At 42.0% G+C, this 144,179-nt stretch overlaps 2 protein-coding genes across 2 annotated transcripts; one reads left to right on the top strand and one right to left on the bottom strand.

Moving 5' to 3' along the window:
• Window positions 1-55,057: 55,057 nt before the first annotated feature.
• LOC147880826 (phosphatidylinositol/phosphatidylcholine transfer protein SFH3-like) lies at window positions 55,058-137,254 on the bottom strand. Its single transcript, XM_087370488.1, has 14 exons — window positions 136,889-137,254; window positions 136,111-136,523; window positions 135,812-135,911; window positions 118,762-119,028; window positions 103,251-103,328; window positions 102,990-103,091; window positions 102,598-102,647; window positions 102,368-102,467; window positions 102,117-102,212; window positions 97,439-97,540; window positions 97,128-97,338; window positions 96,268-96,644; window positions 55,747-55,821; window positions 55,058-55,557 (listed from the first exon to the last, which is right to left on the bottom strand). Exons 2-14 carry the CDS (start codon window positions 136,494-136,496, stop codon window positions 55,537-55,539), a joined length of 1,965 nt encoding a protein of 654 aa, XP_087226614.1. The 5' UTR covers window positions 136,497-136,523; window positions 136,889-137,254; the 3' UTR covers window positions 55,058-55,536.
• LOC147880827 (uncharacterized) lies at window positions 120,697-129,243 on the top strand. Its single transcript, XM_087370358.1, has 2 exons — window positions 120,697-120,775; window positions 128,741-129,243. The coding sequence occupies exons 1-2, from the start codon at window positions 120,697-120,699 to the stop codon at window positions 129,241-129,243; spliced, it is 582 nt and encodes a 193-aa protein (XP_087226484.1).
• Window positions 137,255-144,179: the final 6,925 nt, after the last annotated feature.

Here is a 144,179-nt window from a genome sequence, read left to right as displayed (position 1 = left end):
CAATATAGAATGGAGTGGCATAGAGTGGAATCTCTAACTGTAACAAGCCACATGTGCACATGAGATACTTACAAAGAGATGGGTACTTGAAGGTGGGCAGCTCTCTTGTTGCAATTTTTGTTGAGATCCTGATTAACATCATGCTAGCCTCCATCAACTATAAACTATGCAACACTTGGATGGTTCCCTACAAGCAAGACTCAAAGCAATTTTTGCATGATCATTAAAAAGACAACCCAGAGAATGGTATGAAGATGTGTTAATAGTTGTAGATGACCAAAGGGATTCAAGTAATGTGGTTAAGAAAAGTACAACATTTGTGATAGAATATGTCTATAGAGTTAGATTCTTTCTGGTTGTCTAGGTTACTGAAGAGCTGATGCTAATTATGGAAAATTTGACATGAAAATAATAATATTGAGCTAGATGCTAATTGTGGAATTCTTGACACTAACAATATTAATGTTGAGGAGTTTGGATGCTAATTGTGGAATTCTTAATACGGGAAATTTTGCATTTGTCAGATTGGCTCAATAATTATGACTCATATTGGAATAAAAAGACAAAGTATAATGCATTCATGAAGATGATTCATTGAATGCTATTGTCAGTGCAACACAAATTAAGAATGCAATTTGTTGTGGCCCAATTATGACCATAAATCTGTACTTGAATTTCCTCCAGAGTCATCAAATTCTTAGGTAGATTGCACCCCCTGGGAAAATATTCTCAGCCATCATCAAATGTTAGATATGCTACTCATAATCCATCAAGTTATGCTCTTGATAAACCATCATGTTTGTCCTTTAGTTCTTTCCTCCAGTTTCGAACCATTCGTTCTGTCCTTTAGGCCTTTCCTTTGGTTTGGAATTTTCTCCTCTCATTACACAAAAGCTAACATTTACACCTATAGAAACGTGCATTGAAGTCTAAGACTTGCATGATTGGTTATACATATGCATAGGGAACACAGAATGTGTGTTAGTGGAACATGTGTTATGGTAGAGGATTCTCACAAAGACTCTCCTCTTTTCCATTAGGACACACTTCCTTATGTGGCATTTTTGCATGTCAAGAGACAAGCAAATGGGCCAAATACGTAAAGATTGGTCACTCTCAGCTTTGGTTTTAGGGCAGTTTGTTTGAGTGAGATTTGGTGGGGTACTATTTGCAACAATATTCGAAGGAGATGCCTTCATGTATACGAGAACAAGTATTTGGCTTGGCTAGTTAAGATAAAGTAGTAAGCCTAGACTGGTTGAGGAGACCATGAATACAATAAGGATAGATTTACGATTGTAGACCATTGAGAGATTATGAATATATCTGTGACATAACATAGCATGCTAAAATTTGTGGTCTCAAACTTTGGGACCTTAAAAGAAGACATTGATGTTCAGGGAGTTTTTGAGCTTTAAAATCATCAATTTAAGGGCATAAATAAAGTTATCACCTGCTATTTGAAGTGCTTGGGTTAGATCGTGATTACATAACCACTTCAACTATACTGCTTTCTGATTTATATTTCAAATGCAATATCCATATAGTAATCCTTGGCTTTGGAACTGTTTGAGGATGCAAGAAGGCAATAGAGCCTTTAGACCGATTGTTGAAATCCAAAGTCTAAGAGGAAAATCGGTAGAAAAATGTTGAAGCAAAGTCCTCGATTATGGATGATCTACAAGTTTGAAACCTTTAGTTGAGCACATAAAGAGTTGCCAGGTGCGATCTTGCTAGATTTTTTTGACTTCTTTGTATATCAAACCAAATTTCACAATATATATAAGTTGTTATATATAGAAGGAAAACAAGATATTGGACAAAATACATAGGCAATCGATAGAGAGATTGAGAAATTAAGCACTTGGAGGAGGAAGCTCTCTCTCTCTCTCTCTCCACACACATACACCCCCCCCCCTCAACTTTAAAGTTCCTTACGAAGCATTCAAAAATATTATTTGTTGGACAAACCCGTTCTCAGGAGTCAGGGTACAGGTGGACCTTGGAGAGCAAGAAAAATATCGACCTGCGAACCGCTGGCGGTAGCGGCGTGTGAGCATGTGCAGGTCAGTTCAAACTCTGATGACTGATCGCTTCAAGCTTTGGCTCGGAAGTGCGGACGTTCCGACTCTTCCGCAGCTTTTACTATACCGTAGCGAGTTGAGGAAACCATCATGAGCAACCCATCTGAACAACCATAAAGTTTGCACACACCAGTCACCATTGCGAACAGCGAGATGTGAATCGTGACCATGCGTCGTGACAAGACTCAAATCGTTGGCATGCTTGCAAAATAAATGTTACATGGGTTGCAGCTTCAAGTACGAGCGCTACGGCTTTCATAACGACGCACCAAGTTGCCAGTCGCCGTGGTGATGCTCATCATTTCTATGGTCCCGACTCTCGAGTGACACCGAGTGAACTTGTGAACTGAACTTTGAACTTTGAAGCACTGCAAGCGTGCACGATGAACTCGTACAATGCATTTGCTAGCCATCAAATCCTTGCAGTCTGACAGGCGGACTGCGCGAGTCCGTCGGGCTCCGTCCGACCCACATAGTTGCGGAATAACGTAGGTACTGCTCGTGGGTGGAGTCACTCTGGAGTCGGAGTCTGGACTGTCGACTCTGGAGGCTGGAGAGCCATCTTCGCATATAAAAGACAAGTTTTTTCTCGTAGTAACTCAAAGCATGGTGTACACGGGCTTAAAACTTTGTACCGTGAAGCTTTATGTCTCAGCGGAGGAATGATGATATCTTAGCCTTCAACGTCACTTTAAAGTTCAAAGCTAAAGGCATGGAATTATGAGATTTCACGTGTCGAAACAGTCCCACAGAACTCCTGTCAACACTGCTCTCTGCACACAACCTTTGGGCGCTCCTCCCTCTTGGCCTTTTGTTAGGTTCTTGCGAGAAAACTCTTGAAGGACATTATCTTTTAGAGTGCTGTTCACACGAAGCCAACTAGTTTGAGCTAAAATATACATAAATGAATTTATTGCCATTTCCTAAAAATTGATAAATAATATTTGCCATTTTGACTTAATTTTTAAAATGAATTAAGAACATAGGTTTATGTAAAGTTTAAAATAATAAAAGATGACTAACTACTTGATTGAGTATTAGGATAGCATTGTGCAAATTTTTTTAAGTTTATATGTTTTATTGGACAATTTGATTCTGAGTGAATTTATAAAATGAAGTGAGCTAAATGTGACAATAGAAGTACCTTTTTTGGTTTAATGGATGAGGGTGAATATTTTGTTGAAAAGTTACTATTCGAGTGTATATTTAATTTGTAAAATAAATGTGAAGATGTATAAAAAATGTTGGAATAATTTAAATTTTAGATAGAATGTACAAGATTTATAATAACATTTGAGAGTATTGTACTGAATAAATGTAACGCGATTTGCATATAAAAGATGCATACGTTATGTGTATTGAAAAAAAGTAGTAATGCCTTGAAAACGAAAAAAATGGAGTAATATGTGCTATGAATTAAGAGTCCTTCAAGAGTATGACTTAACTATAGTTTGAAATAGGAAGTCCTTTACATGTATTGAAAATGGGTTTCTATGTAAATATACTAGATTATGTCTCTATTTTTTAGAAAGTAAATTATTTTTGTAGATGTTGGATTTCCACCAAGGTTATTGTAGCCATATGTTGAGCCGATTGTGTTGAGTTCTCTTATGAATTTCTCTTTAAGTGTATCTGCTTTGCTTTTTTGGTTTGTGGTGGCTAGGATTTTTGTTTTGAAGTTCGAGTGGAACGGTTTGTAACTGTTAATATCATGTTTCATTTTTAAAGGAGGATTGGTTTGGTGTTGTGCTATCCATTTTTTAAGATTACTAGTTTGTCTAATATATTGTTTTTCTGAAGCAATACATAGAATAGAATATACGTAATATGGGCCTTTTGTGCCTTTTTCTTTGTCTTCTTCGTAATTTCCTATGTGAAATAGTAAAATAAAGTACGATGAGTTTTATCATGTGTGCTAGAAAATGAAGTGTGTATGTACTGTAAGATATGAAATCAAGAATGTACCTATAGGTGGCTGAAATATATTATTCTTTGTTGGAGTTGGGAAAATTTCAAAATGTTCGCCATATGCTTCTTTTCCAAAATTCAAATCAATAATGGCAGTTATACCTTCTATGGTAAATGGCAACTCTTTTGCTTTTTTTTAGTCATCTGTTTGGAACATGTTGTTGAACTCTGCTAGTATCACATTTCCTATCTTACGATCAATTTTAAGGAGTTCGGCTAAGCTTACATTGTAGCCAAAGTGCAGAAGTTCAAGGCAATAATCTGAAATTCCTTCTGAGTGCTTATCTATTATAGCTTGTGCTTCTGTTCTCAACATCATTGGAGTAATGATATCGTCCTCTTTTGTGATTTTTTAAATTATGTACTTAGTTAGACCTGCATTATGTTTGAATTGATATTATGTATATGTTTTTTATTGTTTTTTAAAAAATGAAAATTTTATGTATTTTTTATAAATAAACTTGTTTTACTAATCGTCAACTCTCATTTCTTTGTCTCCATGTTCTGCCTTCCATTGTTCTACTTCATGTTAATTATTGTCCATGAAATTCCTAAGGTCTTGTAGTGTGCTCCATCCATAACTGTATTCATGTGGTTCCTTTCCAGTCATGTTTGTGAGACGTATCTGAGCTGTATACAAGTAATAACTTTGTCCCTTTGTTCTTTTTGTTGATTTCTCTTGATCTTGTTGAGCCAATCAGGCCTTATTTTTAAATTGATTAAAGATTTGCAAAATAGTAACCTAGTATAAATTAGAATATAAATCAATGTGAAGAAATACTACAATGCATAATATGGAAAATGTACCTCGTCTATTGTTGTTATTTTTTATTGTTGGTTGTTCTTCAAACAAGTGTTTGATAGATCTATCCTGCATAGTAATGTGTATATTACAAGTTTCTTTTGTCTTATATGGTTGAATATTTAATAAAAGGATTTTTAATTGATTACTTAATTATTTTCAGTTCATGCAAGCATTGGAACGAAGTCAGATGGATTGATTTTAGCACTTTTCGTTTAGATATTACCTATTAAAATGGCCAACATGCCACATCAACATCTTGGGTGGCCCTTGTTCTAGGTCTATGTGCATCAAGCTATATGGTGCATTGACTTTGTATGGCTTCAAGCTTGTAAAAGAGGAGCTAGGAATGAGGAGGGCCTTTCCCACACCTAGGTTAGGCATGCACCGTAAGAGTGGGCTTTTGAGGAATGAAGGCTTTTGTCCTTCTGAAAAACTGGATGATGAGATCCCTTGGGTGAGGGATATGAAATCAGAATTTGGGAAGCACGAGGGGAATTGTGAGTGGTCCAAGGTTGCAAAGGAGGTGCTCAAGGAGCTACAAACCAGAAGCGCCTATCTTATACATATATTAGATGGGCACCATCAGATTGGCCTTGCAAGGAATGATGATTGCTATCCTGAAAGCTTGAATGAGGAGATCCTTGTTTTGAGCTTGGTCTAGAAATAGATGCTGCTACCTATGCCTATCTTTTGAAGCACTACACTAGTGTTAAGGCCTTGTCTGAGGGTGAGCATGTGCATGAGTACATGAACAGGCTTGGATATGCGGATAATAGATTTTTGGGTAACCTTCTTGTTGAAATGTATGGAAAATGTGAAAGCTTGGAGTATGCATGAGCTGTGTTCAACAGAATACTCCTAGAGTATTATGATCACTACGTAAGCCTAGAATGGATGTGGCAAAGAAGCTTTACAACTCTTTAAAGAAATGTAAATACAAGTCGAGGGAAACAAGATAGCTTTCACTTACGTATTAGATACGTGTACTAGTGTAGTAGCCTCAGAGAAAGGTCGAGAGATCCATGCTCTCATTGTTGGCAACACATGGGAGTCAGATGTAGTGGTGGGGATAGCCCTTGTTAATATGTATGGTAAGTGCAGTAGCCTCGATGATTCAAGGGCCGTGTTTGTAGAGATGCCACTTCGAAATGCGGTCTCGTGGAATGCCATGATTGTAGTGTGTGCCCAAAATGGGCATGGTAAGGAGGCCCTACAATTGTTAGATGCAATGCATGCCAAAGGCATTAAGCCAAACAAGGTCATGTTCCTCTGCACTTTGAATGCATGTGCTATAGTAGAAGTCTTACAAGTGGGTCAATTGTAGGCTGAAGCTAGACAAGGCAAGCTTTGTATGTGGTCTCAGTGCACGTAGTCATAAAGGTCTAGTTGTTGATTCAACACAATATTTTCTATGTATGAACAGGGACCATGGCATAAACTCCTCAGCAGAGCATTATGGGTGCATGATTGGTCTTCTTGGCTGACGAGGACTACTGAAAGATGCATAGGACTTGATCATGAGCATGCCATTTAAAGATGCTAGGTCAAATTGCTGAAGCAGATCCAGGCATTTTGTCATGTGTACTTAAACTGTGTACTTAAACAATAGATAGATATGGAAGCATGTAAATAGACAATGCCAACTAGAGAGATGTAGGACCATCAATATATTTTTGTCCAATGAATATGGACACAATACAAAAGATGAGTCCAGTGTACCACCAGGATGTGGACCTTTGTACTCTCAAAAACTTACTGTCCTCGTCCTCCTAAATCCTTTAGCCTATGTGCTCCCGTAGAGCATCAATAGGTCTCAAGATGACATAGATGGAGCATCCAGGCAAGGTGGCCCCTGCTCAGTAAGCTTCACCACCTGTAAATCTTTAAAAGTGGCACTTATACCATGTTCGAAAATAGAATTACCATGCAGTGGAGGCTTTCTCACACTAGGAGATCACCTTTCTTTGAACTCTTCATGTGAGCTCCGATCCTGCTCGGGATTCTATGCACTTCCCTTGCTGCAAAATCTGCTCAGGTCCAAGCTCCACCTTGTGTGCTTCTCCTACTGCAATATGCTCAGTCCAAGGCACCAGATGGGTGCTCTTCTTGCTGCAAAATAGGTTAGGTTTGAGCCCCTTGGAGAATGAGTAATGAGCCCATTTTGGGCCAAGTGCCCCCTCCCACTAGCCCACCTAGTAGGTGGGCTTGCTTCCATCAGTCTTAACTACTCCCCTTGGTATGTTTTCCGGATTGTGGGAAAACATTTGGTTTTACGATGCAAGGTTCTGAATACCTTCATGTGGACCCTTGTACTCTCAAAAACTTGTTGTCCTTCTACCTTCGTGGCACTCCTAAATCCCTCAGCCTGCATGCTCTACTAGAGTGTTAGTAGGCCTTGTGGTGCCTGCAATCTCACCTCCAAAATGCTCCTTGTGGATAGCCAACTGTAAGGTAGTGCTTGTTGTAACCTTGATCACCTTGCTGCCCTTTGATGGAAGTTGCCCATTGTGGTCAAAAGCCACAATTATGGTAGTCCACAAGACCATTGTGATAAGGCATTATGGTGAACAATCTCCTTACTTTGCACCTGCTCCCACACATCCCATCCATCTTGACAAGTGCAGTTTCCAAAGCCATGTGTTGGAGACATCCATGATCTAATATGGCAGCATGAATTGCCTACCCCTCTATTAAGCAGCCAAACTAGCACATGCTTAAAGAGCATAGACAAAGGTGATTTCATTCAACTTGAAGCCCTCAAGCTTCCTTTGAGGGTAAAGATTCAAAGCATCTTTGTCATGTGAATTCTGAGCAAAAGCTGTAATCATAGCTCCTATCTTGACAAGTGCAATTACAAAAGCCATGTGTTGGACACATCCATGATCTAATATAGCAGCATGAATTGCTTGCTTTTTTTAAGCATCCAAACTGGCACATGCTTGAAGAGCATAGACAAAGGTGATTTATTTTAGCTTGAAGCCCTCAAGCTTCCTCTGAAGGAAAAGATTCTTAGACAGGTGAAGCGCCTCTTTGGCATGCCCATTCTGAATAGACACTCTGATCATGGCATTATCCCACAGTGGAATCCCTGCAAACACAACCTTAGGATCTTCCAAGCTCCCACACTTGCCATACATATTGATAAGGGCTATCCCCACAACAACATCACAGGCTCAACCATTATGAATAGTGATGGCATGCATCTCTTGACTTCTTGAAGGGTTACCACATTAGGACATGCATCCAAAGCACAAATAAAGGAGACCTTGTTGTGTTTGATACCTTCTGGATGCATTTGCAAAGACATGTAGGGTGTCCTAGTGGACATTGCAATCATGGTGCTCAAAGCAACCACATCTCATAGAGGCAGCTCTGCAAACACTACCCATGAATCATCTAGATTCTTGCATTTGCCATACATATTGATGAGGACATCCCTTGCAATTTCATGCGACTCCTTTCTCTTGCTAGTCATAGTTGCATGAATCTCCCAACCCTATTCTAGAGTTTCTATATTGGCATACAAGTCAAAGGTGATCTTCACTGGGCTCAATGATTCTTGCCTACACTTGATGAAGCACTTCTAGGGCCTTGTTGCCTTGTCTATTCTATGCACATGCTACAATCATGGCACTCAAGGAGACTGCATTCTACAGTGATGTCTCTACAAATATAGCTTTGGAATCACCAAGGATCCTACACTTACCATACATATTGATGAGAAATATTCTTATGCCAACATCTTACTCCCTTCCTATGCAAACAATTGTAACATGAATCTCTCTGCCCTCTTCTATACTTGCCACACTGGCATACACATTAAAAACACCTAAGAAGGTGATTTTTTTTGGCTTAATTCCTTTGGCCTACATTTTAACAATTGTTGTAGGGCCTCCTTGCCATGCCCATTCTAGGCACACACAATGATTATGGCACTCCAAGAAACCGCATCTTGCAGTGACATGACACATCCCTAGAATCATCTAGTCTCCTGCACTTCCCATACATATTGATGATTGCATCCCCTATGACATCGTTCAACTCCACTCCATAACCAACAATAAATGGATTTCTCAAGCTTGGCACATGCATCTAAAACATAGATAAAGGTAATTTTGTTTAGCTCAAACCTTTCAACGTGCATTTGACCAAATAGTGTCACAGTTTGTTTTTATGTACAATTGTGAGCCTAGCGGGATTTGTGTGAGGCCCCAAACCAAATGTGAGAGAAGGCTGTTGGCAAGGTGGATGGTAAGTCAACTACAATATGGAACTATTCTCATCATGAATGATTTTTTCATGTTAGTTTCATTAAGAAGCAAAAAATTTATATTAAATGTTTGAAACATTCGCCAAGATTTGAAACTTTTATGTGAAAAAATATAAAATTTCGCTAGGATTTATATCTTCTACTCCAAAATTCATAAAAAAATATAAAAATATTTACTATATTTTATCAATTTTGTGAAACTACAACTAGCTATATAAACTTTCACCAAGATTTTATATTAATATCTAGGTATAGATTTGATAAAAACATCCATGATTCTCATCAAAAAATTCTGGAATCTCTGTGCTTCAGCCACAAGCAAAGTCCTTGTAACTTAATAATCCCTATTCCCAATCTAACCATTGCTTGACAATCGCTTCAGCCCCTACCCAAGGCCAAGCAACTCATTGATCTCTAATCCTACTTTAACCATTGCTTAACAATATCTTTGAAAGGTGCAATTGATAAAAGACAGGCAACAATAATAAGTCTCATCATTGCCACAAGAACTTGATGCAAGAAAGATACGAGTAGCAACAACACGTTCTACAACATTCCTAGAAGTCCCAAAAATGTGGCCTGAGAAGGTATCCCTTACAAAGTGTAATATAGATAGCCTTTAGATCCACTAGTCTCTACATAATGCCATCTTATTATTACATCGCAAGAGTCATAATGTTTAAATAAGACATTACTTACCTGATCTCATCTTGTTGGTGTCTTAGAACTCTCTCAAAAAAATATTCAATGTTAGAGACAGACATGGGCTATAGAGAGAAACTATCTTTCCAAGTGAGCTTTGCTTAAAATCGCCACGTAAATCTTTTACCCATCATTCTGCATCCTTTTTTCTTCATTTGTAAGAGTAGATCAAAGAGCAAGTTTTTGTGCAATCTCTATTGGTGACTTTGACACACCATGATTGATATGAAAGAATGCAACGGACTTTCTTGTAGTGTCTCTTCCGCAACCCTTAGGATGGTATTTGGATCCCTGCACCAAAAGTTTGCCAAATCGATGATGGGAATTTGATGAGCTCTTCCTACTTGGATAGCTTCATTAAACAATGGAGTTGTAAGCTCTCCAAAGTCACCTGCAGAGGAAAGAGAAGCAGCAAGGGGGTGGGATCAATCAAGGGGAGAGGATGAGGCTTCATTTGTAAGAGTAGATCAAAGAGCAAGTTTGTGTGCAACCTCTATTGGTGACTTTGTAACACCATGATTGATATGAAAGAACCCAATGAACTTGCTGGTAGTGTCTCTTATGCAACACTTAGGACGACATTTGGATCCCTAGTCCAAAATTTTGCCAAATTGATGGTGGGAATTTGATGAGCTCTTCCTACTTAGGTAGCTTCATTAGACGATGGAGTTGTAAGCACTCCAGAGTCACCTACGGAGGAAAGAAAAGCAATGGGGGGGGGAGATCGATCGAGGGGAGGGGATGAGGCTAGAATTTGAAGACAGGAGATGTAGGCCATGAACTGTGATCTCTGTTATGTGGATTGGGGTCAAGCTACAAATTGCTGCAATGGTTGCATGATCTCTTTATCGTAATAGCCAATTCTTCCCATGTTCACTCCATTCTCAAGAGTGACCTCCACAATCATGGCAACCGAAGGAGTGGGATCGATCAAAAGAAGGGAGTGAGGGAGAGAAAAGCCAGTGAATTTATCACCAGACGAGAGTTCAAGGCAAATGATGCAGTGCTACAGTAGAAGCTCTCCAAAGTCACCTATGGAGGAAAGAGAAGCAGTGGGTTGCAGGTTACAATGATAACTTCCATGTTGTTAAAGTCTTAAAAAGAGGAAACTTACAAGGTCATGTGGGAAATGCCTTATTTGTGTATTCGTTAAGTTTTAATTCCCAAAAATTGTTTTTCTTTTCCCATTACTAAATAAATGTAGTACCCCTAGCATTTGCAAGGAAAACTAGGTTCAGGAAGACCCCGTCTCCAATTTGATGTCCATGATGCTAATCATGCATAAATTACCCCTCAACACACGAATGAAATGTAGGGTTTAAGTTCTCTTTTGAGTACTTGAATGCATGCCTTATGGAAAAATTTTATATAAAATCATGGGTACAATAAATAGGCAAATATAAATAAGATGTATATATTTGTAAAACCAAGTATCTTTAACCTGTCAACCATGAACAAGAGAAAAAAAAAGAAAGGACATGTGGTAGCTTGGAGAAGAAGAGCCTACCACATGTCACAAAGAAGGAGCTCTTTGATGGAGGCTTGGAGAGGGGAGGTGGAAAGACAAGAGCAAGGGTGATTTTCTCATGTTAAATTCATTAACAAGTGAAACTTTTATATAGGTTTTAAAAGTTTATATGCCCTAATAAAAATAAATGTTTGAAATATTCTCCAAGATTTGAAACTTTTATGCCAAAAACAAAAAGTTTTGCCAGGATTTACATCTTTTGCTTCAAAAATCAAAAGAAAATATATAAAAACATACTAGGGCCTATCAATATTGTGAAACTAAAAAACATAGGTCAATAAACTTTTGGCAAGCTTTTATATTAGTATATAAGTATACCATAGGCTTTGAGTGGGGAAGAGGTGGAAAGACAAGAGGCAGCTTTGGGAGGAAGAAGGAGACAAAAGCTCAATGGAATGGAGGTGATGGAAGTTCAGCTTTGGGAGGAAGGAGGAGATGGAAGGTCAATGGAATGAAAGGAGGAGATGGAAGGTCTTAGAGCCATGGGTTAAGACTTAGTCGAAATTTCAAAAGCCAATCCACATATGCAAGGTGAATTGCTTAGCAATTTAAGAATCGATCAATGCATGTGCTAAAAGGAGCCTCTCTTTCTCTCTCTCTCTCTATACATATATGTGTGTGTGTGTGTGTGTGTGTAGAGAGAGAGAGAGTCCTCATCTTAATGATGTCCAAAAGAACACAATGATACAAAAGAAATTCTTAAATCATCCAAAGCCATATACAAAAGATCCAATAGATCCACATAGATCTCCCCTAATAACTTGAATTGTGTTTGTTGAGTATAGAGCAAACACAACAAATTCAAAAAGATTGAGATCCCACCTTGAGAACTAGCGGAGCAGATCTCTAACCCATCATAGATGAGTGATGCAACTCATAGGTTACAATAGAGAAACTCTATCAAGGAGATTTGGATGGTAATTTTTAGAATTTCCTGTATTTCTAGTAATCTTTTAAAGTTGTTCTAGCTTTTTGGCTGTTTAATCTCCCTGTTAGTTGATTTGCTAAATGAATCCACCAACAATATGGTATGACAACAGTGTTAGCTTCATTCCTCACCATGGTTGATATTTGATTTAATAGAAAGTTAGTTAGATAGTAGTTATTAAAAGGATGGTTTGTGGTTGATATTGCATGTCCTCTTACATTAGAAATGCAATGTTGTTCTTGCTAACTAGTTGGATTATGTAAGTGTTGTTCTACCTAGATGATTGGTTTATGTTGCATTATACTCTTATATATAACATATATTTCATTAATTATACCTTTGGACTTCCCAAATAGAAAGTTTACTTTTTGGAATGATCCCTTCCAAATCAAAAGTTTATTTTATGGCACTATCCTTTCTACATAAAAAGTTTATAAAAAGTTTACTCACATAATCCTTTTGTACTAAAAATGGAAAAAAGATGAAATTTTGTAAGTCTATCAACACATTTTGAGAGTTTCAAAACTCAAAAATCTAGAAGATATCGTGTCACAAGACATTGCACATGCATGCACATGGCACAAACATGCCTTTGGTTCATCGATGGAAGGCCATTGGTACATATGATGGGACAGGTGCATGGCACTTGCCCACGTGGCATATCGACGGAAGTCCATAATTTGATACATATGGAAGGACAGATACGTTGCACTTGCCCACATGGCACAAACATGCCTATGTTTTTCAATAGCCCCATTTTGGTAAATTTTCCCTAGCATGCATTCTTCCTCTTCATTCAATGTAACATGTTGAGCATGCACCAGACTTCTTGTAGTAGGACAAGTCCCTCTCACTCTAGTTTTGGTTATAGGTGAAGCAATACCTTTCTCTGTGTCTTTTTTTGAACTACGAGTAGACATATGAGATTCCACATTCATCCTTTCGAGCATTTCTTTGTTAGGGTGGGATTCACACTACAGCTATTGATGGAGGGAGGGAGGGGGAAAAGAAGGGGAAAGAGAGAGAAAGGGAGGGGAAGAGGGAGGGAAGGAAGGGAGAGGGAGAGAGAGAGAGAGAGAGAGAGAGAGAGAGAGAGAGAGAAAGAGGGAAAGGAAGGGGGAAAAGAAGGGGAGGGGAGGGAGAAGAGAAGGAAGAGGGAAAAGAAGGGGAGGGGAGGGAGTGAAGTGAAAAAAGTGGGAAGAGAAGGGAAGGGGAGGGTGAGGAAGGGGGAAGGGAACAGGAGGGGGAGGAGGGGGGATGGGAAGGAAGGGGTAAGGGGGAGGGGAGGGGAGGGGGGGGTGAGAGAAGGGAGATAGGGGGGGGGGGAGGGGGGCATGGCCGCGGCCGCGGCTGCGGCCACACGAGAGGGGAGAGAAGGGGAGGGGAGGGGTGCAAGAGGGAGGGAGGGAGAGAGAGAGAGAGAGAGAGAGAGAGAGAGAGAGAGAGAGAGAGAGAGAGAGAGAGAGAGAGAGAGAGAGAGAGAGAGAGAGAGAGAGAGAGGAGTGAGAGGGGGGGAGAGGGGAAGGGAGAGAGGGGAGGGAGGATGCAGCTACGGCTACACACTCCCCCCCCTCCTACTATATCTAGTCATCGCAGGACCCCTTTTTTTTTGGGGGCCGTGACCAAGTGATTTTGTATTTTGGAAGGGAAGGGGTAGCAAGAAGAGGAAAAGAGAAGAAGAAGGAGAAGAGAGAGAGAGAGGAAGAAGGGAAGGAGAATAGAGAAGAAGAGAGAGCAAGAGGGGAGAGGGAGAAGAGGAAAGAGAGAAGTAGAGGGGAGATGGAGAAGAGGGAAGAGAGAGGGAGAGGGAAGAGGAAGGGGAAAGCGAAGGGAGGGAGAGGGGAGGGAAGGAGGGGAACGAGAATAGCCTCCTTTGGATTATGAAAGTATATAAGCCACCAACCCTTTAAAAATCAAATTTCCCTCTCTTTTTCCTCTCCCTCTCCCTCCCTAGAATTCAAAAATTTTCCCTCTCCCTTTTCTTTCCTAGAATTTAAACTTCCCTTCCCTTGCCTAGAATTCAAATTTCCTTCTCCCCTCCCATCCTCATCCCCCTCCCCCCTCCCCTTACCCCCCCTCTCTCCTCCCCCCCCCCCCCCCCCCCTTGCCCCCTCCCCCCCCTCCCCTTCTCCCTCCCCCTCCCCCTCCTCGCCTACCCTCCCCTCTACCTCTCCACCTCCCCTCCCCTACCCTCCCTTCCCCCGCTCCCCTCCTTTCCTTCTCTTCCTCCCCTTCTCCTCCTCCCCTTCCATCCATTCCCTTTTTCCCCTACCTTCTCACAACCATAGATGGTTTCCATCGTGGAAATCGCATCACACCATGTTTTTCACCAAGTCTCATGCACAATGGTTTAAAAAAATGCTTTGGGTTCTATTATTCAAACGTGCACATATTCGATAGCCACAATACTTTGCACATGCATCAATACCACCTACATTAAGGCACATGCAAAGTATCGTGTCCATCAGATATGGTTTGGATGGTCGAATAACAGGTCCCCTCAGATACTATTTTTTGACGGCTATGCATAACAGTGAAAAACGGGGTTTATCATGACTTTGACCATCCAAAGGATATCCAATGGGCATAATACTTTTCCCTCACCTCAATGTAGGTGGGATTGCCATGCATGCAAAGTATCATTCCCATCGGGTATGTGCGCATATGAATAACACTCCTCAGAGCATGTTTTTTGACAGGTGTGCATAACACTTGCTGAAAAATTAGATTTGTGGCAACTTCAACCATACAAAGCATATCTGATTGGCAGCCCTGCCTCTATAGTTTTTTCTTCCTCAACCTTGGGATCTCTCACCAAAATATTGGTGATTTTTTATGTTTTTTTTATGTACACTAGCAGCTTGTCTGGCACCACAACCTTTCTATAATCTCCCCTTGCCTCTACCAAAGTTTAAGTAGAAGGCACTAGGATGTTCTCACTCATTTTTGCTTCCTCCACCTTGAATTATCTCTTTAGTAAGCATGAGAGATGTCAATTCTTTAGAATCGGGGAGATTTTCTCTGACATAAACTGAAGTCGCAAACGACTTCCACTTCTCATATTCATTCGATCTATTTAAGGCTATAGACATTAATTCATCATTATTTTATTCTACTCTAATAGATCCTAAGGCATTAGCAATCTCTTTTATTTTCAACACGTAGTCATTCACAAACATAGTTTTCTTCTTGACATTATTGAGCTCATTCTTCACTTGTATTACTGGCCTTTGCATTGCTACTATACATCTTTCACAATGTTTTTCATGCATCTTGTGTAGTCACCAAATCTTGTATATGGCCAATCATGCCATTTGTTACATTTGCAAAAGTCAAATATATACATTTCTTATCCTTTTCATTGTATTCTTCTTAGTCCTTGAGTTGATCTACAGAAATGTCTCCTTCAAGGAGCATCAGGTGCTTAATATCTTTGCTTACATAACCCTAAAGACCTTTGCCTATCAAGTAATTGCACAATCTAAACTTCCCTGGCTAATAGCTAGTCTCAGTCAACTTCTCATGTCGACTTTCACCCATTTTCTCAACCAAAAAACTTTGGGCAACAAGCACTAAAATACAACGAAACACAATATCATTATTTATAGCAAATGCATCAATATGTCCATGAAATTTCTCTAATAAGTTATCTCAATGAAAATTTGACAAATTTGAGTTCAAGTCAACACAACATGATCTAAGGCCTTTGGTCCAATTCTGATAGCCCTCTTCACATTGTAGCGATTTCCTTATGTTCTTCTCAAATGCTACTATTTTGAGAATACAAACTGCATATGAGGTATAAAAAATGAATTAGAGCTCAATATGGGTCTATGGATAAAATTTGGTAGCCCTCCTTGCATTATAGTGACTTTTTAGCACCTCTTTTAAAGACTAACTTTTTCTCCCAATCTCAAATCAAGGTGATATTAAAAAAAAAGTGTTTCTCTAAATCTCCTCTACATCGACTTCAATAACTAATATCCAAGGCATGTATATTTACATATTTTACCATGATCGTTGTTGGTGTCTTGAGGGTATACCTCCCTTCTGCCTTTTAATGAGTAACCCCACCAAGGTGTTGTTGATTGAGGACAACTATTTTGGCGATGGATGAAATGTAACAAATGGACATGAATGATGTATGTATAATCACATTCCTTTCAACTTTTTACTTTTCAAAAACATTCATCCATGTTCTAAGGAGTTATATATCTTGAAACCTAATAAGATCAAAAAATCATTGTCTTAGTTGGTTGACAATCCTCAATGAGTGCACTCCTAAACAAAATTCTACTTCCATATCATCATGTCTAGAGCCCTGTGTATCTCCATGCCTACTATCGATTCTCATGGATGACCCAAATGGAGATGATAGTTCAATGGCTGATTGTCTCATTTAATCCTCCCAAATTTTGAGGATATCATATGACTCAACTAATCTATGACCTCTACCCCTCCCAACAAGGGACCTAAATCTGCTTCTATGAGAAGCACCACCCCACCGTATGTAGGGAACATTTGAAAGTCTAGTCCTTTAGGGTTTCCTCTCTGAAAGACTTTCCTAGATTTTTTTAAACTTAGTGTTTTAAAAAAAATTGACACCTCTACCTTGTAACCCAAGAAAAATTTATTATTCTACATGCCTCGTGTATCTCCATGGCTCCTATCAATTCTTATGGATGACCCAAATGGACATGATGATGGTTGATTGTCTCCTTTCATCCTCCCGAATTTTGAGGATATCATATGACTCAACTAATCTATGATCTCTACCCCCCCACCATTAAATTTGCTTCTACTAGAAGAACCACTCCACTGTATGTAGGGAACATTTGAAAGTCTAGTCCTTTAGGGTTGCTTCTCTGTAAAATTTCCTAGATTTTTTTTAACTTAGTGTTTAAACCAAAAAATTGACACCTCTACCTTGTAACCCAAGCCAAAATTCTTATTCTACATGCTCCTCAACCAATCTTACTTGCATAAAAACCATATCTTGATAGCATGAGAACATCGTCTCATGTTTAACTAAGTATATAATCAAATAAGATCACTAGTGAAGGAACGAGAACATTTTGACAGCAAGGCTACTACCACACATGAACTTGTGGACACCTCTAGGAATATACAATCTTGCATGGTCAAACCAAAGTATAACCATTTTTAAATTCCATAAAAATACTCAATTTTATTATTTTAAAACCTTTACAGTAAGTGAGAAATCAAAAGGGTTAGAATCCAAAGGTTGTCTACGCTCCTCAATCGAGGATCACTTACCTGGCACCAAACTAGGCATTAGATCATCATAGTCTCATTTGCGAGATGGGTAATGCCAGGGGGAGAGAGAGAGAGAGAGAGAGAAAGATACATACATACATACATATATAAACACATACATACATACGTACGTATGTATGTACATACATACATATAGATAGATAGATATATGTGTACGTATGTACGTATGTACGTATGTACATACGTACGTATGAAGAATGTATGTATGTATAATAGATAGAGCGAGAGAGAGAGATGTGTGAATTTAAAAAGTGAGGTTCAAACACTCAAGTACGATCTTACTAACCAACTTGAATTCTAAGCCAATAACTTTAAAAAGTAAAACATATGATTACAAAAGAGCACCTAATGCTCAAGCAAGTAAAAAAAATGAGGAAGCATTTCTCAACTCCTACCCAACAATTTAAAACATCTCTTTCAATCTACTATGTATCAACGTTAGCTTTAACCTTCCCACAAGCTTGAGAAGAAGCCAACCACCACATAGGCATAACATATGAACCAATGGACCAACAAAAAATGCTTCTCCAAACTCAAATTAGTATAGACAAAACAAGCAACCCAAATATGTCGAGACTCATTCAAGGAAGCTCACCTACATCCTAGCACAAACCATCATGACTAATACAAGGCAAAGACTCAACAAATTAAAATTGAGGCAAACAAACTCACATAGCTCAAGGGCTATTGGCAATGATAGACTACACAAGAACATGCATTGACATGACTAAGATACTAGAATCAATCTACAAGAAAGGAAAACACAACCAATGGCTATAGCACCTACAAAACCAAGCACGACTATAAAGAAAAACAACAAAGCTACAAACAATATTAGTAAAATGGCTCCCATGTCAACAAGAAAACTTGCACCACTTGCCGAGGTAAAATTCATCTTGAGGAGTGTAAAGAATTCACTCACTAGAGAGACTCCAAAGATAAACACAACTAAGGGAGGAGTGGCCTTATAGAAGAAATGACCTTTTGCAACCATCAAATAGATGACACTCAAGGAGCATGAGCTCCTTATCGGTTCACAAGTCATGCTTCGAACCTAGAAGACTAGCTAAGAAATACACTATCAAAGAAGATCAAAGACCTCTATGAATAGATGAACAATGCACTAGAAACAAAGCAATGCTAGAGAAAAAATCCAAAATCATTAAGAACATGCATTCACGCTTAGCATGATGCCCAACCATAAGAGTGATGCCTAACCTTAAGAGTCGTAGCTCACACCAACAATGACTAGGCCTAAAAAAAAGCAAAGAAACACCTAAGCACCCCTAATTGAGGAAAAAATGTTAGTAACTAAGATGGACAATCCCAGCAAATGACTAAACAAATATACCAACACAAGCATAAACATGCACCAGGAATAAACTAAAGAAGGACACAAAGGCACTACTACATTAATAAAAGCTAGCGAAAAAAGCCTCAAAGAGATATTGATACACTAAAGCAAAGAAACACACCCATCTATAAATGAAGAATACAAGGAGCTCTATGCTCAAGTCTTGATGGCAAAAGTAACAGTACACTTTGAGCAACTCGACTAGAATAAATTAACCAAACTGACTCCCTATCTAGCATTAGAACATGAAATTGCCTAAGGAACACCAAGCAATCAATCCACATGAACAAAACTTGAGCCTCTAGGATGAAAAGACCAAGGAAGAAAGTGAAGACCCTCCTCTAGGAGCAATTGACCATGAGACAAAAACACACACGAGAAGCAAGAGAAAAGACACTTAGATAGAATTCATCACCCATGCTAATGAATAATAAATAGTAGAGCTTAGGCCAGAAATAAAGCAACTACACCCTCATAGCACCATTGACACTAGGTGACCAACAAACCATCTAACATAGCTGATGATGAAAGCCCAAAAAATGTGAAATTTAAAAGAAAAATAAAAGTAACATACATCTTAGATAAAACCAATAGAAACAAAAACTTTAAAATATTACCATAACTTTAAATTAAAAGAACCTTAGACCAACCTTAACAAATAAAAATACGCTTAGAACACTTAAGCAAAAAAAGACACATTGAAAGTTTCAAGAACCTGAGGGAAGAAAAAACAACCGGCCATTTCCACTGCAAAGTGAAGATGTTTTTTTTAATCATGATCTCTATGGGTCTCTAAACCAATATGAATGTCACTTTTTGTCCATGATCAAGAATTTTGGTCCATGATTGAGATTAAATTTCTTGACTTTTATTGTGAGCACCTAGACTATGAACTTCCATATGTCATATGATTTGACACAATGGTATTTGAATTTTTTTTGGAAATTTTCACTTTTTCCCTGAGAGATAAAAGACATGTATGGAACAAGGGAGAGAAATAATCTCTACTTGTGAGCATGTTACCAATTTTCATAGAATTCCTTATACCATTTAGCTTGTCAATTCAAAAGACTCAAATGGTGATGTCTATCCATCTTTGGATTCATGATTTTGTGTGATTCATGATTGTAATATGGCAACATTTCCATTTCCTTTGTCAAAGTCTTGAGTCAATTTTACCCCTTAGGTTAATATGGCTTGGAGCCTAGATTGCATAGTCGAGCTGAATGATTTGTTAAGTCCAATGCTATGGGGTCTTGGTAATTCCTTAGCTAGGCCTAGGAAAGTTTAGATCAGTAGTTGGGTCATGGATCTAGCCATAATAAGGTTACTCTAGTTAGGCGGTCTAGCTACAGATTCCTCTATGGACCCACTTATAATAGAGGCCTTGCCACATGGCCATGATGATGATCTAGCTCACATTAATATTTTGGTAATCCCTCCACATGATGAATTGATAGGTTATAGCAATACACCAATTAAGCCAATTCACATAACATTGGAGACTTCCAATCCTTTCTAGGAGTCAATCCCTTGATTGTGGGATCTCACAAACCTACCGTGAGTGGAGGCACCTACTTTCAAATTTTACCATCAAATTTGGCTACTTTATTTATATGAAATGAATCTTTTATTTCAATATATGTCCTCATGAGAGAGATTTGGAAGATGGCATGGGTTTTATTGGTATTCACTAGACACAGAGACTACTACAATCCAAGGTGTGGTAAGACAAGTGGGGGTTGATAGTGGAGGTTCATACTCATCTTGAGGAGCCTATATCAATGACCTCTCACCTTAGCAGATGGATTTATAAAGATTCTTGACTTCCCAATGTAGTAGATGGTCCATATTGGTGTATACATTGTTCTTCCTAATGTAGTCCATGGTTCATATTGTTCTATAGAGTCTTCTTCTTCTTTTAGCTAGCTTATGTCTTCATGACCTACTAGCTTGTATTCAAGGGTTCCCCCCCCCTCCTTCTCTCTTTCTTGAATAATGCAAGTGTGTTTTCTGGTCCACTCAAGGTATTCTCTATTGTTTTGAGTCTAATAAAAAGTGTGGTTGAGGTGCACATCATTGGTATTAGAGCTTGAGTTTTGGGAAGGAGGGACACATTGATTTTAGGCATTGTGGGATAGTGGCCCAGCTAGGTCCTTTGGGGCATGGAGGCACCTTCCCATGGAGGTAGAGGCACGAGAGCTGGTACTTTCTCTGAGGGGGGTAGGCACATGAATGACTAAGATTGAGCCCACAATCCCTAAGACTTGATGGGAGGGAGCCCCTCATCCCCCCAACACTAGTATGAACAATTCTTGAGGACCAAGGCACCTCTCAAAATTCACTTTGTGTAGTATTCCATTTCCTTCTTTTGACATAGTATTTTATAGCATAGGCCTTGGGGGCCTTCTCCACCAAGAGACTGTGAGACACCTAAAGGTAGATGGGGTTTTAAATTTGCTTTAGTTGTTGCAAATGGTGAAGGTGAAAGTGGTAGGCTTAGGCTACTCAAGCAAGACCTAGGTTATGGACCCAATTCCAATTTTGGTCAGCAAGGTGCCACCTTTGGTATGAGGGACGATCTCTCAAAAAGCTTCAGTGGGATCCAGGGGATGAGTTTGGCCAATTGAAAAGGGAACTTGGATAGAGTTGACTAGCTTCCCTTTTCCTCTTGCACCACTCAAATTGGGTGATGCTTGTAGTTGGAAGCATCCAGTCTAGTCCCCCTCATGTGAGAACCATTGGTTGGAGTATCAAGTTGCCTTGGAGGGGATCTCCCACTTCTAGTCATGGCTATGGACCAGCAGCCTCAAGCCCCAGAAGACCTATTTCTTCTTTTGGATAACCCATGGAGGCCTGCCCATTGGCCCATGGTTGAAGTAGATGTGAGTAGATGGTAGATGCCTTCGTTGTGCAAATAGAGTTCTGGAGATGATTTTGCACCGTATACGGGGCTACCTAGTAGCACAAAGTGTATGGTTGGGAGACCTTTGGATTATGGTCAACACACAAACGATGCAGTGAGACTTCACTTGGGGGATGGTTGCATGGATGATGGAGGGAGGATACACCTTCTCATGGACCTAGCTTCACCATCCTATAGGATTCAAGGCCAATGCTTTCTCAAGATAGAGGTGTATGATGCAATCCCTTTTGCTCATGTAGACCCTTCACGCTCACTAGAGGATAGTGTTTATAAGATGATGTTTAGCATCATTGCTTAAAACATCTAGGCTGTCCACTGTTGCAACTTTCTGATTAGTAGGCATCAAGCTACCTCAGCACCCACCTTGGTTGCTGTCTGACAAGATATCATCTACACCTTGGAACCATAGCACTCCAAGTTCTAGAGTGATGGCCAAAAGTTGGGAGCATTTTAGCAAGGCTTGGCTTGCATGTATTTTCTATATCATCACCATGAGAGGTGTTCATGGATTGTAAACACCTCCTCCCTTGTTGTTAGCCCATGTTCCAATGATTCCCTAGGCAGTGAGCTAGGTTCTTCAAAAAAAAACTTGTTTTCCTAATAGCTACTATTGTTTTCACTTCCCCCATCATCAACACCCTATGGATTTGTAATTTGTAGTATTGTATGGTTGATTCTTTTCTCTATGAAAAAATTTACTCAGCCTCTCAATTCTTGCATAATTCACTCCTTTTGCCCCTTTCCTTTGAAGTTCTCCTTCTCTCTAACTATCCTTTTGAAGCCCATAATGTCTCCCAAGAAGACTAAGCTTGCAGTTCATCAAGATCTTGATGAACTAACTTTGAGTCATGCTCAACTGCAACATTAACTTTAAGACCAAACTCTCCAAAGGCAAAAGGAGATGGCTTCATGAATAGTCCTGAATTGGACCAGTTAATGTCCAAACAAATTTCTTAGAGCATATCCTAAGTTGCACAAGCTTGGGGAACCTGACAACGGATACATACATGGATCGGGCTCCCCTCCATGTTCACTAGGCCGAGGGAACGATCGATGGGGGTTGCAATAGATCTTTATAGATGTAGAGTTGTTAGTATGAGACCACAACAAGTGACACACATAATTTACCACCATCAACACTCTATCATAGGTCTCATGTCATTGCATTCTCATTCATCGTCAATCTCCCCTTGAGATTCCATGAGCCCCTGATCTCTTTCATGTACTAGATTTGACATGATATGAGTATGTTGTATCCATCATGGGTGATGATGCCCAATTAGAGGCTCCACCTATTCAGCTCATTTATTAGGCTTCCTTTAGCCTCATAGACCCTTCATTCCTTAGAAGATGTTTAACAAGCTCTCTCTCTCTCTCTCTCTCTCTCTCTCTCTCTCTCTCTCTCTCTCTCTCTCTCTCTCTCTCTCTCTCTCTCTCTCTCTCTCTCTCTCTCCCCCTTGAAAGACACCAAACAAGAAATTTCTCACTCAAGACTCTAGTTGGATGTTAACCAGTATATTCATCCAATGGTAGTACAATGGTTTGTCATCTCAAACTCATTGTTTTGCAACGACTCATCGTGCAAGTCCATTTCACTGGTTGTTCTCAATCTGCAATAGTATTCCTTCAAACAATAGTACTAAATCTATTGGGAAGTTCTTAAAAGACCACTACCTACTATGGTTCATTTATCATCCCTTTTTCGGAGATATCTTTCTTGTTGTCATCGTTTTCCAAGGCATTCAACATTTTTTGCAAGAGATATTTATACAATTCATGGCTAGAAAGAGATTATCTTGAGAAAATCTTATATTGAAGCCAACTGATGAGATTTTTCCAAAACCGATGATGTTTTCCCCGAACCAACAAGGTTTTTCAATGGGCCTATAAAATTGCAAGTTTATTCCATCACTTCACCATTCATTTGCTCCATCTTTGAAGGTTTCCACTTCACATTAGACCGCCTCCGTTTGTGCCAAGGTGATCCTCAAAGGTACCCTATCCAAAAATTATGTGGTTACTTAGTTTGTTCCGCTTAAGTTCCACTTCACGTCAACCTCCACTCACTTGATCATTTTTCTTCCACCCCTTGCAGCACCACCCATGACCTTGGAATGTATGTTACTCCTCAATAAGTTTCCTATATTAAAGCAACTCTCTTGTGTAGACTGTCCTTCCTCTTGTTGCCTCCCTCTTGCCATCTATAGTATCCTTCTACCTCTTAACCTTTGTCACAGTTGCCCTCAGTATGCCTCTTGGATCCTTTTGATTGTCTTGTTTCTAACTACAAATTTATCCTCTACCACTCATAGACCTGCCTTTCTTGGTTGTCTTGATTTTGCTAGCCCCATCTTTGCCCCTCTTCTTTTCTAGTTGTGGGCTCTTTCCTTACTGATGTCTCCCTAGTTATCATTAGTTCCTTAGATCATATTAAATAGAAAACTTCTCAACATCTATTGTTGGCATCAATTCCCAACTTTGGCTCTCTGGCCTTGCATGGCATCACATCTACTATTGCCTCTTCTATTTTTGTGGTGCATGTGAGTGTCCTTCATGTTTCTACATAGCCTCCCTCACTTGCTAAGCCCACTCTCTAGTTCTTGCACTCTGGCTATCCTTCCACACCTCGACTAGTTTGTACATTGCAACTTCTCTTTTTGTCATGAGTGGGATGGCTGTTACCCCCTTTTTTTATTAGTGCCTTGGCTTTGTTATGTTTTATTTATTTTCTTCACACATATATATGTTTGTAGATTGATTCATTGCATTTTGGTAATGTTTATTAGTGCATTTCTTTAAAGTACACACACCCACACACACATAGAGATTTATATATTTATATATTTATATAGCATTCCAATCTTTTAGAAGCGCCCTCCTATATCTAAGCTTACTAGCTATGCTACCTTCTCTATCTCTTCTATGTTCCTCACCGAGACCTCAGACATTCTACCTCTTGCACTTTCACTCTCCTTTTCTCCATAGTTAAGGTTAACTACAACATGATTCCATTAAGTGAGAATGCTTGCGACAAGTTCTACGTGAGTAAATGATTCAACAACATTCTGTCTAATATGCCATGTGGCTCAACTATATGTTCAATCAATGAATCTTCACATTCACTCTATACAACCTTCTTGGTCAAGCTTACCTTTATGAGAGGTGCAATGTCATGAGAAATAATGACGCATGTGTTAGAGTACATCAATAGAGGTGACACTTTGAGGAAGCATGTTGTTGCTACAATAAGAGGATATAATACAGAAACAATCTCTTCTACTATGCCTAGCATATTATATGATTGTCAATTTCATGGGAAAGAATATATTATTTTTATTGATGCCTTATAGTTCCCTATTACCCCAAGTTTGGTGTATTTTGTATGGGTGCATACGTTATGTTTAAATGAACTTTTAACACATGGTCATGTTATAAAGTTTTTACATGATACCGGTATAATAGATTAACTAGCTTCATTGCAGTTAGACATTGACATTGGTTTGTGTTTTTATTACTTATACACAATTGTTGAGCGTAGTGGACATCTCATGTCTACAACAAATGCAATTGCAAGAGGCATTCTCGATTAGAGATCATTGTTATACAATCCATTAATTTCATGGATGAAACCAATAATAGATGGAACTTCAATAAGAGACGTGATGGCAACCGGGCTTTCATATATTTTGACATATGATATGAATAATAATCTAGTCATACTAAAATATAAATAATGGGGCTGAGCGAGCAAACCTCAAGATAGGCATGTGCATCTTGCCTCCCAACTCTGTCACGAGTATCTTGCAAAGACACAAAGAATCAATACTATTCCAGCTCATGTTAGTAGTAGAATACAAATAGAACTATCATTGTTGCAAAACATGGTGAAACCTCCAAATTGTCAAGCTTTTTATATGAGAGATGCACATGAGTTGCCAATACATCTACGAGGTATAGAAATGCTATCAAATAGGGTAGCATCATTTCAAGATTTTTATATCAAAGACGCACACGAGTTGTCAATATACAACTACGAGGTATAGAAATTCTATCAAATAGGGTAGCATCATTCCAAGAAAAATGAGCTTCCTACAATCAGTAGTGCCTACCCAGACATAATGATAGAAGTTACAGTGTTTCCTTTTCTATTTCCATTCGAGCATGGTAACTTACATTGGGATACTAAAATCTTGACACTTTGAACCTAAAAGTCATAGAAGCAAGCCTTCTATCAAAACCTACATCATCAACAGAGGTTACACTCAACTACTTGTAGATCTTGTTGATCCATAAGAAGTGAGTCTGTTCACTATGTCGACTCGTCTCCTCCTATGCTAGGCCAATGAATGATTGCAAGGAACCACATTGCCTCTCCTCCTATGCTAGGCCAATGAATGATTGCAAGGAACCACAATGTGGTCATGCATCAGGCTTTATTATGGAAGGACAATGTTCCTCGAGGATACCACATTTTATGAGTATCATAGAACATACCTAACCTATCGTGCCAAACAAAACATGCGTAACAACATCAACATCGATGTTTTAGTAATCATATGGTCAAGAATAAGAGGACCATCATATTCACTAAATACCACCCTATTCATGAGCTAGAAGGGTCCTTTTACAATGTGCTTATGCAAAAAACAAGCTTCAAAAATGAGATAGAGCTCATATCAAATAACAACACTGTAGAATCATACTTTGTCGAATGTTAGATACATTGCCTCATCTTAAACAATGAGGACCTCGAGATGTACATCACAGAGTACACATAATAGACCCTATTGACAACCAATCAACTTGACCAACTGATCAATATGATTTTGCATAAGGTCACATTCATCCGAGGCAATCCTCGGATGCACCAAATCTTGGGCAATGAGCTATTGAGAACCAAACAAGATTGAAGATGGTGCAAATCTTGGATGAGTTCAAGACGATTACTGATGCAGCACTTATAATTAAACAAGATTCAATATATGGATACCTTATAGCATCAAACACCATATTACACATCGTCACAGAATTCAAAAGACCTTTCTCATAAAATACTATGTCTCGCATTTGAACTCACAAAACAAGACGGTTCTATTGACCACATCATTTGGAGCAACTGTGATATGGTTAAGTAGCATTGTAACAATGGTGCACTAGCAATCAAAATTCTTGCTCATAGTAATCAACACCTATTGTCTATCTACAAGACTAACAAGTGGCACAAATGTTATCAAGGAAGCCAATGCAATTATCATTGATGAGATGTCCATGTTAACAAGGATGAATTTTGATCTAATAGTTCGGAAAATAGTGAACATCACCAATGGGACGTTACTTGATATATTTATGCACAAGCTATTGATATTATTCAATGACCTAGCCCAGCTCCCACAGGTTTGCAAGGATTAGTTGGAATTATGTACTATGTGCCATGTCACATCATCGACGCACTCAGCACATGCAAAGATATATCATACGAATTTCACTGTACATCATGCACAAGATTTATGGTTCTTGGCCTTCCTCCATTCCATTACACATCGGGTGGATGTGCATATATACAACGATATCTTACTCGATAGATTTAGCTATTCATATCCCCTTCACACAAATGCTAAAAATGAATCAGCACTGCAAGAATGGCTGAATGATGGCAATTTCAATGAGATAACCAAAATCAACATCAAAGCAAAGGCGATGATAACATAAAACATCAATCTCACCATTGGTGCTGCCAATGGAGCAACATGCAAGATTCATGAAACTAGTACATCATGCATGGGTATGATAATGTAAATCATTGTCATCATCAAAACCAAAGCAGCAATTACAATACAGTGCTCTAAATATCAGTGGAAGGCTATGAATGGGAAATGGTACTACAAATCAATAAAGATAATACCAATCTAGCTATTATTGTTCAAACATAAACCCACTTGCATTTTGAATGATGTGAATTCAATTAAAGCATCATGATCGTGTATCAAGTGACTAACAAATAGTTAGCACCATCGTCCATTATCAAGTGACTGACAAATAATAAGCTACTTGCTTCAAGCTAGTTTCTCCACCACTCAACGCATATTTTGAGAAGGGCATGGCTTGTTTCCAACCTTGAAAAACCATGTAAAAATCACCTTGTAGAATAGATATTTTACTTCCCCTAAAAATTCCTACATCATCCAAATCTTAGCTCTTTCCATTGATCTATTAGGAGAATAAGCATTACACAAGGGAACCTTCCCATTGCCCTTGGAAGTGCTTACTACAAAGCAAATTCTTCATCATACTAATATTGGACCATAGCCTTCAAGAAATTTCAAGACATGATAATGACACCATCACCACCTCTAATTACACATGTATAACTTTGTCATACTTTGACAAAAGATTTTGGGCCCAAAAGACTATGTTACCTGTCTTGACCTCTTGAAGAGATATAACATCAACTCTAATCTTTGCTAGTATCATTGCACATGCCTTCTTCTTTGTTATCTTTTAATAAAAATTTAAAACATTGATCTTCTACCAGATGTTCTACCAGATGATAGGACAATGAACCTTTTCTTGCTTGGCATAAGACTCTAAACATCGACAATGAATCCCTCAGCAAACTTCCCATGTCCCCATCCACCTGAGTAGCCCATTTACAAAGACAACCTTTGGTAAAATGATCCATTCTTACAAACAGAACAAGAGTTCGGAAATTTCTTATGACTGATCCTTACAAACAAAATAAGAATTGAAAATTTCCCAAACCTAACATGGATCTTTGATCTCAAGTGCAACCTTTTCTCGTAAATAGCCATAAATAAACAAGGTGGTAATCCCACTAAGGCCCTGCCTTTTGGAATGTTATTGTAGGGGTAAGTATAAAGTAGCTAGATAAGTATTTCCAATAACTTGTAAAATGGAAATGAAAGGTATAAATTGACTGGAAAGGGAAATAGAAAAAGGCAAGTGAAGGTGAATGAATATGGGGAAAGGTGATGAGTGAAAAGAGACAAGAATAAAGAGGTGAAAGAAGCCAACAAACATGAGTACCCTACATGGTCATTTTGACAAGAGAACCTCATTTAAATAATATTTAATAAAGACAAAATAATTCATACCACTCATGTAAGGTCAAAACCTAAATCCACACAAAGTGACAAAGTCACTTTAGAACCTCACAAAGATACAAAAACCTAAACTATGACCCAAACTACCACTGATCCTAACACTAAGCACCTGTTAACATGGTCAACTTCACCAAAGGGTAGTAATGACACAAAGAGAGCCGCCATCTCTAGAGAGAAATGCCCAACAAAAGACCAAAGCATTTAGGACCTTCACAAGAGGACAAAAAATTAACCCTAACAACACATTAGAAATCCCTAAACAACCACTAACCCTAAGATTAAGCAATATTTAAAATTATCAAGCTGGCCAAATGAACTAAAATTTGCAACGTGGACCTAGTTAGTAAAAAATAAGCACATACATCCCTTAGGACCCTCGCAGGGCCCAAAAATTTGGAGCCTCCTAGCTTCGATCCTAGAGAACATGCCTACAACCATCCAGATTCCCCACAGGTAACACATAGAGAACTCTACCTAGCTTAGTAGCAAGATCACCAATCCATGGCCATAGAAAGATAGGAAAACCCATGAGATAGACCCACAATGGACACACTAAACTAACCATGTCCTTGGGCAAGAAGGAAGGCATCTAAGGCAAACCAACAATCCCTTGAAAAAAGCATACAATCGAGCACACACAAGATTTGCTTGCCTCTCAACAAACCATAAACTCATGCATGTGGCATCCTCCCATAGACCTTAAGACTAAACTTCAACCTCTTAAGAACAAAATTTGAAGCAAGAGATGCATATGCCAAAGTTGCCAGCTATTTTGTGCTAATTGATCTTGCTTAATGTGCAACAAAAGTTTCATTATATTGAAAAAACCCTTATGCTTACCTTCTCATTGGAGGATCTCATCACATTACCCCACATGGAATATCTTAGTCTCTATTTACCTAGCTATGTACTCTCAACATGTGTTCTTCCTTGGCATCTGTGCACCAATGAGTTTATAATTAATGATATTTTCTCTAGAAAATAAGAGACATATGGTCTTCCAACCCTTCTAACATCAATAATTGCCCTCTATATAAAAGGAACAACTAAACACCTTGAAAATCCCCCCCCACCCCGCCCAAACATTACTTGCCTTAACATCACTATCTCTTTCATCATTCTCAATTAGCCGTTCCTAGAAACAAAACAAAACCTAGAGGTGTTTGGTTATCGAGACCTCACGAATTGATCTCATAGACTTCTTACCCTCCATGTCAAAGACCCTAGATTTCAAGCAAAGAGGTGAGAAAAGATGAGCTTCAAGCAACTATATTCCTCGATAGGGAGGTAATATTTGTATATTGCCTTTACCTTGAAATCTCCTGATCTTAATTAAAGGTGACCCAACAATGAAGAGCTAAATGTTTTCTCCAAAAAATGTATGATTTGATCTCATATGTTTATTTCCAATGTTTTTGTATTCCTCTATATTAATTATTTGAGAATATATCACAAGTATGAGTTTACCTAGCTAAACACTCCACAATGGCACAAGATTGTATTGTTAGCTATTATGGTTAATACTAGACACATTGATATATCCTAGGAGGAGGTTTTGTAAATACCTCGCTTTAATTGGCACGTGACAAAATAGAGGTGGCCATCATGTACAAAATTGTACTATTCTTGATACACCACATTACCATTTCTTGGTACGCCACTAGGATTAACATGCCACATTAACATTACTATGATGTCCAACACTGATCAAATAATCAGACATAAAGATTTCACTTTTCCTTTGGCTTATTACTTAACACCCAATCATAATATTAAGTATACGATAACGAAGGAGAGAGAGATGTCAATGCCATAATTTACAATCAAGATGTTCAAATCGATATTTCTAAATGTGCTCAACCTACCCATATCTGGTGTGGGTTTTGCTCATCGAAGACCCACTACTAAGCTTATCGGAATTTAGGATTGTAGCAAGATGTTAACATCGAGACCTAATCTTAACTCCCACATAATCTACTTTATTACTTTCTATTAACCAAGTTGAGCTTTGCTTTCCCACAGTACCTTTTGTAACATAGTTTAATGTGATTCTTTACCTTGATTAGAAATTCTATGAAGCAAAATTGATTTTACAATGGAACCACTGGTGTCTTAACTAAAGCGAACATACATCATAATTTTGAGGACAAAAACAAAGCGGTGAATGAGCATAAATAGAATGTGGTTGGAGACACTCTCTCAGATGTTATTACAAAGCCAAAGGTTCTTTCATTAAAGTTTGTCACGATCGTACAATATAGGAAAGATAAAGTAGTTGCAGCATAGAAACCAATCACCGAGAGTCTTTTAGCGACCCAAAGGAAAACTCAGAAGCCTAGTGTTCTCTATTGATGTGTATTCAATTAACTAATTACAAATATTTTTAGAATTCAAATAATGGGATGGTAAGAATTATAAGCTTGCTTTGGATGAAGAATTCGATACATTTTGAGATGCTTATATTTGAGCTTCAAATGCAGCACCTTCAAGGGTTAATTCATTTATAAGGCATGGAATTCAAACTTACACACTTTATCATTCAAACGAGGACATAGAAGAGCCATGGTTTATACCTCGAATATCACCTGTGGCACTTCTTAGCGATTGAACCAAATATACAATGAAGCCTCTAATGAACAGAAACACGAAATAACAACCTTCTCCTTACTTTCACTTGAATATGAATCCACAACTCTCATCTAGCATGCATAGCAGCACTAATGCATCTTTTTCAAGGGACACCTTTGAGAGAAGAGGGTCCCCAATGAAAATACTGAAAGCAGCATGGCAATGTAACGGATGCTCCTCGTTGGACAAGGTGTCGATGAGGAAACTAGTGTGGAGAGTGCAATCACTTTATCTTACCAACATGGTGTTCTTTTCTGCCAATTTCACACAATTCACCCACTTGTCAAAAGCTGAACCAGAATGTAAGATGATATACTAGTTTCTTCTTTCTTCATCTTGTGACATTCCTCTAAGATCTTCTTCATTGGAACAATCATTCAAAATTTTATTATATTGCTTGAATAAAGAAGTGGCAAGTAGAGGACAGGTACATCAAAACTTACTACCCATTTCAACTCCTTGAAGTTCTCCAGACACTCACAAATTTCATTTTTATTTGCTAACACAGCATGCAATGTCTGCAAAATTAATATAGATTCAAAATCTGCAGAAGTCATCACTTTTACTCATCACAACCATGCTAAATAGAAATTCTTCATTGATGTTGTATGGTTAGTGGACTATTAGATGCATCCAACATTTAATCAAAGGTGAGCTCACAAAATCTTCAAGGTTTGCTTCAGCTAGACTTTGGTTGCCTTCTTACTTCCAAGCACATTTCAGCAGCACAGATCACAGTCCAGAACCCTGCCATATGTTTTCATAGATACCTACATCTATCACACCCCTTTGACCAAAAACATGCACAAATCGGTGAAGGGGTGCATGGATTTAACATTAGTGACATATCAAAGCTTTCCTTGTTTTGCTGAGGTTGGTCTTGGTGTTGCCTAGAGTGGGTTACGCATGATCTTAGCTTATGGAAATCCTTGTGATTGCTTGTTTATGAACGAGACTTAGAGGCTCTTCATGGTCTTGTGATCAGCCAAGGGTGGGGGGAGTCTTTGAAGGCTGCCACTCTTCCAACCTACTTGTGCACACTGAATATTAGGGAAACATGAAGAAGAAATGGAGTTAAAATTCAACAGTGCATTATATTCACCAAGAGGTACCCATGGCACCCATCCAAATATGGCAGTGTAGGGGCTTCCTCTTAAATGAGAGTGTCTCATCAATGACTACTTTGGATTCAAGTTCAAGTCAGCCCAAAATTTGTCCTTGAATCAAGCTACTTCCTAGTCATCGCTCCAAGAGTGTCTGTGCTAAATTAGCCAACACTAAAGGGGTGCTGGTGCCAAGGGAAAATGTATGTCCTTTGCCAAGGCTCATGGTAGTTGGCCATGCAAAGTGATGGCTTTGCAGGGAGGGCAGGTTATTTGAATTGACTCATAGGCATGCCAATTTCCACAAAGTTCACACCAAAAGTGACTGCCACCACATCCATATTCATGGCTGGGACAGCACCTGACAGCTTCATGTTTTTGTCAACCATTTCAACTTGTAATTATCAACATCATGTTAGCAATGAGTAGGCCCATCTTTCCCTAGTGCTTCTGCCATGATGTTGATTTAGGCTCCTTTGTACACTAGGGATTTGCAAAACAAATCCCAGCAAACCCTCACAGCTCTATCACATGCAATGGTGGAACTATACAAAATTACTTTCAGCATATACTTGCTTTTAAGCTCCACTTCGGAAATCCTCTTACCTATCTCTCCTTCATACCTACAATAGTCATCATCCCTTCCAAGCTCTCCAAGCAGGCTCAAGCAACCTATCCAACCTCTCAAGTGCGACTCAACCACTCATATGATTGATCATATGATATTCTCATTGCTCATATTGTAGAGGGAATCTACATGATGACGTCTTGATGATCACATCATGGTATATTAATGTTTCTTTTACCTTTCAAAATTTCAAAATCGCAAAATTTGTAACTTAAATTGGATTCAATGTTTTATAGATTCTAAGCAAAGTTGAGAAGTTTGAAAATTCCAATAGGATAATAACTCATGATGCCATTAAGGGGTCTCCTTAAAGGCCTGCTTGATATCTTTTAGTTGCAGCCTCTTGCAAAATTTGAAAACCATGGGTAAGGCTCTAATTACGTACATATTTAGAGTTGAGTCTCCTATTGTATTAAGCACACATAACAACTCTTACATTTGGCATCACTATGTTCTAACTAAACATGAGTAGTGATTGATATGCTAGTTCCATATGAGAGAACATGCCTTCTCTCTAGGCTTATTCTTTTGTCAAGTGGGACAATTGCAAAGTTGCAGAAAGGTGATGTTAATCTTGGAGTCCATAAGGTCCTTCTCCTCAAGATTGTAAACGTGAATGGCTTTGCTTCCATAGCTACTAGGTTGCCTAGGTAGAGTAGTTAGCAAGTAACAGTGTTCCCCCTTCGGAATGTCCAAAATGCCATTCCCGTTGGAAGATTCATAACACGTGTCTTTGGCCCCGAGTTCCAAAAAATGACGTTTTGGTGTTTCAAATTCTGTAACTGCATGGTGTTCATGGACTACCGTAAAAGAGCCAGGAAACTATGCCTGTTTGGCACTATTTGTTATTGCTTCTACTGCTCCAGCCCTCCTCTATATCTTGCAATCCTTTCATCCTCTCTCAGCCCACCCTGGTCCCTTTGTCCTCTCAGCCCCAAGGCCAAGGTCCCTCCTTACACAGTGAGGTGTATATGTCAATGTATTTTTATAGTTAAGGGTGTTTTTTAATACCAAATGAGGTGTATATGTACACCACTTACACATAAAAGGATTTATGTACACTACCTTTCTAAGGGGTTTATGTACACCACCTTTCTAAAAGAAATGGTCATAAAGGTGTGTGTGCACACCACTTATACATAAAGTGTTTATTTACATGACCTTTCTACGAAAATTGGTCATCTATTGATGTTCTTAGGTGATAATAGCTCAATTCATAAGAAGTTATGAAGATGTTTATGTAGACCACCTTTGTAAGAGATTTAGTTATGCATTGATGTTCTTAGTACATAAACGTAGGTCAATATGTACACCACCTTTCAAAGAGAATTGGTGATGTATTGATGTTCTTAGGTAACAATAGCTCAATGTAAACATTGAAAAGATTTTATACCACCTTTCAAAGAGAATTAGTGATGTATTGATGTTCTTAGGTAATAGTAGCTTAATGTACTCGCAAATACTTTAATAGTAAGATTTTCATGATCATATTAAGCAGTAGAAGAGTATACTATCTATCCTTAGTAAGATATGCATCATAAGAAGTATGTACTTAATCACCAAATCTTTTGTTTTGAGTTTGTCAAATCTAGTTCAAAAAACAACATTACTAGTATATTCAAAATTTTGGACTGTTTTTTAGTCCATTTCTCAAATTGGACTTTACACAAGTCCAAAAATTTTGAATAGTGTGTTACCCCTCACATACTATTTTTTGACGGTTATGCATAACACTTGGTGAAAAATGGAGTTTATCATGACTTCGACCATCCACCAATGGGCACGATACTTTTCCCTCATCTCAATGTAGGTGGGATTGCCATGCATGCAAAGTATCATTCCCATCGGGTATGTACGCATATGAATAGCACACCTCAGAGCATGTTTTTTAACAGGTGTGCATAACACTTGGTGAAAAACGAGATTTGTGGTGACTTCAACCATACAAAGCATATCCGATCGGGCATCCTTGCCTCTATAGTTTTTTCTTCCTCAACCTTGGGATCTCTGACCATAATATTGGTGATTTTTTAAGTTTTTTGATGTACACTACCAGCTTGTCTGGCACCACAACCTTTCTATAATCTCCCCTTGCCTCTACCAAAGTTTGAGTTGAAGGCACTAGGATTTTCTCACTCATTTTTGCTTCCTCCACCTTGAATCCGCTCTTTAGTAAGCATGAGAGATGTCAATTCTTCGAAATATGGGAGATTTTCTCGGACATTAACTAAAGTTGCAAATGACTTCCACTTCTCATATTCATTCAATCTATTTAAGGCTATAGACATTAATTCATCATTATTTTATTCTACTCTAATAGATCCTAAGGCATTAGCAATCTCTTTTATTTTCAACACATAGTCATTTACAAACATAGTTTTCTTCTTGACATTATTGAGCTCATTCTTCACTTGTATTCCTAGCTTTTGCATTGCTACTGTATATCTTTCACAACGTTTTTCATGCATCTTGTGTAGTCACCAAATCTTGTATATGGCCAATCATGCCATTTGTTACATTTGCAAAAATTAAATATATACATTTCTTATCCTTTTAACTATATTCTTCTTAGTCCTTGAGTTGATCTATAGAAATGTCTCCTTCAAGGAGCATCAGTTGCTCAATATCTCTGCTTACATAACCCCAAAAAATTTTGCCTATCAAGTAATTGCACAATCTAAACTTCCATGGCTAATAGAGCTGGTCTTAGTCAACTTCTCATGTCGACTTTCACCCATTTTCTCAACCAAAAAACTTTGGGCAACAAGCACTAAAATACAACAAAACACAATATCATTATTTATAGTAGCAAATGCATCAATATGTCCATGAAATTTTTCTAATAAGGTATATCAATGAAAATTTGGCAAAATTGAGTTCAAGTCAACACAACATGATCTAAGGTAGTTGGTCCAGTTCTGATAGCCCTCTTCACATTGTAGTGATTTCCTTGTTTCTCAAATGCTTTTATTTTGAGAATACAAACTGCATATGAGGTATTAAAAATGAATTAGAGCTCAATATGGGACCGTGGATAAAATTTGGTAGCCCTCCTTGCGCTATAGTAACTTTTTAGCACTTCTTTTGAAGACTCTAACTTTTTCTCCCAACCTCAAATCAAGGTGATATAAAAACAAAAAGTGTATCTCTAAATCTCCTCTACATCGACTTTAATAACTAATATCCAAGGCATGTATCTTTAGATATTTTACCATGATCATTGTTGGTGTCTTGAGGGTATACCTCCTTTCTGCCTTTTGATGTAGAGCCTATTTTCATGTATAGTGGTCTTCAAAATTCAAAATGCAACAAAGAGCCTCATCTATCTTTGAAAATGCAATCCAACTCTTTTTTAAGGTGATTCAACTACTACACTTATGTTTAAAGCATAAAAATCATTTCAACACTCTACACTATTTATGGATTTAAGGTTTCAATACTCATCCACACACTGACTATAAATGAGATGTCATCTTTCACGCCAATGATGATTAAGTACCAATCTCCACAACAACTATGGACAGAATGTCGACCTCTTGATTAAGAAAGATGCACAACTTTTAGTTATGCTAGATCTCTGTGGCTGTGTAGGCTTTAATACTATGAAAGAAAATAACAACAACAATAATGCATCAAAAGAGGGGGGAACTTAAGCTCTACATTTACACAAATATACACACAAGAGAGAAGTTCTTAATTCACAAGAGAGGTGGAACCATGCACAGCACTTTGGCTACTCTATAGTTGCTCAACTATGGCTACTCTACCTTAAACAATAGCTTTGCTATATAAAAAATATCTCCTCTACACAAGAACAGCTCAACTACACAACAACCACTCCCCTAAACAACAACAGCTCCCCTACATACCAAAGAATGATGAATCACTAACAATACCAATCTCCACAACAACTATGGACCAAGTGTCAACTTCTTGATTAAGAGAGACACACAACATTCACATCTGCTAGATCTCTAGCCATGTAGGCTCTAATGCCATGAAAGAAAAAAACAACAACAATAATTCATTAGAAGAAGGGAGAGCTTGAGCTATACAATCACACACAAGTATACACACAAGAGAGGAGTTCCTCATTCACAAGAGAGCTGGAGACATGCATAGCTCTTTGGCTTCTCTTTGGTTGCTCAACAATGGCTCCTTTACATAAAACAATAGCTCAGCTACACAACCAATATCTCCACACAACAATAGCTCCCCTACAATATGATAGAAGCCCCCCCGATGCATATTTTTTGTCGTTCATGCGTAATGCATGGTAAGAAACAAAGAAATATGCATGCCCAACCATGTAAATGATATCCAAGGGTATGATAATTTTCACAGGTCTTAAATTGGATAAGATTAAGACCCCTACAAACTATCATAACCATCTATGATAAACATGTAACCTAGAAGCACACTGATGCTTTTTTTTTTACACTCATGTAAGGCGCATGGCCAGAAATAGGAAAATATGCATGCTAAACCATGAAAAAGATATCATATGGGTATGATCATTGACACAAGTTTAAAGTGTGTAATATTAAGTCCCTTGCAAATTATCATATCCCATGGAGCTAAGTACATAGGATAGAAGCACCATCATGCGTATTTCTTAACACTCATGCACGACTTGTGTGAGAAACAAGGAAATATGCTCACCCAACCTAAAAATTGACATCCAATGTGTATGATAATTTGAATGAGTCTTAAATTGGGTAAGGTTGAGTCGCTTGTAAAGTGCCATAAAAATACAAGAGGTGCAAATAGATTAGACGTAAGTTGATGCATATTTTTCAATACTCCTGCACATGGTGAGAAACAAGGAAATATGGATGCCCAAACATGCAAATGATATTTGGTGCATATGTTACTTTGTACAAGACTTAAAGTGGGTAAGATTAAGGCCCCTACAAGATATCATACCAATCCATGACATGCACATAGGATAGAAGTACTTTGATTTGTACTCTTTATACTCATGCATGATGCATGGTGAGAAACAAGGAAATACGTATGCCCAACCATGCAAATGGTACTTTACATGGGCCATAAAGTGAGTAAGATTGATTCTCTTAAAAAGTATCATATTAATCCGAGACAGGTTTGAGACACGCACATAGGATAGAAGTACATTGGTTCATATTTTTATACTCATGCATGATGCATGGTGAGAAACAAGGAAATATGTATGCCCAACCATGCAAATGGCATCCAATGGGTATGATAATTTTCATGGTCCTTAAAGTGAGTAAGATTAAGGCTCTCAAAAAGTATCATACAAATCCGATACACACATAGGATAGAAGTATCCTGATGTGTATTTTTTCACAACCATGCATGATGCATGGTGAGAAAAGGTAATATCCCATTTCAAGGCCATGAAAGTATCATACCGATTGGCATTTGCATTATTGGGCATGCATATTTACTTGTTTCTCATGATGCATCATGCATAATTGTTAAAAAACATGCATCGGGGTGCTTCTATCATATGTGAACATCTCCTATGGGGTGTGAAACTTTGCACAAGCCTTAATTTTACCCACTTTAATGCATGTCCAAATTATCATACCCATCAAATATCATTTTCATGGTTGGGCATATATTTTCTCTTGATACATGAGTTTGAAAAAATATGCATCAAGGTACTTCTATCCTACGTGTTTGCATATGATGAATATGATAATTTGAAAGGGCCTTAATATCCCATTCTATCTCTCATGAAAACATCATATCCATTCAATATATTGACATGGTTGGGCATGCATATTTCCTGGTTTCTCACAACGTGTCATGCATGAGTGTAAAAAAATAGGCATCGGTGTGCTGCTAGGCTAAATGTTGGGCATGCATTTTCATTGTTTCTTACCATTTGTCATGCATGAGTGTGAAAAAAAACACATCAGCATGCTTCTATCTTGTGTGTTTATCTTTGATGTGAGTATGATACTTTATAGATGCATCCATGTGAGCAAGGGCACTTGATTTTCCTTATCCACATAACATGTTTTATAGGCTAACTCCTCATTTGAAGTTAGTAAAAATAGGAATTTTTTATAGGCTAACTCCACATTTGAAATTGGTAAAAATATTAATGCTAAATCCTCATTTGATAGTAGTAAAAATAGTTATGCCAAACAAAAAGCTTTAGCTTCGATGTTGGTTAACTGTTTCCTCAATGTGGCTATTCTTATCCTTCTCCACAAATAATCATTTCCCATTTATGATTTTGCAGCATATCTTCCACATAATTTGATGTGCAATAAATCTTAATGGATTCCTCCAAATGACATACATCATCCTTATGATTATTTGCATCTGATTTGCCATATGATTTGGTGCTTTGTAGGACATCTTTCTTGATCCATATGCTATACATACATCCACTATATATTGAAAGATAGATTCCTCACAAATCATAATGCAAGCACAATTTTTGTATCTTGTAATGGATTTCCTTAGATTCTAGGATTTTCATTACACCCTTCAAGAAATGGATTTTTCCCTTTGTTTCTTTTTGGATTGCCACACTTAACCTACAGATCCCTTGCCTACATGGTATTAGTTTGACTACCATAGTTCACACACCTATCATTTCAAATTCAACACCATTCAACTTGTCCCTAACACGTTCAATATTTTTTGGCATACAAAGGTTGCATTATTTGGTAGTTTATCAAACCCATGTATGAAAGAAACTTTTTTTAGTCCTTTGAGGGATTTATCAACTATAGCATCAACCCTAAAATCTCATGTTTGCCTTATCAGAGGGCATCTTTCTATATACATTGTACAATCAATCATAAACAAATTTTCAAAATGGTGTGATAGAGACGATGGGAGAAAATCCAAGTGTGTGGAAAAATTATCACAAAGCACACTTGAGTGTGGTCATCACCCCTCTAATGCATGGGTTTTTCCAAAGGATATGATTAAGCCAGTTCTAAAGATCCCATCTCAAAGGACCATAGTCAACAATGTCAAGGTCACATGTAACCACAAGTTTCCATTTTTTGAAAGTTGTGGCACAAAAATTATTTTTGGGAAACATGCTTTAAATGTCTATTTATAAACTTTTGATGTTTCCATTGTTCAATGATGATTTCTTTGATAAACTTTTGAAATTTGGTGGCACATACGTATATATCCATTGTGGCACAAAAAGTATCTCTAGGCAAAGAAACAAGATCACTCATGTTTTTTTGAATCTTCCATGAAAACATGAAGTTAACAGAATCCTCAAGTATGATTCCAACATCATCTTTGCAACATGCATGGTAAAAAAAATGTCGAAGATCAACATAATCTGAAATGAGGTTATCAAAATGGACATGAATGATGTATGTATAATCACATTCCTTTCAACTTTTTACTTTTAAAAAACATTCATCCATGTTCTAAGGAGTTATAGATCTCGAAACCTAATAATATCAAAAAAATAATTATCTTAGTTGGTTGACAATCCTTAATGAGTGCACTCCTAAACAAAATTCTGCTTCCATATCATCATGTCTAGAGCCCTGTGTATCTCCATGCCTACTATTGATTCTTATGGATGACCTACATGGAGATGACAATTCAATGGCTGATTATCTCGCTTAATCCTCCCAAATTTTGAGGATATCATATGACTCAACTAATCTATGACCTCTACCCCTCCCAACAAGGGACCTAAATTTGCTTCTATGAGAAGCACCACCCTATTGTATGTAGGGAACATTTGAAAGTCTAGTCCTCTAGGGTTTCCTCTCTGTAAAACTTTCCTAGATTTTTTAAGACTTAGTGTTCTAAAAAAAAATTGACACCTCTACCTTGTAACCCAAGCAAAAATTCTTATTCTACATGCCCCATGTATCTCTATCCCTACTATAGATTCTTATGGATGACCCAAATGGAGATGACAATGGCTGATTGTCTCCATTAATCCTCCCAAATTTTGAGGATATCATATGACTCAACTAATCTATGACCTCTACCCCTTCCACCAACAAGCGACCTAAATCTGCTTCTACTAGAAGAACCACCCCACTGTATGTAGGGAACATTTGAAAGTCTACTCCTTTAGGGTTGCCTCTCTGCAAACATTCCTAGATTTTTTTTAACTTAGTGTTTAAACCAAAAAATAGACACCTCTACCTTGTAACCCAAGCAAAAATTCTTATTTTACATGCTCCTCAACCAATCTTACTTGCACAAAAACCATATCTTGATAGCATGAGAATATCGTCTCATGTTTAACTAAGTATATATCAAATAAGATCACTAGTGAAGGAACGAGAACATTTTGACAGCAAGGCTACTACCACACATGAACTTGTGGACACCATTAGGAATATACAATATTGCATGGTCAAACCAAAGTATAACAATTTTTAAATTCCATAAAAATACTCAATTATATTCTTTTAAAAACTTTACAGTAAGTGAGAAATCAAAAGGGTTAGAATCCATAGGTTATCTATGCTCCTCGATCGAGGATCACTTACCTAGCACCAAACTAGGCATTAGATAAACACATACATGCATACATACATACGTACGTACATATAGATAGATAGATAGCTGTGTACATATGTACATACATATGTACGTACATATGTATGTATGTATGTATGTACATACGTACGTATGAAGAATGTATGTATGTATAATAGATAGAGTGAGAGAGAGAGACATGTAAATTTAAAAAATAAGGTTCAAACACTCAAGTACGATCTTACTAACCAACTTGAATTCTGAGCCAATAGCTTTTAAAAGTAAAACATACGATTACAAAAGAGCACCTAATGCTCAAGCAAGTAAAAAAAATGAGGAAGCATTTCTCAACTCCTACCCAACAATTTAAAACATCTCTTTCAGTCTACTATGTATCAACGTTAGTTTTAACCTTCCCACAACCTTGAGAAGAAGCCAACCACCACATAGGCATAACATATGAACCAATGGACCAATAAAAAATGCTTCTCCAAACTCAATTAGTATAGACAAAACAAGTGACCCAAATATGTCGAAACTCATTCAAGGAAGCTCCCCTACATCCCAACACAAACCATCATACTAATACAAGGCAAAGACTCAACAAATCCAAATTGAGGCAAACAAACTCACATAGATCAAGGGCTATTAGCAATGATAGACTACATAAGGACATGGGGTGACATGTCTAAGATACTGGAATCAATCTACAAGCAAGGAAAACACAACCAATGGCTATAGCACCTACAAAACCAAGCACGACTATAGAGAAAAACAACTACAAAGCTACAAACAATACTAATAAAATGGCTCCCATGTTAATAAGAAAACTTGCACCACTTGCCTAGGTAAAATTCATCTTGAGGAGTGTAAAGAATTCACTCACTAGAGAGACTCCAAAGACAAACACAACTAAAGGAGGAGCAGCCTCCGGGAAGAAATGACCTTTTGCAACCATCAAATAGAGGACACTCAAGGAGCATGAGCTCCTTATCGGCTCACAATTCATGCTTTGAACCTAGAAGACTAGCCAAGAAATACACTATCAAAGAAGATCAAAGACCTCTATGAACAGATGAACAATGCACTAGAACCAAAGCAATGCTAATGAAAAAATCCAAAATTATTAAGAACATGCATTCACGGTTAGCATGATGTCCAAACATAATAGTGATGCCTAACCTTAAGAGTCGTAGCTCACAGCAACAATGACTGGGCCTAAAAAAAAGCAGAGAAACACCTAAGCACCACCAATTGAGTAAAAAAGGTTAGTAACTAAGATGGACAATCCTAGAAAATGACTAAACAAACATACCAACCAAGCATAAACATGCACTAGGAATAGACTAAAGAAGCACGCAAAGGCACTACTACATTAATAAAAGTTAGCGAAAAAAGCCCCAAAGAGATATTGATACACTAAAGTAAAGAAACACACCCATCTATAAATGAAGAATACAAGGAGCTCTGTGCTCAAGTCTCGAGGTTGGGAATGCACCAAATGGCAAAAGTAACAGTACACTTTGAGCTACTCTACTAGAATAAATTAACCACACTGACTCCTTATCTGGCATTAGAACATGAAATTGCCTAAGAAACACCAAGCAATCAATCCACATGAACAAACTTGAGCCTCTAGGATGAAAAGACCAAGGAAGAAAGTGAAGACCCTCCTCTAGGAGCAATTGACCATGAGAGAAAAACACACACGAGAGGCAAGATAAAAGCCACTTAGATAGAATTCATCACCCATGCTAATGAATAATAAATAGTAGAGCTTAGGCAGGAAATAGAGCAACTACACCCTCATAGCACCATTGACACTAGGCGAACTACGCCTTGACCAAACCATCTAACATAGCCGATGATGAAAACCCAAAAAATGTGAAATTTAAAAGAAAAATAAAAGTAACATACATCTTAGAGAAAACCAATCGAAACAAAAACTTTGAAATATTGCCATAACTTTAAATTAAAAGAACCTTAGACCAACCTTAACAAACTAAAAATACACTCAGATCACTTAAACAAAAAAAGACACATTGAAAGTTTCAAGCACCTAAGGGAAGAAAAAACAACCGGCCATTTCCACTGCAAAGTGAAGATGTTTTTCTTTGTCATGATCTCTATGGGTCTTTAAACCAATATGAATGTCACTTTTTGTCCATGATCAAGAATTTTGGTCCATGATTGGAATTAAATTTCTTGACTTTTATTGAGCACCTAGACTATGGACTTCCATATGTCATATGATTTGACACAATGGTATTTGATTTTTTTTTTGAAATTTTCACTTTTTCCCAAGAGCTAAAAGATGTGTATGGAACAAGGGAGAGAAATAATCTCTTACTTGTGAGCATGTTTCCAATTTTCATAGAATTCCTTATAACATTTAGCTTGCCAATTCAAAAGCTCAAATGGTGATGTCCATCCCTCATTGAATTCATGATTTTGTGTGATTCATGATTGTAATATGGCAACATTTCCATTTCCTTTGTTAGTCTTGAGTCAATTTTACCCCTTAGGATACTATGGCTTGGAGCCTAGATTGTGTAACCAAGTTGAATGATTTGTTAAGTCCAATGGTATGAGGTCTTGTTGGTAATTCCTTAGCTAGGCCTAGGAAAGGTTAGGTTAGTCATTGGGTCATGGATCTAGCCATAATAAGGTTACTCTGGTTAGGCAATCTAGCTACAGATTCCTTTATGGACCCACTTATAATAGAGGCCCTTCCACATGGCCATGATGATGATCTAGCTCACATTAATATAATTATAATCCCTCCACAACATGATGAATTGAGAGGTCATAGCAATACAACAATTAAACCAATTCACCTGACATTGGAGACTTCCAATCCTTTCTAGGATTCAATCCGTTGATTGTGGGATCTCACAAACCTACCCTGAGTGAAGGCCACATAATTTCAATTTTACCATCAAATTTGGCTACTTTCTTCACATGAAATGAATCTTTTATTTCAATATATGTCCTCATGAGAGGGATTTGGAAGATGGCATCGGTTTTATTGGTATTCACTAGACACAGAGACTACTACAATCCAAGGTGTGGTGAGACAAGTGGGGGTTGATAGTGGAGGTTCATACTCACCTTGAGGAGCCTATATCAATGACCTCTCACCTTAGTAGATGATTTATAAAGATTCTTGACTTCCCAATGTAGTAGATGGTCCATATTGGTGTATACATTGTTCTTCCTAATGCAGTACATGGTTCATATTCTTCTATACACTCTTCTTCTTCTTTTAGCTAGCTTATGTCTTCATGACCTACTAGCTTGTATTCAAGGGTCCCCCCCCTCCTTCTCTCTTTCTTGAATAATGCAAGCATGTTTTTTGGTCCACTCAAGGTATTCTCTATTGTTTTGCGTGTAATAAAAAGTGTGGTTGAGGTGCACATCATTGGTATCAGAGCTAGGTCCTTTGATTTTAGGCATAGTGGGATAGCAGCCCAGCTAGGTCCTTTGGGACATCGAGGCACTTTCCCATGGAGGTAGAGGCACAAGAGCTAGTACTTTCTCATCTGAGGGGGGTAGGCACATGACTGACTAAGATTGGGGCCACAATCCCTGAGACTTGATGGGAGGGAGCCCCTCGTCCCCCCAACACTACTATGAACAATTCTTGAGGACCAAGGCACCTCTCAAGATTCATTTTGTGTAGTAATCGCTTTCCCCCTTTTGACATAGTATTTTATAGCATAGGGCTTGGGGGCCTTCTCCACCAAGAGACTGTGAGACACCTAAAGGTAGATGGGGTTTTGGATTCGCTTCAGTTGTTGCAAATGGTGAAAGTGGTAGGCTTAGGCTACTCAAGCAAGACCTAGGTTATCGACCCAATTCCAATTTTGGTCAGCAAGATGCCACCTTCGGTATGAGGGATGATCTCTCAGAAAGCTTCAGTGGGATCCAGGGGACTGAGTTTGGCCAGTTGAAAAGGGAACTTGGATAGAGTTAAAGAGCTTCCCTTCTCCTCTTGCACCACTTAGATTGGGTGATGCTTGTAGTTTGAGGCATCAGCCTAGTCCCCTTCATGTGAGAACCATTGGTTGGAGTATCAAGTTGCCTTGGAGGGGATCTCCCACTTCTAGTCATGGCTATGGACGAGCCTCAAGCCCAAGAAGACCTATTTCTTCTTTTGGATAACCCATGGAGGCCTGCCCATTGGTCCATGCTTGTAGGAGATGTGGGTAGATAATAGATGCCTTCATTGTGCAAATAGAGTTCTGGAGATGATTTCGCATCGTATATGGGGCTGCGTAGTAGCACAAAGTGTATGGTTGGGAGACCTTTGGATTATGGTCAACACACAAATGATGCAGTGAGACTTCGCTTGGGGGATGGTTGCATGGATGATGGAGGGAGGACACACCTTCTCATTGACCTAGCTTCACCATCCTATAGGATTCAAGGCCAATGCTTTCTCAAGATAGAGGTGTATGATGCAATCCCTTTTGCTCATAGAGACCCTTCACACTCACTAGAGGATAGTGTTTGGAAGATGATGTCTAGCATCATTACTTAGAACATCTAGGCTGTCCACCGTTCCAACTTTTTGATTAGCAGGCATCAAGCTCCCTCAGCAACCACCTTGGTTGCTATCTGAGAAGATATCATCTACACCTTGGAACCACAGCACTCCAAGTTCTAGAGTGATGACCAAAAGTTGGGAGCATTTTTGCAAGGCTTGGCTTGCATGTATTTTCTATATCATCACCATGAGAGGTGTTCATGGGTTGTAAACACCTCCTCCCTTGTTCTTAGCCCATGTTCCAAAGATTCCCTAGGCAGTGAGCTAGGTTCTTTTAAAAAAACCTTGTTTTCCTAATGGCAACTATTGTTTTCTCTTCCCCCATCATCAACACCCTATGGATTTGTAATTTGTAATATTGTATGGTTGATTCTTTTCTCTATGAAAAAATTTACTCAGCCTCTCAATTTTTGCATATTTCACTCCTTTTGCCCCTTTCCTTAGAAGTTCTCCTTCTCTCTAACTATCCTTTTTAAGCCCATAATGTCTCCCAACAAGACTAAGCTTGCAATTCATCAAGATCTTGATGAACTAACTTCAAGTCATGCTCAACTCCAACAACAACTTCAAGATGGCCACCAAGCTCTCCAAAGGCAAAAGAAGATGACTTCATGAATGAGTGAATTGGCCCAATTAATGTCCAAACAAATTTCTTAGAGCATATCCTATGCTGCATAGGCCTGGGAAACCTGACAACAGATACATGCATGGATTGGGCTCCCCTCCATGTTTACTAGGTCAAGGGAACGATCGATGGGGGTTACAATAGACCTTTATAGATGTAGATTTGTTAGTACAAGACCACAGCAAGTGACACGCATAATTTACCACCATCAACACTCTATCATAGGTCTCATGTCATTGCATTCTCATTCATCGTCAATCTCCCCTTGAGATTCCATGAGCCCCTGATCTCTTTCATGTACTAGATTTGACATGATATGAGTATGTTGTATCCCATCATGGGTGATGATGCCCAATTAGAGGCTCCACTTATTCAGCTCATTTATTAGCTTCCTCTAGCCTCGTAGACCCTTCATTCCCTAGAAGATGTTTAATAAACTCTCTCTCTCTCTCTCTCTCTCTCTCTCTCTCCTGAAAGACATCAAACAAGAAATTTCTCACACAAGACTCTAGTTGGATGTTAACAAGTATATTCATTTAATGGTAGTACAATGGTTTGTCATCTCAAACTCATTGTTTTGAAACGAATCGTTGTGCAAGTCCATTTCAGTGGTTATTCTCAATCTACAATAGTATTCCTTCAAACAGTAGAACTAAATCTATTAGGAAGTTCGCAAAATACCACTACCTACTATGGTTCATGTATCATCCCTTTCCTAGAGATATCTTTCTTGTCATCATCGTTTTCCAAGGCATTCAACATTTGTTGCAAGAGATATTTATACAATTCATGGCTAGAAAGTTCTACACTGCTGACGTGTTGCAAGTGATGATTGCATTTGGCTGAAAGCTCAATCCCTATAGAATTGCCAGCCCAACGACGTGTATAACTATGCAACCATGTATTGTCACGAAGCTTTTCAAGCAACTATTTTGTCCTTTTCATTTCAAAGAGCTTAGTCCCATAATATACTTATCTCTACTGCGCTAAAGTTGGTTGTTGAAGAAGGCCTACTATTCCTCCATAAAATGTTTTTTGGTAGGAGCTTACTATATACGTTTGTTCTATTTCCATTTATTTGGGTGCTTCAAATATACTTGTTGTTCTCAGTCTGGGGTTGATGTGTGTTGATGTAGCCTCTTTATGATGCCTCTACATTAGTAAATCTCTCCGTGATTTTTTGATTAAAAGATGAAGACGTTCAATTTTTGTTGGACACTGCATGTACATCATATGTTTACGTGAGAAATAACACTTAGCAATGTGCCAAGTGGCTTCATGTGATTTCCAATTTTCAAGAAACGTTCTACGAACACTACAAGTACATCATATGTTTATGTGAGATCTAACGGCGGTTAGCAATGTGCCAAGTGGTTTCATGCGATTTCAGAATCTCAAGCTAGCCAAGTAAAAAATTCTTTGCAATCTGAGTCATGGCCACTGCTCTAAGATTAGTTATGAGATTATCTTGAGAAAATCTTATATTGAAGCCACCTGATGAGCTTTTTTCAAAACCGATGAGCTTTTCCCCAAAGCGACAAGGTTTTCCAATGGGCCTATAAAATTGCAAGTTTATTCCATCACTTCACCATTCGTTTGCTCCATCTTTGAAGGTTTCCACTTCACATTAGACCGCCTCCGTTTGTGCCAAGGTTGAGCCTCAAAGGTACCCTCTCTAAAAATTATGTGGTTAGTTTGTTCAGCTTAAGTTCCACTTCACGTACAACCTCCACTCACTTGATCATTTTTCTTCCACCCCTTGCAGCACCACCCATGACCTTGGAATGTATGTTACTCCTCAATAAGTTTCCTATATTAAAGTAACTCTCTTGTGTAGACTATCCTTCCTCTTGTTGCCTCCCTCTTGCCATCTATAGTATCCTTCTGCCTCTTAACCTTTGTCAAAGTTGCCCTCAGTATGCATCTTGGATCCTTTTGATTGTCTTGTTTCTAACTACAAATTTATCCTCTACCACTCATAGACTTGCATTTCTTGGTGGTCTTGATTTTGCTAGCCCCATCTTTGCCCCTCTTCTTTTCCAGTTGTGGTCTCTTTCCTTACTGATGTCTCCCTAGTTATTATTAGTTCCTTAGATCGTATTAAATAGAAAACTTCTCAACATCTATTGTTGGCATCAATTCCCAACTTTGCCTCTCTGGCCTTGCATGGCGTCACATCTAATATCACTGCCTCACCTTGATCTCAATTTTTGGTCACTCAACCCCTCTTCTATTTTTGTGGTGCATGTGAGAGTCCTTCATCTTTCTACATAGCCTCCCTCCCTTGCTAAGCCCACTCTCTAGTTCCTGCACTCTGGCTATCCTTCCACACCTCCACTAGTTTGTACATTGCAACTTCTCTTTTTGTCATGAGTGGGATGGTTGTTACCCCCTTTTTTTATTAGTGCCTTGGCTTTGTTATGTTTTTTTTACTTTCCCTTCACACATATATATGTTTGTAGATTGATTCATTGCATTTTGGTAATGTGTATTAGTGCATTTCTTTAAAGTACACACACCCACACACACACAGAGATTTATATATTTATATATTTGTATAGCATTCCAGTCTTTTAGAAGCGCCCTCCTATATCTAAGCTTACTAGCTATGCTACCTTCTCTATCTCTTCTAGCAAAACATTGTGAAACCTCCAAATTTCCAAGCTTTTTATATGAGAGACGCACACGAGTTGCCAATACATCTACGAGGTATAGAAATGCTATCAAATAGGGTAGCATCATTTCAAGATTTTTATCTCAAAGACGCACACGAGTTGTCAATATACAACTACGAGGTATAGAAATTCTATCAAATAGGGTAGCATCATTCCAAGAAAAATGAGCTTCCTACAATCAATAGTGCCTACACAAACATGATGATAGAAGTTACAGTGTTTCCTGTTCTATTTCCATTCGAGCATGGTAGCTTACATTGGGATACTAAAATCTTGACACCTGCAACCTAAAAGTCATAGAAGCAAGCCTGCTATCAAAACCTACATCATCAATAAAGCCTACACTCAACTGCTTGTAGATCTTGTTCATCCACAAGAAGTGACTCTGTTCACTATGTCGACTCCTCTCCTCCTATGCTAGGCCAAGGAATGATTGCAAGGAACCACAATGTGGTCATGCATCAGGTCAACCTCTATTATGGAAGGACAATGTTCCTCGAGGATACCACATTTTATGAGTATCACAGAACATACCTAACCTATCGTGCCAAACAAAACACGCATAATAGCGTCAACATCTATGTTTTAGTACTCATATGGTCAAGAATAAGAGGACCATCATATTCATTGAATACCACCCTATTCATGAGCTAGAAGGGTTCTTCTACGATGTGCTTATGAAGAAAACAAGCTTCAGAAATAAGACAGAGCTCATATCAAATAACAACACTGTAGAATCATACTTTGTCAAATGTCAGATACATTGCCTCATCTTGAACAATGAGGACCTCGAGATGTACATCACAGAGTACACATAATGGACCCTATTGACAACCAATCACCTTGACCAACCGATCAATATGATTTTGCATAAGGTCACATTGATCCGAGACAATCCTTTGGATGCACCAAATGTTGGGCAACGAGCTATTGAGAACCAAACAAGACTAAAGATGGTGCAAATGGATCAGTTCAAGATGATTACTGATGCAGCACTTATAATTAAACAAGATTCAATATATGGATATCTTACAGCATCAAACACCATATTACACATCGTCACAGAAAAATACTATGTCTCGCATCTGAACTCACAAAAACAAGACGGTTCTATTGACCACGTCCATTGCAGCAACTGTGACATGGTTAAGCAGCATTGTAACAACGGTACACTAGCAATCAAAAATCTTACTCATAGTAATCAATACCTATTGTCTATCTACGAGACTAACGAGCAACACAAATGTTATCAAGGAAGCCAGTGCAATTATCGTTGATGAGATGTCCATGTTAACAAGGATGAATTTTGATCTGATAGTTCGAAAAATAGTGAACATCACCAATGGGACATTACTCGATCCATTTATGCACGAGCTATTGATATTATTCAATGACCTAGCCCAACTCCCACAAGTTTGCAAGGATTAGTTGGAATTATGTACTACGTCCCATGTCACATCATCAACGCACTAGGCACATGCAAAGATGTATCATATGAATTTCTCCGTACATCATGCACAAGATTTACGGTTCTTGGCCTTCCTCCATTCCATTACACATCGGGTGGATGTCCATATATACAACGATCTCTTCCTCAACAGATTTAGCTATTCATATCCCCTTCACACAAATGCTAAAAATGAATCAGCACTGCAAGAATGGCTGAATGATGGCAATTTCAATGAGATAACCGAAATCAACATCAAAGCCAAGGTGATGATAACAGAAAACATCGATCTCACCATCAACATTTCATGAAACTAGTGCATCGTGAATGGGCATCATAATGTAAATCGTTGTCATCATCAAAACCAAAGCAGCAATTACAATACGGCGCTCTAAATATCAACGGAAGGCTATGAATGGGAAATGGTACTACAAATCAATAAAGATAATACCAATCTAGCTATTGTTGTTCAAACATAAACCCACTTGCATTTTGAACGACGTGAATTCAATTAAAGCATCATGATCGTGTATCAAGTGACTAACAAATAGTTAGCACCATCGTCCATTATCAAGTGACTGACAAATAATAAGCTACTTGCTTCAAGCTAGTTTCTCCACCACTGAACGCATATTTTGAGAAGGGCATGGCTTGTTTCCAACCTTGAAAAACCATGTAAAAATCACCTTGTAGAATAGATATTTTACTTCCCCTAAAAATTCCTACATCGTCCAAATCTTAGCTCTTTCCATTGATCTATTAGGAGAATAAGCATTACACAAGGGAACCTTCCCATTGCCCTTGGAAGTGCTTACTACAAAGCAAATTCTTCATCATACTAATATTGGACCATAGCCTTCATGAAATTTCAAGACATGATGATGACACCATCACCACCTCTAATTAGACATGTATAACTTTGTCAATTGGGCCCAAAAGACTATGTTACCTATCTTGACCTCTTGAAGAGATATAACGTCAACTCTAATTTTTGCTACCATCGTTACACATGCCTTCTTCTTTGTTATCTTTTAATAAAAATTTAAAACATTGATCTTCTACCAAATGATAGGACAATGAACCTTTTCTTGCTTGGCATAAGCCTCTAAACATCGACAATGAAACTCTCAGCAAACTTCCCATGTCCATCCACCTCTTGAGCACCCTCCTTACAAAGACAACCTTTGGTAAAATGATCCATTCTTACAAACAGAACAAGAGTTGGGAAAATTCTGACGACCCATTCTTACAAACAAAATAAGAATTGAAAATTTCCCAAACCTAACATGGATCTTTGATCTCAAGTGCAACCTTTTCTCGTAAATAGCCATAAATAAACAAGGTGGTAATCCCACTAAGGCCCTTCCTTTTGGAATGTTATTGTAGGAATAACTATAAGTAGCTCAATAAGTATTTCCAATAACTTGTAAAATGGAAATGAAAGGTATAAATTGACTTGGAAAGGGAAAGAGAAAAAAGCAAGTGAAGGTGAATGAATATGGGGAAAGGTGATGAGTGAAAAGAGACGAGAATAAAGAGGTGAAAAAAGCCAACAAACATGAGTAGGGATATGGCCATTTTGACAAGAGAACCTCATTTAAATAATATTTAATAAAGACAAAATAATTCATAGCCCTCATGTAAGGTCAAAAACTAAATCCACACAAAGTGACAAAGTCACTTCAGAACCTCACAAAGATACAAAAACCTAAACTATGACCCAAACTACCACTAATCCTAACACTAAGCACCTGTTAACATGGTCAACTTCACCAAAGGGTAGTAATGACACAAAGAGAGCCGCCATCTCTAGAGAGAAATGCCCAACAAAAGACCAAAGCATTTAGGACCTTCACAAGAGGACAAAAAATTAACCCTAACAACACATTAGAAATCCCTAAACAACCACTAACCCTAAGATTAAGCAATATTTAAAATTATCAAGCTGGCCAAATGAACTAAAATTTGCAACGTGGACCTAGTTAGTAAAAAATAAGCACATACATCCCTTAGGACCCTCGCAGGGCCCAAAAATTTGGAGCCTCCTAGCTTCGATCCTAGAGAACATGCCTACAACCATCCAGATTCCCCACAGGTAACACATAGAGAACTCTACCTAGCTTCGTAGCAAGATCACCAATCCATGCCCATAGAAAGATAGGAAAACCCATGAGATAGACCCTTAATGGACACACTAAGCTAACCATGTCCTTGGGCAAGATGGAAGGCATCTAAGGCAAAACAACAATCCCTTGAAAAAAGCATACAATCGAGCACACACAAGATTTGCTTGCCTCTCAACAAACCATAAACTCATCCATGCAACATCTCCTATAGACCTTAAAACTAAAATCCAACCTCTTAAGAACAAATTTTGAAGCAAGAGATGCCTATGCCCAAGTTGCCAACTATTTTGTGCTAATTGATCTTGCTTAATGTGCAACCAAAGTTTCATTAAATTGAAAAACCCTTATGCTTACTTTGTCATTGGAGGATCTCATCACATTACCCCACATAGAACATCTTAGTCTCTATTTACATAGCTATGCACTCTCACCATGTGTTCTTCCTTGGCATCCGTGCAACAATGAGTTTATTAATTAATGAAATTTTCTCTAGAAAAAAAGAAACATATGGTCTTCCAACCCTTCTAACATCAATAATCGCCCTCTCGATAACAAGAGCTAAACACCTTGAAAATCCCCCCCCCCCCCCCCCCCCCACCTTACCCAAACATTACTTTCCTTATCATCACTCTCTCTTTCATCATTCTGAATTAGCCGTTCCTAGAAACAAAACAACACCTAGAGGTGTTTGGTTATTGAGACCTCACCAATTGATCTCATAGACTTCTTGCCCTCCATGTCAAAGACCCTAGCTTTCAAGCAAAGAGGGGAGAAAAGATGAGATACTCCTCGATAGTGAGGTACTATATGTATATTGCCTTTATCTTGAAATTTTGTCATCTTAATTAAAGGTGACCCACCAATGAAGAGCTAAATGTTTTCTCCAAAAAATGTATGATTTGATCTCATATGTTTACTTCCGAAGTTTTTGTATTCCTCTATATTAATAATTTGGGAATGTATCACAAGTATGAGTTTATATAGCTAAACACTCCAAAATGGCACAAGATTGTATTGTTAGCTATTATGGTTAATACTAGACAAATTGACATATCCTAGGAGGAGGATGTGTAAATACCTCGCTTTAATTGGCACGTGACAAAATAGAGGTGGCCATCATGTACAAAACTATAATATTCTTGATACACCACATTACCATTTCTTGGTACGCCACTAGGATTAACATGCCACATTAACATTACTATGATGTCCAACACTGACGAAATAATCATACATAAAGATTTCACTTTTCCTTGGGCTTATTACTCAACACCCAATCATAATATTAAGTATACAATTCCGAAGGAGAGAGAGGCGTCAATGCCACAGTGTACATTCAAAATGTTCAAATCGATATTTCTAAAAGTGTTCAACCTAGCCATATTTGGTGTGGGGTTTGCTCGTGAAAGACCCACTACTAAGCTTATTGGAATTTAGGATTATAGCAAGATGTTGACATCGAGATCCAATCTTAACTCCCACATAATCCACTTTATTAATTTCTATTAAACAAGTTGAGTTTTGCTTTCCCACAGTACCTTTTGTAACATAGTTTAAGGTGATTCTTTACATTGATTAGAAATTCTTTACAATGGAACCACTGGTGTCTTAACTAAAGCGAACATACATCATAATTTTGAGGACAAAAACAAAGGGGTAAACGCAAAGGTTCTTTCATGGAAGTTTGTCACGATCCTACAATATAGGAAAGAGAAAGTAGTTGCAACATAGAAATCAATCACCGAGAGTCTTTTAGCGACCCAAAGGAAAACTCAAAAGCCCAATGCTCTCTATTGATGTGTCTTTAATTAACTAATTACAGATATTTTTAGAATTCAAATATGGGATGGTAAGGGTTTGGATGAAGAATTCGATACATTTCGAGATGCTTATATTTTAGCTTCAAATGCAGCACCTTCGAGGGGTAATTCATTTATAAGGCGTGGAATTCAAACTTACACACTTTATTATTCAAACGAGGACATAGAAGAGCCATGGTTTATACCTCGAATATCACCTGTGGCACTTCTTAGCGATTGAACCAAATATACAATGAAGCCTCTAATGAACAGAAACACGAAATAACAACCTTCTCCTTACTTTCACTTGAATATGAATCCACAACTCTCACCTAGCATACATAGCAGCACTAATGCATCTTCTTCAAGGGACACCTTTGAGAGAAGAGGGTCCCCAACGAAAATACTGAAAGCAGCACGGCAATGTAACTGATGCTCCTCGTTGGACAAGGTGTCGATGAGGAAACTAGTGTGGAAAGGGCAATCACTTTATCTTACCAACATGGTGTTCTTTTCTGCCAATTTCACACAATTCACCCACTTGTCAAAAGCTGAACCAGAATGTAAGATGATATACTGGTTTCTTCTTTCTTCATCTTGTGACGTTCCTCTAAGATCTTTTTCATTGGAACAATCATTCAAAATTTAATTATATTGCTTGAATAAAGAAGTGGCAAGCAGAGGACAAGTACATCAGAACTTACCGCCCATTTCAACTCCTTGAAGTTCTCCAGACACTCATAAATTTCATTTTGGTTTGCTAACACAGCACGCAATGTCTGCAAAATTAATATAGATTCAGAATCTGCAGAAGTCGTCACTTTTTCTCAGCACAACCATGCTAAATAGAAATTCTATACTGATGCTGTATGCTTAGTGGACTATTAGATGAATCCAACATTTAATCGAAGGTGAGCTCACAAACTCCTCAGGGTCTGCTTCAGCTAGACTTTGGCTGCCTTCTTACTTTCAAGCACATTTCAGCAGCACAGATCAGTCCAGAACCCTGCCATATGTTTTCATAGACACCTACATCTATCACACCCCTTTGCCCAAAAACATGCACAAATCGGTGAAGGGGTGCATGAATTTAACATTAGTGACGTACCAAAGCTTTCCTTGTTTTGCTGAGGTTGGTCTTGGTGTTGCCTAGAGTGGTGGGGTTCCGCATGATCTTAGCTTATGGAAATCCTTGTGATTTCTTGTTTAAAGACGAGACTTAGAGGCTCTTCATGGTCTTGTGATCAGCCAAGGGTGGGGGGAGTCTTTGAAGGCTGCCACTCCTTCCAGCCTACTTGTGCACGCTGAATATTAGGGGAACATGAAGAAGGAATGGAGTTGAAATTCAACAGTGCATTATATTCACCAAGAGGTGCCCATGGCACCCATCCATATATGGCGCTGTAGGGGCTTCCTCTTAAATGTCGAGTGTGTCATCAATGACTACTTTGGATTCAAGTTCAAGTCGGCCTAAAATTTGTCCTTGAATCAAGCTGCTTCCTAGTCATCACTCCAAGAGTGTCTGTGCTAAATTAGCCAACATTAAAGGGGTGCTGGTGCCAAGGGAGTGATGGCTTTGCAGGGAGGGCAGGTTATTTGAATTGACTCATAGGCATGCCAATTTCCACAAAGTTCACAACGAAAGTGAATGCCACCACGTCCATATTCATGGCTGGGACAGCACCTGACAGCTTCATGTTTTCTGTCAACCATTTCAACTTGTAATTATCAACATCATGTTAGCAATGAGTAGGCCCATCTTTCCCTGGTGCTTCTGCCATGATGTTGATTTAGGCTCCTTTGTACACTAGGGATTTGCAAAACAAATCCCAGCAAACCCTCACAGCTCTATCACGTGCAATGGTGGAACTGTACAAAATTACTTTCAGCATATACTTGCTTTCAAGCTCCACTCAGGAAATCCTCTTACCTGTCTCTCCTTCATACCTGCAACAGTCATCATCCCTTCGAAGCTTTCCAAGCAGGCTCAAGCAACCTATCCAACCTCTCAAGTGCGACTCAACCACTCATATGATTGATCATATGATATTCTCATTGCTCATATTGTAGAGGGAATCTGCATGATGACGTCTTGATGATCACATCATGGTATATTAATGTTTCTTTTACCTTTCAGAATTTCAAAATCGCAAAATTTGTAACTTAAATTGGATTCAATGTTTTATAGATTCTAAGCACAGTTGAGAAGTTTGAAAATTCCAATAGGATCATAACTAATGATGCCATTAAGGGGTCCCCTTAAAGGCCTGCTTGATATCTTTTAGTTGCAGCCTCTTGCAAAATTTGAAAACAATGGATAAGGCTCTAATTACGTACTACTGTATTAAGTACACATAAGGACTCTTACATTTGGCATCACTATGTTCTAACTAAACATGAGCAGTGACTGATGTGCTAGTTCCATGTGAGAGAACATGCCTTCTCTCTAGGCTTTTTCTTTTGTCAAGTGGGACAATTGCAAAGTTGCAGAAAGGTGATGTTGAGCTTGGAGTCCATAAGGTCCTTCTACTCAAGATTGTAAACGTGAATGGCTTTGCTTCCACAGCTACTAGGTTGCCTAGGTGGTGTAGTTACCAGGTAACAGCGTTCCCCCTTCGGAATGTCCAGAATGCCATTCCCGTTGGAAGATTCCCAACACGTTTTTTCAGCCCCAAGCTCCAAAAAATGCTGTTCTGGCGTTTCAAGTTCTGTAACTGCATGGTGTTCATGGACCGCTGTAAAGGAGTTGAAACTATGCCCGTTTGGCACTATTTGTTGTTGCTTCTGCTGCTCCAGCCCTCCTCTATATCTTGCAATCCTTTCATCCTCTCTCAGCCCACCCTGGTCCCTTTGTCCTCTCAGCCCCAAGGCCAAGGTCCCTCCTCTTGTAAGTCCTCAGTGCTCATCCCCCCCTCTTTTGCTGCAAATTTTGCACCCTTTTCCTGCATTTTGCACATCTATGGCTTATGCACATTGTAAACATCTTCATCAATGCTGAAATGGAAAGTTTAGCAGTCAAAAGTGAATTTGTTTTCATATTCTGGTATATTCCCATACGATTTGATGACATGTCATTTGATATGATGTGGCATTCATATTCCCCCTTCCACATTCCCCCATCCGCGAAATGTTCCCATTCTGGCATCGGGCATTCCCGGAACGTTCCCATTCCCTGATAGCTATGCTAGGTGGCCCGGTTGACTAAGTTGAGTGCTGAGGGAAAGCGAGGGACTTTACTTGTAAAAGGGATAATCTCTCTAAACAAGGGGCTTCCATAGATGGGATGCGGAGGTAAGGGGTTGTAAGAGACCACTGTGTGCTACACAAAGGCGCGCCTCTAGTTGGGAGGGGATGGAGGGAGATCTCTAAGGTCCTCCCCCCTCTCTCAGCCCTCATTCCTTCAACCTTTCCCTCTCTCAGTTCAGCGTCTCTCCCTGCTTGTCCTGTCAGTTCAGCCCTCTCTCATCCCTTTTTCCCTCTGCCAGCGCCCTCTCAGCCCTTCCGGCTTCCAAAATCCACACAATGCCTTGACCCACCTAACACTGATTGGGATGTGTAACACCATCTATCTTGGAGCTTCCACTGCCATCTCCGTGCTGGGAAGTGGAAGTGCATCTAATGCGGCAAAGAGGGAAATAGCTCTATCACCCGAGTCTAACGGCATGTTTCCAAGCTCAGAGATGACGGTATAGAGCCTTGTCATTTTTCTCCACAAGACGTAGCCGATCAATCAGTGCGAGAGCACTCTGATGTGAGACCCATAGCAGCTAGAGGAGGATCTGCCATCAGATCTGGAGCTCACAAACCACACAAACTTGGGAGGAAAGAGCGCATGAAAGTGGCTGAGATAGAGATAGGGAGAACACTAATCATGTGTCATCTTTCTTTCAATATCTTAAACACTCCTCAATGGGCAGAGAATGATCAAGCCTGTTGCAGCGGTTGGCCCTTGTGAGGGATGGACAGGAGTAGACTATAGGGCCATGCATGCCACTAGAGTACTTTGTACCTTTCTATTGCAATCTTTCCCAAGAATACACACATAAGGTTTGGCCTCAGAGCCTAGAGTAAACTTCAATCACTAGATAGCTATAAAAGGCGAATGCAAATGTACCTTAAGAAGGGTAGTTATGAAGCATGAGAGACATTCAATCTTAATGGAATCTCATCAATGTGCTTTAGAAGGAACACACAAAAAAATCATTCAAGTTGGATTATAGTGGTGCATCCATTCTTATATGATTGTTAAAAGTTTCCCTCTCCACTTCCCCTCTTTTTTTCAACCTTCCAAAATATACTTTCTTGGGTGCTCACACCTTAAAATTTCAGAAATACATTCTCCCAAAGCTCACACCTAATGCACTTGGAATGTTACACACCTAAAGTCTCCTACAACCATGGGACAAACTTGGGGAGAGGTAGAGACTTGTGTCCTTGTAAGCAAATATAAGTGAAATGAATAGTGGGACGGAGGGTGCCATGGAAGGCATGCTTTCTTCCTCATCAAGGGTTGGTTCCTAGTGATTGTTGTAATCATGTGGAGATCATTGGTTGGACCTTGAACAATGTCGCCAACTAAAGATTGGTTGGTTCCTCGTGATTATTGTAATCATATGAGGTCATAGGTTGGAACTTCAACAACTTCCGCCGACTGAAATTTGAATGTGTGGCAGGCCAAGCTTCTCGTGCAATGGGAATCCATATGGGTGTAGCAGCTATAAGAGTTTAAGTGGGATTTAAGAGGGAAGACTCTCTACAAGACGGCAACCACTTTGTGATGCCCATAGTCACCGCATTTGTCACATGTAATTGCCACCTTCACCTCTCTAGACCTCTGCCAAATATGGAAATATGGGACCCTTAAGGGGATCAGGGGCTGTGGGAAGCAAGGCAATGGAACCCAAGTCACTAGAGGGGTGGTTGGGGTGGATGATCAAAGGCCAAGATGGTCCTTGACTACTATCACATGCTCTTCCCCCCTTGATTGTGAAGCTTAGGAAGTACCTTTCAAAGCCCTTTCATGTAGTCGCATTCACTAGCATCATGGCCTTGGGTCTCACAAAAGATGCAGCTGTATGAGACAATTGTCTTGCATTTGGCAAAACCCAAGATCTCAACCTATGCATCATAGGCTGCTAGGATTCATGCAAAGGGAAAGCCTCTTCCACCTTGGCCTTACCATACATTCCCTTCATCAAGGGGTCAAGCTCTTGCTTGATCTACTTGCAATCCATATTGTCAAGAGGATATCATGGTGCAGCTCCAACTGTAGACGAGGAGGGCTCATGGCTGAGCTAGGAGCATATCTCTCTTTTGCTGCCTGGAACATCAACTTATTGATGGGGTGATAGCATATTGTATATACCCTACGAGCTACTTGGACGTTGGAAGCAAGGTATGGAGGGATCTAAGAAGACGATCAAAAGCCGGGAACGCTTTTGCAAGGCATGGCCTACAAGAACCTTTACATTCCCACAAATCAAGAAATCCATTCTCTCTCTCTCTCTCTCTCTCTCTCTCTCTCTCTCTCTCTCTCTCTCTCTCGGTCAACACTTGGTAGATACCTGATCTGTATTGGTTTTTCTCGAAGTTTCTAATAGCTGGTTCTTTTCTCTAGAGGACAAAAATCCCCTACTCTTTGGTCATGTAGATGCTATGTAAGTTGTGCATGGGCTTCCATGTCTTCGTTAAGGTGGCCCAAAAATAGAAGCTACTCCACATTTACCTTGTTAAAAAGAGCCACCAACAAGCCCACTCGTTCATCCTTGGTAAAGCTGGTCAAACGAGTCCCATAATGAGGGAGCTTCTCTGCTCAAGTGAAGAGATTCCAATTGGTGGTATGAGAGTGATACTAATGGGAGAGGGTCTCTAGGAAGAGGCAAGGGGGAAATTGGCCACAAGAGATGGATTCCAACAAGGTGAAAAAGAGTAGGAGCTTGTGAGAAGCCACACAAGAAGAAGATCATAAACATGGGAAAGGGGGACAGATTCCATTTCAAAGTTGTTCCTTCTAAAGGTGCTCTAAAACAATTTGTATTTCCTTGAAAAAAACATAAAATTATGCTCCAAATCAAAACACGAATTAAGGCCAAAAACCCCATGGATGCTATAACAATTACATTGCATCTAGGCATTTTGGAAATCAATTCCAACGTGTGCCTCTCCCATTTTGAGTACAAACAGCTCGTGCTATTCCAAGAACAGAGTGGATGTGTCAGCATTTCGAATAACTTGTGAGCCCCCTTATCTTGAGACTTGACCATAACATTCACATTTTACTCCGGAGTCTCTCATGGTTTCCTCATACCAAACAAAGATGTGATCTATTGTTTTATCACGAGCTTTGTTTGTTACTTTTACTCTAGTGAAATTGCCAATGCGGCAATTGTCCCTTAAGCCTCTTTCTTGAGATCCAACAAGACTTAACTAAAGCTCAATACCTTGAGGACAATTCGTTGGCTTTACAATCGTATCCACACTCATCGTCACCATATCATTTGATAAGCCCTCCCTTCCTTGACTAGGTTCATTGATTCAGGATCTGCTTATCGTCTCCGCTTGACATGGTATGTTCTTCAAAAGTGTAGAGAATGATAGACGTACCTCCCTCGCCTCATGATGGTGGAAAATAGAGCTCACAATCAAGGACCGTGTCTCAAGGCACCCCTTAGTTCATGAGAGGCATCCCCATGTGAAGACCACTACAAGCATGAATCGATTGAAGCCTTGTACCATTCTCTAGCTTGACAACAATGCTCATTCAACTTCAAGCTTCCAAGGCAATCTTCCTTTCCAATTCTAGGCCTTCTAGGCAACACAATCCAAAGGCCAGCCCAGTTTGAGAGGATGTGACATCTCCAATAGAATTCCAAATTGATGATGTTCCCCCCTGATGTAGAAATGAATGAACTCAAAGTTTTATATCGCTTACTTTAAGCTTCTAAAAGGAGGTTGAGGTTAAATTCTTGGAACCCTATGATGGTTTCAAAAAAAGCCTAGTTTTTCCCCATTGGCTTGCAAGTGCTTTGATACGACCGACTCCCTTATTCTATGGTAGAAGATGGCAAAGGTGTGCCAACATGGGCTCCATTTAAGCAAGTTATCCTTGCCAATGTAGACTTTCAGCTTGTACAAAATTGTGATTGCTTGAGCGAAATGGCTTCCTCTTTGCTTATATCTCTTAATCTATCTCTCTATTGGTCTAGAGATTGATGACCTTATTCAATATAACAGGCTCAATGCCTCCATCTTTGAGTTATCACCTATCCTTAGCATCAATGTCCTAAAATAGAATGCTTCTAGTCTAGTTAGTGCTGGTCGATATGGTAGACACACAATTGACTTTCATGGCCCCTTTAGATGTCCCTCTTCTCAACACCACCAACTTCGCTGTAATTTCAAGACTGTTCTCCATCCCAAAAAAACCATCTAATAATCACAGCAAGGTTCTGTAGCACTATTTGCTCAGGCCTGCATCAATGGATTGACCTCCCTAAGCAACTACTAGTAGCAAGCATCGAACCTACTTCAAAAAAACAGCCAAACATTTATTATACTAAGAAGAAAGCCTCAGCTCAAGCGATTCATATGATATACCTTTGTAAGACTAGAATAAGTCCAATCATACAAAATTAGAATTTTTGTTGTTCTAAAGATCAAAAATCTACAAAGAAAATAAAAGAGAAAATGAAAGAGAAGAAAAAAGAGGTAAACAAAAACTTTTATGAAAAACAAAAGGAAGACATACTTAGCAAGCAAAGCAACACTTATGTCGTCATCAGTGCCCAAGCATAAGCAGCTATACTGGGTTTCATATGAGCCTTGCATCAGCCTTGTCACACAATGCACATAGATACTACAAGGTTCTATAGTGGTGAACTTGTCACTATCCTCATTGATTGTGGAGGCTCTCATAGCTTCCTAGCTACTACTCCAAATACTCAGTAGCTCATTGTGTGGTAGCCCGTCTATCAACGATTTTATCTGTAGCCTGAATCTCTTTGCCTACGTTAAAGCTATCACGGGCGATGGCATTCGGTTATTCCACCCAGCCTAACTCTCTTGGATAGTAAATCGTCAGATACGTACGTTATTTCATTCATACCTATCCATGAGACCCTCAATTCCCTAGATAGTTCTCCTTTGCAAATGTCATCAATTTAGCCTCTCCACTTGGTGCACCTTTTTACCCTTCTCTTGGGCACATTTAAGACCACTTGCCCCTTGGCATTATTACACATTTAGGTGCACCTAGGCCTTAGCACTCAAAACTACCTAGTCAATGCCATTTCGCCCTCACCTAGGACCTTGGCAGTTACTTCTCTTGACCATTTCAATTACGCACATTAACTATTACAAACGTTGGTCATCTAAGAGAAAATGCCCACCGATCTATCCGAGGTCATGCTAGCCCGGCTAGAGCATAACATTCCTTCCCTCTTCAAGCATCAGCGTCCTCGATGATGAAATCTGGGAACGCTCTCCGTAACTGGTATACGGATTCCCAGGTAGCTTCTGATAGAGGCTGACCATGCCATGCAACCAACACCGTGGGTATCTTCCGATTTCGTATTTGCATTGTTCCTCGGTCCAGGATTCTTGTTGGCTGGCGCCTTGCAATATCCTCTATCTCCTGAAACAAAACCACACCTTCGATTAGTGAGTCACCTGTTTGCAAAAAATTTCTTTAAGCGCGAAACATGAAAAACCGGGTGCACCTTACACCCCTGTGGCAATTCTAATTTATAGGCTACACTGCCTATTCTCTTTAGAATTAACCACGGCCCACAGTATCGAGGTGATAACTTAGCACACTCTCTTGAAGTCAACGACTTTGAGTGCGAAGGAACTCTGAGAAAACTTTTTCTCCTTCTTTAAATACTCTTATAGACCGATTTTCATCCGCATACACCTTGGCTCTATCCATAGCCTGGCGGATATTAGCTCTCGCAAGTGCTAGCATCTCCCGCATCTGAACTACAAAGTTCGCGGCACTAGGCACTTTCTGAGGTACTCCAACTATAGTTGGATTGGCTGGTCTATAACCATAGTTCAGTTCAAACGGACTGAACCCGGTAGAGGAATGTTTTCTATCATTGTAGGCAAACTCCAACAATGGCAACCACTTGTCCCACGTATGTTGCCTCAATGACACATATGCTCTCAGCATATCCTCTAAAGTCTAGTTGACTCTCTCCGTCTGACCATCCGTCTCAGGATGATCCCCACTACTCATTCCCAACTCACTCCTTAGTGTCTCAAATACCGCTGTCCAAAAATGACCGGTAAATCTGACATCTCTGTCTGACACTATGGATCTAGGCAGTCCATGCAGACGAAATATATGTCTAATGAACAAATCCGCCACTTGCGGGGCACTAACAGACTCACTAGTCGGAATGAAGTGAGCCATCTTGGTTAGACGATCAACCACCACAAGGATAGAATTATACCCTCCTTGCGTTGCAGGTAGCTCTATAATAAAGTCCATGGAAATGCTCTCCCACTTACTTAGTGGTATTTCCAAGGGCTGTAAAAGTCCGGGTGGCTTCACCCGCTCGGCCTTACTTACCTGACACGAGAAACACCGTGTCACATATTCATGAATATGCTTTTTCATCTTTGGCCAAAAGAAATCTCGCTTCACGAGATCATACGTCTTCTCGACACCTGGATGTCCCGCACACGAGCTATCATGGCATTGTCGAATGACTCTCTGCCTGAGATCATTCTGACCAGGTACTACAACCTTGCCATTTCTAACTAGCATACCATCCCTTATGGTATATCTTGCATAAGTTTGGCCTTTTCTGGATGCCAGGTCATCCTTTTCACTTTCCCAGAGTTTTAACACATGAGCTTTAGGCGATAAGCTCTGGACAAACTCGTCCACTTTTTGAGTTTCTCTTATCTCGGTCATTAGAGCACTCTCTAATACCGTGAAACTCAGGTTATGCATAATGCGAGACAACGCATCAGCCACCTTATTATCTTTTCCTCTTCGGTACAGAATCGTTAGATTAAACTCCTGCATGAGCTCTGCCCACCTAGCTTGGCGGTCCCTCAAGTCAGGCTGTTTACAAAAATGTTTCGGAGTATCATGATCCACATCCACATAAAACTCTGAACCATACAAATAATATCTCCATGTTTTCAAAGCATGGATAACAGCATACAACTCCAATTCATGAGTTGGCCAATTCCTTTGAGAGGGAGAAAGCTTCTTGCTTTCAAAGGCTACTGGCCTTCCCTCTTGAAGGAGAACTGCTCCTACCGCAATGCCACTTGCATCAGTTTCTAGGAACAACGGTTTTTGGGGATCAACTATTTTTAACACCGGTCCTGAGACCACAGCTTGTTTTATGGTGTCAAAACTTTCTTGTTGATTCTGTCCCCAAATGAAAGGTACTTTATCTGAGGTCATATCAGTCAATGGCGATACTATTCCGGAATATCCTTTGATATGCCTTCTATAAAACTGGACAAATCCCAAGAATGATCGCAACACGCGGTCACGCGATCAGACTCTGAGAAATTAGCCAAGTTAGTATCGCAGCCACTTTCTTCGGATCCATTTCTACCCCCTGTGGAGTAATTATGAACCCTAAGTATTCAAGCCTAACCATACACAGTATAGTTTTCTTTTTATTTACATAGAGACTGGCTTTCCTCAAAGTACTGAACACTACTCTTAAGTGTTCACGATGCTCAGTAATACTTTTACTGAATATCAGGATATCGTCAATGAAATGTACTACGAACTTTCCGATATACGGACGTAGTAAATCCTTCATAAGCATGACGAAAGTCGCTGGAGCATTGGTAAGTCCGAAGGGCATTACCAAAAACTCATAATGACCAAACCTGCTCCTGAAAGCGGTTTTATGCACATCCTCGGCTCTAATCCAGATCTGATGGTAGCCACACTTAAGATCTATCTTACTGAAAATCACGGCTCCATGTAATGCATCTAGCCAATCATCAATCCGAGCCATCAGATACCTGTGCTTAACAGTGATATTATTCAATGCTCTGTAATCTATACAGAGGCGAAACGTATCATCCTTTTTCTTCTTTAATATCACTGGCGAAGCAAAAGGTGAGAAACTTGGTTGAATCTGCCCCAACTTGAGGTATTCTTCCAGTTGTCTACGCACCTCCGCTTCTTCAGCGAAACTCATTCTATAGGGAGGTCTATTTACAGGTTCTGCCCCCGGGATCAGTTCAATCTTATGCTGAACTTTCCGCTCTGGAGGTAACCCATAAGGTAGTTCATCCCTAAAACATTCAGAGAACTCCTCTGTTATAAGATTAGCCAGCTTGGCCATCTCACCACTTTGCGTAACATCAGTGCTAGCCGAAGAATCATCCACCGGCTCTACCGATGCTCTGCAAAGGAATAAAAACTCTACTTGAGCTTTTCTGATTTCCATCACGGAAACCAACGGTCCCTGAGGTATATCTTTTTCACCTCGCAAGACATAAAGCACATCATTCATCTTGAATTGATATACGTGCTTTTTCCAATCAATGGCTGGATTCTTCCTAGAATGCCACGCCATTCCCAGGGCTATATCTGCATGAGCAAGCTTGGTCATTTCAAAATCAAGCTTCTCAGCATAGTCCTGAATCCGAAGTTCCAACTGGGTAACCCTTTGGTCCCATACTTCAGTTGAACTTCCATCTGCCATCCTGACTGTATACGCATAGTCAGATGGACTTGTCTTTAATTTCAGCCTCTTCACGAGCTTGGAGTTAATCACATTGTGAGTTGACGCCGAGTCAAACAACACAATGACATCATGACTGGCCACTTGCCCTTTCATTTTAATTAACTCCGTATCATTAAAGGCCGTATACCCCGTTGCTGCGGGCTTAGATAGGATGTTATCAGGTGCACTCGTCACTAACTTAGCAACAGATACACATAACAAACAAGGTACTAACCTCTGAGAAGGTCCCGCCAGTTGCATCTGCATATGTTCCGCATTGGGACTCTCCTGCATTTCTACGTCGCATTCAGATATTATCATATTAGCCGTGCGACGGTCTTTATTCAGTGGACAATCCTTCCACTGATGTCGCTGAAGGTAGCCGAAGCACAATCCTTCTTTTCTAGCTTTCTCTTTTTGTTCAGGGGTCAGCGAGGACTTTGACCAAGCCCGGGCTGCCATTGGAGTTATTTTTCTTTTCACCCCAACGGTGGTACTTGTTTTTACTGGTCCCTCAACCGGCTTCACCTGCTTGGTTTGGCCACTTGGCTGCGAGACACTTGTCTTTGAAACCCATTTCCTCGAAAATCCCCCTTTTTTCGGGTACTCATACTGAGTCCCTGCCTGCACAAATCCACCAGATCTGCCTCTGGCATCCTCATAGTTCAGGGCTACTGCTATAGATTCATCTAATGTAGTCACATACTTAGCCCGAACTTCCATTTTGATCTTGTCGTTCAGTCCATAGATATAGTCTTTTAACTGAACCGACATAGGGAGAGGGTCTCTTATTTTCATGACACACTCCCTGAATTTGTCAGTGTACTCTGCCACTGACAGACTCCTCTGACGAAGATTTCTATAAGCATCCCAAGCTCGGGATTCTTCATCAGGTGGGAGAAAGTGTTTCTTGAATTCAGCTTTAAACCCTTCCCAGGTGGTTGGAGCAACTTGATCCTTCTGTTGCTTTATCCACCATCTATCCGCTGCCTCAATAAACAGGTGTGTGGCCTCGCGGATTTTCTTTAGATCGGATCTAATTTCACAAATGGCTAAGGCTTCTTCCCACTTGTGTAACCAAACCTCGATCACATCAGAGCTGCGCTGCTCGGTCATCCGACCAGCGTACTTCTCCGGTCTATAATTAGCGATATTAGGCACTTTGACCCTTGCGCGCTCTAAGGAATGTATACTGGGCTTTGGCTCTGTTGGAGCTTTGCCCTTATCAATTCTAGACGGTCTAGCCGACAAGGCTTGCACCATCTCCCTGATCTCATTTTGACCAGCATTCACTTGAAGCTGCTGGTTCATAATCTGCTGTAAAGCATCCTCTAATATCGAAATCCTACCAATCAAAGTAGGTGCTGCCTGATGTGACATCTGTTGTGTAGACTGCACTCTAGACTCACTAGGATTCACTCTTGAATTCTGCCCTTCTGACTCCATAGTTCCACAATGGAAGATGGGGTTTTTTTTTTTTTTCAGTCTTTTCTAAAACCCAAATAACCAATATATACACCCTTCAGTTCTGTTCTGCTTTCCTGGTTTTTTTTCTTTTCTTTTCGACGGCGCAGAAATAACAGGACATATGAAAAACAAAAAAACAAAAAAAACTGCATGGAAAGAAAGGCTCCCTGATTTCTCCTCTTCAAACGATTCGACGGATCTCGTCACGATACCAAATGTCAGGCCCAGCCTAAGCTTTTCTCTCTCCTATGCTCTTCAATAGCGGTTACTACAGCATAAAGCTCCCGATGAAATAATCAGACATTGCGGAGCCAAGGCTGGCGTTGCCTCACGAGAGAAACTGGGCAGCCCAGTGGGTGGAGGTCCAAGCCTGAAATGATGGCTCAGCAATAGACCTGCATCTCCAATCCAAAGTCGCTCTTTATTTGCGCACGCAGGGATGCCAGCAGTTGCTCCAACGACCCCGTCGAATTCGAGCGGACGTCGACAGCCTCGTTTACCCGTCACCTGCGACTGGTTTTTTTCTTCCACGCTAACAGCCCGTCGCATGTTAGTCACGTCACCTCCTTGGACTGCTTATCCCCCTCGACCAATCGCAATTCCTTCGCCGCCTGCTGTCCGTCCACGTAGTCCCTTCACGCACAGCCTTCGTAGGCCACGGTGGCCATTTTCTCATTCAGCACGTCAGCTTTCCGTCGATCTCTTCGTAGCCTCACCTAGCTCGTCGCTCTTCCCATGATCTCTTCCATGCCTTGAGCTCTGATACCAAATGTCAACGATTTTATCTCCCAACGATTTTATCTGTAGCCTGAATCTCTTTGCCTACGTTAAAGCTATCACGGGCGATGGCATTCGGTTATTCCACCCAGCCTAACTCTCTTGGATAGTAAATCGTCAGATACGTACGTTATTTCATTCATACCTATCCATGAGACCCTCAATTCCCTAGATAGTTCTCCTTGCCAAATGTCATCAATTTAGCCTCTCCACTTGGTGCACCTTTTTACCCTTCTCTTGGGCACATTTAAGACCACTTGCCCCTTGGCATTATTACACATTTAGGTGCACCTAGGCCTTAGCACTCAGAACTACCTAGTCAATGCCATTTCGCCCTCACCTAGGACCTTGGCAGTTACTTCTCTTGACCATTTCAATTACGCACATTAACTATTACAAACGTTGGTCATCTAAGAGAAAATGCGCACCGATCTATCCGAGGTCATGCTAGCCCGGCTAGAGCATAACACCATCAGCCAGCAGCCCGTCGCCCAACAGCTCGTTGTCGCACCAAGTAAGTAGCACCAAACCTAACCACTCACCCGCCTATACCTAGCCTAGCCCTTGAGCTTAGAGCTCCCTGGCTATTTTTCATAGCATCAGCTATTCTTGCAAGAAAAGTCCCAAGCAGAGCTGGCTTGAGCGAAGCCTTTGGTGGCAACCCTTAGAATGTTGCATAACGGGTGTCCGATAAGAGTATGTGATCTTAGTGCATCGTGGTCAACTATATGACATCCCTTCATGGAGCACGAGAAAACCGTGAGAGAGGCTTCATCAATCTTTGGTTTTGGAACAAGCCCCTCCAATAGGTGTAGAAGGGCCAGCTCTGAGCGTCGGGTTCAAACTTGATGATGTGCTCCAAGTTTTGCACATCCAATTGGTTTCTCAAGCTTGCTCAAATCTTGTACCTTAGGGTTTGAAGGAGTAGCTTTTTGTTTCAACATCGGGGAGGGTGATCTTGTTGGTGACTTTTTGGTCTAGCTAGAAGGGGGTCTTACGGCAGCTCCCTCAACCCCCACAGCCATTCGGATTTCCCTTTCCCCAAAGGGCAAGCAGCATGTGCAGATAGCCATACAGTCCCCCCTTCAGGACAAAGCCGTACTGAGCCTCATGCCCACTTGGAGTCAGGTAAGAGATTAGATTCAGGCGAACTTGATACTAGAGGGTCACCAAATCCACCAAGAGATCACCATCTATGGGAGAGGAGTCTTTCTCCTCCAACTGAGTTCGCCACCACTACCTAAGCCCTTCTAGAGTAGAGCACCATCTTTCTTGGAATGAGAGCTATGAGGGTGTTGTTGGGGTAAAGGCACATTGCCAACCCTTCATTAAAAGATAGGACACCTATGACTGTCTTAAGACAGTCATAGGGTAAACCTAATCCTAATATAACACAAGTGAGTTTGTGGTGTGGCTCATTATTCTTCACACCCGCACTAGAGTGTCTCTCTCTCACTCTCACTCTCACTCTCACTCTTTTGCTCTTCTTCCTCCTAGCCTCCCCCTTCAACTGGTATCAGAGCCTACTTAGCCTACCTAGCCTCCTCTCCCTAGTCTACCCCTTCCGTACGGACGTACGGACAGCGCCGTACGACCGTACGTCGTCCGTACAGTCGTACGGACGGACTGCGGCGGCGCATTTCGCCTGCAGGGCAGATCAGTGCGCAGGCGGCGCAGCAGATCAGGGCGACAGCGCGGGCGCGGTCTGGGGCGTGGTCACGGGCGCGGGCGTGGGCGCAAGCTGTGGCGTGGGCACGGGCGACGACGCGAGGCGAGTCGCGGCTGTACATCAGCTGCTGTACGCAGCAGGGCAGAGCTGCATCAGGCAGCTGCACAGCAGCTGCTACAGTTGTAGAGCAGCTGCATAGCTGCTAAGCGGCGTCACGCAGCGGCGCAGCTACTCCAAGGCAGTCGTACGGACTGCCGTACAACTGTACGGACGACTCCTTCACCCACCTGCAGGGAGTTCCATCAGGGCATTCGATTTTTTTTTGCTGAAAAGACTCGACAGTTTTTTTTTGGGGAAGCGTGCCTACTGCAGGGACAAAAAGTACAGCAGGTACTCTGCAGGTACAGAAAAGTACAGCAGGCACACAAATTTTTTTTTGGAAGAGGAATAGTGCTGAAGCACTCTGTTTTGTGCGTGGTACATGCATGTACGCGCAGTACATGAAGCATTCCTGCTGCATTCCTGAAGCATTTCAGCTGTATACTGTGCATTTGTTGAGGTACAGCAGGTACTCTCGTGTCACTCACGCTTGAGGTGACTTGTGCCACAGTGGTGGTGTTTGAGCAGTTACTTGTCTTTCAGGAAGGTCAGATGCTTGTTTTGCAGAAGCTTCTATGCATTTACTGAGTGCAATTCTCAGTTTTGGGTGACCATTTCAAAGGGCTTTTGCCTGGATGTGTTCGCAGTATATGCCTTGAGGCAGTGTGTAGCCAGGATGTGTAGCCAGGGAGCACACATTTGCTTTGTTTCCGCAGTGCATTTGGTGACATTTGTTGCAGGTCACATTCTTTGTACGCACTTTGAAAATCTCAGTTGAGCCACGCTTGGTCAGGGCGCATCGAGTTTACTCGGTCCCTAACTGCCCATCGTTGACAGTGCTCAAAAGATTTTCTTCTTGGTGTTTGTACGTTGTGATTTGTGTTGTTACTGAGTACACAGGGGCAGTCTATGCATTGCACATTGTCAGGTAAAAGTGTCAGAGAGATTTTCATATTGCATGCTACCTCAGTGTTGAGGTGTTCTCCACTTGATTCAGGTGTCAGATCAAGGGGCTTTTGCCCAAACTTTGTTTGATAGCACTTGGGTTACCGACAGAGATCTTCAGATGCATTTTCTCCCCTTGGTATAAGGGTGATTGCTTGGGATTTATCCCATTTACTGTTACAGGTTTTGTGACAGGCTGAAGGGTCATTTACTGTTTTTTGGGTGTTTGTCAAGTGGTTTCTGCAATTTAACTCAGTGCAATACCTCATCTGAGGTGGGAGAAGTGATCAGTACAGTCAGTACAGCAGTGTTTACAGCAGTGTTGGTGGTTTTGTCAGATGATTTTGCACTGTTAAGCACTTGTTGCGCAGCTGCAGCAGTCTGAAATTACTGTTTTTATGCCTCTTTGAGCTCAGTACAATGTGTCAGAAGGTACAGTATTTGCAGGGTCATTTACTGTTTTGCTGCAGATTTTACTGACAGTAAAAACAGCACCATTGAGAGTGCTTCTGGCTCTTGAATAGAGCAGGTTTTTCTGAGAAATCAGAATTTTTATTCAGTCTTTTTACTTCCAGGGTGTCAGGTACTTTCCTCATCTGATATGGCATCAGGGGGAAGTGTTTCTTCAATTCTGAACATAAAGAAACTGGAAGGAGCACACAACTATGCATTATGGGCAGAACAGTGCTTGAATGTACTTCTGTTAAAGAAGATTGCTAAGCCCATAAGGGTGAAGGGTGTCAAGCCATCTGACATGGCAGCTGATGACTGGGAAGAGCTTGATTTGTCTGCGAGGGCAGCTATCATGCTCACTATTTCAGACACTCTTGTGTTCAATGTACAGGCTGAAAAGACCTCTTATGGTCTATGGCAAAGACTAGAAGAATTGTATGCCCAAAAGAGCTCAGCCAGTAAGGTTTATTGGCTGAAGAAGCTGGTCGGTCTTCGCATGAAGGAAGGTACAGCTATGACCTCACACTTGAGTGAGTTCAATGCCATTTTTACACAGCTGATTGCACAGGGGTTGAACCTTGATGAGGAGTTCAAGGCTACTTTCTTGCTGTGTACCCTCCCCGAGAGTTGGGACACTTTCAAGACCACCCTGTCAAACTCGAATGCCACTCTTATTTATGCTGATGCAGAGAGCTCTCTCCTTATGGAGGAGATGAGCAGGAAGAATAATGCGGGCAGCAAGTCTTCAAATGCTTTACAGGTACAGGACAGAGGCAGGACTCAGCAGAAGGGGAGATCTGCTAGTAAGTCCAAATCCCGCAGTCAGTCCCGTGGCAAAAAGGACATTGAATGCTTTTATTGTGGCAAGAAGGGACATGTGAAGTCTAAGTGCTTCAAGTTCATACGGGATCAGAAAGCCAAGAAGGCTGAAACAAAGGATGCAGGAAATGCAAGCAAAGGCAAAGGCAAGGCCAAGGCAGATGACTTGGATGCAGTGAATGTTGCAGCAGAGGACAGTGACAATGACATACATGATGTTTTATGCTCTTCTGCTGTAATAGCACATGCTTTGGTTATTGATGGCCATGACATGCACACCTGGCTCTTGGATTCAGGTGCCTCTTTTCATGTTACTCCTCATAGGGAGTGGTTTACTTCCTACACAGGTACTCATGGAGTTGTTCATCTTGGGAACAACTATGCATGTCAGATTGCAGGGATTGGCAGTATACAGATAGTATTTCCTGATGGACAGTCATTTATGCTTGATGGTGTTCGCCATGTGCCGCAAATCAAGAAAAATCTGATTAGCACTGGCTTATTGGATGACAGTGGTTACCACACCACATTTGGGGATTCCAAATGGGTGATTACTGATGGCCAGACTGTAGTGGCTGAGGGTTTTAAGAGTGATACCTTGTACCCTCTTTATGTTTCCAGTGTGGGTAATCATGTTGTTGCCATAACCGAGCTGCCAAAGGTTTCATTGTGGCATAGCCGGTTGGGACACATGTCTGTTAAAGGAATGCAAGAACTGTCACGTTTGGGTTATCTGCCGCCTCTTTCTTTTTCAGATTTGCCTACTTGTGATCATTGTATATTTGGCAAGCACTCTGTCACTCCTCATAAGAGGAGAACTCCCCAGAATAGAGCACCACTTGATCTAGTGCACACTGATTTGTGTGAGATGCCACAGTTATCACTAGGGGGTGCAAAATATTTTATTACTTTCATTGATGATGCCACACGTAAGGTGTGGGTCTATTTCTTGAAGCATAAGGGAGATGCCTTAGATGCTTTCAAGAAGTTTGTCGCTCAGGTAGAGAATCGGACAGGTCGTAGGCTGAAATGCCTCAGATCCGATAATGGGGGTGAGTATGTGTCACATGCTTTTGTGCAGTTTTGCCAAGCTAAGGGCATCAAACAGGAACTCACAGCCCCTCATAATGCATCTCAAAATGGTGCAAGTGAGCGGATGAATCGAACTATTCAGGAAAAGGTTCGATGTATGTTGTCTTATGCTGCATTACCCCATGGCTTTTGGGCAGAAGCCGTGCAAACAGCAGTTCACATTATTAACAGGTCACCAAATAAGGCTTTGGAGTTGAAAGTGCCAGAGGAGGTGTGGTCTGGCAAGCCACCCTCATATAAGCACTTACGTGTATTTGGCTGCGAGTGCTTTGCTCATGTACGCAAAGACCTACGCACCAAACTGGATCCAAAGTCTATCAGATGCATCTTTATGGGTTATGGTGACGAAGGTGAAATGGGGTACAGGTTATGGGATCCCGTTAAACGGAAGATTATACGCAGCAATGATGTCATCTTTAAAGAAGATAGTGTACACAAGGAACCCGTGCAACCTGTGGAATACAGGAGGGTTATTTATGATGATGTTGGACAGCAAAGGATGCCCATTTATATGCAGCAGCAGGCTGCTGCAGATAACCCTGTTCAAGAGGGTATACAGGCTGAAAATCAGCCAGATGATTTTGCCAATGATGCACCACTGGATGTGCCAACAGATGGGGCTGTAGAACAGCCAGATATGGTGGTACAGCCACCCGTCATGCATGAAGAACAGGCTGGACAGCAGCCTAATCCGGAACATTTTGTTAGGAGGAGCACCCGTGCACAACGGCCTCCTGCAAGGTTTGTTCCAAGAGCCAATAATGTGGCTGATTTTATCATGCTGACAGATTGTGGTGAGCCTTCCAGCTTCAAGGAAGCTATGGGAAGAACAGAGAAAAAGAAGTGGGAGAAAGCCATGCAGTCAGAAATGGACTCCCTACTTCAGAATGATACATGGGACTTGGTGCAGTTACCTGCAGGCAGAAAGGTTTTGCCATGCAAGTGGGTTTACAAAGTCAAAGTGGATTCAAATGCTTTACCTCGGTATAAGGCCAGATTGGTTGCCAAGGGATTTAAGCAGGAGAAGGGCATTGACTTTGATGAGATCTTTTCACCTGTAGTCAAGATGACTACTTTGAGAGCAGTGTTAGCTCTTGTTGCTCATGACGACATGGATTTATGTCAGATGGATGTGAAGACAGCTTTTCTTCACGGAGATCTCCATGATGAGATCTATATGAGTCAGCCAGAGGGATATGCTGTTAAAGGGAAAGAGCAGCTTGTGTGTAAGCTCAAGAGGAGCTTGTAAGGACTCAAGCAGGCGCCAAGGGAATGGTACAAGAAGTTTGATGCCTTCATGCAGTCCCAAGGGTATCATCGGTGTGAGACCGATCATTGCTTGTATACCAAACGGGCAAAGGATGGCAGTTTGATGCTACTCATTCTATATGTGGATGACATGCTTATTGCCAGTAAATCTCAGCATGAGATTAGTGATTTGAAGAAACAACTGCATAAGTCTTTTGACATGAAAGACTTGGGTGATGCAAATCATATTCTTGGCATGCGTATTACTCGTGACAGGTCCAAGGGACTTTTGTTTCTGTCACAGAAAGAGTACATTGACAAAGTACTGCAGAGGTTTAAAATGGAGGGGGGGAAGTCCATTAGTACCCCATTGCCTCCACATTTAAAACTCAGCAGTAAGGACAGCCCCAAATCAGATGATGATAAGGCTGAAATGGCCAAGGTTCCGTATGCATCTGCAATTGGATCTTTGATGTATGCCATGGTTGCCACTCGTCCGGATATTGCTTTTGCGGTGGGAGTCATCAGCAGGTACATGGCAAATCCAGGCAAGCGGCACTGGGAAGCAGTGAAAGGTGTCTTGAGGTATCTCAAAGGTACCAAAGACTTGTGCATATGCTATGGTAGGCAGGATGCATTGGTGCATGGTTTTACCGATTCAGACTATGCAGGAAATGCAGATAACCGGAAGTCTACTACCGGTTATATTTTCACATTTGCAGGAGGTGCTATATCATGGGTGTCTCGGTTGCAGAAATGCGTTGCACTGTCAACCACAGAAGCTGAATATGTTGCAGCCACTGAGGCCTGCAAGGAAGCAATATGGCTTACTCGGCTGGTGGGAGATTTGGGCATTACAGGAGATATGCCAGTTTTGCATTGTGATAGTCAGAGTGCTATCATGTTGGCTAAGAATCCGGTCTTTCATCAGAAGACCAAGCACATAGAAGTGAAATATCATTTCATCAGGGAGGTACTGGAAGACAAGCGACTTGAGCTTGTGAAAGTGCATACTGATGATAATCCTGCAGATTTGCTCACTAAGAGCTTGCCTACAGAGCGGTTTGCACATTGCCGCCACATCATGGGATTAGGATGAGACCATTCTTACTTTATGGTCTTGTATACAGTAACTGTATATTGCTGTAATTTTTATTCTTTTCTCCCCTTTAGGCACATTGTCCTTTAGGTGGGAGGTTGTTGGGGTAAAGGCACATTGCCAACCCTTCATTAAAAGATAGGACACCTATGACTGTCTTAAGACAGTCATAGGGTAAACCTAATCCTAATATAACACAAGTGAGTTTGTGGTGTGGCTCATTATTCTTCACACCCGCACTAGAGTGTCTCTCTCTCACTCTCACTCTCACTCTCACTCTTTTGCTCTTCTTCCTCCTAGCCTCCCCCTTCAGGTGTTACGCTCTAGCCGAGGTAGCATGACCTCGGAAGAATCAGTCGACATTTCCCTTAAAGGATCTATAATTGTAATATATTTGTTTGCGCTTCATGTAAATGATCGAGAGGGAATTAATGTCAAGGTCCTAGGTGAGGGTTGATAGCTCCAGACTAGGTGGATCTAAGGCTAAGGGTCTAATGCAAGAAATGTGCCTAGGGGCAAAGGAATTAAAGCATCCCAAGAGAGGGGTGAAATGTTGCATTAGGAAGGCCCTGTATTGATGACATGTGGCATCTAGATCCATCTACGGAGATGGGGCTTGTTGAAGCTAGTGAGAGAAGAGAATGTGTGTTCACGTATGTTTTTTCTAATTCGAATTCTCTGTTAGCTCTCCCGTTTTCAACAAGGTTGGCTGGGTGGAATAACATCGGTGCTTCTCCCGTGATTTGCCAGTAGATAGAGTAAGTTTGTTACAATTGGTATCAGAGCCAAAAGGTTGCTAGGTGAGAGAGACGATCTGGGTGACGGAAGACCAGAGCTTCAGGAAGGGCGGAGGGATAGGTGTGGAGCTGTGAAGTCGAAAGACACGAACGGTCGTCGAAGGACCAGAGCGTAGGTGTGACAAATTTGCTACGCGTGACGCCCAACGGAGAAACAGACAAAGGGCTCGTGACCTTCACACGACGGACGATGTGGCTGTTCGGTGGTCATCCCGCACTGGTTAGCAGAAGATGGCGGGATGTTAGGTGACTGTTCGTGGTATGGGAGTTACGTAGAGCTAGGTGGAAGCGTTGGTAGCGGACAGCGGGTTGGAGCGATACGTGACAAGATGCGAGACGGGCCGACTCGACGAATTCTGGAGTGGCGACGAATGACGTGACTTACAGTCAGAGCCCTGCATGGTCCCGTAAACAGTTCGTAGGCAGACGTATTAATTGCGATCAGGAAGTTACTTGGGGCTGTAGGCTTCGGGATATATCGGGCTACGTGGCTGGCTGGCCCGTGACAATTTTGACCTGATTCCCTCAGACAGATTTCGATCAGAGAGCTACACCTTGGCAGAGGAAAAGAGGAGCGCATCATTTGTTTGTGGAGCTGAGGCAGGAGCGAACAAGACCAGGGAACACTTTATCTATTTTCCCTTTTGGTTTTCGTCATTCCTGTTTTGTCAGAAGCAGTTTAGGCTTTTGTGGTTGTAGCAGAGTTTTCTGGTTTATGATGCTATAGCAGGGACAGATTATGCCTGTGCATATGCCTTTGTGCTTCAGGCTGAGTTGACTTGCAGGAATTTCCCTAGTATAGGGGAAAGCGCTATTTGGGTTATGCATGTGTCAAATGCCTAGTCAGTGTGCATGTGGGATTGCAGGCATTCCCTAGTATAGGGAATTGTGTCAGAGTGTCAGTATACTGAATTGTGTCAGTTTGTAAATACAGTTTTCTAGCGGTGTTTTTTTTTTTTTTTTTTTAACAAAACAAAACAAAACAAAACAGAACAAAACACCCATTGAACTGAATGGAAGCAGAAGAAGGAGCTTCCAGGAGGGACCCTGGTGAGTCAAGAGTCCGGCCGACCCAGCACGTGTGTAGCGCCCAGGAGCTCACACCTTATCTGGCAGGATTGCATTACTTGAGGATGCCTTGCAGCAGTTATTAGCGCAGCAGTTACAGGCCAATGCAGGGCAGTCTGAACTTAGGAGAGCGATACACAGTATGTCTGCCAGACCTTCTCGAGATGAGAAGGGAAAGGCTCCAATGGAACCGGAGTCTAGTGTCCATACGGTCGAGCCTAGGAAGGCTAAAGTACCAAATATTGCCAATTACAGGCCGGAAAAGTATTCTGGTCGGATGAATGACCGTAGTTCCGATGTCATTGAGACCTGGTTACACAAATGGGACGAGGCATTTGCCATTTGTGAAATCAGAAATGACATCAAGAAGATCCGCGAGGCCACCCACATGTTTAGTGAGGCAGCGGATCGGTGGTGGATTAAGCAACAAAAAGATGGTATAGCATCCACTACCTGGGAGGGGTTTAAAAGAGAATTCAGGAAACACTTCTTACCTCCTGACGAAGCATCCCGAGCTTGGGATCAGTATAGAAACCTTCGTCAGAGAAATTTGTCAGTGGCAGAATACACTGATAAGTTTCGAGAGAGCGTAATGAAGGTTGATGAACCCCTGCCTCACCAGCTCCCGCCCCCCCGCTTCTGTGTCAACACCCCCAACTAAATCCTGTTTCTGTTCGTGCCTGGACATGCTAAATTCCGCAATCAATCCAAGTGAAAGATTTCATATTTGGATTGAATGATCGAATCAAAATGGAAGTTCGGGCTAAGTACGCGAACACGTTAGATGATGCAATACCCATAGCCCTGAACTATGAAGATGCCAAGGGCAGCAGGCCAAGTGGGTTTGCACAGGTCGGAACCCAGTATGGGTATCCAAAGAAATCTGGGTTTAAGAAGAAGTGGATTAGTAGAGGGAGTGGTTCTCAGCCGAGTGGTCAAGCCAAGCAGGCGAAACCAGCTGAAACTCCTAAATCAAGTACCACCATTGGAGTGAAAAGGAAAGTAACCCCAATGGCAGCCCGGGCTTGGTCTAAGTCTCCCCTAAACCCAAAACAAAGAGAAAAGGCGAGGAGAGAAGGCTTGTGTTTTGGATGCCTTCAGCCTCATCAGTGGAAGGCTTGTCCACGTAACAAAGATCGCCGGATGGCTGAGATGGTGGTCTCAGAATGCGACGTGGAAATGGAGGGAAGTCCCAGAGCGGAAGAGATGCAGATTGAGCTAGCGGGATCTTCTCAGAGGTTAGTACCTTATTTGTTATCTGTGTCTGTTGCTAAGCTAGAAACGAGTGCACCTGATAACATCCTATCTAAGCCCGCAGCAACGAGGTATACAGCCTTTAATGATACAGAGTTAATTAAAATGAAAGGACAAGTGGCCAATCATGATGTCATTGTGTTGTTTGACTCGGCGTCAACTCACAATGTGATTAACTCCAAGCTCGTGAAGAGGCTGAAATTAAAGACAAGTCCATCTGACTATGCGTATACAGTCAGGATGGCAGATGGAAGTTCAACTGAAGTATGGGACCAAAGGGTTACCCAGTTGGAGCTTCGTATTCAGGACTATGCTAAGAAGCTTGATTTTAAAATGACCAAGCTTGCTCATGCAGATATAGCCCTAGGTATGGCGTGGCATTCTAGGAAGAATCCAGCCATTAATTGAAAAAAGCACGTATATCAATTCAAGATGAATTATGTGCTTTATGTCTTGCGAGGTGAAAAAGATGTACCTCAGGGACCGTTGGTTTCCGTGATGGAAATCCGAAAAGCTCAAGAAGAGTTTTTATTCCTTTGCACAGCATCGGTAGAGCCGGTTGATGATTCTTCGGCTAGCACTGATGTTGCGCAAAGTGGTGAGATGGCCAAGCTGGCTAATCTTATAATAAAGGAGTTCTCTGAATGTTTTAGGGATGAACTACCTTATGGGTTACCTCCAGAGCGGAATGTTCAGCATAAGATTGAGCTAATCCCGGGGGCAGAACCTGTAAATAGACCTCCCTATAGAATGAGTTTTCTGAAGAGGCGGAGGTGCGTAGACAATTGGAAGAATACCTCAAGTTGGGACAGATTCAACCAAGTTTCTCACCTTTTGCTTCGCCAGTGATATTAAAGAAGAAAAAGGATGATACGTTTCGCCTCTGTATAGATTACAGAGCATTGAATAATATCACTGTTAAGCACAGATATCCAATGGCTCGGATTGATGATTTGCTAGATGCATTGCATGGAGCCGTGATTTTCAGCAAGATAGATCTTAAGTGTGGCTACCATCAGATCCGGATTAGAGCCGAGGATGTGCATAAAACCGCTTTCAGAAGCACGTTTGGTCATTATGAGTTTTTGGTAATGCCCTTCGGACTTACCAATGCTCCAGCGACTTTCGTCATGCTTATGAAGGATTTACTACGTCCGTATATCGGAAAGTTCGTAGTACATTTCATTGACGATATTCTAGTGTTCAATAAAAGTATTACTGAGCATGGTGAACACCTGAGAATAGTGTTCAGTACTTTGAGGAAAGCCAGTCTTTATGTAAATAAAAAGAAAACTATACTGTGTATGGTTAGGCTTGAATATTTAGGATTCATAATTACTCCAAGGGGGGTAGAAATGGATCCGAAGAAAGTGGCGGCAATACTGACTTGGATAATCCCTCAGAGTCTGACCGCGTGTTGCGATCGTTCTTGGGATTTGTCCAATTTTATAAAAGGCATATCAAAGGATATTCCGAAATAGTATCGCCATTGACTGATCTGACCTCAGATAAAGTACCTTTTATATGGGGACAGAATCAACAAGAAAGCTTTAACACCATAAAACAAGCTGTGGTCACAAGACCGGTGTTAAAAATAGTTGATCCCCAGAAACCGTTGTTCCTGGAAACCGATGCAAGTGGCATTGCGGTAGGAGCAGTCCTCCTTCAAGAGGGAAGGCCAGTAGCCTTTGAAAGCAAGAAGCTTTCTCCCTCTCAAAGGAATTGGCCAACTCATGAATTGGAGTTGTATGCTGTTATCCATGCTTTGAAAACATGGAGGCATTATTTGTATGGTTCAGAGTTTTCTGTGGATGTGGATCATGATACTCTGAAACATTTTTGTAAACAGCCTGACTTGAGGGGCCGCCAAGCTAGGTGGGCAGAGCTTATGCAAGAGTTTAATTTAACGATTTGGTACCGAAGAGGAAAAGATAATAAGGTTGCTGATGCGTTGTCTCGCATTATGCACAATATGAGTTTCACGGTATTAGAGAGTGCTCTAATGACCGAGATCAGAGAAACTCAAAAGGTGGACGAGTTTCTCCAGAGCTTATGGCCTAAAGCTCATGTGTTAAAACCCGGGGAAAACGAAAAGGATGACCTGGCATCCAAAAAAGGCCAAACTTATGCAAGATATACCATAAGGGATGGTATGCTGAAAAGAAATGGCAAGGTTGTAGTACCTAGTCAGAATGATCTCAGGCAGAGAGACATTCGACAGTGCCATGATGGCCCATGTGTGGGACACCCAGGGGTCGAGAAGACATATGATCTCGTGAAGCGAGATTTCTTTTGGCCAAAGATGAAAAAGCATATTCATGAATATGTGACACGGTGTTTCTCGTGTCAGGTAAGCAAGGCCGAGCGGGTGAAGCTACCCAGACTTTTACAACCCTTGGAAATACCACTAAGTAAGTCGGAGAGCATTTCCATGGACTTTATTGTAGGGCTGCCTACAACACAAGGAGGGTATGATTCTATCCTTGTGGTGGTTGATCGTCTAACCAAGATGGCTCACTTCATTCCGACTAGAAAGTCTGTTAGTGCCCCGCAAGTGGCGGATTTGTTTATTAGACATATATTTCGTCTACATGGATTGCCTAGATCCATAGTGTCAGACAGAGATGTCAGATTTACCGATCATTTTTGGACAGCGGTATTTGAGGCACTAAGGACTGAGTTGGGAATGAGTAGTGGGAATCATCCTGAGACGGATGATCAGACAGAGAGACTCAACCAGACTTTAGAGGATATGCTGAGGGCATATGTGTCATTGAGGCAACATACATGGGACAAGTGGTTGCCATTGTTAGAGTTTGCCTACAATGATAGAAAACATTCCTCTACAGGGTTCAGTCCGTTTGAGCTGAACTATGGTTATAGACCAGCAAATCCAACTATAGCTGGAGTACCTCAGAAAGTGCCTAGTGCCACGAACTTTGTAGTTCAGATGTGGGAGATGCTAGCACTTGCGAGAGCTAATATCCGCCAGGCTATGGATAGAGCCAAGGTGTATGCGGATGAAAACCGGTCTATAAGAGTATTTAAGGAAGAAGAAAAGGTTTTTCTCAAAGTTCCTTCGCACTCGAAGCCATTAACTTCAGGACAATGTGCTAAGTTATCACCTCGATACTGTGGGCCGTCGTTAATTCTAAAGAGAATAGGCAAGGTAGCCTATAAATTAGAATTGCCACAGGGGTGTAAGGTGCACCCGGTTTTTCATGTTTCGCGCTTAAAGAGATTTTTACATACAGGTGACTCACTAATCGAAGGTGTGGTTTTGTTTCAGGAGATAGAGGATAATGCAAGGCGCAAACCAACAAGAATCCTGGACCGAGGACCAATGCAAATACGAAATCGGAAGATACCCACGGTGTTGGTTGCATGGCATGGTCAGCCTCTATCCGAAGCTACCTGGGAATCCGTGTACCAGTTGCGGAGAGTGTTCCCAGACTTTATCATCGAGGACGCTGATGTCTAAAGAGGGAAGGAATGTTACGCTCTAGCCGAGGTAGCATGACCTCTGAAGAATCAGTCGACATTTCCCTTAAAGGATCTATAATTGTAATATATTTGTTTGCGCTTCATGTAAATGATCGAGAGGGAATTAATGTCAAGGTCCTCGGTGAGGATTGATAGCACCAGATTAGGTGGATCTAAGGCTAAGGGTCTAATGCAAGAAATGTGCCTAGGGGCAAAGGAATTAAAGCATCCCAAGAGAGGGGTGAAATGTTGCATTAGGAAGGCCCTGTATTGATGACATGTGGCATCTAGATCCATCTAGGGAGATGGGGCTTGTTGAAGCTAGTGAGAGAGGAGAATGTGTGTTCACGTATGTTTTTTCTGATTCGAATTCTCTGTTAGCTCTCCCGTTTTCAACAAGGTTGGCTCGGTGGAATAACATCGGTGCTTCTCCCGTGATTTGCTAGTAGATAGAGTAAGTTTGTTACAAGGGTTCCCATAGTCCCTACCTGAGAAGGTCCCTTTCTCGAAGTGCTATGAGGGGTCTATGGCCGACTCATTCTCACAATACAAGGAGACTTGAATTGCAGCTTTGGCTCCTTGGGCACCTTGAGAGCTTGGTAGTGGAAAGCGTGGTAGAAGGTTCCTACCCAATCCATTACTTTCCCTTACTATGCATGCAAACTTTTAGCCACAAGAGCAATTGGAATATTACCAAAATTTCTTCTTCAACCTGACATACTCAGCCAAGAAATGATAGTATGGCCTAAGAGACTCTTTTTGCAACTTACTCAAGGATTACCTTGTGAAGCAGTGAAAAAGCTGATCGTACCTCTTAGTGGGAGGTAAAAAATGTTCCTTATCTACTTTTGGTAGAGCAGAAATAGCTCAAATGAGTTTCTTTGTAATGGGCAATAGTTTTCCTACAGTGTGATTGTGTCATGCTCATAGCTCTCAATGAGTTGCTTGGCATCTTCTTCCTAAAGCAAGTTCCAAGACTGCTTGGAAAAGGGTGCATGCCCCATCTATCAAAGAACGTGTCAACCCTCAACCCACTTCCATCCATTGGATAGGTTGAGGGGGATAAACACAGATTATACGATTTCAGATCCGCATTTGGGATCCAGCTCCTTCCAAGCCAGAGTTTTTTCAAATCATGGATCCTAGAGACGCAAGGATAAATAGAGGAAAAACTGCTCGACACACACCACCACTCCAGGCTGCAGATAATTTATATCCAGGTTCATTCAATAAGAGCATATAGCCACACAAAAACTCAGACAACCACCAAAAGGAAAGTTTATAATATTTCCGGGCTTCTCCCTGCTCGTTCACCTCTTCCCCTCCTCCCTCTGCTTCCCTCCCACCTTCTCTTCCTCCATCCCCTCCCCCCCTGTGTTTCTAGCTCTCTTCCTTCCCCTTGGTTGTGGTTTCTGGATCGACTGCTCATTTTGACGTGTGAAGCTATCCTGACTGAGCTCCTTAGCGGCTGTTCCAGTTGCTGTTCTTCTGCCACGCCATCTCCTGGCTGAGCGTGCCATTGCACGACTGTCTTCCAGGTCACCCTGGGTGGTTTCAGCCAGGCTATTGGTGTCCTTTGGCTGGCCCAGTTCATGACTGGTCAGTCCCGTTTCTTTGGTGTTGCAGCACCCCCTCGCGCTGAAATCTTGGCAGCGAACAGTTCCTAGCCTGAGTTGGGCTCCATAGAACAGTTCTTGGCTGGGCTTTTGGCCACATTGAGCCTTTCTTGCTCCAGGGCATTTCAGGTGTCTCCAGTGTCATGCACATCCGTAAAAAAAACACCCCCCCTTGCGTGCATGTCGCGTACCCCCCCCACCCCCACCCCCAATGCCCCCCCCCCTCTCCCACACCCCAGGCCCCCCCACCCCCCGCACCCCCATGCCCCCCCCCCACCCCTCCCCCCCCTTGCGCACATGTCGCGTGCCCCCCATGCCCCCCCCGCCCCCCAACCCACCATGCCCCCCCCCCTTGCGCGCATGTCGCGTACCCCCCCCACCCCCACCCCCCATGCCCCCCCCCCCCCCCACCCCCCGCATGCCCCATGCCCCCCCCCCCAAACACCCCATGCCCCCCCCCCTTGCGCGCATGTCACGTACCCCCCCCACCCCCACCCCCCATGCCCCCCCCCCCTTGTGCGCATGTCGCGTACCCCCCACCCCCCATGCCCCCCCCCAACACCCCATGCCCCCAAAAGTTTATTAAAGTCTTTGGAAGACCGATGGGTCTATGAGACTGTGAAAATCCTGATACAACGAGCTGTGGTAGTGGAGCTACTAAACGAGCGTCCATACCAATGCAAAAAATGCAAAAATCCAGAATGGCAGTACTAAGTCCTAAGTACAACATAGTCATGTCGATGGTCAACTATATATATCAATCTCACCATCATCATCAATATCATCATCATCCCCAGCAACAGCAAGATATCAAGATGGATGAGGCAGTGGAGGCATGAAGTCGGCAATAGAGTGTTGTCGGCCACTCAGAGATGCGGTCCTGGCACGTCTCCTGGTCGTAGCTCTGCGTCTAACCAGGGCTACTGTGACCCCCGTCGGTCGGGCTCCGACTCTAAACAAGGAGGGGATGTCTCCAAGTGTGATCTGTGTGTCGACCCTCTGTTTGAGCTGTCGGGTCACGGGCTCCAGGTCACGGGCATGTCAAGGCCTCGTCTCGTTGGAGTCCATGTGATCTAGCTGAAAGAACTCCGTGATAGAGCTCTGAGAGGGATCAACGGAGGAAGAAGTCTGCTCATGTCTCCATGCTCGGAGTATCCTCTCGCGGTGTCTAAGTGCCTCATGAATGAAACCTGCCAAACACCGCTGGTCTGGGTAGGAGAGGAAATGGGCTAAAATTCCATAACTATCTCTGAAGAGGCAGTGGAAACGTCCTCGGATCTCTTAGTACACAGGACACCTGAAGATGAAATGCTCCTCTGTCTCAACCTCCTGTATGTCACATAGTGTGCATATGCGCCGCTCCCTAGGTAGTCGCTCTGCTTTGCCGCTCTCGATGCGAAGTCCGTGTAAAGAGACCCGGAACTATCCAAGAGAGATCCTCCTCGAGCGGGGTAGGTGAATCTGTGTGTATCCTGGTGGGTCAATGAAACCCTCCGCTGAGATATGTAAGAAGTGATCTCTGTAGAAGCTAAGCTTCACAGGCAGTTCACTCAGTTCCAACCAGGTCCGAAAAGTGTGTAGCTGTAGTAGATCCTCACGGATAACCTGGTTGACCTCGTGTGATAAGAGGGGAGAGAACAGAGCATCCATGCTATACTGAAAGGGAGGTAGTCTATCCATGTGGAGCCCTAGTCGCTCAAACCATCTCTCTATACGTGCATACCAGCACCTCTGATCTCCTCCTGCTGCAAGTGCCATAGAAGAGGATAGAGCTATCCATGGTAGCCTGCTACGCCCCGAGGTATAATCCCCATATTCCCTAACTCGATACAGATATGTGATGACCTAAAATGCAGCATCTAGCTGTAAAGGGGGTGACCCAAACTCAGCCTGAATGATCTGGTGAGGAACGGATGACTTACCACGAATCATTCGTGATAGTATAAGAACCTGTAGCCGCTCCACACGGGCCCACTCTGTATCCGATAAGTCTGGCCCCCAACAAGGGCTGCCGTACATCCCCGCTGGGCGAGCCAAGGAGTCAAAAAGCAACCCCTTGGTGTGTGGATCCTGAAAGTGTGAGCGGAAGCACTGCCTCTCTAGCCTGGCCAATGAGGCATACCCTCTACTCAAGCGTGCCTGCATCGCGGGTCTCATAGTGAAGCTCCGTCCGGAGAAGATAACCCCAAGATAAGTGTATGATGAAACTATCTCAACAGATGACCCCACAAATGTGAACTGCTCCTGACGCATGATGGCTCGAGATGTATTGAAGATCATGACCTTGGTTTTACCCAGGTTGACCTTCAAATCATGAGACTCACAAAAGGACTGTACTGCGTCTAGGTGTCTCTGAAGCCCCTCTGCTGAGGAAGACAAACCCCCTTGTGTCTGCATCACTGTCTCAAGCTCGTCAATGTAGAGGCCAAACAAGGTAGGCGACAAAGGACACCCTTGTTTGACCCCGATGGTACTCATGATCTCGTCTGTCCACCCGGACCCTACCCGAACTCTGCCAGAAACTCTCTCGTAAAGTGCCATGACAGCCCAAATGATCTCCTGGTCATAACCCAAGTCCTATAGGCGCCGTATGAGGCAGGCTCTCAAGACCGTGTCAAATGCCTTGCGAAAATCCACAAAGCAACAATAAACCCTCTGCTTCCCTAACCTCGCCTCCTCGATGATACATCTGAGCGTCAAAATGTGGTCCATGGTTCCATGATCACGCCAGAATCCGGCTTGTCCTGCTGCTCTGAGTCCTCGACACTCTGCAAGTCTGCTAACCTCGGAGTCAAGTACTGATGCATAAATCTTGGACATGACATGTCCAATCATAATGGTCCTGTAGTTCTCCGAGCTCATGAGATCCCCTGCCTTGTGGATGGGTGAGATAGTGTTAATGGTCCAAGTGTGTGGAAATCCCAAACAAACCGCTTCATTAAAAAGCTTTGCTAAGATCGGGGCTAGGAGGTTAATCCCATGTGCAATGAACTCAGTGCATAGTCCCTCATGATCCTTCGCTCGGCCATTATGAAGTTTCATTACAGCATCCTTTACCCCTCCTCTAGTGAAGAGGGTGCAAGATGTGGGACGAGGCATGTGTGAGAGGCTAGGGACTGTCTGATTTGGGATGTCATAAAGTGTGCGTGCATAATTAAACCAGATCTGGGTGTCAATGAGTAGCGGAGGGGACCGTCCTTCTAGAAATCTCCACCAGAAGTCCTTAGAGTTGTTACTGTTCAGTAGCTCCTCATTTCGACGAACGAAGTCTAGTTTCTTCCTCCATATCAGTCTACGGTATTCACGTAGCGTATCTCGTGCGCTCGGAAGACTGTTTTTGGTTTCGAATCTGAGTTGACGGCGTAAGGCCTTACACTCATCATCATACCAACTGTTACAAGGTACGGTTCCAGGGGGTGGTGGGCGGGTGGAGCCGGTGGTGTGGGGAAAAGCATGAATGGCAGCCTCGTGTAGTGAGCGGGTGACAAGGGCAGCACGATCCTCTAAAAGGGGTATGAAGTCAATATAAGCGAGAAGTATGTACAGACGGTCAGAGTAAGAAGGTGAGTGATCCCGATCAAAGCGTATATCGTAGTAGGTGGAGTAAGCACTGAGTGGGGTGGAAGGTGCTGTGCGAAGGGAGGTGGAGATGCTAAAGAAAAGGTATGTATGATCAGCCCCTGGGGGAAGAGGTGCTACAGTGAAGTCAGTAATGCGAGATGTGAAGACAGGGGATCCCATGATGAGAGGAAAAGAATATTCAGGCCAACGAAAAAGACAAGATGAGAAAGAAAGAAAGAAAGATATATTAATGTCCGCAGGAGGCCTCGTAGGCCTATGGGACAAAGTGCGGAATAAACCAAAAGGGAAAAACTTATACAAGCCACCAAGGGCTGGAGCAAAGGGCGCGCTAAGGCCCTTGCTGAGTACTTTGCTGAAATAAAGAAGTCAATAGCTCAAGCAAAATCAAGTACAAAACATATCATATCATAAACTATATGAAGTAGAGTGAGAGCTGGAACTGGAACTCGAACTGGAACTCAGAAATCAAAACCCCGCATTGTGGTGGCTTGTCTATGAGCGGTGAAAATGTCTCGAATCTACGTCTGTCTAGCTGTCTCATGCTGTGGTGGCGGAGCTGGTCTCCTTGATCTCTAAACCGGCTGAGCTGTGTTCAGAGTGACCCCTCGTCTCAGGTGATCTCCTCGGAGGGAAGCTGTGATAGGTCGGACCAATCCAGTGTGCTTTGGTCGCTCTCCGTGTCATGTGTAGCCTCTGCAGTCCTCTCTCGGCAATCCATAATATATGCATATCAACTAGCTTCTCCTCCTCCACCCCACTATGTCCTACAGCTGACTCAAATGCATAGAAATCTGTGAAATGCCGCTGTGTCTGTTAAGCCAATGTGTCTTGTGCTCTGGTCACCTCATGCTGCTCTCTAATCAATCGAAGCAGGGTGTCCGCGCATCTCAAGCAGATAGAACCCAATGCAGACCTGGTCATGGAAGTGGATCAATCGTGACAGTGGGCCGAACCCACTCCCACTCTAATAGAGGAAGTGGTATCGCCCCCGGATCTCGTAATAGGCTGGGAAGATGCAGAGAAAGTGCTCCTCTGTCTCAATCACTCCTAGTATGCAGAAGGTCTAACCGTATGATACTGTTCATCTCATCTCGCGGGATCGTCGACTCAAGGGGTGCATCCATACTGTATTGAGAGGGAGGGAGAATGTCCATCTGAATACCATGTCTGGCAAACCATGTGGATATATGTGCATACCATGTGTCTGCCCCACTCTCAGCTAGTGGTCTGGATGACTCCAGAGCTAGCCTCGGTAGTCTCCATTGGGTAAGTCCCAGAGGGAGAATGTCCATCTGAATACCATGTCTGGCAAACCATGTGGATATATGTGCATACCATGTGTCTGCCCCACTCTCAGCTAGTGGTCTGGATGACTCCAGAGCCAGCCTCATTAGTCTCCATTGGGTAAGTCCCAGACTCTATGAATGAATGTCAATGTCTAGAAGATGGCATCAATCTGGAGTGGTGTCATAGCGAACTCTGTCAGTGCTATCCACAGTTACGCTGAAACGCGTTTCAGAGCCCAGCCAGGCCTGAAACGCCGTTTCAGAGAAGCCCCGTTTCCTGAAACGCGTTTCAGGACCCTGAAACGGCTGGCTGAAACGTTTCAGCCAGTCTGAAACGCGTTTCAGAGCCCTAAAATGGGCCGTTTCAGACAACACAGGCTGCTAGGTCTCCAAAATGACACAAAATCCGCCGCCAGCCCCGTTTTTGGTCTTTTTGCTTTCGATTTTGGCCTCCTTCCACTCCTTCAGCCTCATACTCTCTCCATCCTCAAGGTTTTCCATCCCTCCTTGAGCCCCATTCACTCCTTTCCTCTCCTTTCTCTCCTGCAAGCTGCTTTAGCCCTCCATCATCATCTACTCCCCTCCAGCCCCCTCCTTCAGCCCCCTCTTTCAGCCCTCTCTTTCAGCCTTCTGTTCCCTCCTCTTTCAGGCCCCACTTTCAAGTTTCAGCCCTCTCTTTCAACCCTTGGCCCTCTTTCAAGCTGTAGGCTATAGCATTCTAAATGTGTGTGTTCTCATCTCAAAACCCCCTTTTCTAAACCCCCCTTGCTGACATGGCGTTTCCCCGTTTCAGCCCTCCCAGAAATCCCGAAACGTTTCTGTTTCCGTTTCCGTTCCCCATTTCCCCGTTTCTGTTTCCCCTAACTGTGGTGCTATCTCATGCAAGATCGAGGGCTTGCTCCGAATCGTCCTAGATATACCTTTGTAAGACTGGAATAAGTCCAATTATTCAAATTTAGATTTTTTGTTGTTCTAAAGACCAAAAATCTACACAAAAAATAAAAGAGAAAATGAAAGAGAAGAAAACAAAAACTTTTATGAAAAACAAAAGGAAGACATACTTAGCAAGCAAAGCAACACTTATGTCGTCATCAGTGCCCACGAATAAGCAGCTATACTGGGTTTCTAAAGACCCACAGAGTCTCTTAGGCAAACCCAGTGCTTACTAAAATACGTCAAATAAACAAAAGAGAAAGAAAACAAGAAATAAAGAAGAAAGGAAGAAGGTGACTAAGAAAAAATAAACAAGCAAGTCAAGAAACTTGACGGGCGCCAGCGTCCCATCACCAGCTATGCACCAGCCAGGGCGACATGACATACGGAGGATTCCGCTCTGGTCCAGTCCTTTTCTTTTCATTGTTACATCCAGATGTATTTGATTATGTATGATCAGACTTTCTTAGGATTCAGCACGGGTGATGATGCTCGTTTCAGTAGCTCCACCCTTACTGTGATTTGTATCACGTTTTCTTTCAGTCTCATAGACCCATCAGTCTCCCGAAGACTCTAATAAAATTTCTTTCTTTCTTTCTTTCTCTCTCTGTCTCACATTCAAAACATAAAAAGATAAATGGACCCTTTACACTTACGTATCGCTTCCTACAAAGAGACAAATTTACATTCCTAACTTAGAAAGCACAAGCATACTCAATCAAACTTTCTTTTGAAACTAAAACGGGCTATTCAGCTCCCCACTTTTTCTTTTCAGCTTATGTTCAATCATTCTAAACACACCTAACACCGATACACCATAGGTAAAAGACTTCATATCTAAGATTGTGCGTACTTTTTCATTATTTTCCTTGAATTATACCTCTTGTGTAAAAGTAAAGTGATCAAATTACTACATTGAGTGATAAAAGACTCCTTCGTTGTACAAAGGCAGGAAAAGCTATGGAATTGGGAAGAAATGACTCCATATTTTGCCAATTCATAAATGTTTGAGTCAATGTGAGGCATTTTTATAATGTGTAAACCACTATATTCAGGTTATTCACGTTTATCGTATATATCAACCTCTAATCCTATGGTAGATTGAGAAAGTCTAAGATCTAAGAAACACAAGAATCCCCTCTTGAAGTGCAGTTCAGTTCACAAGAGTCAGGAGGATACATTCCTACTCCAAAAGCACAAGCGTCTTTGTACATAAAGTCTTGAAAGTCAGGAACATCTGGTACAAATAAATCATCTATAAAACGCCTAACTTGGCTAAGCTTATGTAAAATGATAGGGCAAGTATTTATAGAAATAAGACGTTGCATAAACTCAAATTCCTCCTAGATCCCATAGTCACCTGTAGCCACTCAAATCTCCTCCACTCTGCTATCGATAGGTCACACCATCAGAAGTGTGTTGCATACATGACAATCGGTCGCACTAGCGTATCGAAGAGCCAGCACTTCGTCGGTTAATCCTGAACTGAGGATGAGATAAGGACTATGTCATCAACATATAGCAATTTCTATATCATGAGATCGGCTAGTAGTGATCCTTCGCCTCCTAGGCGGAAGGAAGTAATCTCATCAATGTAAAGCCCGAAGAGGGTCAGTGAGAGGGGGCAGCCCTGCTTCACCCTAATCGTACTGGGTCGCAGTAGAACTAGGTCTTGGTGGGGAGCTCCTGATCTCCCCTCCAAGTCCAAGATGTGTGGAGCCCGAGGAGGTCTGACCGTATGATACGGTTAATCTCATCTCGCGGGATCGACTCGGGGTGCATCCATATTGTATTGAAAGGGAGAGAGCCTGCTGTCCATCTGAATTATGTGTCTAGCAAACCATGTGGTGGATATACGTGCATACCATGTGTCCGCCCCACTCTCAGCTAGTCGTCTGGATTATGTGTCTGGCAAACCATGTGGTGGATGTACGGGCATACCATGTGTCTGCCCCGCTCTCAACTAGTCCTCTGGATGACTCCAAAGCCATCCTCAGTAGTCTCTGCTGGGGTAAGTCTCAGACTCTCTGAATGAATGTCACTGTCTTTAAGATGGCATCAATCCGTAGTGGTGTCATGGCAAATTCTGCATGTACTATCTCATGCGGAACTAAGGAGTTGCTCTGAATCATCCTAGATCCATAGCCACCTGTAGCCGCTCAAATCTCCTCCACTCTGTTATCGGTATGCAGTGTCACCAAAAAACACGTTTCCGGGCATCGAAACGCGAAGAAACGTTTCTAGACGAAACGTTTCTTAGAAACGTCTGAAACGGGCAGTTAGGGCGAAACGTTTGGCTGTCAAAAAATCTGCCGCAACGGGTTTCTTTCTGAATTTGGCTGCCGTTTTCGTTTTTTCGCTCCTCTCCCGCACCGCTCCATTGCTTGCCTTGCTCCTAGTGCCTACCATCTACTCTACCCTCTACTCTACCTTCTACTCTACCCTCTACTCTCCTCTACTCTCTACTCTCTACTCTACCCTCTACTCTAGTCTCTACGGTCTACCCTCTACTTTCCTCTACGGTCTACCCTCTACCCTCTACTCTACCCTACCCTCTACTCTACTCTACCCTCTACTCTACCCTCTACTCTCCTCTAGCCTCTACTCTCTACTCTACCCTTTACTCTAGAGTCTAGATTCTACCCTCTACGGTCTACCCTCTACAATCTACTCTACTCTACTCTCTACTCCCATACCATGGCCTCAAGACATGCCGGTGGACCGAGTGGAAGCACAAAACGGGATGTATGGCAGGATACCGTTTTTATAAAGAGATATGGCACATCTGGCACGAGGAGGTCAGTATGCAAGTTTTGTGGTGACACTTTGATGGGATCTGCCCCTCAAGTTCTGTCATCCTGCTTCAACATGTATCCACTTGCTTGGTACTATTTCTTTTTGTTTTTCAATAGTATGCTTATTAAGAAATGAAATGTTTTCCTTCTGTTCAGTTACGGACAATGGGGACTAGGTCTAGCATTTGAGGGTGGACCCCCTTGCTTGGGGTTATGGGCATTAGTGACCCACAAGAGTGATGGCCTCTCTTTGAGAGGGACATCTAGAAACCACACCCCACCTGAGTACCCAAACATGGGACCAATCAAATGCATAGATTGCATACCGACCTAGGAACCATTCAAGAGAATGTTCCCTGAGCTTTGGGTGTGGGCCTGGCAGCATGCCAAGAGTAATGGAGATACAAGATAAGACGACAAACAAATGAGCTCAGTATGGCCCCTCCTGCCAAGAGGTCGCGTGGTCTAGCAGCTATCACTCCGAGAGTTACTTCTATACAGGCTGCTTGGGAAAAATGTCTGAAGCAAGAGGCTGCAATTGCAGAGGAGCACTTTTTCTACGCTTGCAATATTCCCTTCAATGTTGCAAGGACTCTTGCCTACAAGAAGTTTTATCATGCACTTGTAGCTGCTGGTAGAGCAGGAGCATCATCTCTTATACCTGCTAGTTCTGAGACTCTCCGCACCACACGTTTGAAGAAGCAGGTGGGATTAATCAAGAAAGACATGGAGGGACTCAAGGAAGCTTGGAGTCGGTATGGATGCACCATAGTCTCCGATGGATGGAGTGACACGAAGAGGAGACACATGATTAATATCTTGGTCACTAGTTGTGTGGGAAGCATATTCTTGAGGGTGGTTGATGCCTCACATGCCAGCCTTCCCATCACCGGAGAGTGGATATGGGGTCATATTGAGGCAGCCATCAAGGAGGTTGCTGAGGACAGAAATTTGGGATTTTGAATCCCTCATTGCAGAACTTAGCTCTCCGCATCCTTTCGCAAGATTGCACATCAGGTCCAACTGAGAGGATATGGAGCATATGTGCAGACATACACACCAGGAAGAGAAACAAGTTCGTTCTAACTTCTTATAGTTCTTATTTATAGGCTATATAGTATAGCGTCAAGCTTGTAACATTTTGAAAAACAATTCTTAAGTCGTGAGAATTGACTTCTTTATGCTTTGTAAACTGTGTCAGGTTGAGCATGGAGCAGCTCAATAGGTTGGTATATGTCAATGCCAACCTACGTCTACTTGAGAAGTACAAGTCTACAGATGGTACCGGTAGCATCGAGTGGAAGCCCAAGCAAGTCAATCCTGACAAGATCAAGCTAAAACTTGTCGACATGTCCATCATCCAGCATAGTCGAGAGAATGACGATGCTTACGAGTTCCTGCAACAGGATATGCTTCGATTCCGACGTCAGACACGTTCGATGGCTCGAGCTCGTGCACCACGAGTACGTGCTGCTACTGTTGTAGAGGATACACTGACACCCCACATTCGTGGTTATCAACGTCGAGCACGAGCCTCACGAGGGGGATCATAGGTATCTGTTCTTGCATCGTCATCCCGAGGACGTCGAGGCAGAGATGAGCCAAAGGAGGCAGCGGCATTGGTAGACAATGCGGACTCAGAGGACTCAAATCAGTTGCGAGCCCCTACTTGGTTCGAGGGTGGCACTTCCTCTTCCTCCACAGAGGATGTAGGTCCATCTGCTAATTCCAGTGCTGATGATGACAGTGATGAGGCAGCAGATCTTGGAGAGGGCAGCAGTCCCTAGCTCTAGAGAGTCAAGACTAGACTCTAGAGTGTACTGTGTACACTGCAGTTGTTATTTAGCAGCTGGCTTGTAGGCGACGGGCTTTGATTATACAGTTTACACCATACAGTTACCAGTATATCATTATGGCATGTTACATGTATGATGTAAACAGTAATACATAATACATTTTGTTATATTTTGAATCTTGAATCTTGAATTTTGAAATTTGATTCTGAAATTTGAATTATAAAGTTAAAAGTTTATTGTTTGAACTATGGGCCATGGCATATGCTAGCAGCCATATGCACTTGCAACTAATAAATTAATAGTAATTTGGAAACTGGAAGATCTATGTCTTTGTAAACCTCAATCTATAGGCTGCGTGACGCATCTTTTTACTCTTTCAACTGTGTAATATGTGTGTGCATTGTGTGCACAATATGGATATCTGAGAGCTCTTTTGAGAGAGAGAAAGAGAATCTGAAGACAATTATTTATGAAGTATATATAACTTCTATAAAATATAGTATTTTTAGGCGTTTCTAGACAAAACGCCTGTAAAAATCACGTTTCTTGTGACACTGTCGGTATGTCACACCCCCAGAAGGGTGCTGCATACATGGTAGTCGGTTGCACTAGTGTATCGAAGAGCCCGCACTTCATTTGTGTATCCTGAAAGTGTGCTTGGAAGCAGACTGGACATTCATGATGTACCTCCCAAGAGACTAGACCCAAAAGCAAGCAAGAAGGCCTCACATATCAATCTCAGAGTGAATGCTTGTGGTATGGATGCATTCACCTACGAACACTACATCCATGTTCACAATGATATAAGCATTAAGCTTGGGGGGAGACCCTTGTGGTAGCAAATCCTCTAGCTCTCCACTTTTCCTTATGGTTTAAGTATCGCTGTATAAATGTTAGCTTGGTATCCTCTACTACTCACTTGGGATGGCCAAAGGTCACTACTTCAAGTACGCTTCATGTTGTTGCTGCTTCAATGCTCCTGTTGTACTATTTTTTCTAATTGGATAGACATACCCCTTCCCTGGCTTGTGAACACCATACATGAGGAGGAATATGTGTGTCAAGATAAGAATTACTGCAATGTTGCACATAGACAACAAAACAAATCTTCAACAAGTACTCAAATGGCTGAGATTTACTTTTTCTGCAATTCCAAGAATAAAGTAGAACAATTACATATTCATACAAAGCGTGGAACCAGGAAAAAACTGTGTAGAGAAAGGGTGAAGGCCAAACCTTTTTAGTCTCTGCAAGTTCTGATTCCAAAGTCTTGATTCGATTGGGAGACATATCAACTGCTTCTACCCTTGGCGTGAATGCTGCTGAAGGATTATCGATATTCTGGAGTACTTCTTCTAACTTTGCAACGCGCTCTGTTACCATTGGGCCGCCGATCTCATGATAACATTCATCAGATGACTTGCACCATGGAATTGTGTGCTTTGCTTCTCCACTTAAATAACTATTTTCCTCTGCAGGAAAAACCTTTCTTCCCATAAATCGAAATAAGTGAAAGACATAGGCCAAGATGCCCATAACAAAAGCCAGCAAAACAGGCACTGCTTGACTGAAGCGTCTATAAGCAACAGCTTGCACTCCACCTACTTGATTATCTGCAGCATAGACAGTAACTTAAGATTGTGCATGCAAACACAACCTCCTTCCAGATAGTTGAATGATATTAAAGGATTGCTATTCAGAATCTTGAGGGTAATAAGTACATTATCGAGTTTCACAACATTTAGGAATTTCTCCTCCAACTCCATTTAAAAACTCAAACCCCATCTTCTAAGCAAATTCATGCACATGTAGACACTCAAACCCTTGCATGCACTCCTTTTGCTTCAGTTCTCTTTGTAATTCTCTTCCACACGACTTGATGAATGAATCGCCAAATTCTAGCAGTGCACAAATCCAATATAACCACTATCTCCGTTTGATGAAATGTGGCCTTGCAAGCAGCTTGTCATAACACCATATCATAACTAAAAACTAACAGAAAGCATCCACAGATGGCAGCCCCCAAGGATATTGCTAACAGGATTTGAAGATGGACATAAACCCTAAAAGTAAAGGGAATCCCAGAGGAGAAATACCTTCAGAGTAACATACAGCACTATTCTTTAGTATGCTCACAGCCTCCCTATCCTGACATGATGAAACTTCTTTGCAACCTGATGCACCGTTATCCAGCATTGTTGATGAAATTTCCCTTTCAGAGGAAACATGGACATTTTTGTCACCTATAGGGACCGCAAGATCAATGTCCATATCATGGGCATTTTCTGCAGGAAATTTGTTTGTTTCCTGGGAAGGAGAAAAGACAGCCAACCAGAAGAGCTGGTAAAATAAGCCTTTAAAAGGTGTTAATTAGTTAGAACCTTGTCAGGAAGCTAGACACACATACCTCTCCCTGCACTGCAGGCATACTCGCCACTCCAAAGCAATGCTTGTCTTCTATTGACAAGCATGAAGTTGAGAACTCATTTGAAGATATCACATCATGTTCCTAAAAGATCAAAAAATGTAAGTTAGATATTCCTATGTGCATTGTGAACTGAGCTGGAAGGTAAAGCCAATTTTTGCATGGATACACACACACACATATTTGGATTGAAATTTTTGATGCTTTATATTATACAGTGGCTTCCCTTGAATGGGGAGCTCAAAAGTACATCAGCTGAAAATCTCACTATATGAAAAATATACGTCATAGGCTATGTAATCGGTTTGCAGACAATCAAAAAAAGATTCCTGCAGAGAGCGTCCGAAAAAAGGGAAAGTAGAAAAAGTAGGATCACCAACGACTCTATGATTTCTATCCTTCCATAGAGTCCAGAGTGCTCAATAACGAACCCAAGCGAAGAACAACTCAAACGAAACCACACCAAAACACACACACTTTTTTTGGTAATACTATATATAACTGTGGGAGAAACCACACACATTTTTTTTTTGGGGTGAAATCCATGTAGCTTTATATTACAAAAAGCAGTCCCCTAAGAGGAGACATGCAAATATAATCTCAGAATATCTCATTATAAGACAAGAAAACTGAGTAACCTATCTGACAAACAGATAGGCAATCATAAAAAGATTGCCTACGTGACATCCGGGGATAAAGAAACATGGAAAATGTAGGATCACCAAAGACCCTTTGATTTCTGTGTTTCCACAGAGTCCAAAGTGCCCAATATCTAACCCACATGAAAAAAAGGTCAAACTCAGGCCTCCAAGGATTGATGCCGAAAAGCCGAAACAGCTTGCCAAAGAAAGCATTAGGAAACCAGGCCTGAAGGCGCTGTTGGAGAAAAAGTAGAAAGTCAAGAGTGTCACAGCAATAGGTCTACGTGCCATGAGCTGCTGGCCACAGGGAATAACACCAAGCATCACTCTCCATAGAAAAACATGTGGACAAAGAGGAAGTTTGCAGGATTATAGTTGCTTCGATCTTTTACACCACCATTTGGGATTACAATTCATTGACCAAAGCTGATTTCCTCGATGTGAACTCCACGGAGGAGGCTGCAACATCCTGCACAAACTGGCGACAAAGATATCAAGTACTTTGTCCCTCAGCACATACAGCAAAATGCGGAGTTTTCAAGCGTAGCAATCCTCAATGACATTGAAGAACGATTGGTCACTAGCGCAAGGGGCAAGAGGCAGCACCTTGATGATGTAGAGTCCAATCAGTAAGACGATAAGTGAGCTCCAGTTTTGGTACTGGTAAAAAACAATGAAGCATCTAAGAGAGATAGTGCCAAACCGGTCGATAATGCATTCCCAAACCATATTGCCTGGCTGCCAATGGAAAAGGTAATAGAGTACCATCAGCATGAATCCATTAACTACCAAACGAATCCCTTTGGACGAAATGAAATAAGAGCGTAGGGGTTCCTATAGAGCAAGAGGACAATCATACACCTTGGACCAATGTAGACTCTTTGCCCGCAAGGAATTCCATCAAGAGAGTCACATCCATGAAATTTGAGATGAGAGAGTGTTGAAAACGTGCGAAAGGACATCCTTGAACTCTGCCATCAATATATCCCACTACAAGGCTAAACAAATCCAAAGCTGTCCTGAAACGTTTAGCTTTCCAAGGTTCTCCTTTTTGCCTCCTTGGTCCAACCTGCGGGCATGTATGGCAGCCCTTGGTGGGGATCAGACCTATCTGATAAAGAGTGAACTCAAGTGGAGAGGTTACAGGTTCAGCCTCTCACTTATCTATATTGGCTCCTGTACTGCAAGGCGACACATACTACCTTGGTTGGCGCTAGCATCTTCTATGGCATTAGCAGCTTAGGGTGACCAGAGATGCTGGTACGCACACACATGCAGATGGTTTGAGAGACTGGGTTTCCATATAGACATGCTGCCACCCTTCTAGTGCAGCATTGGCGCTCCGTTTGTCCCGTTTCGGGGCAAGGAGTTCAACCCTAGCATTCGAGGGAATCCCTTACACTTACACACATTCAAGACCTCGTTGGCACAGACAGAGTTTCCTGTGAAGCTCAGTTTCTATCGGGACCACTGCTTATGCATCTCCGAGGAGGGTTTCATTATCCCGCCAGGGTACACTCATATCCACCTACGTTAGGAATGCCATTGGACAGTTCCGTGTGTCATCACACCGACTCCGTATCGGAAGCGGACGAGTAGAGGGGATCCCTAGAGAGAGTCGTATCTGCACATTATGTGAGAGACATGAGGTCGAGTCAGAGGAGCACTTCGCCTTTTGTTGCTCAGTCTACTACGAGATCCGCAGACGATACCATTGCCTTTTCAAAGACGGATTCGAGGGCCTCTCCAAACTTTTCTCATACCCAGCTCAGAGGTGCCTCGCCACTTTCATTCACGAGGCAGTCCGACATAGAGATCGCTCATCAGATCACAGAGATAGGGGCAGGAGGCCTTATCTGACCCATCTCAGAGTGTGATCATAGAGTTCTTCCAGCCAAAGCATGCTGCCCCCCCCCGATCACAGATAGTAGGAGAGGCAAAGACCCCAAGACTGAGACGTGGCACACTCGACAAAGGACAGACGCACAAATCACGCTAGCTGACATCTCATCTATTTTCAGACCTGGGATATGGCCGACAGGGGTTACTGCGGCACTTGTCAAGCGTAGAGTAGCCGCCAGGAGGGCACAACGAACTACTACTCCAGACAATAGATAGTGATCTATCACGGGCTTCTTGCCTTCACTGCTTAGTTCGTCATCGGGCGTACAATGACGTTTCATGCCATGTGTGTGCTGCATTATATTGTATTGTATTGGATCAGATTGCATCTATTATAATGATGATGATGCTGGGAGGGACTATGACTATGATTACATGTATGATGATGGCATTGACTATGTCTACACAGTTCTCTAGCATGGGTTAGGATGCTCACTTACTAGCTCCACCCTTTTGCTCATTGTAGCAGGTTTTCTATCCGTCTCATAGACCCATTGGTCTTTAGTAGACTCTTTAATAAACTTTCTTTCTTTTCTCTCTGTCATATCTTGTGTGAGTTAATATGCCTCCCTCAGGTATTGCAATTACTATTTGTCCTTCAAGATGGCATCAACACCATCATGAATTGAAACGAAATGATTGTTTTAAAGTCTACGGGAGAAACATTAGGATCTATGGGACTGGCAAAAAAGCAAGTACCAAATACAAGGTCCAGAGAATTCTAGACATGACTCCGCTAGAAAAGAAAAACAACAACAATCTAACATGTAGAACTAGAAATGAGAAAACTAGTGACAAAAAGTATGGGCATATATGACCTTGGAGAGGGCTGCATATCCCTGTGAGCCACCCAGTCTCCGATGAAAGACTATAGAGAGTTGCTAAGAGCCCCCCCAGTGGTCAATGCTTGCTCCTAGATGCTAGAAGTCTCTTTCTATGCAGGGATATGATGCCTCCCTCAAGACTGATGAATTATCAGCATCGAATAGATCATAGAAGCAGGAGCTTGGTTTTCACTTGCAGGCACAATTACACAAGGCAGATGATTGTGTATACATATGGAAGAAATGGAGAAGCAATTAGCTGTGCCCACTGCCGTTGTCCCTGCATTAAGATGTGTGGTCAATGGCGGCACATTGCCATCAAGAAGTCTTATCATGAGTTCAATTTCCCGCAGATCTACCGAGGATTGTGTGGAGGCGTACATAGTGTACTAGTAGCCTTATATAGTGTACATCCACCTCCTCAACATAGGGACACCACTGAAGTTCCCTGAGATCAACATTTTTTCAAAGACCCTAAAATGGAGAGCAAGATAGCAAGATTGTGTGGTCATTGCTTGTTAAAGCTTTACCCTGATATGCTCCTACTGAGAACACTGTCAATACTGCGTCCCACCATTTTTTTTCCCAAGAAAGAGACTTCTATTAAGTATGGGAAAACCCCACGAGAGCTAGCTCAGAGCGGAAATACATCATGCATGTCAATACTGCAACCCACCATTTGATACAGAGTTCATCCCAAACCTGATGGTGAATGGCATTGAAAGATAAACCATTTTGCTCAAAAAAGTTGTCTATATGAGGCATACTTGGGTCTCGCAATAGGTGTACCAGGATGCCTTGGTGCAGTGCTTTACTGTATCCTCCACTCACATAAGGCTTCCTTTGTCACTCCTCTCCTGAAACATCCTATGCTCATGTAGTTCTGTACACAATGCATTCTCAAAGAAAGGACAGGGCAAACAACAGGAATCCATGTTTAGCCTGTCAATCAATGATACCTGCTTTACCAAAAAAACTTAGGGGTCTGTCCACTACTTTCATGCTTTAACTTATTTTGATCTTAATGCATGTATCCTTTCTAACATCTCAACCTACTAACAAAGACAGCCTGACATGAGAAAAGAAAACACACTTTGAAATTGAGAGAATCTGCTCTCACCCAGATTTTCTGCTCAAGCGTGTGGAAAAACAACAAAATACAAAGTTGGCAAGGCAGACAATAAAGAAACTACCAGAGAAGACCTTAAGCTAGAGGACATGTACGAAGTAAGATAGACAACAATGCACAAAAAACATGTTGACTAAGTGTTCGATGGGGTGTTTAAAATAGACCTTAGGACTTGAAGATCGCACTTCGCAATCTTCTCTTGGCCTTCCGGAGACGACAGTTACATTCCTCATCTGTCTCTCAAGTCCACTTATCACTTTCTGCAGCCATAGCATGAAAAAGAAGAAGAACCTAAATTAATATTGTGTCACACAAATGAAGGTACACATGACTACAGTGATGATGGCTAAGTCCAACAAAGTATATTTGATACTTCTGCATTCAATTACTATGCACACAGAACAGGTGTATCTACCTTCATTATCTCAGGATCCTTCCAAGGACCTTTGTCAGACCTCAAACACCCACCCTCATCAATGCAGGTGCAAGTTCCACCCAGAAAATCTGGTAGCTGACTGCAGAAAATTCTCACACATTAACTGTACGTGAATCCACTAAGATCATCCCGGTACATCCTTCAAAGAAAAGGTGATCAATACCCGTGGAAGGCTACAAACGCATTTTATTATGCTTTTAAGCTAATACCTGGAGTCGATTACTTCCAAAAGTTTATCTTGATATTCATTTCCTAATACCTGAAAGCAACGACATATTTTTATGTTAAAATTCTACAGTAAAGATATGCAAATTGTAATGCAAGTCAAAGGCTATTTTGATTCAACTAAAATTTTAAGCTTGTAAACCTCATTAACCACCTTTAATGCTACATTAAGCAAAATCACTCTAATCTAGAAGGGGAACCTCAAACTATTAAAGAAGATCATCCAATCTTCAGACTATTTTGGGAATGGCATAGAACATAAAAAGTAAATGCCCAATCTTTTCACGAGCTCCTGCATTGTCTAAACAGCACTGCGTATGAGGAAGAAATTGAGGAACTGCAAGTTGCTCCCAATCTTGAGATTCCGAGAACTCACATGTATTTTGGATGCAGTCTTTGGATCTAAAAACCCTTTAATGGTATTCCAGAGAAGTTTGAAGCCTGATCCAGCATTGACAATGAACAACTGATACAGAGTCTGCGCATAGATCAATCATTGCATTCAAGAGGGTGTAAGTAAATAACATACAAGGGAAATCAAACTTAAAAATTACTTCCCAGCAAGAAAAACAATAGAGCAAGCAATTTTAACTTGATTCTCAAGATGGAAAGCTAGAGTCATAAGCTAGAGTCATACCTCTGGATAATTGTCATTATCAATTTTTTGTAAGCTTATTATAAGCTCCCGAGCATTCTTGCTGAAATTTTTCATTCCCTAGTTTAAAAGAGATGAAATTTAGAGCCCACGTTCAAGAGAGGATACCTTTTTCTCAAAGAAATCAGATCTAAAAAACCGGATCACATGATCATACAGACTGACTTGAGTGTACAAGGAGAAAATAAATACTGGCAGGCAAAAAAGATCTCAAAAATTACTGGGCAGGTCCTACACTTGCCCACATTTCATTGTCTTGTTGAAAAACTATACATTGTTTGTCTTCCACGTGCAATTATTTTCTGAGCTTTGAGTCTTAAAAGATAGTACATTTTGCTGAAGGCCTCAAAACCTTCCTTCAATTGGAACGAAAATATGGCATTTTACAAAGCAAATCATGGAGAGTATTCCTTCCCAGACCCATGGTAGATGGAATCAGGTGTTGCAAGTTCCCCCGATTGTAAACTTGAAACCATCTCTTCTCCAAGCCCCGCTCTTTCCTCCTCCAATGCCTTTTTCACACTAATGTGCACTCTTGCTTACTCTCCTACCCCTTCTTTTAATTCCATGTGAACACTGTCCCAGACCCACAATTCTAGTATAGATGGAATAAGGTTCTGCTCCCTCCCCCTATTGTCAACTTGTGCACTCCTCTCACAGCCCCTACTGCCCAGACACCAGCTTTCTCTGGTCACTAACTTTTCTTCTTCTTCATGAAAAAGATTTCTATTAAGTATATACCTAGATGAATCCAGGAACATTCCCAAACTCATGCTCTAAAAACACAACATAGTGCAGTTTCAATCTCATGATAGTCACTCACAAGGTTGAAAACCATAAACTCCATCACACATAGCAGGGACTAGCTACTATGACATCCCCACTGACGTCATCAACGCCCAACAGTGGGGGTAGACCATAGTATAAAAATATGCTTTCACACATACAAATCCACACACCCACACATACTTGAGCATCCATTTATACAAAGTCTTCGTACTCAGTTTCTGTCGGCACTCCGGAGGTGAATGAAAAAGATTTCTATTAAGTATCAAAGAAACCCGCGTGAGCAAGCTCGAAGCGGAAATACATCATGCTGGACATCAGGAAAATAAGCACTCTATAAGAGTAAATAAACAAGCGAGTACAAATACTCGTGAGCACTGCCCTTAGAGAGACGAGTTGTTTGGGAAGAGAGAGAGAGAGAGAGAGAGAGAGAGAGAGAGAGAGAGAGAGAGACGAGTTGATCGGGGAGGAAAGAGAGAGATATCACTCAAAATAGAAAGTGGGGAAACGTGTCCTAAAATAACTGGAGGGACAAATTTTTTTTAAAAAGTGTCAGAAGAGCACTGCTTGTAGGGCAGTGCTAAAAACTCTAAAAGAGCTGGAAAGAAACCAAGGTTGAGGCTGAAAGTGCCACCTCAACTTTGTTGTAGTCTCTGAGAAAAAGGGGGAGCCCCACCATTCCGTAAGGAATATAACCTCCTAGCAAAGGCTTCCGAGAGGATCCTTGCATGCTCCCCCAACCGGCCATCAAAGTATGAATGGTGTCAACCCAAATACAGGCCCAAGTGGAAGGGTAAACCTAAGATCCATCTAAGGCCTTTGTGCATCTAGCCCTCCAAATTTTCCAAGCCGTAATACTAGCCAGTATCTCCCAAGCAAAGTCCACATTAGCATGTACTGGTCTCTAGCAAGAGAGAGGCACATCCTCCAAAGAGCAAGGCTCGACTAGGTGTCGTCGGATGGAGATGGCCCAGGAAGCATCTTGCCACTCATAGGAGATCTAAGGTCCTAACAGAGAGCCAAGCCACTACTCCCAAGTCAGGAAGAAATGAGAAGGGACAAAAGTGCTGAGGATCCTGACAACCCCTATCCATATGACCCTCGCATGCCTACAGTCCCATAGGCAAAGATGGACCGACTCCTCCCCAGACGAGCACCTAGGACAAGTGGAGTCAGCCCCAAACCTAGACCTCCACCTGTTCACTACAATCCCTCCATGAATAGAAAGCCAAAAAAATAAATTGATCTTTCTATTTCTTCGGGATTTCCAGAGCCTCCTCCAAAAGACTTTCTGCAAGTCTGCAGAAACATGATAACTCCCCCAATGAGGAGCTCTGGAAGGTCTGCAACCTCTACAACTACTCTGAAACCTCCTAGCATTACCGACTGTGTAACCAAAGAAGGGAAGACTCTTGTCTTGGTTCCCTGCAACAATCCACTCTCACTCTCCATGGTCCCACTGAAGATACTTTATGGGGACTCCTCCATAGAGCCACAACCTCCATGAACCCAAGGTAGAAAGATGAGGGCTCAGATCTATATGCCAAGCAGAGTCCTTGCCCTGTTCCACATAGCCTATGATCCTTACAGGCTGGTCTCCCAGAGAAGCAATAACCTGAAGAAAAATACATGTCCTCAAAAAAGTCCCCATCCACTGTGAACAAACTACAAGCCTGTCATCTGCATCCACCCAATCATGGGGTAAGCATGCATCTATATGAAGAATCCTACTTGCACTTCCTATGAGGTGATTGACCATTTGTTGTTGACGATCTTCTTGAAGGCTTTCCAAGAACCTACCGAGGCGGTATGCCCTCTCTCCCACCCGGACCATTGCATATAATAAGACAAACCAAGCTGCCTACCATGCTCATCAAGTATATTGTTATTCCACATGATAGGTTGCCTGTCAATCTCTTCAAGAGAGGAAGGAGGTCTGACGCTGGCCAAAGCTTTCAGAATATAAGCCATAAGTGGGGAGGAAGGAGATCTGGGCTGAAGTGAAAATCCGTCTGGTGCTGCCCACCCAAGCTCCACCTGAGGAGGCTATAGGTCTAGATGCAATTAATTTTTAAAAAATTCAAGGCTCAAACCCAGGCATAAGATCTCTAACCACAAACTTGCAAAGCAAGGCCTTACACTGCAAATCTCGGTCTATGATGCTGAGATCCCCCTCCTGCGTAGGAAGGATCAAGCCTCACTTCACTTTTGTTCTTTGGACAAAGCCATTTGTAGCTTCTCTCTCATTTTGCCTTCCTAATCACAATTCACTTTGTGGCTGGGTATTTCTTGCTTTTTTGTACACAAATTTGATGTTCAAAATCAAACTATAGAGATGTCGTGAGTCTTGACTCTTGGCCTGTCAAATCGGGAGCTAGACATAAGAATGATCGTACATACTATGTAGCATGGTTTTTGTAACAGGTATACCTGTGTCTCTAACAAATATTAGTCGACTACATGAGGTGATGGTGGAGATTTGACAATTCATGTAGCAAGGTAACTCCTCTGCATCGGGAAAATCGTAAGTGAATCAATAACAACAATGAAGTCATACAATTGTCCCATGGATACATATGACACTGCATCTGTTGATAGCAATACATAACAAAAAAGCACTGCATTCCTAATTTTGCAAGAGGAAAATAATGGTAGCTATAGACAAATAGTGCCCTTATAAGAATGCATTCATGTCAAGCTTCATCCACATATTTTACACTTCCGAGCTAACCCCACTTAGCTACACATATGTTCAGTGACATATTCACTTGTGACTGCTAAATATTACCCAAGAAAACTAACCTTAGAGGCTAAGAATGGACATCACTCGCATCTAAGGCGAGATCTAGGGTACACTTACATGCCTTGCTAGATATACTTGTAGGATTGTTGCTATATAAGAGGCTTAACCTAAATTTTCTACCAATTATTATTAAGCCTAGAGTCCATAGTGATAAAAGCTCATCAAATTAAGCTTTAGCACAACCCCCTCTGAGTCTATTAGATGGGTATGCAATGCCATTTCTTGATGGTAACTCTAGCTTGAGGGAGGGTAACTTGGACCTTCATCTCAGGGGGACTTGGCAACTTCAGCTCTATGACTAGAGCTAACATCCAATGCTCATGAATGCTATGTGTTGTGTTTTTAGAGAATGAGTTTGGGCATGTTCCTATACATACATACATACATACATACATACATACATACATACATACATATATATATATATATATATATAGAGAGAGAGAGAGAGAGGTGTTCTGGAAGACACCTGCTTTCATTTAGGTGACGGTTTGAGACTTAATCTTTTTTTCAGAAACATGAAGATTTCATGCACCATTCATGACGAGCTATGGAGGGTTTGATCTAGAAAGCATAATTTGCATGTCAACCTTGGTGTCAACTCGTTGTGAAACCCTAAATGTCCTAAATGGACCAAATCATGAACCTAGATTTGCTTCTATGAAGCTATGTTGAGATTCTATCTCTGAAAAGACTTACAAAACTAGACTACTTAATTCATCATATGCCGCACCAATGAAGTTGTCTTCCATACCAAGGAGGTTCAAAGAAAGAATAATTCCAAGTATGGGTCACCTTCCTTGTTCTCCTCATAGGCAGCGAGAACTGGAAAGTTATTCCCCTCTTCCAGTGCATCATTGAGGTCATCAAATCTGCCCTTTCATCTAAACCTATCCATCCTCAACTTTCTTCTTTCTAATAAAGTGGTGGTACTAGATGTCAATGTGTTTAGCTCTAGCATGGTCCACAGGATTCTTGGCCAAAAGCAATACAAGATTGATTTTCACAACCAATGCGAGAGCATTTCACAGCTTGTTGACTTAGACAGAGCTTTACAGACACATCCAGATGCCGTCTTGCAGGTAGCCACAGATTTCTATGCCTCCCTTCTTATAGCAGATCCTGACAAACAGGCCAGAGATGATGCTCGAGCTGTTATTTGGCAACATTTACCTATGTTGGTGACTGGAGATATGATAGTCTCCCTTGATACACTCGTCACCAACATAGAGTTCAGGACTGCTCTCTCTACCCTTCATGGTTCAGATGGGCTTACTCCCTCTTTCTTTATTTCACTTTGGGATCAGATTGGGGATCACATTACCTCAGCCCTGCAGGGCGTTTGGGACTCGGGTGAGATGCTAGACTCACTTACAGAGGGCCTCATCATCTTATCCCAAAAGGGAGTTGCAAAAATTTAGTGTCACAGTGGAGACCGATCACTCTGATTGGGTACTTTGTACAAAATCTTAGCAAAAGCAATCAGCCTACGATTACAGCCCTTTCTTCCATATCTTATACATGATACACACACGGGCTTTGTGCATGGCAGGAGTTATAACCAGGAGACGTCACAGGGCCACACGCGTGAGCGATCGACAGCACTCTATCACCGCGTTCATGCCTCCATTGCCTCATCCACCCTGATGCCTTGGTGATGTTGACAATGTTGATGATGATGATGATGATGAGATTGATATGTAGTCGACCATTGACATGACTATGTTGTACTTAGTACTGAATACTACCATTTTGCATTTTTTGCATTCTGCATTGGTGTGGATGCTGGTTTTCATAGCTCCACCCTCATAGTTCGTTTGTACCAAGATTTTCACAGTCTCATAGACCCATCGGTCTTCCGAAGAACTTTAATAAACTTTATTTCTTTCTTTCTCTCTCGTGCCTCTCCGCTCTGGCTTTGCCCAGCCTGCTCAGCCACTCAAGTCAACTTGCTTGTGCCTCTCTGCTCATGCTTTGCCCATCCTGCTCAGCCGCTGAGCCACTCAGCTAAGCTCAGCTCAGCTCTCTCTCTCTCTCTCTTGCTCTCTCTCTCTCTCTCTCTCTCTCTTTCTCTCTCTCTCTCTCTCTCTCACCAACATGACTATGTTGTACTTAGTACTTATTCTGCATTTTTTGTATTCTGCATTGGTGTGGATGCTCGTTTAGTAGCTCCACCCTCACAGCTCGCTTGTACCAGGATTTTCACAATCTCATAGACCAATCGGTCTTCCGAAGACTTTAATATCTCTCTCTCTCTCTCTCTCTCTCTCTCTCTCTCTCTCTCTCTCCACCCTGCCAGCCCTCTCTATCCCTGCCTTGCTCCCTCCCCGGCCCCTCCATCCCCGTCTTGCCAGCCGCCCTTGCTGTGTGTGCCCTCCGTCAGGATGTGCTGTGTGCTCTCCGCCATTGAGCCCTGTTGCTGCTGCGCCATCGTCACAGTCCCCCCCCGTGGGTTCTTGCGTCACCGAGCAGCAGTGGTGCTGCACCGTAGGCTGCCCACCCTCTTGCTCAGGAGCACCGACTAGAGCCCCGTGCTCACCTCCAAGATGCCGCTGCTGCACCATGTGCTGTGCACCAGGCTGCACGACAGCTTGGGGCAGCCCTAGGCCCCCCGCAGCAGCCTATAGCTTGGCCAAGCTGCTAATTGCAGCCCCCAAGCCCCACCAAGGGACCCAAATAGAACACCAGGGCCACCTTGGGCTCCGTGCACACCCCCTTGTTGTCCGGAGTCTGAAGACCTGCAAACAACACCAACAAATCAGCCACAACTCAATACAGGACCTGCATGAGAAAAACAGAGTCCGGAATCCAAGATTACAAGGGAAGGACCTTGAGACCAAATGGGAACAATCGGCAGCCACAAAACCAGAAAAGAAGAGGCAAAAAGGAGTGCAAATATAGTGTCATTTGGACCAAAGCGGAGAAGATAGAAGACAAGAATATCAAAGGATGCATATCAACAATCAAGGAGGTGTGTAAATTGCAAGATGCTGAGCTTGAATGCATACAAAAGAAACTAGGGGAAAACAGGAACGATGAGCTCTCCAACTTACATGCCCAATTACAAGATGACATGAAGAAATGGCAAGGGGAAATGCAAACGAAATGGGCAAAAGATGTAGCTCGAATGCTGAATGAGAAAACCAGCTCTCTTGCCTCCCAAATTGAGATGCTAGAAGTCCAAGTCGCCACTCTCAAAGATGAGAATGAGAAGTTGAAAGCATGTGCACATTGGGAAGAAGGGGAGCTTCAGCCACCTATCCAAGAAGAACTGAACCTTATCAAAGAGAAAATGACGCAGTTCAAGGACACAAAAGGGACCTCAGAAGAGGGATGCAAGCTCATCGATGAGCTGAAATCTGAGATTGAGCAGCTCAAGAAGGAAATGGCATCCTTACAAGCCACTATTGTTGGAGGAAAGTAAACCTCAGGTCGCTTTTGCATGGTTGCCACATTTCAAAGCATGCATGGCATTCATAAATCATGCTCCACCTGATTCGTGATCATCTCCATGAAAGTCGCCCTGATGCTCTCGCCATCTTCCAATAGCTGTGTTGTCCCCACCTAATCACTGAAGCTCAATAGTTTGACGTTGATCTTGCCACAGATCAGCCTCACCTCTCGGATATAGCTCGACTGAAATCGTTCTATAAGATGCTCTATTGTATAGGTTCTCACTAGCTCGTTTCTCTTTGTCTTGATCAAGCTTGCAATCACATATCTTTGAAGGTTTGATCCTCCAACAAGCTCGGTAGAGATGAGGAGGATCGCCTATGGCTCTCCTCTCATGCATGCAGTAGTCTAGGATACCTACTTTGCATATGATAATAAAACCGTTTTGCATTTCAGTTCAATTTTCTCTTCTAGTTTCTTCAATTGGTATCAGAGCATAGCTGCAACGTTTGGTCAAATCTGTGGGGATTGCATCAATTATATGTGTTAAAAAAATTGCAGTAGTGTTTCGTCACAACTAATCATCTGTTGTATTCGACACAGTTTTGATTTCTGACGTGATGGAAACAAAAGCAGAGTCAGCTGCGAAATTGGTCGTGTTCACGGGCGTGAACTTTGCTGCATGGCAGTTGAGCTTGAGGCTCTATTACATGGAAAAAGGTTTGTGGAGTGTGGTTGCACGTATTGAGAAGAAGCCTACCAGCAAGGCAGCTCAAGAGTGATCAGAGAAGGTCACCACATGGGAGAAAAAAAATGAACCTGCCCTCAGGATACTTGGTCGTGCATTTGGAGCAAAATTCCATCATCACATTGATTTTGCAAAGACCATTCAGGAAAACTGGTCGTCCATTGATAATCTGTTTGGTGCTTGTCTGAAGAATTCCAAAGTTCTTCTTAAACAGGAGTTTTTTGGACTAAAGATGAATGAAGGAGCAACTCTCGGTGAACATCTAAATTGCATGAAGACTATACTACGACAGCTAGCGGATCTTGGAGTAGAGGTGGAAGATGATGACATGAAGGCAGTGTTGCTCTCTAGTCTACCCCCAGCATATGATGAGATATCCAAGATTCTACGTGTCACGGCTATTCTCAACTTCGACGAAATGGTGGCCACTTTACTTGATGAGGAGCGTCGACAGACTCCAAATGCAATTGAAGAACAGGCCTTTGCTGCTGAGGACAAGAAGAAGAAACATTCAAAGAAATACGACTGGAAGCAACTCTAGTGTGACTATTGCAAGAAGTCGTGCCATACGAAGGAGTATTGCTACAAACTGCGAGATGACACAGCTTCAAAAGAAAAAGTGCTGAACAAAACAGCCCATGTTGTGGAGAATTTTGCAGATGTATGTGTTGATGATACGAGTACTTCCTATGATGATTGGGCCTTCTGATTGTTTGGAAGGATATACAAAATAAAAGGTCTTCTCTTGTTTTAGGAAGATCGTGACTTTTTTTTTTGGCATTTTAAGGTTCATCTATTGAGGAATCTCTCCATTCTAGCAGTGAACCGAGCTTGAACCTGTTCCGCTTCATCTTCTTTTTGTTTGACGAAGAGAAGCCTTCTTGGTTCAGTTTTGTAATCACCGTTAATTTGGGAGGCAGTTTGTTTTGTGCAGCCCAGTTTTTGGTGATTTTTTCTCACGGTTCATCTGCTTTTGGCCCCTGTTCAGTTTAAGGGGGTGTTGGAGGAAAGTAAACCTCATGTCGCTTTTGCATGGTTGCAACATTTCAAAGCATGCATGGCATTCATAAATCATGCTCTACCTGATTCATAATCATCTCCATGAAAGTCGCCCTGATGCTCTGCCATCTTCCAGTAGCTGCGCTGTCTCCACCAAATCACTGAAGCTCAACAGTTTGACATTGATCTCGCCACAGATCAGCCTCACCTCTCGGATATACCTTGATTGAAATCGTTCTATAAGATGCTCTATTGTATAGGTTCTCAGTAGCTCGTTTCTCTTTGTCTTGATCAAGCTTGCAATCATGTATCTTTGAAGGTCTGATCCTCCAACAAACTCGGTACAGATAAGGAGGATCGTCTATGGCTCTCCTCTCATGCATGCAGTAGTCTAGGATACCTACTTTGTATATGATAATAAAAACGTTTTGCATTTCAGTTCAATTTTCTCTTCTAGTTTCTTCAACTATGCAGGGGAAAACATGCTGAGTTCGCACAGCAGAGGCAGATATGCTTGCATGGAAGGATGTGCTGAAAAAAGGCACAACAGCACCCAAAAAAGAGCTCAACTCTGAAACTTTGGAGAAAGAAAAGAGGCGTAACAGCAAGGCTATGAATGTATTGGTAAGAGGCCTAACAGTAGGTGATACCCCCATGTCAGATGCCAAGGCTTTATTTGAAAAGATGGGCGTCAATCTCACCTGTGAATCAACTTGGAGACTAGGCAAGGCAAATGCACCGACAAGGCACATGGTAATTAAGATGCGGGCAGCAAATGATAGATCCACCCTCATGGATATGAAGGCCACATTGAAGGGCACCAAAATCTTTTTGGATGATGATCTCACACTCCTACAGCAAGAGCACAGGAGGGAGGGGATGGTGTGAGTTATGGCAGCAAGGCAAGAAGGGAAATGGGCAGCCCTGCTTACTATGAGATCCGAGGACAATACCATTGCTTCTTTCCAAAGGGACACGGGTTTGGACCACTCTCCCGTTTGATCCATTCCCACGACCAGGTGTGCTTTGTCCTCTTTCTGATAGAGATGATGCGACACAAAGAGACCCTGCTACACCAGATCAAACAACAGGAGGTGACAGTACCACAAGACACCGACCTAGAACAGAGACACGTCACCGACTTCTATGCCTTCGAGTCGACCCCGGGGATACACTGGGATAGAGGAGGAAAAGAGAGCCGACATGAGGGCAGCATGGATCAGTCATCGCTGCTCTCCTCAGAGGAGACCGTTCATCGGATACAGAGATCCCAAAGACCACGCCCCCCAACACAACAAGAGACAACTCGACGACTATAGATACGTGACATCTTTGCATGCCATCGGAGGGCTACCACGACTCCTGGATTTGTCCTTGGAGCTTTTGGAGTCTCTTGAGAGTTTCTGAGAGATTTTAAGACTTTGAGATTATTAGCTTAGCTTATCACTCAGCAAGGGCCTTAGTGAGCCCTTTGCTTCAGCCCATAGCAGCTTGTACGAGCTATTATGTTGATTGTACTTTGACTCATAGGCCCGTGAGGTCTCTCTCTCTCTCTCTCTCTCTCTCTCTCTCTCTCTCTCTCTCTCTCTCTCTCTCTCTCCGACCCGATCTGAACAGGCCCGTGATAGAAAGATGCCTCAAAACCCTTGGTATGACTATGAAAGCAAAGAGGCATGAGCCCATCTCACACGGGAACAAACCCTAGGTCAGTTGACATCATCTGAGACACAAAATCTTTCGACAGTTGACACGCCACAAGAGACGAGCCTTCCTCACACATAGGATGCATGAGATTATCAAAAAATTCCGAGGAGGAGACACGACCACTAGATGGGGGCTTCTCTCGACGGGAAAGCCACCCATTTCCATCACTGATCCAGAGGTGTGGCACACACATGCATGCTCTTTATATGATGTTCCGATGCAGGCACCACCAGACCTGTCCTCTATGCCCAGGCTCACTACCGATCACTCATTCAATACACAGAATGTATGGGCTGCACTTCGTTGGCTACACAACCGGAAAGCACAAGATTGTGAGGGCCTACGGACTGAGCATTTCGCACATGGGCAAGAGATCTTAGCCCCGGTTCTAGCACAAATGTTCAACCACTCTGTATGCCATGGCTTCCCACCGGCCTGGAGCACCACCACTAGTGTACCAATACACAAGGCACGTGACCCCATGGATACTGGAAAACTACCGCACCCTCATGATTGGCCACACATTGGCAAAGATTAATGGATCGGTACTAGACAGGGAGATCAGTAGTCACATAGAGACGCAGGGGCAGCAGGCAATGGGGCGGGAAGAATTTTGGAGACAACATTCCACTCTAGATCACACCTTCACTGTGAGGGCTATCATTGAGGAGGGAAAGTCCAGACCCTAGAAAGTCTACACTTGCTTCGTAGACTTTCGAGATGCTTTTGACACTGTCCCGATGATCAGGAGACTACAGAAGATGCTGATCCCAAACACTTTGATTTGGGGTGTGATGAGTCTATATGACTCTATCAGAGGGAGCGCCACAGGGTCTATCAGATTGGGTTGAGAGCACGATAGGGGTGAAGTAGGGCTGCCCTCTCTCACCGGAATCTACATTGATGAAATCACATCTTTCATAGACCGCCTAGGGGTCGAAGGATCACTTCTAGCTGACCTCACGATATAGATATTGCTATACGTTGATGACATAGTCCTCATATCATAGTCAACAGAGGGGTTGCGGAGGCCCTAGAGGTTTTCTACACACAGAGAGACCTTACAGTCAACCTGGTGATGATCTTCAACATCTCACGCGCACTGCTACATCGACAGAGCTTCTCCTACTGTCGTGAGCCAGTGGAGATAGTGCAGTCCTACACATACTTGGGAACATCTTTCACAGGCCCCATCTTCACGATGTCTTAGGTAGCCACGGCACGACTCACACTGGAACAGACCGACTAGAAACACAATGTTTTTGGGCACACTTTCAGGATCCACCGACGAAGGGCTGGCTTTTTGAACTTTAGTGCAGCCAACTGCCATGTATGCAACACCCTTCTAGGGACGCGATCTCCCAAGGACAGAGTGGAGAATTGAGCGGCTAGGTGTAATTATGGGGTCCAGGATGATTAGAAGTAAGCCCTCAGTCCCACATGGAATAGTACAGGCAGAGTTCGCCATGACGCCTCTCCAGTTCTGCTTCACCTCGTATAATTGGTTAATTGGGCTCCATTTATGTCCATTGGGGGTGAACCCCACAATGAAGGCTTTTCTCAGCGTCTCCCCGTTGACTTTTTCTTCTAGGGTGAGAGCCCTATACCATTGGCCTACTTTGCCATCCAAGCTGAGACCAAACATATTAGCCATTTCGAGATCTCCGAGAGACCGGGTCTCCTTCCCCAAGGAATTTGGTCATTAACGTGGAGATGGCTATGGGTCGGCTCCTTGAGGGATTTGTGATCCGTGTGGGAAACACTGGGGTGGGTGGGGGTGGTGTGGCCCCCCTTCCTAGGGCATTCACCAGGATGCGGATTGCCTCATCAATTAGCACTATTTGGGCAGCTGGCAGAGGCGGTGCCATTGTGGGCCTAATGGGACATAGGGGTGGCCTTAAGCCTGGCCCTAGTGGTGGGACCACTTCCTGAGGGGGTATCGGAGGAAGGATTCATCATCAGACCCCAATATCTCGAGGATACAGGAGTCTCACATGCACGGAGGATTGCCATTGGGCAGATGCGGTTTTCATCCCATCAGCTGAGGAATGAGGCAAGGAGAGAAGCAGGTATGCCCAGAGAGCAATGGATCTACATGCTATGCACATTGAGGCCAGTTGAGATGGAGGAGTTGAGATGGAGGAGCACTTTCTTTGTGCTTGCCCAACCTACTATGAGATCCGAGGACGCTACCATTGTCTCTATTTGGAGGGGAGCAACTCTGGCCCATTTCACGACTCATCCATTTCCATGAACAAGTTTGCATTGGGCTCTATCTGATGGAGATGCGACGGCATAGGGAGACACTATTACGACAGATCAAAGAGCAACAGGAGGCGGCTAGGCCACAGGATATAGAGGTTGACCGGGCACAGCGACGTGTCGCAGACTATCATACATTTGAGTCAACTCCAGGACACAGCGGAGTAGAGGAGGAGGAGTTAGCTAATATGAGGGCAGCCTGGACCAGCAGAGAGAGCCGCCATGGTATCGCCAAGGGAGGGACGCAAAGACCACGCGAGATAGAGAGCGCCCAGAGCACACTCTCTTGAGGTCGGACCTATCCCAACTTTCCTCAGGGGGAACCAACAGAGACGAGGAGTCACTCTAGACATAACCCAAAGGGTTCAAATATTAAGAAGGCCACGTCCCCGCCACACCGTGAGACAGCCCGACACACGCAGATCTGAGATATCTTCACAGCTCACCACACACACACCACTGTACCGGGCTTCAGTTTCTGAGTCTCAGCTCCGAGACTGATTTTATTCAGTTTGTATTTAATTGATTGTGAGTTTGTTATGAGCTCAGTAGAGCAGCATAGATTAGATTAGTACTCAGCAAGGGCCCTATAGCACCCTTTGAGGCTTGTATAAGTCATCTTTTTGTGTACTTTGTCCCATACGGCCGCGAGGCCTCCAGCGGACGTTAATACATCTCTCTCTCTCTCTCTCTCTCTCTCTCTCCACGGCCGATGGGAGCGATAGTGGCACTTGTCCGATGCAGGGTCACTACTAGATAGAGCAGGATCGCCTCATCCACAACCTTGGTCAGGAGATATTATAGCTCCGTTAGGAGGTGGGAGGCATAGTGTGCGAAAGCATGAGAGAGAGAGAGAGAGAAGAGATACGCAATAGCAACTATATATAGATTGAGGGATACAATCACAGCCAAAGGGGCTGGTCAAGAAAGAGAGAACACTCCAAGGGAAAACCCAATATGAGCCCAATTGCATGGAGAAAGGTGGAGCCACCAGCCAGCCTGGTCGGCCAGCAGGGCTGGCCATAGGGCCTACCAGCAGGTCAGCCCTGACCCGACCAGCGGGTCGGCTGACCTACCCTAGTTGGGTCGGATTAGGTCAGGTTTGACCGACCAATCAGGTCAGGTAACCTGCCCTGGTTGGGGCCCGATTTGGGCTCCAAACTCAGCCCTACCAGCCTGCATAGCTAGCCTAACCAGGCCTCTACCTATCCTATCCTCTCCGGGCGGGCACACCCACAATAAAGCCATCTCTCACTATGTGATGCCATCCTCTAACAGGATTAGTGTGAAACCATGTGTCCACGGAGTGAGAAATGCCAATTTTAAAGGATACTAAATGTGTTGTTGCGGAACACCACTAATGTTCATATCTACTAAGTCACTTGAATGTAATCACTGGCTTTGCAAAGAGAGAAGCACCCTTAACACTAGTGTTGGCCGATGATATCTTTGCAATCATGATCAAACTTCTGACGATGGTACAGACCCTATCGCTAGGGAGAAGTAATCAAGATGAAATGAAAAAGTAAGTGTGGTAGCCAAAAATAATGAAGCGAGGACTCTCCAATGAAATCCACAAGCAATCTGGAACCATCATACCCTCCCAATCGACATTAATAGAAACTAAAATTTCACTATTTTTGTATAGTTTCTTAGTTTTTGACTGCCTATTTTAGATGGTGAGTATATTGGTGCCTCTCAAGACTACATTGCGCCAAGTAGAATTATAGAAAAAATGTCCTCATATGGTAGAATGCTTCCAACAACCTAAATGGGATCATTTTTATTGAAATAAAAAGAAACACTAAAAATAACATCTGAAAACCATACAGTTAGATACTAAGAACTTTTAGACAAATGATAGACAAATGGTGAGGATAAACACAACAGTTGGATCATACTTAAATTTTCTAATAATTATAGTCGTTTTGAGCTCAAACTACAGAAATATTTGTTTTCGCAATCACAATAGAATACTACTCCTTACTGACAAAGCGGAAACAAATCAACACTGTGTGGGTGTTTTGTGCACTCTGCACATGCAAAAACAAAGACCACAAATACAATCAACGTGGGGCCAAGACTAACGTTAATGTGACTACTCTAAGGCAAGGCTAGACTGACAGCAACCCAAACTTTCCCTCTAGGAAGAAGACAACATTGGATACACCTTATAAGGGTCCCTTCCTGCTGTCTGCAGATCAGCCAAGCTTTATATAGCTGCTCAAGAACAGGATGACCTCCTTTGCAGTTGACTAAATTGGGGCAGAACTCGTTTGCAGTTGTGTCCTGATTTCATGACCCGGCAAGTGCAGCCATTGTGAGGCTGAGTGACCAATGCATGACATTTGACAAAAGGAAGTTTTTGCAGTTCTCTGCTAATGAAAACAAAAAAAATAGTTGATAAGGGCTGAGGTATCTGTGTAAACTGTTTTATCCTATAATCGCATAGCTTGTCAAGTCAGCACAGCATTTCTGCAAACTCCATACTTTACACACAGGGAAGAACGGTGAGACAAAAAGATGCGCAGAATTAGAGACAGGACTCTTCTTTGTAGGAACAATTTTCCCATGACAAAAAACATTCAGAAAACAAAAACCTTGTGGACCATACCATTAACGAAAATTGGAATTGGAAATCTGTGCACTAAGAAATTCTTCAGAGAACTCCCACCTTTAATTCCAGAAAGTGCATGCCACAAAAGCTAACCTACAGATTTCTAAGCCCCAAAACTGTTCAAGAGATCTTCTAATAAACCCCCCAAAAAGAGGTCAATGCATTAATAAGGAGCACCTACCACTCCAGCAACATCCAAGATTGTAAGAGTAGAATCCACATGTTTTCGTGCTGCAATGGAGCAAGCTGGAAACTTTTTATTCAGAGTTCGTTCAAACTCCAATACATGATACTTCAGATATCTGTCAATGGTAGTCACTTTTACCAGTCTTTGAGGATCCAATTTCCCAATTCTCTCAATATATATAGGCCTCCCATATTTATCAACACCATGGTGACCTTGAGGATAGCAATTCTTTACCTCATCAATTTCTTCAAGAGTGAAATTCTGCATTGGATTTCAAAATAGCATAATTAGTTTACGAGATTAACCAGGCTGAAGGCAGAACTAAAGAAAGGAACATGACAGACACCCAGGCAACGATTAAAAGTATATGATAAAAATGCTTACTATCAACACAATGCCTCGGTCATTCAATCAGGCATTCGATGAATGCACACTGCAATCCTCTAAGATGAATTACATTCACAAACAACTGCTTGAACGTACAATTTAGAGATCATCAATTTCCCAGAAATTAGAAGGTTCGTATAAAATTTACATACAGTTCATATCAAGTTTCGAAGGTGAGCATATTGATTGTTAACAGATCGTTAAAACTGCCCCATCACCGCCTCCTGGCTCATTCCCAACACAGTGGCCCGTAATTCTTAGCATCTAATATAAGAAACCCTAAGCCCTAAACTTGCAGGCAAGCCACAGTGATGATCACAAAGCTCTGAAGTGTCACAGAACATTCTCACTACTGAGAAAGGAGAAACAAAAGCTACTGAAATTTGTGAATAGCCAAAAGCATTGCCTTAAAAATGTGTCTTCGAAGTCTCATGGGGTTCTCCAAGTAGGTGGGGAGGCATAGCAGTGGATATCAAGAACGTCATGACAGTTTGCGGCAAGGCTCTTGCAAGGAGTAGGATATTTATGAGGCGATTCCTAAAGGATCTGGCTGCAAGAAGTCCACTTTTGAACCAATTTGTCAGGGAAACTCTACTAGGACAAGGCTAATTAAAGGTATTGCTGGTAGAGGACACTATACTAGTGGCTCCTCACATAGGCCTGCCAATTCAGTGGTGGGAGAAAAAATACAGCCTGATGCTTGGCCTCGATAGGCAGCAAGAAAAACCTTATCACGGTAAATGTTATGCTCTAGTTGAGATAGCATGACCTATGAAGGGTCGGTGGACATTTTGCTTTTGGGAGGACTGACTTTTGTATTATATTTTATCGTGCTTCATGTACATGGTTAAAGGAATTAGTGTCAAGGTCCTTGGTGATGGCACGGACTAGATGGTTCTGAGGTCAAGGGCCTAGGTGCACCAAAAGGTGAAATTGCCAAGGGGCAAATGGAATTAAAAAACATACTCCAAGAGAGAAATAAATGGTGCATTTAAGTAACACCCTAGAATTGTGACATCTGGTATGTAGGACCATCTAGGAATTGTGGGCTCTGGTGAAAGCATGCGGGAGGGAAAATGCACATTATCTTTTGAGCTTGTTTTGCCAAAGAATGGCCCAGTAAGGAAGAAAATTACAGTGGATCATATGGCAAAGTTGTTCATGCAGAACATTTTCAAATATCATGGGATGCCTCAGTCTATCGTAAGTACAAAGATCCACGCATGACGAGTCTCTTTTGGAGAGGGCTTTTTGAAAATATGGGCACTACATTGAGATTTTCATCTTCTTTTCATCCTCAATCAGATGGGCAGTCCGAAGAGGCTAATTTGACTGCTCTTGATTTGCTGAAATGTTTTGTGTCTGAGCATAAGACACAATGAGAGCAATTTCTACCCTTGGTAGAATTTGCTTACAACAATATTGTGCATACTTCCACTGGGAAAGCTCCTTTTGAAATAGTAGAAGGAGGCAAGAAAGTTCCACCTATCTTGCATACAAAGGATAAGGTTTTTGAAGCTGATAGGTACGTTGAAAGCATGGATGTGTCGTGAATTGATATTTAATAAAGGTGATTGGGTTCTTTTGCGCTTTGAAGAGGCAAGGCTGAAAAAGAAAAGGGGCAAAGTAAAATCAGACGAAATCCCACACGATTTGTTACGGACAACAATTTCTCTTTGATTCACTACGAATCTCCTCCGTAAAAGACAGCAAGCACACTTCCCCTTTTGCTCTCCCTCTCTCTACAAAGACAATAGGGCCCAGGACAACATGTCGGGCTGGACCCCCCCGAAGGTATTTTATTACTTGAAGAGAATCTGTTACAAAAGTTCAGCGTAGAGCTGTCTGGTACTCTTTTTTTTAAAACGTGAAAAATCCCCTTTATTACAAGAGCTTCAAGCTCATTTCAAATTGGCAACATGCAACTTGTCTAAAATCTAGACTAAGTCCTATTACATGCCACTAAGGGCCATTCTGGAGTCTTTAAAGCACTTGGTCACACGAACCGCCTCCTAGATGCTTGTCGAGCTCCCGTAACGCTTAGGAAAAATAACTCTTCCTAGTACCTGCAACAATTAATTAAAGCGCACCACCATGGCACCCATTAATTGTTAGCGCTTTGCATGCAAATAACACACTGTGGACTAATTCTAGTCACGGTGGGCGTCCCCACTAAACACATGTGCACACCTAACAAATATAAAAATATATATTTATTCTCTGGTTGACCGGAGTCAACACTCTTGATTATAATTAAGGAGCTTTGACCAAGGGTCGAGGCGCCTTAATTATAGCCAAGTCTCTCCAACCGAAGTTGGCACATCTTGGTTAACCGAGGTTAACCCTCTTGGCGCATGCCAAGTCTTGTTGACCGAAGTCAACACTCTCTGACCGTAGTCAGCTCTGTAGTTCTCTGGTTAACCGCAGTTAACCCTCTTGGTAATAAACCAAGTCTCCTTGACCGAATCAGATTTACTTGACTAGAGTCAAGTATCTTTGACCGTAGTCAATCCTTTGACCATTAAAATAACTCTTTGACCATAATTAACACATATAAAACTCTTTAATTATGATCAAATAAATGGTCAACTGTACTTTGCCTTTGGATATTTACATTGTGGTGACATCCCCTCGGCTTCTATTTAGTTGACCTCAACTGAAAAGCTTCCTTGTAAACATCCAAAAGCTGTGGATGGTCGGATAACATGTCTTCGTCCATCCACTTGGCATCTAATGCCGTATAATTCTTGAATTTTACAAGATACCTGTAAAACTCCTTACCCTGAAAGCCTTTACGTACAGTATGGTACACAATTTGCTCTGGCTGAAGGACTTCCTCCAGCTCATCCACTTCTGGTGGATCGTCTGATACTGGTTCTGTAGGCTCTGATCCCTGGAATTTCTTTAGAAGACTCACATGGAATGCATTGTGAATCCTCCAATGCTCTGGCAATGCTAATCTGTATGCAACCTCATTTATTCTTTCTGTAACCCTGAAAGGGCCATAATATCTGGGAGATAACTTTGCATACACTTTCTGTTTGCCTTTAAACTTGCGGAGCCTAGCTTTTTCAAACCTCAAAAGTACCCAATCCCCTTCCTTGAGATCTAACTGTCTCCTATGCTTATTTGCAGCTCTTTTATGTTTCTCTTGAGACCTTTCAATTGCTGTCCGAACTTGGCTGTAAGCTGTCTAGAGGTCTCTCACAAACTGATCAGCTGCAAATATTTCATCTTTGGTCCTCAATATAGGCGGCAAAATCACCTTGCCATATATGACCTCAAAAGGGGCTTTCCCTGTAGAGCTATGTACTGTATTATTGTAAGCAAACTCTACTAACGGTAGGTACTTTTCCCAGTCTGAACTTTGGTCACCCACGTAGCATTTCAGCATATCCAAAACTGTAGAATTTGCTACTTCACTTTGACCATCTGTCTGGGGATGGAAAGAAGAAGAAAAATTCAGATTCGTCCCCATGTTATCAAATAAAGCTCTCCAGAATAGACTGGTCATTCTGGGATCTCGATCACTAACAATGGACTTAGGCATACCATGATGTTTAAAAATTTGTGCCATGAAAAGCTTAGCCATATGATATGCCTTTATGGTTTTGCGAACCGGAATGAAATGAGCTTGCATGCTGAATCTATCAATGATAGTCCAAATTCCATCATTCCCTGACTTTGATCTTGGCAAATCAAAAATAAAGTCCATTGTAATACTTTCCCATGGTGCCTGAGGCACGGGAAGAGGCATAAGTAGGCCAGGTGCCTTCCGTCTATCATACTTCACTTTCTGACACGTAAGGCATTCAGTAACAAACTAATGTATATCTTTCCGTATCCCTGGCCAAAAGAAATACCTCTCTAGTGCTAGAGTTGTTGCTGTAATTCCTCTATGTCCAGCATAGGGAGGTGCATGGCATTCCTCCAAAATCTTTTTCCTCATCTCCTGGGTGATGCATAGGCAATCATCTTTCATTAGATACCCATCTTTCAGGGAATAGTGACTGGTGGATTGCCCCTCTTGCATTTGCTGTAAAATTTCACCAAAATCTGAATCACGAGCATATTGCTCCCTCATGCCTTCCAGGTCCTGGTGATAAGCAATAGTCACGTTATTGACCTGGGGTCTCCGGGATAAGGCATCTGCCACTCTGTTCCGAATTCCTGGGGTATGGACAATCTGGAAATGATACATTGACAGCATGTTTGCCCATTTCATATGCTTCTCGGAAAGCTTCGTCTGAGTCAAAAAGTATCTCAGACTTTGGTGATCTGTCTTAACAGTAAAATCTGCACCCAAAAGATAGTGCTTCCATGTATGGATGGCATGAATTACAGCCAATAACTCTTTCTCATAGATTCCTAGATATCTTTCTGCATCCCGAAGTCTCCTGCTTTCATAGGCTACTACATGGCCATTCTGATGCAATGCAGCCCCAACACATTCTCCACAAGCGTCGCAATCAACATCAAAAGATTGATAAAGATCCGGGACTACAAGAATAGGCTCTGTAGTCAACTTCTCCTTGAGTGTATTAAATGCTTTCTTCTGTGATATTCCCCATGTGAAGGCTGCATTTTTCTTAGTAAGGTCATGTAATGGAGCTGCGATATCAGCAAAATGTCTGATAAACCTTCTGTAGTAAGAACACAGGCCTAGGAAACTTCGAACTTCATGCACAGTTTTCAGCTCTGGCCATTCCTGAATGGCACGGATCTTCGCTGGATCCATTTGTATCCCATTCTTGGATATTATATGCCCCAGATAGTGGATTTCTTCCAAGAAGAATTCACTTTTCTTGCTGTTTGCGTAGAGCTGATGATTTCTCAGCTCTTGAAACACTATAGCAAGATGTTCTCTGTGCTCTTCTTCTGTCTTAGAAAAGACTAAGATATCATCAAAGAAAGTACCCGTAAAATGCCTGTACTTTCGGAAGATGCGATCCATCATTCTATTGAATGTGGCTGGAGCATTTGTCAACCCAAAAGGCATTACAAGTATTCATACAACCCGAATGTAGTGCGGAATGCTGTCTTGTGCACATCCTGAGGCTGTATCCTCACTTGGTGATAGCCACTCTTTAAGTCTATCCTGCTGAAAACTGAAGCTCCATTTAACTGATCCAGGACATCATCAATGCGCGGAATAGGGAATCTATTCTTGATGGTCATTTTGTTCAGTGCGCGATAATCGACGCACATACGGAATGAACCATCTTTCTTCTGTACTAACAGTACAGGGGAACAAAAAGGAGACGAGCTAGGCTGAATCAACCCTTTAGACAGCAAATCCTGTACCTGAGCCATAATCTCCTCTCTCTGAGTCGCACTGACCCTATAAGGTGGTCTGTTTGGTGACTCACTACCAGGCATTAACTCTATCTGATGATCTTCTGGTCTCTCTGGGGGTAACTCCCCTGGCAAAGCATCAAAAAAGCAATCTTTAAAGTTTACAAGAAATTGAAACTTATCTTTGTCTGCATCATTTATTTCAGCATGCATATCATTCTCTTTTTCTTTTACAAAAACCATGTACGCAGAAATTGCAGACTTTATTGCTTTACCACATGTAACATCAAATACAATGGGGATAGTGTCCCCTTTATTCCTGGCAACTAAACGTTGATTTTTTCCCCTATGCACAAACTCCAGCACTCTTTCAGGAAGAGTCAACTTCACTGCCTTGCGATGAAACCAAGGCATTCCCAAGACTACATCATGATGTTTCAGTGGAGAAATGAAGAAGTCTTCCTGATCCACATAACTCTGAACATGAAGACGGAGCTTCCCTATCAAGGGAGTAACTGGCACAGGATTCCCACAGAACATCTGATCGGCATCCAAAGCCCTGCCCAACTCCTCCGTCTTTATTCCCAGCCTCACGGCTAGATCCTCTGATATGAAATTATCAGTAGCCCCTGGATCAAATAAAATTAGCGCTTGCTGGTCTCTAACTTTGCCCCATGATAGCAGCAATTCTCGTTCTTCTGGTTTTGAAGCATGACCCAGTATGTCAGGAATTCCCCCCGCCATTGGCTTTTGCGGACCTCGTGGCTTCTCTGCCTCTTTTCCCTTCGAAGTTGAAGGCTTTTCTGGGCACTGGGCAGCCACATGCCCCTCTTTGCCGCACCTGAAGCATTTCCCATCTCTACGGAATTCCGCTATCTGTTCAGGGGTGAATAGAGATTTGCCCTTATAAGTCTTTGAAAACTGAGTACCCCTCAACTTCTGAGGCTGAAACCCTTTCTTTTCAGCCTTGGGGTACTCTTTCTTTTCTGATTTTGAAAAATCAGTTTTCTTTTTATCAGCACGTCCTGCATGCAAGGATGGCACCGTAGATGGATCTTGTAACGGCACAAGACTAGCTACTGAAGCTGAATGCATAAGGTCTTGAATGTTCTTTGCCCCCAAAGCATTCACTACTGCCTGAATTTTTGGAGTGAGACCTGCTCTGTACTTTCTCATTTGGGTCCCTTTGGAGATCTTTTTGAAAGGTGCAACCTGTAAATAAGCATCCCAAAACTTTTGGTTGTACACATCCACTGTATCTCCTGCATCCATATGCAAGCTGTCCCAATCTTAAAGAACATGGTCTCTGAACTGTTTAGGCATAAACTGCTCGTAGAAGGCTTTCTTGAAGTCCTTCCACTTCCTTGGGGCTGACCCATCTGTAGTCTGTGCACTCCACCATGCACTAGCTGTTGCTGTCAAGTGCAAACTGACCATTCTTAACTTGGAGGATTCTGAAAATTTTTCTGTACCGAATGCAGCATCAAACTGCCTCATGAACTGCAATGCTTTGTCTGTATGACCATACTGTCCATTGTAGGTCATAAACTTGACAGATTTTCCTCCCTCTTTAAATTCCTTGGTCTCTTTGGAAGACTTTCTCTTCCTAGACTTCTTGTGTTTCCTTCTTTTCCTGGATGGTTTATCTGATAAGGAAGAAGAAGACACAGAAGTCGAACTCGAGGTAGACGGTGATGGACTAGGAGATCGGTGATGATGCCTCGATCTCTTTTTGCTATGGGACCGTCCCCTATGAGATCTCTCTTTCTCAGGCTGTACACGAGAGTGTGCCTCTAGCATTGGCACGTCATATACTACATTAGGCATAGCTTCTGCTTGAAACAAATGCTGAGCCCTTGGATCCTTTTGAGATTTTCCATCTCTTGTATACGAGTGCGTACCATCTGTTCAAATTCTTGTTGAGTTTGCGGCACACTTCTCTGTCTTGGATGTACATCCCTATCTTGTGAATCCCACTGGATAGGTGATTGATCCATCTGTTTTCCCCTTTTTCACTGCTCAAAGGCATGCATTTCTTTACTTATGCAAATCTCGGATTCTCTGCTTTTCTACTGCTTTTCTGACAGTAGAAGTCTGACAGGCAGGTGAAATCTGCTAGCAGAAATAGTCTCTGCAGCTGTCCTTTTATTTTTCTTTTTTTTTTTTTAAAGAACAGCAACCAGATGGAGTAACTGGCTAGTTACTCTAACCAGACTGACTGGTTCTAGTCTGGTTAGTCTGCAACTAGACTAACTGGACTAGTCACAGTCTGGTTACAGTGACCAAACTAGTCTGGTTGGGTGAAGTTAGCTAGACCTCTGACAAGGGTTAACTAACCAGAGTTAAACTTAACCACTGGTTAGCCACATCAGCCTGCCACGTGTCTTGCCACGTCATCTGCTGAGCTGGCTGCCACATGTACTGCCACGTCAGCACCTGCACATGCATGCCACTAGGCTGCCACGTCACCTCGCACGTGTGGTTGCCACGTCAGCTGGACCTGCTGGCTGCCACGTCATCTGTCTGTTAGGCCTGCCACGTCAGCGCCACGTGTCCTGCGCCGTCAACGTAACATGAGATTTCTTCTCTCTACGCAGGAATTTCCGTCACAATCAGCATACTCTTGCTCAAGGCTATTCACAGGAATCTTTACGCCTCTTTCTATGCTCTTCTGAGTCAAAACAGCTGCGCCTTAGTCTTTGAGGACAAGCTCCAAATCCTTGGGTAATTTGAGCGTTACGGAATTCTCTTTGGGCATAAAGAGCTTCTTTGACGTTCACACGGCTGCTGGTCTCTTTCGTGAGGCTTCACACTCCTGCCTATCACAGGCCGTAGCACACAACAGCCCACCTATCTTTTATTACCTCCGAATCCCCAATTACAAGCGGGTATAACAGGAGCGATGCAATTCTGGGCAATTCTGGAATTCTGCCTCAATTCTGATTTCCGCTGGTCTCTTTGTTCTTCTTCCCCCAAACTAACAAACAAATGATAGAAGCGGCATAATTTCTTTAGGTGATACTGATTCCGCCTTCAATTCAATTCTGCCAACGAATAACTCCACAGCTGCATCTATGTCCCCCATCTTGTTGACGTTGTACCAGCGGCTGCAAATCTTTGCTTATCCCAGCTTTGAACAGGCCGCCATCTTGTTCCTTCCTTTTGAGCAAATTCCCAAGCACCACAGGCATGTGCATCAGTAATTTTCCCTTTGGCTGCAGGCATCTTCTCAGACCGTCATAGCTTCAGAAAGCTACGAAGCTGCGCTCTGATACCAATAAAATCAGACGAAATCCCACACGCTTTGTTACGGACAACAATTTCTCTTTGATTCACTACGAATCTCCTCCGTAAAAGACAGCAAGCACACTTCCCCTTTCGCTCTCCCTCTCTCCCTCTCTCTACAAAGACAATAGGGCCCAGGACAACATGTCGGGCTGGACCCCCCCGAAGGTATTTTATTACTTGAAGAGAATCTGTTACAAAAGTTCAGCGTAGAGCTGTCTGGTACTCTTTTTTTTTAAACGTGAAAAATCCCCTTTATTACAAGAGCTTCAAGCTCATTTCAAATTGGCAACATGCAACTTGTCTAAAATCTAGACTAAGTCCTATTACATGCCACTAAGGGCCATTCTGGAGTCTTCAAAGCACTTGGTCACACGAACCGCCTCCTAGATGCTTGTCAGGCTCCCGTAACGCTTAGGAAAAATAACTCTTCCTAGTACCTGCAACAATTAATTAAAGCGCACCACCATGGCACCCATTAATTGTTAGCGCTTTGCATGCAAATAACACACTGTGGACTAATTCTAGTCACGGTGGGCGTCCCCACTGAACACATGTGCACACCTAACAAATATAAAAATATATATTTATTCTCTGGTTGACCGGAGTCAACACTCTTGATTATAATTAAGGAGCTTTGACCAAGGGTCGAGGCGCCTTAATTATAGCCAAGTCTCTCCAATCGAAGTTGGCACATCTTGGTTAACCAGGGTTAACCCTCTTGGCGCATGCCAAGTCTTGTTGACCGAAGTCAACACTCTCTGACCGTAGTCAGCTCTGTAGTTCTCTGGTTAACCGCAGTTAACCCTCTTGGTAATAAACCAAGTCTCCTTGACCGAAGTCAGGTTTACTTGACTAGAGTCAAGTATCTTTGACCGTAGTCAATCCTTTGACCATTAAAATAACTCTTTGACCATAATTACCACATATAAAACTCTTTAATTATGATCAAATAAATGGTCAACTGTACTTTGACTTAGGATATTTACATTGTGGTGACACAAAGACCGGTTGTTTCCCAAACTCAGCATGAGATATGATGGGCCTTTTCAGGTTTCAAAGAAGCTAAGTAATGTAGCTTACAAGTTGAAGCTACCGGATCAATTGAGGATTCACAATACTTTCCATGTGAGTCTCTTTAAACCTTTCAAGGGTGATGTGCCAGAGGATATGCCTGATGAGATGCAACTAGAGGTTGAGGAATTGGATGAGATCCTAGTTCCAGAGCAGATTTTGGCACATAAGGAAAGAAAGATTAGAGGTAGAGTTTCCCGCCGCTACTTGGTAAAATTCAGAAATTATTCTCCATTACATGCAAAGTGGTTGGAAAAGGGTGATCTGGCAGATACACCTCAGTTATTACAGCTCTATCTAGATGCTTTTCAGCTTGAGCCGACTTTGGTTGTGGCTCCTTCAGGCTCAGCTGTGAGCATAGATCTGGAGCATTGCCTAATGCTCAAGAGAGGGGTAGTACCTCTGTCTCTGTTACAAACAGGCTCAAATATCTAGAGGTTGCTTGGTGACATTGTTTGTTTAACCCAAGGTACTACTTGCTGACAGTATATCTGCCTTGGGACTTCTATGATCAGTGTACTAGTCACTATGAGTGGGATTTTGCAGTTTATATGGATTGCTATCCTAGTATCTGAACAATCACATATGCTGTTTTCCATGGTATTACATGCTTTCATGATGGTATATTCACTTGTATTTCAGTTACTGCATATCCTTGTAACATCCAGATGCAATTGAGGTCGCTTGCCATGTTTCAAGAGAGGGGTATGTCACGAGGGCCTGAGTTTTGATACTCGCTTGTGGCCGAAATCAAGTGGCGAGGTCACGGGATGAGAGTGTGCAAGTTTCCCACTAGAAAATTGTGCCTTGGGGGCAGATGCAAGGTCTAGGGCCAAGAGGGGCCCAAAGAGCCTTAGAATAAGAGTTGGTCATACTTAAAAAAGGCCCCATTGGAGGGGGGCCTAGGGGCAAATGAAGGCCCTTAGGGGCAACCCAAGGCATGGGCTGCCACGTGGCAAGCCCATGCAGCCCCCTAGGAATAGAAAAATGGCACGGGGCAAAATCACATGAAGGGTTGCGCCGTCAACAAGAGGAGGCTGGCTAGTAGATGGTTGTGAGAGACCGTATGTCGTATACAAGGTAGTGGAAGAAGGCTTCATGGCTGCACGGGCACCAATAGCTGTTGCTATTGTGGTTTAGCCTTGGCTGTTGAGCCGTACGATAGTACGAACTGTTCCACACACACAGTACGGGCGTTGCACCAAGCCTATACGACCTGACTACGCTGGACTTGTACGGATGGCGGACTCTATTCATTAATGAGCTGTACGGCCAGGTACGACAGTACAAGCAGGTGCCTTTGTACGGAGATCCACGTGCTGCTGGTGCAACCATGTACGGTCTGTGGTACAGAGCATTTGCAGCCTCGAGTACAGATTGCTCAAGGGTGATAGGGTGGCCGTTGCCTCGGGCTATGTACTCATGGTTGGGCAGCAATAAATGCCAACTACCCGGGAGTGAGCAAAGCAATGACCAGCATAGTATATGCCTGGTAAGAGGAATGCACACAGAGGTTATGCTTGGGGGTCATGTTGGCCAATGAGCATTGAGCTGGTTTTTGAAGAGACTTGCTTGGCAAGGTGATCACAAGGTATGCTTGAAGATATTGTTTGTGCTTATGAGCACCAGGGGCAGCTCAGTTATGCTTTCACCCATTGTTTGGGTATCCCAGTGGATCAATGAACACTTGTGATTGATTGGGGAGCGTGTGGCCTTGCTTGGGCTGTAAATAAGGGCTCCTACGTTAAATGCAGGTGTTTGCACTTAGTATGGATGCCTATGGTCACATGGGTGTGATAGCAGAGCCCCGCAGGGCTAATGTGTTGTGATACTAATGCCTACTAAGTGAGGGAAGAGCATTGAATGCGAGTGGGTTGGTACTCACTATGTGATCTCCTTGTGGCACTCTTCAATTAATAAAGAAATACCAAAAGGGGCGCCAAGGCTTTAGGGCCAGTCTATGTCTTTGTATTTTGAGCAGGAGCGCTCTAGCTCCCCCTATCTGTCTATGGAGTGTTTGCTGAATATTCTATTGTGAAGGCTTTTGTTTGGTTAGTGTTTTTACCACCCTTGAGGCTGGTTTCACATATACAAGGCAATCGTCAGCCAAGGATAAACTTTTTCTTCATGCTATGGGATATAGATCCAAAGTGTTCAATGGTCAATCATGCAAGATCTTATGTTTTCCTTCAATGATCCTCAGCGGAAGTGCTAAGAAACCAAAGTATGCCGGCTTGTCATTGGACGAGTGGTTTCAGAGATGTTGCTGAACATCTAAAGCTAAGTATTTTCTTTCATGTTTATTAAGATTGAGATCTAATCCTTGTACTACAATAAAAGGAAAAGAAGTGTGTTATTTCTCTTTGTCTATTTCAAGAAAGCAAAGACAGTACACACACTTGGTTTGATTAGATATGCACACCTTTGTAAGACTAGAATATGTCCAATCATACAAATTTAGACTTTTTGTTGTTCTAAGGACCAAAAATCTACACAGAACATAAAAGAGAAAACGAAAGAGAAGAAAAAATAGAGGTAAACAAAAACTTTAATGAAAAACAAAAGGAAGACATACTTAGCAAGCAAAGCAACACTTATGTCGTCATCAGTGCCCAAGCATAAGCAGCCATACTAGATTTCTAAAGACCCACTGAGTCTCTTGGGAAAACCCAGTGCTTACTAAAATACGTCCAAATAAATTTATTATTTTTATTTTATTTTATTTATTTATTTTGAGAGAGAGAGAGAGAGAGAAAACAAGAAATAAAGAAGAAAGGAAGAAGGTTACTAAGCAAAAATAAAAAAGCAAGTCAAGGAACAAAATCTTCCAAAAAACAGGAATAATCTCTCTCTCTCTCTCTCTCTCTCTCTCTCTCTCTCTCTCTCTCATATTTAAAACATGAAAAGCTAAATGGACCCTTTACACTTATGTACCGCTTCCTACAAAGAGGCAAAACTACATTCCTAACTTAGAAAGCACCAGCATACTCAATCGAACCTAAAGTGGGTCCATTTAGTGGGGTTAGGATAATTAGTATTTGGGGTGTTTGCAAGACAGAGGGGTCTAAAGGGCTAAGGAGGTACTATATAAGTACCATCCTCTCATGTACAAGGGGACCTTTGATGTAATATCTAATCATATCCTTCCTCCTACGCACTGCCTACACTCTCTCTCTTCCAATGTCTCTCTATCTCTCTTCCCCTCACCCTCTTCTCTTTCTCTTCCTCTCCCTCTACCCCTCCCTCTCTCTCTCTCCTCCTTCATGACACAGTTTTACAGTTCATCTGTCAAATATATGTCCTTTTGGAAAGTTTGAGAACCCTCCACACTTATATGTAACCAGCACAGTAAGTGCTTGGTAGGAAGAAGACCTTGAGAATTGGGAGCACTTGTGCAGTGAATGGAATCTATTTCAAAATAGTTATTTCCAAAGCAATCCCAAGAAGAGGTTCACACTACTTGGAAACAGTAACAGTATATCTGCAAATCACTCCATGAGAGAAGACTCAAGGGGTTTCTCAAGAAAAGAAGACAAAGAAAAGCTCCGAGAAATATATAAGGCTAAGTATCTCTTTTATGTTGATAAAGTTTGCCTTATGAAGATCTAATCCTTTTATGGCAATGCAAGGAGAATAGTGGATTGTTTTCTTGAATTTGTTTCAAGGAAACACTACTCATAAATGAGAAGTCTTTAGAGCCTGATGCACTACAATGATCATTGGCCAAAAGTTTCTTTCTCTTATTTGGGAATTAAAGGTGGGTTGTAGCCAAAGAAGTCGAGGGGAATACGGAGCCCTTGGAAGAAGCAGACCGTCTTATTACGGAACTATTGAGGTTATCTGCAAGGAAGATGATAAGCAAAGTATGGAAAAACTGATGGATTTCTATTATTAGAGCCTTACGACAGTTTTGGAACACTTTCCTTCCACACCAGCATAAATGGCAAGAGTCAGGGCTTGTGAAAGGCAAAGCTATCAACTCCACAAGAAACAAGGGTATGGATTTGCCAAGGGGAAAAAAAAAGTCTGAATTTGCAAAGAAAAGAAGGGCGTATGGCTGTCCAGTGCTCTTAAAGGGCAGGAAACGCCAAGAGAAAGAAGGGCCTATGGCTGCCCAGTGCTCTTAAAGAGCAAGAAATGCCAAAGAAAAACAAGAATCTCGTACGGAAAGCAAGTGTTTTAGATGCAGAAAGAGGGGCGTGTGGCTGCCTAGTGCCCTGGAAGACCAATCGGCCAAAAGGAGCAGAGAATGCCACAAGATCGAAGTCAACAATCAGAAGTTACCAGATTCCAAGAGCCACCTAAGGTGGAAGAGATGGAGGAGATCCTCCAACAAGAACAGACTGCGTATCGCACAGAGAAGAAAAGCACCCAAAGGCAAGTTTATTTGCAGGTAACTTGCCAAGTACCATAACTATTAGACAATTGATGCTAAGAGAGGAGGTATCCTCAAGTTTTACAGCTGTATCAAGAAGCTTTTTAGTTGAGGACAACTGATTAGAAGCGGAGGGGATGTCACCAATTGGTATTTCTCCCAAGAAATAAAGAGAAGTCTTTATCAGATTGACTACGGTCAAAGAAAGTTGACTTTGGTTAACTAGAATAAGTTTAATTGTTTTTGATTTTGCTTTGCATTGGTTAAAGAGGACGCCCACAAGGGACTAGGATTAGTCAAAGAATGAGAAATGCATGCATTTCACTAACCTTTGATGGGTTAAAGTATTGGTGTTTTGTAGGACTTGAAAAAGTGCAAAAGAGCACGCAAATGATGGAGCAAGTGCTAAACGGCAAGTCCCACAAGGCCAAAAAACACCAAGGAGATGGAGCCATTAAAGAAGGCCCCACGGGATTCTAGAAAAGGCTTAAAAAGTGGCCCCACGGTGGGCAAAAAGCAAGAAAGTCTATTTTTGTAAAAAGTAGCTATTAAAGGCGGGCCTAGCTTTTTGCTAGCCCAAGTCTATAAAAGAAGGGCCTCACAGCTCCTAGATCATTGAAGAGTTGTACTCAGCCTAATGCTCTTTTATGAACCAGTTGTACAAAGTTTATTCTATTGCAATAAAGACCTTCAGGGGGGTCCAGCCCTTATTTCTAGGCCCTAGTGTGTGTGTTATTTGTTCTTTCTCCCCCTCTCTCAGTTTGTTTTGCTTCCAAGAAGAAATCTGCTGCAGCTCCCCGTCAGATGAAGCTATCAGATGCTTTTATCCCTGATATATATGAAATTCAAAATCTATTATCTGCTGCAAATCGAAGATCCACGCTGCGTTTCTACCAGGAGTGAATCCATTTTAGGGTTTTCAAGGCAGATTACGGATTACCAGTTGAGGATTTATGGTCCGGTTTCAATGGATATTGGACAGATTCAAAAAGATCCAACTCCATTATTGATCGCTAATCAAAGCTCTACTTATTGTCCAAGGATCCTGTATTTCATGCTCGAACAAAGCACATTGAGGTGCAACGTCACTTTATACATGAAAGGAATGAAATTGAGCTTATCTAATTGTAGGCCTCCCATGTTTTTTTTAGGTCTCTGCTTTATTTCTGTTTCTCTACTCTTGCACCCCTAAGAAACCCTTCAGTTTCAAGCTATCACTAGTAACTGTTCCAACAATTTGTATTTCTGCATCACTGCCTTTTGCAGGACTCCTACTTGACAGCATCAGATTTCGCTCTTGCAAAGGGGATATGAGTCCCAGGTAAGACAGCTCACGCTTGATTCAGAGGGTTGCTGCGTTTTCGATACTTTTTCCAAAAGGGGTGGGAGTGCTGTTAGCCCAAAATGCAAATTTTGTCTGCGCTTGCACTTTTGAGTATTCCATTCTATGCTATTCCATTCTATGCTATTCCATTCTATGCTATTTACTGCAATAAAAATATCATACAAGAGGGTGCAAAAAAATTATGCATAATAAGCATATCTCAAATGGGAATGAAAACCAAGATGACTAGGGAGCCCATTGACAGAAATAGGAATGTGCAAGCAGGACTTGTCTTAAGTTCTTATGCAAAATCAACATGGCAGCAATTCATGCTGCCACATGTCAGAGCAAAAGAGGGATATTCCCCCATTCCCATCTTCCTTCAACCTTAAAGAACGCATTTCCAAGCTAGGCAGCACACATTTTCAAGTTGCACAATATACAAGTTATGAAAATATATTAGATTCTACACCAGAAATTGAAGTTAAAAAATACAAATTCCCAAAAAAGGTTTGGGAGTGTTTCCTGGACCCAATAACTAAGTTATTTGAAGCTCAAAAGTTGAATATTAATGGCTGAGAGTCCCTACAGAGCTGTGACATCTATTGCAGCTGAGGGATAGATAGGAGCAACTTGCCAGAAATTAGGACGCCACTTTGTACAAGTTATACTTTGAAAAATACCACGGGGAAAAATGGCCCTTCCTGAGGATGAGATAGATTTGATGCTAGAGAAAGTAGAACAAGGATATCTAAAGAAGGATGCCTTACGTACAAAACAATGTTTACAGCCAAAGTAAGGGTTGGATCTTAAGAATTTGAGATATGACAGGACATACATATGGATGAGATCAAAAGAGAGGACAAGCTTTGCAAGATGTGCTGGAAAATGAAGAGCAATTTTGAAATATGATCGCTAAGAAGACGGATAGCCTTCACTTGCTCTTGGAACAGCCTCCTTAGATATATACAGAAAGATGTATTATTTACATTTCTGCTTCTGGTCAGATGTTTCAGCGTGTAGATCATGGGTCTCCAAAAGTAATCTCTCTCTCTCTCTCTCTCTCTCTCTCTCTCTCTCTCTTATGGAGATGCTATATGCACTCCCATCTAGAGCCCTTATGTAATGGTTAACTTTTTTGGTCCCATAGATCAATTTTGTCTCTGGCCCCTGGCTTCTCAATTTTGTCTCTGGCCCCTGGCTTCTGCAATCGCTCATCAATCAGCATCATCTCTGGGTCTATGCAACTGATGAAAGACTCTGAATATTGTTGTCTAGAATTTGTCAAGATCCTGCTAACTTACCTCCTTGATTAGATCAGTACCATATTCCTGTCGCCATCGCAGCATGCTATTCCACATCTCCTTAGCCTTCTCGATGTCAAACTTACGAGCTCGTAGGAACCTGTAATATTGACATCCCCAAACAAGAAGTAAAACCACCAAATAAACCAGGAATTTGTCTAGTGACTGATAACTCCATATTATTGCCGCATTTGGCTGATAAATTTACCCACAAATTTTTGTTTCCTAAGACCTCATACACTAAGGTCACACTTGACAAATCCATCCCTAGGTTTCCATAAGAAGTCCTACACCATTACCGTAGGAGTTTGTGATAATCGTCGTGGTTTTCTGGAAGGTGATCCTCAGCAAGAAGCGCTTGCCGAAATACCTCAACAGCCGTCTGTTCCTCGGCATATCGGACATCCTCAATTAGTCGTAAGGATGTTCTCTGACTTTGGCTCCTACTAGCACTCTTCTTTGACAAAGATGACCGTAATTTTGCCATAAATCCACTAGGTGCTTTGCTGTTGCTCTTTTTACTCCGGAAGTCCGCTTCCTTCTCAACCGTATTGGATTTTGTGCCCACGCTTTCATCCTGTTCCAGCGGTTTGGACAAGCAATCCCGTAGGGAAACGTATTCCTTAACTCCATTTTGTGTTCCTCCCTCCCTTGCCAAATTCGATTTGAATTCAGTTCCATCCATTTCTGCTCTGAGAATTACATCTTCCACCTTACAATCCAGCAATGGAAAGATCTTATTTATACAACTCAAAAGAATGGCAAAGGCAAGGATCTAATATATGAAGCAACGATCAAGCCTAGACCAACGAAGCGTTAATAAATCAGAAAAAGACTGGCACTAGAGGATCTTGTCCTGTGGCTATTGAACGCTCGCTGAAGATAATACAACGGAAAAAAGAAAACCAAAGCAATGATCAGAGTTAATAAAATCAGGGAGACTAGGGTAAGATGCGCGTTTCGCAAATCAAGACAAGAAATGGAAGGGACTGATTCACAGAGCGATTAATTCGCTGACGGAAAGAATTCGTGATCTTTGGCTAGATTGTGGTCGAGTTAAACGCAGATCAGACTTACAAGAAACGGCGAAGATAAAATATTTGCCGCATTCTCATGTCGAGTAACTGCAACACAATGCGCACCACGTTTCCTTGGTTTCCTGTGCTAGTCTTTGACAAGGCAGACGTTCCACGCGGATAACAGCAGGCCACAAAATTTGCACGGTGCAACCTGCATTAGAATTCAAATACGGACTTGGAAAGATGGGTAAGGAATCTGGTAGCTGAGTGTGTATGATATGTTGGACGTAACAGAAAGTAAAATAGTGCGCAGGCTTCCCTCAATCATGAATGGCCAGCTCCTTGACACGTGCAATCATCAAACGCTCAATTGAAATTGGGCCTCGGCCACATGGCAGCCTTGTGTCCCCCGTCAAACAATCAAACAAGGTTTTCAAAGGTAGGCCTTGGCCAAGGTTGTGGTTTTGAGATGGGAAAAATTAAATCATCTTTAACTTATTAACCACGGATGGCAGGAGGAGAAGAGCCTGTCACAGGAGTCACAAAGAGGGAGCTCTTGGATAGAGGCTTGGAGAGGGGAGGACGTGGAAAGACAAGAGGCAGGCTTTGAGTGGGGAGGAGGTGGAAAGAAGAGGCAAGCTTAGGGGGGAGGAGGAGACAAAAGGTCAATGGAATGGAGGAGATCGAAGTTCAACTTTGGGAGGAAGGAGGAGATGGAAGGTTAATGGAATGAAAGGAGGAGATGGAAGGTAGAGCCATGGGTTAAGATAGCCAAAATTTCAAAAGCCAATCCAAGTATGCAAGGTAGGGAAGATCCAACTTTAGATGGGGAGTGGTTGAGGATGGCCATGCATCTTTGCCCATGCAAAGCACGGTTGAGTACTCATTGTTATTATTTATGCTATGTTAGGTGTTCATTTGTGGTTGGTGCACTTGTAGAGTATTGATGATTTGGGGTCCCCTTGTATGACTTTTGGGCCATTCTCATTTACTCCTCTTTGCACTCCTTCCTTTTCACCCTGGGGCCTCCAATTTTATGCTCTCTCTAGGCATTTCACTTACTCACAAGCAGGCCTAATGAATGATAAATGTATCATTCACCTTGTTTAAAGAGGCTTATGTTGTGCTGGAATTGTTTCTCTAGAGTGCAGCACCTAATAGACCTCCTCTCAAGGATAGAATGCGAGGAACCTAACAATGAGGGTCAGAATCCTCCTCTTTCATATTAGATGACAGCTCTTGAAAATATGCAAATAGACCCCATAGAAGTTTGTTCTTGGACATTACGCACATAACGCATGGCATACGTTAAGGTCCAAGGGTGGCTGAAAACAATCCTTGGCCGTACGATCAAATCAAATTCCGTTGCAGAAATCTAATCCGCACGTTGGATGAGTCACAATCAATTTGGAAGATGCTCGCACGTCGCCATCAACTCATAATGGCAAGCTATCGTGTGGAAGATCAACGAGCCACCGCTTTCTTCTCGTGTCGTTTTCAGCCCCCTAGACCTCAACTTTCAGGAAATGCCTCCCGTGGGCATTTCCCTCATGTCATCACACCACATTTGAACAGTCTCTTACGTGCCTACATGAGGAGTGAAATTTAGGAATAGAGATTGAGCAAAAGAGAAAAAAGGTATGGGAAGTGTACTTCAACAAGATGAATTACATTCAACAGCAAGCATGCCCTTGGGAGGTAAGATAGCTCATGTAAAAGAATACATCATGGAAATAAGAAAGAACCATTTTGTGGCCGTCAAGTCGGCTCCAAGGTGGTGAACACAACAGAAGCCAATGAATTATCCCCATTACGTTCAATCAAAGCTTGCAATTCTCTAAGGATTCTACTCCACAGCTACGCACTAATTGTTACAGCCTTGAACAATCGCCTTGCTCTCCCTCCTTGGTCGGCCCATTGTGGCCTACCTAGTTATATGCTATATATAAAGCCTTCATCGAATGCATTTGGAACCCCACAAGCTTCTTCAACTTACTGTCGTACTCCTCGGTCTTCTCTCACCTCTTACAAACTTGCATACCAACTTTCGAGCAAGGTTCTCTCTCCTCGTCACGCATTGTTTTGGCAAAATGCTTCCTCAGCATCATACACATTTTTTATCCACCTTTTCACTCACCTGTTGCTCCTTCATCTTGACATTGTATGGGTTGCTCGGTTTCCTGCAGCTTGCTCCACAAATAAACTGAATCGCTAACAAGGTTTGGTTGATCCCTTCGGTCCACATTTGATGCATTTTTTATTCCTTTCAACATAGACTAGAATACTATCGAATGTTACCAAAAACTGTGTAATATTCATGGCATGCGCATCTCAAGGTCAAGAGTTTTTACGTATCTTAAGGAAAGACCCAAAACTAGAGTTTGTGGCTTATGCAGGTGGCCAAGAAGGGGGAGCATACTTCACGGACAAATAAGAGTTTTACTTCTCCAGCACCAGGAAATCCAAGCCCGTGCATTTCCCTCGTGTCATCACACCACAGTTGAACTAGCTTTCGATTATGGAAAGGAAACCATTATGCTATTTGAATGCAATCCTAGCACCTGTTGGCTAATGTCCAGAAGCCTACTTGACCAAAACTCAAGTCTCTTACATGCCTACATGAGGAGCGAAATTGGGAATAGAGATTGAGCAAAAGAGAAAAAAGGTAGGGGAAGTGTACTTCAATAAGATGAATTACATTCAACAGCAGGCATGCTCTTGGGAGGTAAGATAGCTCATGTAAAAGAATACATCATGGAAATAAGAAAGAACCCCATCAAGTCGGCTCCAAGGTGGTGAACATAGTAGAAGCCAATGAATCATCCCCATTACGTTCAATCAAAGCTTGCAATTCTCTAAGGATTCTACTCCACAACTACACACTGATTGTTATAGCCTTGAAAAATCGCCTTGCTCTCCCTCCTTGGTCGGCCCATTGTGGCCTACCTAGCTACTATAAGCTATATATAAAGCCTTCATCAAATGCATTTGGAACCCCACAAGCTTCTCAGTCTTCTGTCACCTCTTACAAACATACCAACTTTCGAGCAGGTTCTCTCTCCTCATCATGCATTGTTTTGGTGAAATGCTTCCTCAGCATCATACACATTTTTCTCCATCTTTTCTCTCACCTGCTGCTCCTTCATCTGGACATTGTATGGGTTGCTCGGTTTCCTGCAGCTTGCTCCACAAATAAACTAAATCACTAAGAATGCCTATAGCTTCCATCATTGAGAAGATTTTGTTGATCCCTTCAGTCCACATTTGATGCATTTTTTATTCATTTCACCATAGACTATAATACCGTCGAATGTTACCAAATGCTCCATAATATTCATGGCTTGTGCATCTCGAGGTCGAGACTTTTTACATATCTTAGGGAAAGACCCAAAGCTAGAGCTCGTGGCTTATGCAGATGGCCAAGAAGGGGGAGCATTCTTCCTGGACAAATAAGAGTTTTACTTCTCCAGCACCAAGAAATCTGAGCCCCAGCCAAACATAAAGATAACTCTCCTAGAGCATGACCAAGACGGTGCTGAGAGATGATTTCATGCCTTGAGTAGATCAAATGAACAGGCTCGTGCATGCACAGTAGAGATCTCATGGTTTTCATATTATTGCAATACTTTGCAGCTAGTGAAATGTCAATGGAAACAAATGAAGTCTCCACTATTTTCAATACGAGGCCCATGTCCAATGGCATGGTTTTGGACCCAAATGGTGAGCTGCTCGTATGCCCACAAGGTGTGGATGTGCAGAGAGGCCATCAAGGAAGCCACTCTTCCAGCTACATGGACACTTGCTACAAGCAAACCAAGGAAGCAACTCCTCCACTACATGAAAATTGTTGAAAATATGCGAGACAAGATTCGACCGAGCGAGTGTTAGAGGGCAAATGGGAGAGCAAGCGGGAGACAGTAGCTAGAGAGTGTAGAATGAAATATTGTGTGGTGTGAGGAGATGAGGCACCAGAACTGCAACCCCAATAAATCTATGAGCTGTATGGATTGTGTGGTGCAAGGAGACGAGGCACCGGCGGACAAACCAAAGCAATGGCAGAACTTATTGATGGCGCCAACTTAAAGTTCAATGCAAAAGATTAAAATAGAGGGCGGGTTAAAATAGACGGTGGCGCAAACATCCAAAATTGGCATGAATGGCATAGCTACCCTATTAAATAGCCTTCACTAACACAACATCTGGACCAATACCCAATTTTGTATCTATATAAACACAAAATAATTCCCAATAATTATTTTACCTTTTGAAGGAGGATGACCATCACTATACCCTTCCCAATAAGTCATGCCACAAAAGAGAAAAAAGTCCATTTACCCATGGAAAGGTGTGTTCCAAGCTGTAGACGTGTTGGCGAAGAATGCTCAATGATGACCTGGTAGGAAAGGCCACAGTTCTAGAATCTGCTACTAATGGGTCTCGCTCAAAGTACAACATATGAAGCACAACTTATCACACAGTGTACAAGTACATAGTGTGGTATGAGTATTCTCTTGCTTTCCTCTTCATACTACACACTATACCCATTCCCCACCACTTATCATACTACACACTATACCCATTCTCATAGCGTGGTATGAGTATTCTCTTGCTTTCCTCTTCGTATTACACACTATATGCATTCCCCACCACTTATCATCCCCTTCACACATTTGCCCCATACTTTGCCATTCATACTTCCACTTGCCTCACAGCACCATTCTTCCTCTTCTATCATTACATTGACCTCCTTGTAGCCCTTTCCATCTCTTCCCACCTCCTCCTTGTGACTTATTTCTCCTTAAAATTATCTTCCTTACACTCCTCTACAATTAACTCTCCCTTTTGTCCCTTCCTCCCCCATATCTTCCTCCTTTCCTCTGTGTAATCTCTAGCCTCATCCTCCCGGCCCTCTTTCTCCAGTCAAAAGCCTTGGTAGACAGAAGATAAATCTCTTAGATTCATGCTGAATGAGAATTTGTCCAATCCAAAGCTATGTTATGGAATCATACTTGTCAATCCCTAGGCCATCGATGGCTTGGAAAGAGAGGGGAAGTTTGGCATAGCCCCTCATAAAATTGGCTCACAAAGTTTGTATACTTTCCAAACTTCTGAGGGGAAGAGTCATCTCCCTCCCTTTTGCTATTCCTTGCTGTACTCCTCACTTTGAAGCTCTACCCTTTTGACACTTCCTCCCTTACTCCTTCCCTCCTCCTTTTCATGCCTCACCTTGCTTCTACACCTTGCCTTTTTGCTTCTCCCTCTTTCTCACACCCTTACCTCTTCCTCCCTTGCTCCGTCTTATGTCTACCTTGCTCCTTCATATGCCTATCTTTCTACCCTCTTCCTCCCACCTCCTTCTTAGAGACCCTTGCTTCTACATCTTGGCTTTCCACCCTCTTCCTCCCTCTCTCCTTCCTCAATCGCTCCTTCCCCATGCCCCTCCTCACTCTCTTCATTCGTACTACCCTCTTCCACCTCTTTTTGCCTTTCCACCTTCTTCCTCCCTTTCTCTTTCCTATTCATGCCTAGTCCCCCCTTTCTCCTTCCTTCCTTCCTCGATCACTTCTCACTCACTCACAGCCTCTCCCTCTGCCTTCTTCCTCACCTTCAACACCTTTTCTTCCTACGCGCTCCTCCTTTCTTCCACTATCAAAGGCTTGGGCTAGCTCAAATTGGATCCCAAGTGTTTAGATTATTCAAAAACTGTCAAAGGTAGATTGAATCCCTTCGTTAAAGGATTGGAATGTCTTAGATTGGATCCCTCTTTTCTTCTCCATCAAAGGCTTGGGTTGGATCAAATTCAATCCCAATTTTTGGATTGTTCAAGATCCGAAATCATAATTTGCACATCTTGCCATTTATTCATGTAATGTATGATAAACTATGCAATGTGAGGTCCTAAGACGTGATGCATACCTCTTCAAGCCTTTGGCGGTGTAAAAATGGCTACTATATTGCTTTACATTCTTAAAATAGGGATCATGGGGTAGCTATGCCACTTGCCCTTTTCCTCATAAGAAAGTAGGCCCACAACCATTCCCCCAATCCTTCCTCCTTCCCTCTTCATTTCCCTCATCCTTTACTATCCGTTCCTCCTTCCTCATCACTTCATACCATGCCTCTTCCTAGGGTACATCCTAGGCACTCTTTTCTTCCTCCTCCTACACTCCCCACGAGTTCTCTCTTGGCTATTCTTTTGGTTTCCTCTATTATCTCTACTCCTCCTATTGTAGTTTCCCACAAAATGGATTTAGGATCCACCTTGAGTATCACATGGGCGAGTACTCCATTATTGCTCACCATAATATATGCATAAAGCATTATTTTCAAAGGATATATTGTCATTCCTTAGCTTCTGCAAGTAACCATTAGTTGATCTATGCTTCAATTGTGCATATGACCCCCTCAACCAAGGTCAACTAATAAGAAAATGATATGCTTAGTGTGATCATTCAATGTCTAGGACCACACACCATTTACTAATATGGGAGCAACTTTGATCAATCCAAGAGGTCACACCCCTTGATGATCGACTAGCCTAAGGATGCTATGTGTGGTGGACATGCCAAAATTTTCCTTGAAAGGAATGTGAAGGCTTTGTTCTAGCCGACTACATGCAAAAATGCTTACCTAGGCAGATACAAATGCATATCATTAATGCTACAAATATATACTTTTTATTTTCTCAAGCTTGTATGGACAAGAATCCATACATATCTTATAAGTACAAGAGTAGGATAATAATATCTCTTCACATTCCTTTCAAGGATATTAAAGTAATCTAATGAAAATATAATACATGTATGGTTTGGTTATTTGTATAAACAATCAAATACATATATGTATTAAATACCCAACCCCCCCCCCTCCCCCCCACACACACACAGAGGAAATATCCAAGGATGCTAATGATCACTATACTATTTGATGTGCACCCCAACCACGCTAATCACTCAAAGGAGCTCTCTCATACTTGAACAACATATATTAGACCTTCACTGGACCATAAAAGACACTTGCATCACTCAAGAAAGAGAGAAGAAGTTGGGGATAATCCCTCAATACAAGCTAGTAGATTGCAATGGCATTAGCGAGCTAAAAGAAGAAGAATAGTGTATACACCAATATGAACCATCTACAGTGGTAGATAGTTCATGTTGGTGGATACACTCTTCTTCTTCACATTAGTGTATACAATAGTAGGAAGCCGAGACTCTTTTAGAACCCCTCTATTTAGGTGAGGAATCACTAATATAGGCTCCTTAAGGTGAGTAGGAACATACTCTATAGCAGTATAAGTTTAACAAATACTAGTAGATCCCCACACCATTTGCTAATTCCCTCTAGTG

The sequence above is a fragment of the Dipteris shenzhenensis genome, chromosome 32 (genome assembly GCF_047967505.1).
Source record: "Dipteris shenzhenensis isolate YYH24624 ecotype China chromosome 32, Dip_SZ_1.0, whole genome shotgun sequence".
In the NCBI taxonomy this organism is placed as follows: Eukaryota; Viridiplantae; Streptophyta; class Polypodiopsida; order Gleicheniales; family Dipteridaceae; genus Dipteris; species Dipteris shenzhenensis.
Note: the sequence above shows the minus strand (reverse complement) of the source record. Positions and strands in the feature narration are given on the sequence as shown.

Bases quoted from the DNA above. Each gene is read 5' to 3' on its own strand.
- LOC147880827 (XM_087370358.1), top strand. From the start codon at position 120,697: ATGTGTCGTGAATTGATATTTAATAAAGGTGATTGGGTTCTTTTGCGC. The intron at 120,776-128,740 runs GCAAAGTAAAAT...GGTGACACAAAG, and splicing joins AAGGCTGAAAAAGAAAAGGG to ACCGGTTGTTTCCCAAACTC.
- LOC147880826 (XM_087370488.1), bottom strand. From the start codon at position 136,496: ATGGATGGAACTGAATTCAAATCGAATTTGGCAAGGGAGGGAGGAACA. The intron at 97,339-97,438 runs GTATGTGTGTCT...TCTCCTTCCCAG, and splicing joins TGCCTGCAGTGCAGGGAGAG to GAAACAAACAAATTTCCTGC. The intron at 55,822-96,267 runs GTTTGGCCTTCA...TTAATTTTGCAG, and splicing joins AACTTGCAGAGACTAAAAAG to ACATTGCGTGCTGTGTTAGC.